We start from the raw sequence: 144,179 nt of genomic DNA, 5'->3' as shown, positions 1-144,179 counted from the left end.
TAATTTTGAAGAAAGGACACAGTTGATGGCCAAACTTGGCAATAGAGCTGATGATCATTTGCTGTCAAATACATTCATAGTCTGCTGTTCCAAACAGTTCTGAAGTGAGTGCTTTCTTTCTTCCTCAGATCTTAAACTTCTAAATTTCATCTTTAAAAGTTGTATGTATTGTCCTTTCATCTATTCATCTATTTCACTGAACTTTTTTTCCTGAACACTGTTATGGCTAAGAGATACCATTCTTGCTGTCTTAGAACTTACATGATGATGAGGAAGAAACAGACACTAAGCAAAGAAAGAAAAAGACAAGCAAAATAACATTAGTGATATTAAGGAATATGAACCTAGGAATTAGAATAAAAAATAAAGAAGACAATGCTATACTTCTTCATATGAAGTAGTTTGGAAAGCCTTCAAGAGTCATTATATACGATCATAAATTTTCAGTTAATAGTATGTTCACCTTCAGAGGCCTTATGGAAAATTTATGTAAACATCAATAGTTTCTATCTTTGCTTGGATGCATTTACTATCAAATGTTAGTAACACAGCTAGGATTCATTTCCTGACATTTAATTATTGCTCATCAACTCATTTACCTGAAGAAAGGAAAACAGGGCACAGGGACTGTAGAAATATTTCCATGATATAATTACTGTATTGGCCATAACGCAGTCTTCAGTACGTCCACACACTGAGGGCTCAGACCCACAGGAAGTTTCCACTTTGGATACCAGCTCAAGTTGACAACCAAGGCCACCCACATTTCTGCCAGGCTGGTCACCAGTGGAGTACCCTTTCCCTCACCTCATGTTCCACGATTCACTAGAACAGGCTACAGAATTCTGGAAAGGGCCTTCCTTCTATTTCCTGGTTTATTACAAAGGGCAGACGTTGTGAGATGCCCAGGCCAAGGTGTGCAGAAAGCATACCTGCAGGTGAAGGACCTGACGCTCTTTGAGCTCAGTTGTGTGGGGGTTTTTATGAAGGCCTCATTATGGAGGCAAAAATTGATTAAATCACTGGCCGCCAGTGACAGAACTCGATCTCAGCCCCCTTCCTCTCTCCAGTACTCTGTGGGTAAAGTTGAAAGTAGCAAGCGTTCTAATCAAGGCTTCAACTTTCTAGCAACCGGCCTTAGGGAGAAGCTCTCCAGCAGTCCACCAAAAGTCACCTCCTTTGCATAAACTCAGGCATGATCCAAAGGGCCCACTTATGAATGACAAAGAGGTTCTTGTTGCTCAAAATCCCAGGGTTTTGTGAGCTCTGTGCCAGGAACGGAGGATAAAGGCCAATTAAGTATTTCCCATTGGTGGAGGTATGACCTAAAACCAAATATTTCTTCCACACACTCTGTCTACTTAGTAAATGCATTCTAGAAGGCCTGAATAAGCATTTTTCACACAAAAGTATTGTTTTGTGCCTATTTAAATAAAAAAGAGATTTGCAAACTTGTTGGAAGAAGCTCATTAATCACCTAAAGCAAGTCCACACAAGTAGCAGATTATTCTGAGTCGTAGTAGTTGCTTAGAACAACAACATTTATCTCATGATTGCTGTGGGTCAAGAATGCAGCACAGCTTAGCTGGGTCCTCTATTCAGGAACCCCCGCAGGTTGTGGTCAGTATGACATGGAGCTGTAGTCATCCCAGATCCACTAGAGGAGGATCCTTTGTCAGGGCCACTTATGTGCGTGTTGTATTTGGACTACATGTCCTCACTTTACACTGGTTACTGACTGGAAGTCACGTCCAGCTCACTGATGTGTGAGCTCCCTATCAGGCAGCTCACAATAGGGCAGCTTTCTTCCTCAGACTAGGTAACTTAGACAAGCCGGAAGAGTGGATAAGCATGTGCAAAACATTGTCTTTTATTTTCTTTTAATTAATTTAAATTATATTTGAAAGGCAGAGAGACACAGAGATTCAAAGATCTCCCCTCTGCTGGTTCACTGCCTAAATACCCATAAAAATTGGGGCTGGATCAGGCTAAAGCCAAGAGCCTGGGACTTAGTCTGGGTCTCCTCTGTGAGAGTAGGTACCCATGTACTTGACCCACTACCTGTGGTTTCCCAGCAGTTTCAAGAGTGGAGCAGGGACGCTAACCAAAACACTCAAATATGGGATGAGAATGTCTCAAGTCATGTATTAACTGCTATTATAAATACCTGCCGGGAGTCCCAGTCCTCTATTTAACTTAATCTTAGAAGTGCTATCCCATCACCTTTGTTATACTTTCTTTTCTTTTTAAAGATTTATTTTATTTATTTGAAAGACAGAGTTACAGAGAGAGGTAGAGACAGAGAGAGAGGTCTTCCATCTGCTGGTTCACTCTCCACATGGCTGCAATGGCCGAAGCTGAGCCAATCTGAAGCCAAGAGCCAGGAGCTTCTTCCAGGTCTCTAACGCGGGTGCAGGGGCCCAAGGAGTTAGGCCATCTTCCACTGCTTCCCAGGCCACAGCAGAATGCTGGATGGGAAGAGGAGCAGCCAGGACTAGAACCGCATCCATATGGGATGCAGGTGCTTCAGGCCAGGGCTTTAACTTGCTGCGCCACAGCACTGGCCCCTGTTCTATTTTCTTTGTGAGAAGTATCAGTGGTTCGAGCCCTTACTCACTACCAGGAAGCAAAGATCATTGGATGTCATCTTAGAAGCCTGCCGATCACACTACCCTGCTTATTTCTGGTAACTTCCTAAAGCTGGATATGCCATTCTCACTTCCATTTCATTTCATTTCATTTATCATTCTCATTTCAGAGACAGAGAGGCACAGAGAGAGTGGTGGGAGGAAGATAGAAGTAACCCAGACCTCGGGATACAACCGAACTTTTCGGCTTCCACACATGCTGCCTAATTTGAGTTTATAGGCAAAAGATGCCCAGCTGTGCAGACCTGGCTTCCTGCATTTGGAATCTATTCTTGTTTCCAAGCTCTACCAGGGGAATGCTGTTACTCCTACATCCCTGTCTAAAGAAAATCCGCTTTTCTCTGGGAAGGTCATTCTATGCTACTGCAAAGCTTTGAGAGACACACAAGGAGCAACATGAAAGGTGATATCAGTCAAATGAATCTTGGTGATCATTGGGATGACAGATGTCACAGCCAGACCACCCTCAGGTTAGAAAATGCCTGTAAATATTCACATTCTCAGCCAATCTATGTGTGTACATATGTCTTTTAAGATTTATTTATTTGAGAGGCAGAGTTATAGACAGACTGTGAAAGACACAGAGAGAGGTCTTCAATCCTTTGTTTCATCCCCAAATGGCTCCAATGACCAGAGCTGGGCCAATCAGGAGCCAGGAGCTTCTTACAGGTTTTCCATGTGGGTACAGGTGCCCAAACACTTGGACCATCCTCTACTGCTTTCCCAGGCCAATAGCAGAGAGCTGGATTAAAAGCAGAGCAGCCGGTACTCGAATCAGCGCCCATATGGGATGCTGGCACTGCAGGCAGAGGCTTAGTCTACTAACCAGAGCACAGGCCCAGCACATATTTCAAAACAAGTGAATACAATGTTATATAAAAAGAAATCTTTTTCCAATTGAATTCAAGTAAGCAAAACCCTCAAATAAACCATCCACGTGCTTCAAAATCAGCTTGTAAGTCATTCTTTCAGACTGGACATATTTGTATTGTGTCTCACATGTGCCCAAACTAGACTAGAGTTGGAGCTGCTGCCATTCCATAACTCATTTCAGAGGAATGGAATTCTCTCTGCTTCAGCCTAAAGATTAGGGACACTTACCAGTATTTGATGGACCTGATATCACCTCTTGAAGGTTAGAAAAGAAAAATGTCAGAGCTGTCCATTTCATCCACATAACCAAATGTCTTCCAGTTGATTTAATTATACCTTTGTCTGCTGAGTTTGACCTTTGCCTCTCCATCATTCCCAACCTAAGCCCTGGGTGTGAGAGTGGTAGTGGGAGTAGGGGAACCTGGCATAGATTCACTCTAGTATGTTGGGAAACAGTTCTACACAGTCCCAAGTCTCTTTTATTTCTCCATTAGGGATACAGCATGGTAATTACATCTAGAAATCTATCATGAGATAAAGGGAAGTGATAGAAGAAGGAAATCCTGGAGGGTTATAAATTAATTGTAATGTTTCTCAAAGATCTCTTAAGATTTTCAAAAAACTGCTTTGCCTAATCAAATCCACAGGACAATCCAAAGAGATAGAAATTCCCTATAGATCATTCACTCATTGATTTATTCTTCACTGTTAATCAGGTTGCTGCACCAGGCTAGCCCTCTCATGGGCACTGGCAACAGACAGTTGAATAGGACCAACCTCTGACGTCTTGAGCTTCATACTAGTGGGGGAGTATTTAGCAACAACAACAATGATGAAGATTGGGACCTGAACTGTGATACTGCAGGTTAACGCCCTGGCCTGAAGCGCCAGCATCCCATATGGGTGCCAGTTCAAGACCTGGTTGCTCTTCTTCTGATCCAGCTCTCTGGTCTGGCCTGGGAAAGCAGCAGAGGATGGCCCAAGTCCTTGGGCCCCTGCACCCTCATGCGAGACCCAGAAGAACTCCTGGGTCCTGGCTTCAGATAGGCAGAGCTCCAGCCATTGCGGCCATCTGGGGAGTGAACCAGTGGATGGAAGACCTCTCTCTCTGTCTCCACCTCTCTCTGTAACTCTGTCTTTCAAATAAATAAAATAGATCTTAAAAAAATGATGATTATGGCCATGATGACAGATAGATAAATATCTTGTTCTAGGTATTAGTTATCTGGCCAAGTGATTTTTTTTCACACACATATATATGCATATGTCTGTAATGTAGTGGGATATATTATATTATCATATTTTATCTTCACTCAGTTAATGAATACTATTTTTACAGTTTTCAGATAAGAAACATAAGCCTAATAAGTTGAGACACATAGTCATTCAATGAGTTAAAGAAGCATCTTTTTTTTTTTTAAGATTTATTTATCTTACTTGAAAGTCAGAGTTACACAGAGAGAGACAGAGAGAGAGGCAGAGGCAGAGAGAGGTCTTCTATCCACTGGTTCACTCCCCAATTGGCCGCAATGGCCGGAGCTACACCAATCTGAAGCCAGGAGCCAGGAGCCTCTTCCATGTCTCCCACATGGATGCAGGGTGCCAAGGGCCTGGGCCATCCTCCACTGCTCTCCTAGGCCACAGCAGAGAGCTGGATAGGAAGTGGAGCAGCCAGGACTCGAACCAGTGCCCATGTGGGTTGCCCCCACTGCAGACAGCAGCTCTATCCACTATGCCACAGCGCCGGCCCCAAGAAACATCTTGAGATACATTTATTTCACCTTTCTGAATTCAAATATTTCTCTTTGTAGTGTGATACCAATTCTGAGAGAAAGAAAATTCAACAAAAATCGAAACCGGCATGGGTACTTGGCCTAGTTACGACACTACTGGGATGTCTGCATTCTTTATTGGTAGATGCCTAAATTCAAGTCCCAGCTCTACTCCTGATTTCAGTTCCCTCATAATGCAAACCATGGGAGGCAGTGAGTGATGGTTCCAGTAGCTGAATCCCAGCTACTCACTTGGGTGCTTGGGCCCCTGCACCCATGTGGGAGACCTGGAAGAGTCTGGGTGGAGTTCCTGTCTCCTGACTTTGGCTTGGTCCAGCCTCAGCTATAATAGGCATTTTGGGAATGAACCAGTGAATGGGAGATCTCTGTCTGGCTTCTGAAAAAATAAATAATTTGAAAATTGTAGTTCTAGAATATAAAAGGAAGAAAGAGACCAAATAAAATAAGGCAAAAAAATAGACAATGGCCAAAAAATAAATCCTTTTTTTTATGTAAAAAAGTAATCTCAGCATTTTTTGATCATGTCACTCATTTTCTTTCTTTTTTAAAAATATTTATTTATTTATTTGAAAGACAGAGTTACAGAGAGGGAGAAACAGAGAGAAAGTTCTTCCATCTACTGGTTCACTTTCCAAATGGCCACAATGGCCAGAGCTGGACTGATCCAAAGCCAGGAGCCAGGAGGTTCTTCCAGGTCTCCCACATGGGTGCAGGGGCCCAAGCACTTGGGCCATCTTCTACTGCTTACCTAGGCTATTAGCAGAGAAGTGGCTTGGAAGAGGAGCAGCCAAGACATGAACCAGTGCCACATTCAGAGGCCTAACCTACTATGCCCCCATCACTCATTTTCTTATCCAGAAAGGAACACAAAACATGTATATCTAGCATCTTAAAAGAAAAAGAAGAATACATACAAAAAGATCAGTTGTTGCAATAAGCACAGAACCCATCTGCCAGGGAGGAGGGATGGGGAAACCCATATCTAATTATACCTTGCTTCCTTAGCATCTTTGGTGAGCTTCTTGTATTTGCTGTGACCAGTCAGGGGTGTTTTTCAGATGTTAATTTCATGATATAAGAAGGTAAAATGTAAATATTCTGTGCAAAGAGACAAGAAAACATCTCTCTGAAGAAAGTCTCCTTTTGGGTCAGCCCAGGGGGAGAGATTCTCTTCTTCCAAGTCCCTGACAAGCTAATTGCTTTTGAAGTCGTTAAGAGCTTGTTGAAGCCACAGCTGCACTCGTTCTCGTAGGCCCCAGGCTGAGGCCATCTTCTAGATGAAGAACTCATTCCGCTAAATCATCTCCTCCCCAGTCACTGTTTGGCCAGCTGATCTGAATGTGGCAGCAATGCAAAATTCTAGATATCTCCTAGCATTGCAACTGCGCAGCAGCAGCAAGCCAGAGGAAGCCAGGAGTTTCAAAATTACTCCACATTGGTAAGTAAGGGTATGGAGAGTCGAGATACCAACTACTGGTGGGATATAGGAAGATCTCAGCAACATGCCACTCTAGCCAAGTTAAACATGAAAAAACAAACAAACAAACAACAACAACAACAAAAAACCAAACTTGCTGTGTTCTTGATGTTTCCAGAAACAACTAGGCTTCAGGGCTAAGACAATAGGCATGGGAGTCTACAGAAGCAGTTTTATGTATTACTCATAAAATAGCAGCATAGAAGAGGTAAGAGAGATCTTGGTGCTTATATTTTCAGTAGTCTCATGTATTTTAAGTAATAAAACTCTTTCTTGATTTTTCCAGCGTTCAACAGATACTAATTGAGCACCTAGTTTGTTGGAGGCATTATTTTACTTTAAAATTTGGTTTTCTACTTGAGAATTAGGCAGAGAGAACTCCCATCTGCTGGGTTCACTCCCTGTATACTCAGAAAACCCAGGACTGAGCCATACTGAAGTCAGGAGGTGAGATTTCAATCCAGGTCTCCCCAATGGGTGGCAGGGACCCAGCTACTTGAGTCATCACTGCTGCCTCCCAAGGTCTGCATTGGCAAGTAGCTAGACTTTGGAGCTCAAAATCAAGGACCAAACCAGGTGCTTTAATATAAGATGTAGGAGATCCACATCTTAACCACTAGGCCAAACACCTGCACTTCCTCTCCCAAAGAATTATTTGATATGCTTAAGGCATATTGATGAGAAAAAGTGGCAGAAAATCCTTAAACTATGAAGTCTAGCAAATGTCTGTGGGAAGTATGTTAAGAGACAATATGTAAAACAAGAATGGTTGATGGATGAGAAAAAAATAGTATAAGAGGGATAGGATGAGGCTGGAGTCAGTGATGTGTTCAATTTTAAGTAAAGCAGTCAAGGAAGGCCTCATTGATAAAAGAAAATGTTACCAAAGATGCTAAAGAGGTGTGGAAATTAGTCCTTGGATATATGGGCACTAGAGCATTGCAGGGAGTGAGAAGGCCCCAGGAGAGGGGCAAGAGCAGCTTGTCCAAAGACCAGCCTGGAGGGTAAGAAAAATGGGAGCAGAAGCCACTGGGACAAGACTCCGGCCCTGCCTGAAGCATGGGATATCATTCATTGCTTTTATCTTTTATTCTGGGCTATGGAGCCTATGGTGAAGTGTTTGGACTAAGAAAGGACATACTTTGGCCTATGTTTTGCAAGTCCACATCTAGCTGCTATGTGGAGAAGACAGTAAAGCTCAAAGGTAAAACAGGGGAAAAGAGGCAGGAACCATGTGAGTGACAGGCTGCAAGGAGACGATGAGATGTGGTACGATTCTGGATGCGTTTTGTGAGAGGGTTGATATGATATCCCCCCCCCCCCCAAAATTGTGTGATGTGAGGGGAAAATAGGAATTAGGATAAATTCTCATTTTTATTTGTGAGCATTTAGCCATGGAGAGCTGCCATCAGCCTCAAAGCAGAACACTGTGATTGGAACAGATTTGGGGTGAAAATGAGTCTGGTTTAGATGTGACTATTAGACATCCAGGTGGAGACGTCAAGGAGACAGATATTTTGCAATGATATCTATGGAAGTTCATGTGCTAAAAGATGGAACAGAAGATACGGAGGTTGTAATGAGAGGGGCTGAAGGAGAAGCCCTTCCTTATGTTCTCACCTCCTTTCTTCTAGGGCTCTGGAGTTGACTGTGTTCCATCCCAGAAACCTTCCCAACAGATTCGAAACCCAACAATTGACTTCCAAATTCTCAGTGATACATGTGGCACCTCGGGTCCCTGACAGTGATTCCAGCTTCTGTCAGCAGTGTCCCAGTATCACTTCATGTTCTTGAGAACTCTGCTGTTCCAAGACTGCTCTTACTGTTAGTCAAATTTCAAAACCCTCTGAGTTTTATGAGAGTCTTGCTAAATTTCAGTGTGTCTAAATGAGAATCTTAAAAAAAGAAAATTTCAGCAAAAAAAGAAAGAACAATGATGTAGTAATCAAAGGATAAATACAACTACCCTCATGACCATTTATTGGAAACTAAAAAATATTAATAGCAGAAAAATCACAAAGAATTTCATTTCACAATGAGGGGCAGTCATTTTCAAGAAGTTATAGCTGGCAATTTGATGCTGCGTCTTACATGTCCCTACCTGCACTTATGTGTTTATAAGTCTTATTTTTTCTTAATTTCCTATATTTCTGCAAGGTCATAAAATTTTATCATATAAAATTTCATCTGCAGAGTTTCTAAAACATAGGGGTCTACCGAGGGGCATAATGGGAAAATTAACATTGTCGGAAAAGATCTTCTTGTACCCTTGGATGAGTTTCTAGTCATCTTATCCATCCTCCATCTTCTGGATCTAAATGATCTTTGGTTTGAAGCAGCAGCAGCTGTGCCTCTCTTGGCAGACAAGTTGGCTGCTCAGGAGGCAACATTTCTTCTACAGGAAAGATGAGGGGATGCTTGATTCCCGTGAGAACTCAAAAGGGCACATCACTCTCATCCTCCAGACTTTAAAAAGGCCTCCCAAATTTTTTATTCAAATCATCTCCACTATCTCTTATTGTTGAGTTCAACCCAATTCCCCTGGGTTGAGAAGAATTCAGCCAGCACTGGTTGCATGCCAGCTTGGTGTCAGACAACACAGGAGATGCCAGGGTTTCACATAATGTGCCTAGAACCACTTCTACTAGAGTAGAGCACGTCATCTGTCAAAAGCAGGCAAAAGCTTGCATCTGGAATGTTTTGAGAACTCAGTTCATGGTGATAAGAGGTGATAGGAGAGATTACAGAAAGAAGGCAGAGTGGAGCTGGAGTCTGACAGTGAGTCAGAGGCTCCTGGACAGAAGCACCTGTCAGGAGAAAGAAAAAGCAAGGGTCAAGGTGAAGAGATATGCAATGGCACCTGTAGAGAAAGGAAGCACCTGGAAAGGAGATTAGATGATTGTGACAGTATCTCCATGTCATGCATCGGAACTTCGACCTCACCCTTGAGGATTTTTAAGTAGGAGAGTGACACAACCAGCTCATTTAAGATTTTTTTCTATGTTGGCAAAGGTCAGGCTGAATTTTCTAGGAGACTGACTGAAGGCAAGAAGCAGTTAGAATACTGTTCAAATAATCATGGTAAGAGATATGATGGTTCTGAGGTAGGCAGAAAGGAGGGCAGATACAAAGGCAGGTAAAGATTCAAGATGTGTGACCTCACCACACAAAGTGGCTATAAAGGACCAATAATCCTGTCCCTCTGGCACAACCGCCATTCATTTGAAAATAGCTGTATTAATTTTGCTAAAGCACAGCACCCTAGTAAAATGTAAAATATGGGTACCCACCCCAGGCTGCATTCTGGAATCACTGTGATGGGTAGTAAAAGCCATCCTCAGCCAGCCGCTAAGTCAGACTCCACAGACATTCTTAACAGCAATAATAAAAATAATACAGCCCTCCGGAAAGTTAGAAAATGTATTTGAACACACAGATTTTTATTAGTGCCACAAACTTCTCATCAGCCTCCCCACGTTGGATGTGTCAGAGTAGTGATGTGATGTGTCCATAAGGAGAGAGTGTTGTGAGGGTGAGCAAGTAAGTTTGGGCTTAGTGTTTTACCCTGAGGTTTACTGGCTGGGATCTTCATACTTATCCAAAATACACTGGGTTTTGCCATGAAATCTGTCTTGACTTACTTATTTTTTCCCTCTAGAATGTTATACCTGGAAATATCAGATGAAATCTACATTTTAGCCTCATTAGTGTTTTCTCATTTTATCCACAAGCATGAGATGCCACAATCAGCAGAAGTCCCGTGTCAGCTTAAGGACTGATCTAAGAACAGTGAGAGCAGCCCTGGCTCCTGATTTAGGATTTGTTGCATCACCTTTCTGTATTCTTAAGGAATTCTTCCAAGAGTTTCCTTCCTGTGAAGGCTCCATCCACTGTGGCATGTACCTTTCAGAGGAGTAATTTTCTGATGTGCTGGTTCCCAGTACTGTCTGCGGCAAATTCTGGCTTTAACTTGGTGATGCTCTCTTAAGTTGGCATAGTTTATCCATGTGTTTTTCCACCCTCATCTTCAATTTTGTATTTTGTTTGATTCTTACGGGAGGTTAAGGAGATCTGCTTTCTTCCCTAGCCCAGAAGCACTTTGATTAGAAAGTGTTTACTCCTTTGCAAGTACATGATCAGATAAAATCCTCTGTATTCTGCCAACTTAATGAATCAATCCCTTATGGAGCAGTCCTTCTGTAGCTCTTTTATTACCCAAAGGCTTTTTTCCATGCTGGCCGTTCCTTGTTCTCTGCAATTTTTTTCACAGAAGTTTTTTTCCCTATTAAAAAAAAAAAAAGCCTAGACAATCCAGTATTTCAATTTCTCTGTAATCTGAGCATTCATTTTTTCAATAGATAATTTGAGTTCCTATGTGTTAAACAGGGATATAAATTAAATACCAACATAGAAAGCTATCTAGAATAGATATGAAGCTTGTTTGCTAGTGAAAGAGATAAGAATGACACAAATAATGACATAGACAAACACACACATACACACACACATATATACTTATAAATGGAGAGTAATATGAAACAAAATCAACATGTGTAGTAGGATAATTAATTATAAATGCAGGATAAAGAGATAAGGTCAAGAGAAAGGTTTGTGAGAAAGGAACACTCAAGTTCAAAGGAGTGATTCAGGTGAAGAAAAGGGAGATGGGTGGGTTCACTATGGTCCATGATAATATATGCCAGAACATAATCTGACTGTCTCTGAAGAACATTATAGCCAGGGTGCCTGGAACTCAGAAAATGGAAAAAGAGGACACTGAGGAAAGTCAAGGTTTGGATCATACAGGGCCTCGTGTAGCATACTGAGATCTTGGGATTTTATTTCAAGTACAATGGGAAGTCTATCAAGAGGTTTCATTTTAAGCAGGGGCACAACTAAATTAATCTTTGATTTTAGGAAAATTACATCTAAGTTCTTCTTGGAGAACAGATGAAAGAGTGAGAAAGTTAGGTGGGCTAGTGAATGGGCCAGCTAAGAAGTTCTGTGAGCTCCATTAAGAAATGATGGTGGCTCTGCTGAGAGCAGTCACCATCCAGGGCCTCCTGACTGTCAAATGCTGGAGACACAGTTCGTGTTGTTTGTACAAATAATACTCACTGGAGACTTGCAAAAGTTTTCCTTTCTTGGTCTTTCTTTCAGTTACTTAAAATGTGTTCCTTTTTAGACTTTGAGCCCGTTCTTATTAAATGACCTGAAACCACACATATTTAACTGTTGCCTTGTGTGCAACATGGCTTCCAACAGTTGTATGATTCTGGAAACAGCCTTTGACATGGGTGGTTTTTCAGTGTCTAGTTTTACTCTAAGTCTTCTTATTATAGGCATGACTTGAATTTCATTTTCAATCTTATTTTAAAATTTAACATGGGGAATGTATGGCTCCCACCCCCAACACAAATAAAACACGATTAAATAAGCAATAGATATAGAAACAACACAGACAAATCCGAGACATCCTGTGGAGCTTCTGGAGAGGGAGCCTGAGATGTTAGTGCTCAGGTGAAGTTATTTCAGAGCTGTTTAAAAGAATAAATGATTTCAGAGCTGGAAGAAAGTTTAGAGATAGTTAGTATCCAGTATTCAAAGATGAGAAAAGTGAAATTCAGAACAAGGAAGTCAGGTGGAGCAAATCACAGAACCAGTAATAACAAAATATGTTTCTGACTCATGGACTAGTGTTTTTGTAATTATAATTCATTGAATTTTTGTTGTTTCCTCCTTTTTTCTTTCAAATCTCTGTTTTCTTGACAGACTGTCACTGTGTTTAAGTATTGTGATTTTCGCTGCAAAAATTCAATAAGATAAGCAATGCAATCTCCAACTAGTTGGTTAATGTTCCAGGCTAATAGCTTTTCCCATTATCAATTGAATTGGAACAATAATTTTCCCACTCTAAGCTCAGAGTTTTATTTGTACAGCCAGATTTGACCATAAAGAAGGTTCTTTCAGCTGATTAGATTGGCTTATAAATTCACCTGTCATCTACTATTATTTATACCAAAGGAAAACCATCTTTAGTTTCTTGTTCACTCCTCTTATTGCATGAGTTGATAAAAATATTATTCTTATAGTCAATGAGAATCCTATCACACAAATTTAAAGCCTTGTATTAAGAACTTAATGGACTGTTTTTTCTCTCTTATTCTGGAAACTCAGCTCATTTCCCACAGAATAATTTAATGTGCTTTGTTGATATTTGATAAGTGGCCTTTGTTCTAACCTTCAAACTTTATGCTTTCCCCATGCATAGCCAACCTACACTTTGCTATTTAATCATAGAAATGCTACAAGGCAAACATTTCCTTTAATTTTAGGACATATTACAAGTATTTTTATTAGCACTGTTTGAACGTTGTAAACTGAACAGATTCATATATTATTGATCTAGGGTCTTTGTTGCTTAGAAACAGGGGTTCTGCATTTGCAGCAGCATCAGTTAGGACTATGTGCATCTAGCCATAGTCTTTGTCAACTGACAGCTACAAATAGAGCTTACATGGCTCAGTGTTGCTCCAGAACATAAACTGGAAAGGGGATCCTGAAAACCTTGCTGGCTACTCAGGTTTAGAAGCATCATGAGTCCATTGTGATAGCCTTGGAGTGAAAAGCATTCACACAGGTAATTTTTTGTTGGCTATTTCAGGCAGCGTAAACTGCATTTGAGCTACGAGGCTCTAAGTTGCCTGAAACCAGTCCTAGTTATGTACTCATTCCACTGCTGGCTCAGGCTTTGATGAAAAAAAGAGTTCATACATTCATCACCAGAGTTTAGAGTTTAGTCTTGCTTTTTTCTTCCTGAAGAAATACATACAATCTCTAAGATTAAAATAGTCATCAAATTTTTGAGTTGTTTTAATTGGGATTCAGTATGATAGGTGTTAGGAAATGAAAATAGTAGAATTGATTACCAGTAGCTCATACCCCTCACATTCCTCTGAGGTCCTGGGTTGGTGTCTGCTACCATTATTCAAAGGGATTCCAACCAAAATCACAGTGATAGACATTGACAGAGATCCACTGTCTCCTGTTCTCACCCTATGTGACTTGATCACAAAAGCCAGTTTTCTGTAGACATTTGTAATGGAGAAAGACAAGCTTTTGTGGAGTCAAAAAATAATCTTTGCATGTAATGTGGGGTAAATATGTGGGAATGTTATGGTAAAAGAGGATAATTGCCTTCATATGTCTATAGATGTATTTTGAATATTTTTTAAATGTAAGTAAACTAATTTTCTCAGTGATCATTATTCAAGTTCACAAAATATCTACCCCTGTAGAATTATAGGACTGTGACTGAATTGCATTCTGGTGACATAGTTCTAGTAATGTGTGATCTTAACTTTTCTTCTGTCTTTTGTCTTCACAAGCTTTTACATTTTCTTGAATTATGTTTCTTTTTAAGGATGGTATCCAGATATAGGAAATTAGTATGATGATAAACACTCTTTGCTGCTCTTTTAAAATCCAAAGTAGTTGAATTTAGAAAATGAGATACCAAAACTTAAGAATACAGCCAGGTGGGGTAAAATTGCAGCTTTGTTTTTTCCGAGTCTGTGTTTAAAATGGCATTCTATGTAGACAAAATCCTAAACTGCATGTGATTTCTCAGAAACAAATGTGAAGTCAAATGCATTCTTTTATCTAAATGAAAATAGATGATTTACAATTTGGTCAAGGCTTAAAGGATTCTTCATGTCACCTGAAATCAATGAGTATTCTTTACCTAAGGGACACATCTCTACATAACATGATCTCCTTTGCTGTCACCATTGATCGCTGTGTCTCTGAGATCGGCGGCAGTCTGGAGCATCCAAAAATAGTAAGATAGAATATTATATCCACCTTGTTTTATCATAAAGCACTGCCCACCCAGTGGATAAATAGATGAACCAGAGTTAGAAACTACATATTTGGGCAAGCCATGGGGCTTTAGGGTGTGCTAATATCTTTCCTTTACCCTCTCTGTGAGAAATATGCTTATTGCTGGTAGTTCTTCTGGTACACTGCACTGAGGGCCAGGGGATTAGCAAACAATTCTCTCTCTACAGCAGAGAGAATTACTATCTATTACTGCTCTTGCCTTTCCCTGACAAATGGGTTCCTGAGACAAAGTCCATACAACAACTCATTATCACTGTGAAAGTTCAAGAAATAACACAGCAATATTGACCTAAAAGATACTGCACCTCTCGATTCAGTCTTGGTGTTTGTTTTCACTGAAATCTAGAAGCTTTTCACACAACCACTTTGTTCTGTTTCCCATTCTCTGAGATTCCCCAAGCTGTAAAACAAGTGTAACACGGCCTTCAATCATTCAGTCACTTCCCTGTTGCCCATGCTGTGGCCAATCATAGGGCAGTTTATTCAGATGGCCCTTCCTAGGCCGGAGGGTAATGTCAATGTAAAGGACCATTTAATTAGTTCCTACTATGTGCTCACTTTTCTGCCAAGTGAGGTTTGCTGTCTTATTTGGCCTTCAGAGCAGTCTTGAGATATAACTATATTATTTATATTTTAAAGATGGAAAAACTGAGTGAGAAAATGTGTGATTTGCCTAAATTATCCAATATTTAAGTGGATAATTATTCAAAATTTAAGTTGATTTGTGGTAGAATGTTGGAAATGTAGATTTAAGGAGCTTTTGTTGTTATTGTTTTCTGATTATTTATGATTTAAACTTCTCTAAAATAAACATACTAAGTTAAAGGGTAATGCATATAATCCTTTATTTTTTAACATCACTTGTTCTACTCATTTTCTGCAGTGATTATGTAAAAAATTAGATATACATTATTTTTTTAAAAAAGTTTTAAAAATTTATTTGAGAGGCAGAGAGCTCCCACCCATTGGTTCACTCCCCAAATGCCCACAAGCAAGGAGCCAGGAACTCATCCATATGTCCCACATGGGAACAGTGAGTGACCCAATCCCTTGTGCCATCATTGTTGCCTTCCAGGGTCTACATCAGCAGGAAGCTGGAAATGGGAGCAGAGCCAGGGATTATGAATGAAACCAGGCACTGTGATTTAGGATGCAGATATCCAAACTAACACCTTAACTGCTAGGCCAAATGATACTCCCAATATTCATTGTATTTAAATGTGCAGTGAAATTCAGGGAGTTTTCCATTTGAAATGCATCTGTGAGAGTAGCTATTAGAGTGAAGGAGCCCTTTCTCTCTTCTTCCCCTCTGTACTCCCTTCCTCCCTCTCTTCTTCCCTCCTTTCTTGCATTCTTTCTCTCCTTTCCTCTTCCTTTTTTCATGGCACTAATCATAAAGCTATTGCCAAGATTCAAACTTTGAGTTGGACTGGATAATTCCAATTTGAGAATAACAGATGGTAATGTCTGGCCTTTTTAAATAAGAATTTCCAAGAAGCTTTCAACACAGAATATTACCACAATAAAATATGTAAATAAGAAGACAAATCACATTAATGGTCCCATACACACACAGGAGTTTCAAGTAGAAGGGCAGTAGTCCTTGCCCACAACACTACTGAAATGGAATGCTTAAGTACTCTGAGGTCAGGATTAGAGAGAATATTATTAAAATAAATAGCAATGTGATATCATTATTTAAATTTTTATTAACTATTTAACAAAGGTTGGAGAGTAGGGATCGACAATTTTGCTGTATAATTACCAAATAGTACTGAGGTTTAATAATGAGGAAAAGCTTACAAAGCTCTTAGAGGGCAGCCTCACATTTGCAGGGTGGATATAACTCTATTATTTATACTGTGATTTTCTTTCCTTTTAAAAAGTGGAGTGACTTCCTTTATTTTTCCTACAGAGGTACTGCCAGAAAGTATTATAAAAAATAATTTAGAAGCATGAACTTTTCAACTGAGATTGTTATCACAGTTCAACCAAAATTAATATGATTCCATGTATCTGAAATTTTCTATATTGCCTTCCTCTTTTACTTTCAAAGCTATTTATAGTTTTAATCAATTATACATCCAACTATCTTTGATTAATACAACTAATTGCATTAAGCCTTTCTGTTTATTTACTTTTGGTAATCTGCGTCTTCCAGCTATTGGATGGGTCTCTCTAGGATCACCTTTATTCAAATTGTAACTCTCAATCTATGAGCTGTGGTAAAATAGTTAACATGCTTATATCTGTGGTCACCAAGAATGAAATGTCTGCTGAGGACAAGACTCATGGCAGGGGATGGAGACCATAAATGCACTTGCCCTTGTCAGTGTTGGCTGGCTGTGAATTCCTAAAGTGCCACAGGCACTAACCAACTAAGAGCCTTCGTATGGAACCACCACTTTTAAAGAACACGCCAGTCGCTAGTAGTGGGGTGTTTAAAAACACCCTTTTCATCCCAGATAATGACACTATTTATTCTCATAAAATGGACATTAATCCTAGATCTGGATTTGCTTTTTCTGGCTAGCATTCATCTTCCAGCACAACCATATAAGAGAAGTTTCTGGATGCCAGGAGAATCTCAAATTACAGAGGCTAAACAGGCAACTTAATTCACAGTGGAAGAAGCCAGATAATGAAGAGTTGCCTGTGGGATTTGCAAGTCTTACCTACGAAGCCATCATCCAGAAGCAGCTGGTCTTAGAGATGGGTAGAATCCCTTATTAAAGGCACCAGCTGGAAGACAATCCCCAAGTGTCTGTGGTGTTCCCTTTAGCATGTGGCACAATATCTGAACATGCCACCAACATCCACTACTATCCTTCCTACAGTCCATATGTAGGCTCAAGGATAAAGACACAGAAATGGGATGGAATTCCTTATAATCACAATGACCTTGGGTTCATGATGAGAGTTTAGAGCCCAATCAAAGAATGATACTATCACAGAACACTTCCATGATTCCAGTGACATAGAAGACCCCCCTACAATGGAGACTCCTTGTGCTACTGGGTGAAAGGGCAAGGGAAGAGTTAAAGTGTGGGCTGTGTAGATTTAATCTGACTATTAAGAGCAAATATTGTTGTTCTGCACAGTGAAGACAGGAAATAGCATGGACTTAAACCAGATGGTCACTACCTAAGTGCTTGGGATCATAATGCAACCTCATACAGGCCACAGGCCAGGGTTCTGATTCCTTCAGGGATCAAACTGTGGGCCACTCCACTGGATAAAGAACTTAGGCTATCCAAGACCCCAAGTGACAACAAACGTATACGTAAAAAAGAAGGGATATCACGGGTGACACACACTGTCGGGGGTGCAGCTGAAGAAGTGAGGACAGCACCATCTCCATGGACTGTCAACATGACCAGGAAGCAACCTCACTCAGCAGCACGCTGGGCTCTGGAGGCTGACTGCTGAATCACATGCTGGCTTACCAACTCCGTGGCCTCGAACTTTGTGCCTCAAACTTGTCCCAATTAAAATGTGGGTTACATCTGCCTCTTACAATTCCCGATGGTATTATATGAGACAATGTAGAAATGAGCGCTAGATAATAATGACCAGTGCTATTAGTTTATCGCTATTGTTTCTCTTTCTTGCCGAATCATATGATAATGTGGTTTTAGCAAAGCTGTATTCCCTCCCTCCCGCCTTTCCTGTACTTCCAACCCCCAAAGAGTGTTTCCTGGCAGTGTTTACTGTTCCTATTTCATCAAGATTGCTGAATATAGATGAGGCAATCACAAAATTAGTAGAGTAATGGGCATCCAGAGGTCATGGACTTGAAGCTACACACACAGTAAGTGGTGAGATGTTGGATCATTTCCTTTTAAAGAAGGGACGTTATCTGTACTAGGATAATAGCTGTATTTGAGAACTGTTTATTTGTATCTACTTAAACATTTTAGAAGGATATGTGTAGAAAAGTGGTATATACTGATTTTTTGGTAGCAATATATTGGATTTTGATGGATGTTTGCCTTTGACTTGATCCACACAATTCCATTCTAGTTCTTCTTGGGAGAGTTTCCTCTCTGAGTGGGTCTTAGTAGGCACATGGAAGTCTTAAGTGGACTGGGAGTTCTCTTTATCCTGAGGAAGGCCCACATTTGCAACCTACTCTTGGATAATTGGTTATTCTGAGTGTAGCATTTTATCTCTTTTTCTTTCATATTTGGTTCACTCCCCAAATGCCCTGCAACATCCAATGCTGGGCCAGATCAAAATTAGGAGCCAAAGACCCCGTCTGAGTTCCCCATGTGGATGGCAGGGACTTCAGTCACCACCTGGTGCCACATGTGTGCATTAGTGGGAAGCTGGATTGGAAGGAGAACCAGGATGGCTCTCAGAGATGGCATGTGGGTATCCCAAGTAGCATTTCAACCACTGCACCAAATACCCACCGCTGACTCAGAACTTGTACTTTTGAAAACGTCTCCATCTTTGGCTTCCGGCTTCCCTGCAGGTCTTCCTTTCACAACATGGGGATAAATGTGTGAAGACTGAGACCAGTGACAGTTACTAGCTTCCAGGGACTGAATGGTCAATGTGGAAGTGTGCCATGACTCCAGGAGTCAGTGGATGAATTACTACACTCACAGAAGGAGTGCATGATTGGGAACAGGTTAAGGTAGGGTATGCAGAGAAGAGGAAAGAGAAGAAATATTTTCCCTCATAAAAAAGAAATCATGTCAACCCTTCACAATGGCTCCAAAAAATGTCTAACATCTAGAGAAATAAGAAATCAGAAATATATACATTTTTAAATGGATGTAAAGGCCACTAGGGGACAAGGAAGTCAGTTTTTGACACAGAGAAGAAGAGATGAAAGTCTAAGCTTGGAACACACTTCACCTCTCCCTGGAGGGACTTCAGAAAGCACACAGGTCCACTCAGGTGATGGGAAACATTTGACTCTTAGAATACAGTGCCCCTAGAGCAAGTATTTCTAGAGGTAGAACTGTGAACAAAATCAGAAGATGTCAGGGTATTTTGCCAAGCTTAATCTAATGAGTAAATGTTTTCATATTTAATGGCTAAGTCAGAGTTTAAAAGGCAGTAGGCGAATAAGCAGAGTACAGGCATGGGTGCTAGAAGGCAACTGGGCAGTCAGATTTTTGTGTGTTTTCTTTAGTTCTCCATTCACCAATATGCAATAGAATTAGGACTCTATGTTCTAACTACATTGTGAGGTTGAGTCTCATACTGAATGAGATAATGTAAGTGAAGAAAATGCATTTATTTTACAGTGCTATAAAACGGAATGGTAATTGTATATAAAGTTGAAATATGATATTTATTAAACTCGACCTAAGAAGAATTTAGTTTATATCTGTGATATATCTGTGGGATACAGGCACGATATGTAGGTGCTGTATGATTGCAACCAATCTTAGAAACAAAAGAATAAATGTGTGAAAAATGTGAATGGGTGATACCACTCATTCACATTGTCAATCACTTGATGCAAAAAGCTCTCCAATACTGAGTGACTTTTACCATTTACTTTGCCCAAGTGCCAGACCTAGGCTCTTCTGTAGTTTGGAAATGAAGGAAGAAAGGCAAAGCATGACTAGGCATTACCAACCTAGATGCAGAATTTCACACCTCACTACTGTGTCCCAACTCCACAAAACATTGTAAAATCTACCAATTCAGCAAGGAACCTTAATGAGGGGACAAAAACAAATAAAAAAGATGGTAAATAATTATGCACTTTTATTATTTTCCAAAGTCCTTTTCTACCAGATTTCCCCCCCATCCCCCCTCCAGCATGATTGCATAATTTGTCTCTCTTTCTCCCTCTTTCCTTAGTACTAGTGGTCCCACACACTGGAGCCCCTGTTCCAGAATTATCCAGGTATTAATCTCATATAATCAGGTATCATCCTAAGGAAAATTATGCCATCAAATAAACAAGCTTCTCTTCATTCACTTACTTCAATGTCTTTGTTGTTTCATAGCAGATCCATGTGGTCAGTTGCGCCCGGCACTGACAGATTATCCTTGACCTATTCTGCTCTTTGGACCTATGAAAGACTCCTGAAAGTGTTCTATTTCTACTATTTCTGGCTCCTTGGAGACTAAGTAAAGCCATCTGTCTATTTTGACCAATGAACTTTGATCAGAAATGATGAATCTGTGTTGAGCCTCTACGGTGTTGTAGAAACTCTGTCTTCTTCTTTTGCTTCAGCAATGGTCCAGGTAGACATCGAGATGGGAGTGTTCCATTGGTCTAGGCCTTAGGGTGAGGAGATGTGGAACACAGCCCCAGCTGACGGTTGGGAATGTTGCATGAGGGATGAAACAAACCAAAATGAAAATCGTTTCAAAACTTTGGATCTTAGAAACCAGTAATAACTTGAGGTCCATTTGTTATAAAGCACAGACTTTTCTATCCTGATTGATGTAGTCCTTCAATCCCAGAAAAGCTAAACCACCCAGTAAGAGCCTTTATAATTGTCCTTGATCTGATACTGAGTCTTATGGCATTCCCTCGCACCCCCGCTCCAGATCCCATGTTCCTCCTTTAAAACCTATGATTCTTGCAATCCATGAACATGTACGATGTTTTCCATTTTTAATATGTTCTTCTATTTCTTTCTTTTGTGTTTTATAATTTTCATTGTAGAGATCTTTGACATACTTGGTTAAATTTATTGCAAGGTATTGTGAATTTTGAGATAGTTATTTTCTCATAAAATATGTTGAAGGAAAGAGCGTAAGATACACACCTCATTTTGTAGTTTCTTAATTTTCATCTCTAAATCTTCCCCTATGTTGTCTTTCTTGTTCAAAAGGACAAAAGGTAATTCCTGTGGACAGCCAGTGTTCCCTAACATGTCTGTCATGTGAAGCTGTTACTTATTGGCAGCCTGTGCTGTTGGACTCTTGAGAGTTTCAGTTTTGTAAGTTATAACAAATGGATCAACTCCCTGGGTGATATATTGTAAGGGAATGTGTTTGAGCAAGTTATGTAACATTTCTGACCTTTTATTCTTTTTCTATAATATGGGCACAATTTTAAAGCCCTCTCAAGAGTACTTTGAAGATTAAATTAGGTAATATACTTTAGATTCTAATTACACTGTTGGTATAATATCAAATGCTCAATAAATATTAGCTATTATCATCTGACAGTTTGGTAGACAGCTTTATATAGTCACATGTTTACTGCCAGAAAACATTTATGATGGGAAAATGTGTATGTACTTGGAAACAGCATCTCTCTCTCTCTCTCTCGATCTCTATGTCTCTATCTCGATCTCTATCTCTGTGTCTCTAATATGAAAGAACTTTAAAAAGTTTGTAGAAAGAAAGTTTGAAAGATAAATTTCTTTTGGTGCAAAAATATTGAAATCTATGCATAGTTTTTATAGTTTTTTATTACACATTTACATGAACTGTTTGAAAACACACACACAGCCTGAAGGAACAGCATTGTTCTTATCATAATACTCTGAATTACTGATACATTTACAGGTTTGTACCCTCAAAATCAGTCTTTCCAAATGTAGTAGTGATGTTCTTAAGAGTTCCTATGAATAAAAAAGAAAACAAAATTATCCCCCAAACCACACCATTACAAACTGTAAAAATAATCTTATCTTCCTGTATGTTTCTTACATAAATGGATGACATACACAGGTTTTAGAAAACCCCTATTTATTGCTTGAAGAACCTAGTTTTGTTTGATGGAGGTGTATACGTTGTCTTTTGTGGAATGGTGATTAAAGATGCATTTGGGCCCACATTTTTCTCTAAATAGCTCTTTCTACAACATATGTTCCCCTCATTTTCTCTCCGCTGACCCACACCATCAGTAAATTGTATAAAGATACCTGGAGGGAAGGAAATAATAAAGAGGAGTAGGAAAGCTTCTATTAGTAGAAGCAGAATTTTGTGATTGCTCTAGGTAGTCTACACTGGATGACTTACTTCAGTTTCATAGCTATCCTCTGGAGCAAATGTACCCTCCTGTTCCTGTTAGCAAGGAAGCTGATGAGGAAGAGAGATGGATGAAAATTTTAGAGATCATGGATCTTTCCTGAGATAGAGTTTCCATGAAGGCCCAGGCTGACCTCAGAAGCCTTTTCACATGGTTTAGTGTTCACTCTCTAAGAATCAAAATGTCTGAGTTTTTCGGGTGAAGAATGTGGAGGCACACTGAAAAACGTTCATCTCCACCATGCCTGCCATCTTGGCCTTAGAACGAGGATCCTGGAGATCAGTTCTCTTCCCAGAAGAGCGGGGTTTGGCAGACTTTTTTGTATCATGATGTGGCAGTTCTCACTACAGTCTGCACACCTGTGAAGGCTGCTTTGGCTTTTGCGTGGAGAGGTGCAGTCCTGTGTTTCGTGCCTAAATGGGAACTTGACAAAAGTAGGCCCATGTTATGCCTTTTCATTAAATTAAATAATTGTAGACTGGACATCTAAAATGCACATCCAACAGCTCACCCTTTCTATCCTTCCTCTAAAATGAATTCATTTTGCCATACATTCAAATACATTTTCAAAGGTCTACTCTCCTTTTAATCACCAAAGCTACAGATCTTGATTTTTTATTTCTTTTATGTTGTACCAATTTAATTATAAAAGTGATGCATTAATATTAACATTGCTTCACTGTAGATCAATAGCTTTTATTACCTTTGAAACAAACATTTCCATTTTATGACAAAACTTCTTAGTACAGTTCAGAAAATCCAAGCTGATTAATTTAGGTAAAGATTTAAATGGAACTGTTTTATCTTTGAATCATTGAATCAAGATCCAGTTCGGTAGCATAATCTGCTTAAACTGCACAAGTCCTCACATCCACAGGAATAAAATGAAAGCAAGGTTTATGACATTTTTCTGTCATGTTACCAGTAATTCCCCTTGATGGCTTTCCAGGATTCACAAGGCTGGGGGGAGTTACTGCCTACCAGCCATCTAGCCAGATCCAGAGTGCTTTAGTGCCCTGCCAGCATGGCCCCCTTCCTGCATGGTGACCTAACAGAGAGTACAGGCGTTTCAATGAATCCATCATCCTGTTGTCCCAGAAGTAGAAGAAACAGGGAAAACTGCCACATTAGATAATGTAATCTGACATACAACCTCACCTAGTTATGAAAGACCGATATTTGATTTAATAGGCCATGATGGATTTATGTGTATAGCATTAAAGGAGTGAGAGTGAAAGCTTGGCTATACTTGTACTGCTTGGTCTTTAGCAACCAAACCTTCAGAACAACAAGAAAGGTCCTGGATGGTAGATGTCTAAGGTCTCTCACTGCCACCAAAGTATCTCAGGAGAGAACAAGCAGCAGGGAGGGTCTGGAGGTTGCTCCAAGAAGTGCAACTTCTGTCAACTGCTTCTTATCGCCAGGTAAGTATGGAGAGGACAAAAGACCACTCAGGTGTGACCTCATGGTCCCAACTGCTTCAGCAACAAAGCAGGTTGCCAAAGACTTGCGTCTCGAGAATCAGTTTGGCAAAACTTGGGTGCTTCCCTCTGGCCTCAGAATCAGCCCTAAAGGCACTCGGATCTGGCTGAAAAGCCCATGAGAGTATTTCAGGCATGGAAAGCCAAGACACTCTGGCAAAAAGATCTCTGTGAGTGAGATCCCAGTGGAAAGAACAGGTCTTCAAAGAGGGAGGTGCCTTTCTCTGAAGGGAGGAGAGAACCTCCACTTTGACTATGACCGTGTCTAAACAAGATAAGAGTCGGAGAACTCAAGGGGCTTCCATAGCCTTGGAAACTCGTAACGGGTGCATAGGGAGATTACTGATGCCATAAACAGGAGTGTCAATTGGTAAAGTCAACAACAGGAGTCACTGTGCACTTACTCCTCATGTAGGATCTCTGTCCTTAACGTGCTGTACACTGAGGCTTAATGCTATAACGAGTACTCAAACAGTATATTTCACTTTGTGTTTCTATGGGGGTGCAAACGACTGAAATCTTTACTTAATGTACACTAAACTGATCTTCTGTAAAAAAAAAAAAAAAGAAAGAAAGAAATTATCAATTCCCAACTTGACTCTCACTGGGATTAAACATGACAATAGGTCTGATCTGATTTCATCATCATTTAAAAAAAAATCATCTATTATTTTTCACTTTATGTTTCTGTGTGGGAGCAAACTGTTGAAATACTTACTTAAGGTATGCTAAGCTGATCTTCTGTATATTAAGATAATCGAAAATGAATCTTGATGTGAATGGAAGGGGAGAGGGAGTGGGAAAGGGGAGGGTTGTGGGTGGGAGGGACGGTATGGGGGGGAAGCCATTGTAACACATGAGTCGTACTTTGGAAATTTATATTCATTAAATAAAAGATTAAAAAAAAAAAAAAAAAACTTGGGTGCTTCCAAATGAAATTAAATTATATTTTTTTGTGCAAAAAAGTGTATCCAAAAATAATTGTTTTGGTGCAAAAAGAATAATGCCTAATTTTTTCATAATACACATTTCCACGAATCTTTTTAAAACCTCTAGTATTTGGGGCCAGTGCTGTGGCGCTATGGGTTAATCCTCTGCCTGCGGCGCCAGCATATCATATGGGTGCTGGTTCTAGTCCCAGCTGCTCCTCTTCCCATCTAGCTCTCTGCTGTGGCCTGGGAAAGCAGTGGAAGATGGCCCAGGTCCTTGGGCCCCCTGCACCCACATGGGAGACCCGGAGGAGAATCCTGGCTCCTGGCTTAGATCGGCGCAGCTCCGGCCATTGCGGCCATCTGGGGAGTGAACCGGCATACAGGAGGCCTTTCTCTCTCTCCCTCTCACTGTCTGTAGCTCTACCTCTCAAATAAATAAATAAAAAATCTTTAAAAAACCCTTTAGTATTCATGATTTCAAAATATCTTGCATATTTTTCTCAAGCACACGGGTTGTGACTTTAGGTGGGCCTAAAGCTAAGATTGATTCCAGCTGTGAGTCAGTGGTCAGCAAGTGTGGAGAGTCCAGGGTTAATGAAAAGACAAAGCAGGTTAACTCATTTATCTTCTCTCTTTTGTGCTCTCTGTCTTATTTATTCATTTACTTATTTATCTAAATGTACTTTTTAGATTTATTTATTTCAAAGGCAGACTGACAGGGACAGGGAGAGGGGTACACATCTCTGGTCCACTCCTCAAGTGAACAGGGCTGGGCTAGGCTGAAACAAGTAGCTTGGCACTCAGTCAGGGTCTTCCACATGTGTAGCAGGGCCCAGGTACCTGATTCACCTGCCTCTGCTTCCCCAGGCACAACAGCAGGGAGCTGGGTTGGAAGTGTAGCAGCTGGGACTTGAACTAGCACTCCAATATGGGATCGCAATATGGGAAGCTGACATAGCAGGCAGTGCTTTAACCCGCTGTCCTACAATGCCAGCCCCTTTATTTATATTTTTATTTATTTACTTTATGCTATTTTCTCCTTGCATTTATTCTTTGTTCTTCTGTTTAATACCTCATTTAGTTTTCTTTTATTTTCATTTTGTCTATCCTTTTTAGCTGTCACCGGAGAGTCTTATGAAAAGTTATTACTATTATTTTTTTACAATATACCTCTGCAGATAGATTTTTTGATTCTTGATGGTGATAGAGAACAGGTGATCCAAAGAGACTTTATCTCACTGAAGATCATATGACTAAAAACTGAAATTTTTTAAAGAAATAAATTTGAGAACCTCAACTTCAGTTTTACTGTTTTAAACCCACTCTTCACATTTATCTCTTCAAGTTCAAGACTGTGAAAACTGGGTAAATTTGTTTCAGCAGTTAAATTCTGAATGCTACTTTATTTATTTGCAAGATAGATAAACAGATACTTTATAGAGATGTCCCATCTACTTGTTCACTCGTTAAATGATCACAGTAGCTGGGGGTGGCCCACTGTCAAGGCCAGGAGCAAGGAACTCAATCAAAGTCTCCAATGTGGGTGGCAGGGACCCAGCTACTGAGTCATCACCTTTGCCTCACAGAGTCTGCATTAGTCGGAAGCAGGAGTCAGGTGTGAGAACTGGCTTAAACCCAGGCATTCTGTTATGCACGATGGACATCTTAGCCACTAGGCCAAACACTCACCCTGTGTCACTTTAAATATCAACAATAAAATTGGATACATAGGTGACAGGATATAAAAAATGGCATTGGTTGCAAAGGTATTCTGACCTTTCTTGAGCCTCTTTAATTAGAAGTTAGAGATCACGTGGAAATAGTGTTATCCAACCAGGGTTCCTTGACTCCCTTGCAATAGAAATTGACAGGAGGCCATTGTTCCACCCAGACAAGGTTTATTTTGGGCACAAGGGAAAGAGCATGGCAGAAATAGTTTCCACCAACTGGCACTCCAGAGGGAGCTGACGAGAGATTTGCATTTGGATCAAGGAGATGTGGCTGCACCCTCTCCGTCTCAGGCTCCTCTTTGTCATCTCCAGGCATTTTGGTTTGCACCTGGCTCAGTGCTCGCCACAGGCACTATGGCTCCTTTTATACACAACATGCGCAAAACTGTACTGCGGCTCACTAGTGCCTCCCCAGGAAGGGCATATATTGGACTGATCTATTCTGGAAATATACGGGTGTTGGGACTGTCTCTGATGGCACTTGAAGGAGATTTTTTTCCTGTTAGAGTTCAAGAGCCTCTGCTCCTGGTCGGCAGGGAGTTGGGTAGAGCAGCTTGTGGTTGCAGACAGGCAAAAGAATACGGGATCAGGTCAGGAGAGGCTTCATTTGGTGAGTCAAGTCCTTTCTCAATAGTCCTTTACATGTTTCCTACTGACAAGATACTCCCTTTCCTGAGTTTCCATTCCTTCCATAAAGTTGATGTTTGTGGGCTATTCTATTAAAATAAAGGAGATTATGCTGTGAAATAGATATTTCACTATTCTGGGAAAAGAATAGTGGGTAGAAGTATATTCTAAATATGATAGAATATCCAGCTACCTTTTATAAAGCCATTTTGTTGGTTTAAGTGACAGATTTGCCATCATCTAATTTAGAGAAAGGCAACTCCTCTTTCTTGGCCCCCATTCTCTCATTTATGAAAGCCAGTGATCATTTAAATTCCTTCCAGCTCTAACATTCTGACTCCAAAGGAAAATTGGTGTGTATCCAAAATATGGTTTAACTTTACTGCTCTCCTAAGTTAACATGTGGTATGGTCCTTGAATAATCCCATCTTTATGATTAACATTTTTGCTATTCATCAGCACCGTTGCTAATGATGGTTTTATTTTATTTATTTATTTATTTATTTATTTATTTAGTTTGGCAGGCAGAGTGGACAGTGAGAGAGAGAGACAGAGAGAAAGGTCTTCCTTTTGCCATTGGTTCACCCTCCAATGGCGGCCACGGCTGGCGTGCTGCTGCCTGCGCACCGCGCTGATCTGATGGCAGGAGCCAGGTACTTATCCTGGTCTCCCATGGGGTGCAGGGCCCAAGCACTTGGGCCATCCTCCACGGCACTCCCTGGCCACAGCAGAGAGCTGGCCTGGAAGAGGGGCAACCGGGACAGAATCCGGCGCCCCGACCGGGACTAGAAGCCAATGTGCCGGCGCCGCGAGGCGGAAGACTAGCCTAGTGAGCTGCGGTGCCAGCTAATGATGGTTTTAACTAACAGTTTAGCTGGGCCATGGTCCTAGACTGGGCTTATAGGTACAAAAGACTTATCAAAGGAAGAATGAAAATAAGAATTTCTGAATGTCTACCCAGAACTTCTCTCTGGCCAACAATGTAAAAATCTAACTTATGAGGAAGTCACTAACAAATTGAATATGTCCATTTCAAAAACTGAAAGTGGAAGTTCAGCAAACTCATTCAAATTTGTACATGAGTAGTGAAGCAAAGATTTGAAACAAGGCTGTTTGATTCTAAAACACAGGCTGTACTACCCACAGCTACTGGGTCTACAGATGGCTCTGGGAACCTGCTGGGCTCCAGGTGGAGGTTACTCTGCATGATTTTGAAGTCACAGAAAGAAGGGCTAAGTAGGGCATGCACTTTCTTCTCTTGGAGGACAGAATTGCAAACATGGAATCAGAAAAGTGGCGCAGCTTTTCTGCTCCAGGCTGACACATTGTCATTTGCAACCATATCCCAGTGATCAAATTAAGTCGCATGGACAAGCCAAGTCAACAGCATAGGTTGTTGAGGGCAGTTTTGAAACCTCATTTCTTAGAGATTATCAAGAATAGAAAGAATATACAGAAGTATTTCCATTTTCTGAAATCCTAATTGAAAATCAAGTTATAAAACCATAATAGGTATCATGTTGATATGATTTTGAAGAATTAAACAGACATCAGTATTTTTCCTTGAATGTATGCACATGTCTCACTAAATTGCTATGCATTTATCAAATATATTGACATGATCTGTGAAATAGATGCATCATTTTCATGATTACATCCTGGATTTGGTGTTATGTAGTCTACCCCCACAAAAGTCCAAAGTCCAGAGACTGATCTGTTCACTTTTTAGAACAAACCTTCTCTAGGATTAGATTTCACTCCAGTTAAAATGGTCCTTGTCAATGAATGGTGAACAAATTCTAACTGCTCCAAGCTTTCATTAAGATAATAAAAAACAATCAAGACATCCTAAATTCAAATCAGCTATATCTTACTCTCTCCTAAGCTCTTCCAAAAAAAAAAAAAACAAAAACCCTCCCCCTCAAGTGTGCTCTCTCACTCTCTTGCTCTCAATTTCTCTGGCTCCCACTCTCAACCCCCTGTTATAAGCGTAAAGGAAGTCTGGTGGAATCTTGACTGTTGATTCCTGGCAAGAACAGACTCCTAATGAGGTACCTGCATGGTAAGACACCAACCAACAAAGTCAAACTTTAGACTTCCGCACTCTTGATTTCACTGCAGGATCTACTCCCTTTCAACTAGCTGCAGAGACACCTCCTGTCTTCCAAGGAGACCGTTGATACTGTTTGCAGAGCTGAGCTTGTTTACTGCTGCACGTAGGTACTTCTCTCAGCAACAAAGGAAAATCTCCAGATTGCGGTCACTCTAATTACTCATCTTTATGCAAGAAATAGTCTTCTGAACAAACCCTTTCCACCCTTCTTTTAATTATGATTTGTTCTCTATCACTTAAGAGATTAAATTGAATGTGCCAAATCAAGGTAGAGAAATGAGGGCTTTAAATTGCTTTGAACCAGTGCTGAGGCAAAACGTGATGATAGATTTTTTTCTCTTAAAAAAACCTTTGCAGTGTTTTAAAATAAACTAAGAATTTACATAGTTACCGTTTTCACTTTTAAAGGGTTGTTTTAAAATTAGAGCTCTTCTTATGCCCCTAAGTGTACCAAACTGACTTGTGTCATGGATACATACATTTTCTCTCCCAATGAAATGAATTGTGTAACAAGACTGCTAATAGAATTATTAAATTACCCAATAGAAAACTATTTTAAAGCATTTATAAATATTTGAAAGCATTCATTGCCTACAATAAAATTGACAAGTGAAAAACAATTCTAGGGGTGTGTGTTGCTTAGTGGTTAGAGATGCTGCTTGGGACATTTGCATTCCACATCCAAAGTGCCTGGGTTCTCGTCCAGGCTCTGCTCTGGATTCCAGCTTCCTGTGAAGCCTGGAAGGCAGTAAGAGATGGTCATGTAGTGCTGCCACTTGTGGGAGACCCAGGGTGAGTTCTAGCCTCCTAGCTGGCTGAGCTCTAAATGTGGTGGACATTTGGGGGTGAACCAATGGATGTAATATCTCTGTCAGACTCTCTCTGTCTCTCTCTCTTCATCTTTCAAATAAATATAAGTAAATAAACATTTTTAAGAGATACTTATTGATGGGGTTGGTGTTGTGGTGTAGTGGATTAAGCACTGCCTGCTATGCCGGCGCTCCATATGGGCACTGGTTCACATCCCCATAGCTGCACTTCTGATCCAGCTCCCTGTTAATGCAGGAACAGAGAGGGGAAAAGGAGGGAGAGAGGAAAGAAAGAGAGAGAGAGGAGAGAGGGAGATATCTTTCATCTGTTTCACACCCCAGATGGCTGCAATAGCAAGGACTGGGCCAGACGGAAACCAGGAACTCCATCATGGTCTCCCACAGGGCGGGAGGGACCCAGGCACTTGGGCCATCTTGTGCTGCTTTCTGAAGTGCATTAACAGAGCTGGATCAGAAGAGGGGCAGCAGGATCTGGAACCAGAGCTCTAGTATAGGACGCCAGCCTCACGAGCAGTGGCTCAACCCACTGCACCACAGCTCTGACCCTGCTATATTTTTATGTAAATATGTTAGTTGCAAAATGAAAACAGATAATTGAAAAAGAACATTTTTATATTTTATTTATTTGAGAGGACTGCTATATTCTGGTTTACTCTTCAAATGCCTGTAATGACCAGGGTTAGCCCAGGTTGCCACCAGGAACTAAGAACTACATATGTGTCTGAGAAGGCCATGGATGATAGTCCAAGTACTTGGGTCCCTGCCACCCACTTGGGAGACCTACATGATGCTTCTGGTTCCTGACTTCAGCCTAGCCCAGAACTGGCTATTGCAGGCATTTGAGGGGAGTGAAGCAATGTATGGAAGATATTTGCCTCTATCTGTCCCTCCCTCTGTCCCTCTGCCTCTTAAATAAATAAATAAATCTTTTTAAAAAAATTGGGTTGGTAAGATCAAGTCAACCTAACTTCTGGGTACTTGCTGCTAATTATAATTCTTTATGTGTTTACATTTCTTCCAAGAACTTCATATAGAATAAAATGCCAAAAGGTGCCAAGTGCCCCATTTGATGATTTTTGACAAATGCATATAGCTAAGTAATTTAGCCATTTAGTCAAAATAGAGCACATCTTAATCACTGCAAAAAATTCCCTCAGGCCCATTGTAAGGCAATCCCTACCCCCATCCACTAACAGACTGACACTTTCCCCTAGGTATTAGTTGTATCTCTCTTAGAACTGTGTGGCTAACTTGTTTTAAGTATTTTTTATTTATTTATTTTTTTGACAGGCAGAGTGGATAGTGAGAGAGAGAGACAGAGAGAAAGGTCTTCCTTTTGCCATTGGTTTACCCTCCAATGGCCACCACGGCCGGCGCACCGCCCTGATCCGATGGCAGGAGCCAGGTACTTATCCTGGTCTCTCATGGGGTGCAGGGCCCAAGGACTTGGGCCATCTTCCACTGTACTCCCAGGCCACAGCAGAGAGCTGGCCTGGAAGAGGGGCAACCAAGACAGAATCCGGTGCCCCAACCAGGACTAGAACCTGGTGTGCCGGTGCCACAAGGCGGAGGATTAGCCTAGTGAGCCGTGGCACCGGCTTGTTTAAGTATTTTAAAACCAGAGTGTTACTTTTTCTGAGGATGACTTAACATATATTAAAACAAGCTAGAACTCAATGCTTTCTCACATTTTTCACACAGTCTTTGCTTGACAATCTATACTAGAAAAGATTCAGGACTTCCTACAGAGGTTTCAGACAGGTTATTTTCCAACTAATATGGAATTTGAAGATTGTTATATCCCCTGTCTCCTAGTTATACTGTATATATTTGAGCTTGTATGGTTTTCTTTGTTCACCTTGTTGAACTGTGAAAAATGTGGAGGACATTTGAAGAGATGAGGTGAGATAGCAACTGAGATGCAATGGAAATTATCTAGTATGTCACCTATGCTATTTTCTGAAAATAAACAACATCGGGTAATTGATAGTTTTGTGAAGATAGAGGTCTCCAAAGTGGAGTGTTGCTATCTCCAAAGGTATAAGAGATAAATATTAGAAATTATGTCAACACATTGGGCACAGAAAGAATGTAACTCACACAATAACAACCACATATGATAGCCCAGGGTTAACATGATATACAATTGAAAGTTTCCTCAGTTAGATCCTAGAGCTTTTCCTAAGATTAGGAAAAAGAAGATACTGTAGGGTTGGTGTTGTGGCATAGTGGGGTATGACATCATTTATGATTCCAACATCCCACATTGGAGTGCTAGGTTAAGTCCTATCTGCTCCACTTATTCAGCTCCTTGCTGATGTGCCTGGGAAGTAGCTAAGAACGATCCAAACGTATGGGCCCCTGCGTCCCATGTGGGAGACCCAGATGGAGATCTTAACTCATGGACTCAGCCTGGCCTCATCCCAGCTATTGCGGCTATCTGGGGAGTAAACCAACGAGCAGATGGGAAAAAGTTTTGTTTTTCTCTCAGTCTCCCCCCACCCTTCACTCTGCATTTAAAATTAGTAAATACAAATATTTAAAAAAGACAAGATGTTTGCCCTGGCCATTTCTATTAAACATAGTACTGGAAGTCTTAGCCAGATCAATTAGACAAAAGAAACAGAAGGAATCCAAATTGCAAAGTAAGATGTAAAACTGCATCTGTTTGAAGATGGTATCATCTTGATATATAGAAAACTCTAAAAAGCCCACCAAATGACCATTAAGGTCATATAACCTGCAATTAACTTGCAGGTTATAAAAATCAATATCCAAATATTGGTAGCCTTGCCATGAAGAATCTGAAACAATCTGAAAAAGATTTAAGACAACAAACCCATTTAGAATAACTCAACAATAATATACTTAGAAATAAATTTAATCTTGGAGGTGAACAAAATCTGTATACAGAGAACTAAATATATTGATGAAAGTAACTGAAGAGGACACATATACGTGGGAAATATCCAATGTTCATGGATTGAAAGAATCACAATTATTAGATTGTTCATGCTTCAAAATGTTACATAGAGTTAATGTAATATCAAATTTCCAAAACATAGAAAATCATCCTAAAATTCATGTGGAAACAAAAAGCCCTCAAAAGCTAAAGCAATCTTGAGGAAAATAGAACCCAGAGACATTCAAATATCTGACTGGAAAATTTGCTACAAAGTTACAGTACTTAAAACAGCCATGGTGCTGTCATTACTACAATCACACCGATTTGTGAAACAGGATAGGGAACTCTGAAAAACTTACGCATTTATGGTCAATTCATTTTTGACAAAGGTACCAAGAACACACAATGGGGAAAGGAGAGGCTCTTCAATATATGGTGTTGGGGAAACCAGATATCAGTACATAAAGCAGTGAAGCTGAACCTTGATCTACCATGTAAACAAAGAATGCTAATGGACAAAAGACTTACATGTAAGTCCTGAAATTTTAAATTTATAAAAGAAAACATAGAGGAAAACTTTCATGACATTAATCTGGGCAATAGTGTTTTGTGTTTTGGATATGATTCCAAAGCACAGAAAATAAAAGCAAAATAGTTTAATGGATCATAGAAAACTACAAAGTTTCTGTGCATCAAAGGAAATGATCAACAGAATGGAATACATTCTATAGAGTGGGAGACAACATTTACAAACCATATACCTGATAATGGATTAACATTCCAAAATATGTAAGTAACTTGAACAACTCAGTAGAAAGATAACAAATAACTTGATTTTAAAAATGTGTCTTGAAAGTACTTTTCTAAAAAGAAGACAAACAGATATCCAGGCAGCATATGGTAAACTCTCAAATACAGCTATTGTAAAAAGATGAAAGATAAATGTTGAACAACATGTAGAGAAAAGAGACCCTTTTGTACTGTTGGTTGGTAAGTGAGCTGGTGGAGTCATTATGGAAAGCAATATGAAGGTTCTTAAAAAAATTTCAAAATAGAACTATCATATGGTGTAGCCACTCCATTGCTGGGTGTTTATGCAAAAATAATGAAAGCAGTATGTGGAAGGGATGTCTGAACTGCCAAGTTGATTGAAGCATTATCCAACAGCCAAGATGTAGAGTCAATCTATGTGTCTCAGATATGCAAACAGGTAAAGCAAATATGAAACATATACACAGTGAAATACTGTTTAGTCTTAGAAGAGATGAAAATCCTGTCATTGGTGACACTATAAATGATACAAATCTGGAACAGAAAGAGGGGTACCACATAATCTCATTTTTTAACCTAGCAACCTTTTATTTAAGTATACAAACTTAACTCATTACATAAATACAAATTTAGGAATATAGTTATTCTTCCGATCCTACCCTCCCTCCTGCACATACTCCCACCCTTCCTCCTTCTCTTCTTCTAATCTCATTTTTTTCTATTGAATTTAAAGCAAGTACTTGAACTCCACCCACACACACAATTTGATAAAGAAAGGCAAAAAAAAATCAAACTGGATGCCAATATACATAGCTTTCATATTTGTACATTAACAGAATAAAAGGGTAATACTGTCATCAAGGTGTAAATGAAATTCTGTGAGTGTGTATGTGTGTGTGTGGTACATATAAATTTATAAATTTGAGTCTTGAAATTTATTTCCAAGTGATGAGTTACATGCAGTTGTTAAGAAGTAGAAATATTTTTCCATACGCAATTTATATTGTTGGAAACAAAATTTTTATTTTACATGGGATCACTGCCAAGGATCTTTATATATATTTGAAAAAAAATTACTAGAACTTTCCTTGTGGAAACAGGTGGATGATCTCAGATGCTTGTGCTCTTTCTTCATTTACACTCAACATAGTGTTCTCACTTGTTCAACAGCCAGCCTACAACTGTTGACGATTTTCAGTTTTCAATGAACCCAAATATGTCTTTAAAAAAATTCTTCCCAACCACTGCCTTTCAAATACTTGATAAATTCTTGTGGCTAAGCAAAATTTAAATGGAATTAGAGTGAAGAACATATAAAAAAAGAATTAATCACAAAATTGTCATGAGTTAAAATTGGGACTCGACGTATTATGCTCATTACAGTTGAGACATCTTATATCCCACACATTTCATGACATGAAATTCAATAATTGTAGACATTTGTGTTTACACAGTTGGTTTGAGGTAAAGGTGTTATAAAATTTAGGTGTTAGAATTTAATTCAGGGACAGTTTTGGAATAAGTTTTAAAATTTTTGCTTCTAATTACTTATTAATTTGCATACCACCACAATTCTTTTTCCATCAATTCTCTTGAGTTATACATAAAATGACAATAAGAAAGAAAGAAATATCAGTGGGATAAGAAATCAGAAGTATAACTTCCAGTGCCAACTGTGCTGCCAGCAGTTTATGGGATGATCACTAGGGAAACTTGAACTTCAGATTCCTCACCTGTACAAAGCAGAAGCAGGAGCTGACATGAGGAGATGTGGGGTGGGGTTGGGAAGGGCAGGAAAGAATAACATAAAATTATACTTCTACCTTTCTGACTGCTAGTCACAGCCAGGATTTTTATAGACAGAGATACCACTTGTGAAACTGGCCGGGGAGAAAATGACTAGTTTCATTAAAAATTAGCTGTAATGAAAGAACACTCATCTATTACCCAATTATCCTTTGATATAACTATGAACTGTGAGTAAGGTGCGTGTGCTATAGCCATGCATAACTAGGAAGCGTTTCATGGTTTGTTCATACTGACTTTGTACCACATAGCACCAAGTGTCAAATCCTCATCACCGTCATCATCATCGTCATCCATGTGGTCTCTCTTATCATTCCAACCCAGACCTTAATTTTAGAAATGTGAAGATTATGAAATGGAATTGGAGAGGCATGTGAGAGAAGGCTTCAACCAAATTGAACCTTGGGCACTGGGATACTGCCCTCCACTCAGCTCAGGGAGTACTCTGGAGCCCTACCTGAGCCACCCAACTGTGGATCGTGTGTAATGTTACCGTTCCAGTCAGCTCATCACTAGGAGCTCCTGAATTATAGAAAATGAGGCCATTGATATGGAAAATCAGAATGCTCTCTAAAAATATAGGATCTTTAAATATTTTTGGGTGGATTATGTCAAAATGAAAAAAACAAGAGCCCTATCGCCAGTCCTATCTGCACCGTTTTAAATTGGATTATTGCTAGCTTCCTTATTCTTGTTTCGTGAATTTCTGTGTTTAATTGATCTTTGATCACATTCTGCCAAGTCCTTGCTGCACTTGAACCAAGTTTGTATAGATATTACTTCTAGAAAAGAGAGTTCATGATGAATGGTGAATTTGATTAATTTTAGTATCCATTTCCACTCTGTGCTAGGCAGAATTCTATCCATTCAAAGATGTTCACGTACTTATAATTAGAATCTATGAATATGTTACTTTTCGTTGTGAGTGGAGATTAAGTTTGAAGATGGAATTAAGCCAAGCCAATCAGTTGGCTTTCAAATAGGGAAATTATCCTGGGCCATCTGGGTGGGCCCATTTCAATCACATGGACCTTTGGATGTTAGAGAAGATGGCAAAAGGGTCTGTCAGATGGTGGAAGAAGGGATAGAAGAGAGTCACAGAATGAGAGGAACTCAATCAACCATTACTGACTTCCAGGATAAAAGAAGGGAGCCTTCAGTTAAACCATGAAGACAGCTTCTAGAACCTGGGAACTGACAATAGCTCTCAGCCAGAAAGCTAATGGAGACTTCAGTTCCACTGCATGAATCTAAATTTCTCCAATAACCTGAATTAACAGGACACTGGATTATCCCATGGGACCTCCATTAAGAAATGAGAATCCTTGAATTTAGGCCAGTAAGACCCATATTCAATTTCTGACCTCTAAAATCATACAATAATATATCTGTATCTTAAGCTGCCTGGATTTGTGATGATTTATAATGGCTGAATTATAAAATGAATGCACTCTGTCATCAGTATGCTTATTCTCTCTCTTGATGTCACCTAACCAGTGTTAAGGTTTCTGTGGTGCTAGGAAAAAAAAATCCCTGAAAATCTTTTTCATAGTAAATTATTAAAGATGTTATGCTATGCCTGCCATGACAGTATGTACATTTTAAAATAAAGCTACTTGATATTGAAGAGTCTTAGCTAAAGGAAAACAAGTCACTTATAGTTAAACCTCATTTATGATCAATTTTTTTTAGAAAACATGGAGAAGTAGTTCTCAGAGATCCTCCAACTATATTTCTATAAGGTCTGTATTTTCCCTGAGCACAGGATCCATGGAATTATGGGTTCTAAACATATTCTCATTACACTTGTATTAGGATAGAGGGAAGAAACCAGGAAAACAATAAGGAATGTGGAAATGATCACATATGAAGAATAACTGAAAGCATATGTAGTCTAGGGAAAAGATCACTTGGTGATCAAGCTGCCTTCAATTGTCAAAAAGAAAGGTGACAATAAGAGAAATGGAATAATTTTGTATTTTTTGGAAGTAATATTTAGCAGTTATTTATAAAGCTACATAAGTGTGCATGAGGAAATATGAATATTCTGTGTGTTGGTCAGGGTAGTTCTTTTGCCACTAGTCTTTTGCACTGATGTAACCCTTCTTTCTACTCAGACAGAAGGTAGGATATTTAATACTATGTGCAAGGAAAAGGGTGATAGAGGATGGATAGAAAAGTAGGGTAGCAAGGGTTCAACTTTGGGGCTTCAAGTAAGGTTTTGAAAAACTGGAAAAAATTAATCTTCAGCAAGTGTTTCAAAACTTCAAAAGCATAGACTTTGGATTATCAACATCTAAAGCTCCATGCAAGTCAAATGTAGAGATTCAGTGATCAGGATGAAACACACCACCTCCAGGAGTGCAAATAATATTGAGGATTGGAGGAAAATAAACCAAACTGTAAGAAGATGAAAAGGAGAGACTGCTGGGATGGGGACAAGGGAACAAAGCAGACAGAACCCGCATACAGAGACATCCCAACTTCCTGGCAAGTGAGGGCTCTTCATTGCTACCCTCAGAGCACTGGGGGAGGATAACTTCAGGACCCACAAATTGCTTTAGTCATAATGTGATGAAGCATCATAAGCCAGATACTCTGAGGGGTTGTGATCATTTACTTCCCTTTCAGCACTCACTCTCTACCCTCATAAACCTCAAGGATGTTTCCCACTGACCATGTAATAGGGTTTATGCTTGTGTGAAGACCCTCATAATTTGCAAGCAGTATTGGACTTGCATGCTTTATATTGTGTGAAGATACTTCCAACCATTAGGATAAATCAGTAATGGAAAGCAAAAGCCCATAGGATGCCTTGATGTTAGACTTCTGGAGCTGGATATGATTCAAAAGTTGCCATACAGATAGGATGTAGGTATTATTTGTGTTTCCCAGTGTTTGGTTGGACACTAGTCTTTTTTTTTTTCAAGATTGATTGATTGATTGATTGATTTCAAAGGCAGAGTGACAAAAACAGAGAAAGAGATATCTTTCATCCCCTGGTTTAGTTTCCCAAATGCCCACAAAAACCTGAGTTAGGCCAGGCTGAAGTCAGGAGCCAGGGGTTCCATCTGGATCTCCCATGTGGATGACAGGAACCCAAACATGAGCTATCATTCATTCCTTACAAGAACATTAGCAGGGCACCAGTTCTAGTCCAGGCTGCTTCTCTTCTGATCCAGCTCTCTGCTGTGGCCTGGGAAAGCAGTGGAAGATGGCCCAAATGTTTGGGCTCCTGCACCCACGTGGAAGACCTGGAAGAAGTTCCTGGCTTCTGGCTTTGGATCAGCCCAATTCAAGCCATTAGGACTATTTGGGGAGTGAACTAACAGATGGATGACCTCTCTCTCTGTCTCTCCCACTCTCTGTATGTAACTATCTCGCAAATAAATAAATAAATAATCTTAAAAAAAAGAACATTACTAGGAAGCAGGATGGAAGCCCAAAGTGGGACTAGATCCTCTGCACTCTAATATGGAATGTGGAATCCCGAATGGCAACTTACCTCACTGTCACACAACAACTACCCTGACACCAGCTTTCTCAAGTCATTGAGGTATAATATTTAAAATGTACATAACCATTATATATTATTTAGAAGTTTCTCAGTTCCTGCAGAAATTCACAAAGCCTTTGAAATCTTAACATATTATGTAAATCTTTGTGAGAAAACAAACAGTACACAGGATTTCCCAAACTTAATTAAGCATGGAAAATCTTTGATGTACTCTCTGTTTTTAGAAATATCAATCTATTAGAAAATTAGTTTTCAACAGCTGGAAAATGATGGACGAAATGGTCTCTAAAGTCCATTAAACACTGAGACTCTTTGACTTTTTGATCACATGCATTTCCTATGTTTAAGAAGTTAAAAATTAAATGTGACATATCAGTAGCATAGATAACTCAGAAAAAGACATTAGGCTATGTAAGATTTTAATATATTAAATTGGAACACAGAGTAAGGGAATTCATATAGTAGAGCAATTTACTTGACTATGTTGGAGAAAAAAATCAGTTAACTTTCTGTAACATAATATATGGAGTAAAAAATAAATTATTGTAACATGTAACATCTCCCAATCAAAAGAAGTTTTAAAAAACAAAACCACAGAACTGCAATTACATAATCAGGGACTGGGGCTGGTGTTGTTAAGCTACCACTTAAGATGACCAGGATCCTATTATAGGATCATAGGGTTTGGGAGTCCTGGTTATTCCATTTCCAATCCATCACCCTGCTAATGTACCTGGGAAAACAGCTGAAGATGGCTCAAGTACGTGGACCCCTGAAACCCATGTGACCCAGATGGAGTTCAAAGCTCCTGGAACTAGCTCTGGCCATTTGACGAGTGAACCAGTGGATAAAAGATCTCTTCCCCTCTCTATCACTCTGCCTGTCACAAAATAAAATAAATCTTAAAAAAAAGAATAAAAAGAAGAAACAGGGATCTAGAATCCTCTCATTGTCCATCCACGGGACATTGTTCTTCTTTGGCTAAAGCTTGCAATGCAATACATTTTGTCCACTTGTGAAGAGAGAGCTGAACATACATGAAGAGTGCGTCTCCTCAGCTACAGGAAGCTAGGATACAATACAGACTCTATCCTTCTACTCACCTTCATTGCTGATAACTTGGTCGCAAAAGCAGGTTTGCAAATGAATTCTCAAGTTGAACTTTTATCTATCTGCTAAATTCCATTATAACATGAAAGGCTGGATCTGGGTACAAAGAAAGCACTCTATCTCACATTCATCAAAACACATTGCAAGTAATTGAATCATTAAAACGCACACATATAAAGACAGTTAAAGAAACGAGATGAAATGTATGATGACCAATTGTATCTTTAATTAGTAAAACAGAATAAAAGCAATGAAATTTATTGGCAAATAAAAGTAGTGTTGGTTTTTTATTTTTCCTAAATTTTAAAAAGTATTTATTTATTGACTTTATTTGAAAGATGCAGACACTAGTCTTGTTTATGTGCTCCCTTTGGCTCTTAGTCCTATCCCAAAGGGAGCACATAAACAAGACTAGTGTCTGCAAATACTAGCTGATAGAATAAAAAGGGAGAGAATGATCCAACATGGGAAGTGAGATACACAGCAGATCCATAGAATGGCAGATGTCCTAAACAGCACTCTGGCGTCAGAATCAGCCCTTAAGGCATCCGGCTGAAAAGCCCATGAGAATATTTCAGGCATGGAAAGCCAAGACACTCTGGAAAAAAAAAAAAAAAGACCTAAATGAAAGATCTCCGCAAATGAGATCCCAGTGGAAAGAATGGGTCATCAAAGAAGGAGGTACCTTTCTCTGAAGGGAGGAAAGAACTTCCACTTTGACCATGGCCTTGTCTAAAAATTATCAGAGTCAGTGAACTAAGGGGGCTTCCATAGCCTTAGCAGCTCATGACAAGAGCCTAGGGTGATTACTGATGCCATAAACAAGAGTGTCAATTTGTTAAGTCAACAACAGGAGTCACTGTGCACTTACTCCTCATGTAGGATCTTTGTCCTTAGTGTGCTGTACATTGAGATTTAATGCTATAACTAGTACTCAAACAGTATTTTTCACTTTATGTTTCTGTGTGGGAGCAAACTGTTGAAATCTTTACTTAATGTATGCTAAACTGATCTTCTGTATATAAAGAGAAATGAAAATGAATCTTGATGTGAATGGAAGGGGAGAGGGAGTGGATAAGGGGAGGGTTGTGGGTGGGAGGGACGTTATGGGGGGGAAGCCATTGTAATCCATAAGCTGTACTTTGGAAATTTATATTCATTAAATAAAAGCTTAAAAAAAAAAGAAAGTAAAAAAAAAAAAAGAAAGATGCAAAGACACAGAAAGAGAGATAGTCGGATACCCCATCTGCTAGTTCACTCTCCAAATCCCCGAAATAGCTGGAGCTGGGTCAGGCTGCAGCTGGGAGATGGAAATGAAATCTGAGTCTCCCACGGGGGTGACAAGGTCCCAGACAGTTGAGTCATCATCTGCAGCCTTCCGGGGTTCATATTAACAGAAGCTGGCGTGGATAGCAGACCTGGCACGTGAATCCACGCACTCTCATCATGGGATGTGAGCATCCCCAATGGTGTCTTAACTGCTATGCCAAATGCCTGCTCCTAAAGTAATGTGGGGTCTTTGTAAACAGTGTTTTAGCATTTTAATATATGAGAGTCCATCAAAAAGTTCATGAAAAATGAAATTAAAGATTATTTTATTTTGCTGCAAAAACAAGGCATGGTTATCTTACAAAATGACTTTTTCAATAAACTTTTTTTATAATAATCTTTTAATTTTGCTTTCCAGGAAGTCTTTTTTTAAATTAATTTATTTATTTGAAAGTCAGAGTTACACAGAGAGAGGAGAGGCAGAGAGAGAGGTCTTCCATTTACTGGTTCACTCCCCAGTTGGCCGCAACAGCCCGAGCTGTGCCAATCTGAAACCAGGAGCCAGGAGCTTCTTCTGGGTCTCCCATGTGGGTTCAGGGGCCCAAGCACTTGGGCCATCTTCTGCTGCTTTCCCAGGCCACAGCAGAGAGCTGGATTGGATGTGGAGCAGCTGGGTCTTGAATCGGCCCTCAGATGCCAGTGCCTCAGCCCAGGGTGTTAACCTACTATTCCACAGCGCTGGCCCCTTCCATGAACTTTTTAAGTCCCCTTTTATATTCATTTATTCTCTATTCTTGTACCTAAATTTCCAATTACTTTATCTATCTCAGTCTCACAAATACTTTTTCTATTTTATTTAAATTTTCTTTTTGGAAGATAAATTTATTAGATTTATTTATTGTACCCCCTTTTTCCTTCTTATAAATTAACTTTTCATTTTAGTTTATATCAGTGATAGTGTTGTGATTTGTTTCTAATTTATTTTGTTTCTAAAATTCCTAAGTCAAGGGTTGATTTAATAACATTAAAATAAACATTAAAATATTTTACAAGATTATATTTTATCAGTTACTTTTAACATTATAGTATGATCAAATAGCTTATAAAATCTGTACATATATGTTAATATATCTTCTGCCAATAAAAAATTGATTTTTAATGTTTCCGGAAATATGTATTCAAAATACATATATTCTCTGTATGTTCACTAATTTTAATTTGCTAGAACTTTATTTCAATTTATCTATCTCCTTTTTTATTTGTCTTTACTTTTTGGTTAGAAATGGCAATTTTGAAAGAGATTTTAAAATCCACCAATATAACTTTATTTTTATGAAAACCTTTGTGGCCGGCGCCGCGGCTCAACAGGCTAATCCTCCTCCTTGCGGCGCCGGCACACCAGGTTCTAGTCCCGGTCGGGGCACCGGATTCTGTCCCGGTTGCTCCTCTTCCAGGCCAGCTCTCTGCTGTGGCCCAGGAGTGCAGTGGAGGATGGCCCAATTGCTTGGGCCCTGCACCCCATGGGAGACCAGGAGAAGCACCTGGCTCCTGCCATCGGATCAGCGCGGTGCGCTGGCCGCAGCGGCCATTGGAGGGTGAACCAACGGCAAAGGAAGACCTTTCTCTCTGTCTCTCTCTCTCACTGTCCACTCTGCCTGTCAAAAAAATTAAAAATAAAAAAAAAGAAAACCTTTGTATCTAGTAGGCTCAATCAGAAAAGTAGAAACCACGTCAGGAATTTCAAGCAGGGAAAAATTGAGTAAAACTAAATTCTAACCGTGTAGTGACTAAAAATCCAAAGACTGGGGAGCCTCCCGATCCCCTTCCTAGATCCTACCCAGGGAGAGGTGCAAGATCTTTCCACGGCCTCCGTGGCTGACCTGACTGGAATCCTAGCAGGTGTTTTCCAAAAACATGCACAAAACCACTGGAAAATTTCTTGCCTATAATGCCGCCTGAGGAAAACCAATATGACCTAATCTCTCTTCCTACCTTCTGACCACATCTGTTTCTTGGAAATAAATATGCACAGAGAGAACATTAAAGCAGAAAGGGAGGTTCCAAGTTAGCAGCTGTTACATATCATCTGCATTTCTAGCACCATTGAAACGCATTCATACGGTTTTAGCTCCCGTGCACTTATGCATACAGGTTTAAGCATGTTTTACCTTGTTCAGAAATATTGCTGCATCTTGGTGCCCAATTTCTTCTTTTTCTTTTGGAGTATTTAACAGTATATTTAATTTCAACTGATTTTAACATTGTCCTTTTCTCTTTAACTAGAGTCTCTTTGCATACACACTTCAAAAACATTTTATCCATTTCCAGTTTAGATTTTTTTTTTTTAAATTGAAAGACAGTGAGACACAGAACAACATTCCAGCCACTGGTTCACTACACAGTTGTCTGTGTAGCACTGAGTCTATCTGACACCAGGATCCACGAACTCAATCCAGGTTTTGCACATAAATAGCTAGGACCCAGTTACTTAAGCCATGACTACATGCTGCCTCCTAATGTATACAACAAAAATCTGAAATTATGAGTAGAACCAGGACTTGAACGTAGGTACTCTGGTACAGGGCCAGGTGTCCCAACCATTGACCTAGCCAGTAGGCCAAATATCTACACCTGAAATGTTTTAATTTTAGATGATTTAATATTTTTAAATTATGTGTTTCTTATGTCAGTTGAAATCCTTATTCTGATTAGGTTATCTTCTCACCATTTTGGGTTAAATCGCTTTTGAGAGTCAGAGCAGAATTGCTATTGAAATATGGACAATCACGATATCACGCATTCACATATGCAGTAGATTTTGTTTAATTAATTGATTTATTTAAATAACAGGTTTTATATTTATGCTGTAGTCAAAGGCTTAATTCTCCACTAAATAACGATTTAACAAATAAAAAATTAAAATACCATAATTCAATAGCAATATATATAGCCTATAAATAATAACCAAATGAAAAGATATTCAACTTCTCTTACATAGGGTAAATTTTAAAATAGTCACAGATCATTATAACTGCAGTAATATATAATTCTTAACAATTTTTTGACAAAGATTTAAAGCAAAAGTTGGCAAAACACTACATTTTCTGATAGTGGCATTTTTTTCTCTTTTTCTCATTTTTATTTTTATTTATTTACTTTTTATTTTTTAAAAAGATTTATTTATTTATTCGAAAGGCAGAGTTACAGAGAGAGAGAGGTCATCCATTGCTGCTGGCTCACTCCCCAAATGGCCACAATGGTCAGAGCTACACTGATCTGAAGCTAAGAGCCAGGAGCTTCTTCCGGGTCTCTCATGCAGGTGCAGCTGCCCAACCACCTGGGCCATCTTCCACTGCTTTCCCAGGCCATAGCTGAGAGCTGGGTTGGAAGTGGAGCATCCGGGACTTGAGCCAGTGCCCATATGGAATGCAGGCACTGCAGGCGGCAGTTTTACCCACTAGGTCACAATGCAGACCCCTATTTACTTTTTAAATTAGCTCCCACATATAAGGGTGAAAATGGGGTATTTGTCTTTCTATGTCTGGTTTGTTTCACTCAACTTGATATCCTCCAGTTGCAACCATTAGGACACAAATAATATAATTTCATTATTTTTATAGCTGAATAACATTTGCTTTATCCGTTCATCTGATGATGGAGACCTTTGTTGATTCCATATTTTGGCGATGGTGAATGGTGATGCTATAGATATGGTGGTGCAGGTATCTCTTTGATATGATGTGTTCATGTCTTTTGAGTATATACCCAATAATGGGATTGCGGGATCTTAAAGCAAATCTATTTCTAGATTTTTTTAAGAAATTTCAAAACTGTTAGCTACAGTGGCTGCACTAATTTGCATTCCCACCAACATTGGGAATCTATACCATCGCCTACACCAATATCTTGAAGTATTTTACCTATATTTTCTGCCAGCAATTTCATAGTCTAAATTCTTAAATTTAACTTTTGATCTATCATGAGTTGATTTTTTGTATAAGGAGAGAGGTAAGGATCTAATTTAATTCTACATTTATGCAGTTTTGCCAGAACCATCTTCCATTGTTGGAAAACTTTTGTCAAAAGTCAGTTGGCTGTATGTATATAGATTAATTTCTGGGCTCTCTATTCTGCTCCATTGATCTATGCCATTTTTTTATTCCACTACCATCCTAATTGCCATAGCTTTGTAGTATGCTTTGAAGTCAGGTATTTTATGTCATCAGCTTGATTTTTTTCTTTTTAGGATTGCTTTGATATTTTGAGATTCCGTATGTATTTTAGGATTTTTTTCTAATTCTGTAAAGAATGTCATTGATATTTTCATAAAGATTGTATAAAATCTGTTGATAGCTTTAAGTAATATAGACATTTTAATGCTATAAATTCTTCTAATCCATGAACAAGGTATCTATTTCCATTTGTCTGTGTGTGTCCTTGCTGATTTCTTTCATCAATGTTTTATAATTTTCATTGTATGGATCTTTCACTTATTTGGTTAAATTTATTCCTAAATATTTTGCTTTTAGTGGCTATTGTGAATGGGATTTCTTTTTTCTTTTGGTGTTCATCATTGTTGCATTTTTTTAAAAAAAGCTTCTTTATGCTTTGTAAACCGGCAACTTTATTGAACTGGTTTATCAGTTCCAACTGCTTTTGGCGGAGTCTGGGTTTCGTCATCTACATACTTGGATATTTTGACGTTTTCCTTTTGAACACTGATGCTCTTTATTTCTTTCTTTCCCTTAAATTGCTCTTGGTATTGCTGCCAATGTCTGAGGTAATATATTGGTAAAAAGAGATATCCCACTGCAAACATAGTCTCAGATTGCTGCCTCAAAATATATTGAACAATGATAGCTCTACAATACAAAATACACCAGTCAGCATTTTAGCTAAAAACTCTAATACGTCTTTCTTGGAAGCTGATAGAATCAGGGGAATGGCAGAAAAAAACATACAGGAGACTTCTTGCTTCACTTCCATCAGGTGAAGAGTGTGGAAGTTGTCACTCCCATTCTTACACAGGAAAAATTGAACCAACTGAAAAATCAATGTATTTTCTTAGACAACAGGAATGTATCCTGGAGGGCAAACTCCACTGTAAAATGTGGAGGAGAAAGGAAAACCCAGAGAGTCACAGCTGAGATCACTTTACATGTAGCAGAAGCCACTGGAGACATATGCTAACGGTATACTTACATGGTCAATTCTGATGAATTTCTAGACGCTTGGTGCAGACTTTCATGAGCGTGAGCTGCAGTCTTGGAGATATTCCAGCCTTCTCTTGGATTTCACTTCTAGAAACTTCCAGAGTCTCACACTGAAGTGTCAAAAACGGTCCCCTCTGGCTCTGGCAATAGGAGAACATTCTGTTAACAAGCATGGTCTCCAGGAAAAAAGACTTTACGAAGACTCATCCCATCTGGAGAAGAGAATTCCTCATGTCCAGATTCCCCACAGTCTTCTTGCTGTACCACTGTAGAAACACGCTGTGGAGGTCACAACTCCTAGACACAGGTTCCCTAAAAGACTGAGATTTTGTCATAAGATTATAGACCACTTCCCCTCCTGCACTCATTACCAACTCACTACAAAGAAAGCAATGGTTGAAAACAATGTGTTGAAGTTGAAAGAGTTGCAGGATAAGGATTGTCTGAGAACTGAAGAAAGCCCAAAGTATTGAGAGGAGGCAAAAACTAGGACACTAGAGGAATTTGATCCTCTGGTTCACTGTAGGTGTTGCAAATGTTTTTGACTATAGCCAGATTAACATCAATTCACATATTAGTCTGTTTACCTCAGTTTCTATAACCTGATGAAACATGACTGCCTTTCAGAATAAAATTAAAGTTCTTAGCAAAGGGAAAAAAATAGAAGAAAGCTTCTGAAAAGTCAAGGCAAGCATCAAAACCAGAGAAACTAAATCAACAGAATGTCTATCTGTTGGGGTGGGGAAAGACAGATTAATTAGGGTTATTATAAGATATTGGTTCATGTGATTACATAGGCTGAGAAATCCCATAATTTGCCACCTACAATTGGCACACCCAGAAGTGTTTGTGGTGTCATCAACACTGTGGTGACCAGTAAGACTGGAGAGCCAATCATCTAGATTTCAATCTAGATTTGAAGGTCTGAGAATGAAGTATACTGAGAGCAAAAGATCAACATGAGGTGAGGGGCAAATTCAATCTCCTTCTGCCTTTTTATTCTGCCCACAAACCTTTGAGAGGGACATTTACTTCACTCAACTTACCAGTTCAAATGTGAATTTAATCATCATCACAGACATGCCAAAAGATAATATGTAATCCAGTTTCTAGGTATCTCTTGGCCCAGTCATGTCAACACATATAATTAACCATCACAGCTATCATGTAGGATATATTCTTAATCCAAAATGGGACTTAATTAGAAATTTCTATAACAGAAAAATAGATGATGTATTCCCAAATAATTTGGAAAATCAGCAACATAATTCTGAGTAAAGTGTGAATTAAGGCTTCTCAAGAGAAGTTTTAAAAACTTAATATGGAAATGCAATTTTCAAAAATTAGTAGGAAGCTATAAATGCAGAGCTTATAGGGGAATTTATAAGATTCAATGCATATATTGGGCAAAAGCAAGTATATAAAGTCAATAGCCCAAGCTTCCATGTGAGGAATGTAGAGAAAGACGAGCTATTTAAGTTTAAAGAGAGTTAGAATAAAATGAGTAGTAATAATTGGAGCATAAATCCATGAAATTGAAAATGGGAAAATAGAGAAAATCATTTTTTAAGAAACACTGGATTTTTGTACTTATCTGAAAAAAATCAGTGTCACTGAAAAAGTCAGAATAACAAGAAAACCATCCTGAAGATGCAAATTGGCTGTATCATAAACAAAAGAAGGGCATTCATCACTGACCACATGTATGCAAAAAAGGAGATTATTTTAAATAGCTGTATGTTCCTGTTATTGATCTTTTAAATGAAATTGATAATTTTTAAAAATTTTTTATTGTTTTAATGGTTTATTTGTTTATTTGACAGTCTAAGTTTCAGTGAGAATGAGAGACAGAAAGAGAGAGAGAGATAGGGAGAGATCTTCCCTCTACTGGTTCACTCCCCAAATGGCCACAGTGGTGAGGGCTGGGACAGGTCAAACCAGGAGCTTGGAAGGCCATTACAGTCTTTCAGATTGGGGAGCAGGGGCCCAAGTTCTTAGACCATCTTCTGATGCTTCCCAGATGCAATAGCAGGGAGCTGGATCAGAAGTGGAGCTTCCAGGACTTGAACCGGCATCCATATGGAACACTGGCCCCACAGGAAGCATCTTATCCCACTATAGCACAATGCTGTCCCTGAAACTGATAAATTTATTGGATGATACAAAACGGTGAATCTCAGGGGAAATAAAATACAGCCAAGTCAATATCAATCAAATAAATTGATTCAATAGAATCAGTAATTATGACACTTCCAAAAAAGAAATGACTAGACCAACATGATTTCACTGGTGAATTCTACCAAACATTGAAGAAAGAAAAGCTTTCAATTATCCACCACCCACTCAAAAATTTTCAGAGTTAACAGTTTCTAACATCCCATCGAGTCAGAGTTGCCCCAATAAATAGCAAATCTAGAAAGAAAAACTAGACTTATCTTTCCAAAGATGTGAAAATATTTACAAGACATTAGTAAATACAATGCAACAATATGTAAAAATAATTATGCAAAACTAGCTCAACATTAGAAAATCAGCATATTTCACTCTATCAACAGGTCCAAGAAAATAAATTCACAGTTATATCAATAAATACAAAAAATTGACAAAATCTAATTTCTATTGATGATTAAAAACTTTCACAGTATTAGAAATAGCGGTGAAATTCCTCAATTTTATGTAGAACATGTACAAAATACCTGTAACTAACATTAAACTTTATGACAAGAAACTGATTGTTTTTTCCCTAGAGTTGAAAACAAAGATGTTATTACATTACTATTTAACACTGCTGTATAGTTAGCACTAGTGCACCAAGACAGAAATAAAATAAAATTTATATATCAGAAAAAGGAGAAATAAATATTCTTTAATTTACAGTTGGCATGATTATATATATATGTAGAAAATGCCAAGTAATCAACCAAAAAACTCCTCAAACCATTGAGTACATAGAAAGTCACAAACACCAGATTAATATACAAATTTAATTGCTTCTCTGTTTATTTGCACATAAATTTGTAAATCTGAAATTTAAAAAACCATTAAAATAGTATTTTAAAATTGAAATTTAAAAAGATACCAATCAAAATGACAACTTAGTTATCAATCTAACAAAGCCATACAGAGAGTCTATATGTGGAAAATCAGAAAATTCTAATAAAAAAAAATCAATGATCAAAATAGATTGGTATTACATTTTCATGGAATGAAAACCCACATCAGTTTACTTCCAACCTGCTCTATATAGATTAACCACAGTCGCAATAAAATTCATAATTGTTGTAGATTTTGACAAATGGATTATAAAGACATAAAAAGTTAAAAGATGAGAATATTCAATTTATTACTGAGAAAAGAAATAGGATAAATGACACTACCCAAGTTTAAGTCTCATTGTAAAATTACAATAATCAACATAGTTCTGTATTGGTGAAAAAATAGACATATGTATAAATGGAACAGAGATCACATAAATAGTTCCACAAAGATAAACTATTCTTGGCCGGCGCCATGGCTCACAAGGCTAATCCTCCGCCTGCGGCACTGGCACCCGGGGTTCTAGTCCCAGTTGGGGCACCGGATTCTGTCCTGGTGGCTCCTCTTCCAGTCCAGCTCTCTGCTGTGGCCCGTGAGGGCAGTGGAGGATGACCCAAGTTCTTGGATTCCTATACCCGCGTGGGAGACTGGGAGGAAGTACCCATCTCCTGGCTTTGAATCTGTGCAGCGTCGGCAGTAGCGGCCATTAGGGGAACGAACCAACGGAAGGAAGACCTTTCTCTCTGTCTCTTTCTCACTGCCTATAACTCTCTCTCTGTCTCTCTCTCTCTCACTGTCTGACTCTTCCTGGCAAAAAATGAAGAAGAAAAAAAAAAGATAGACTATTCTTCAGCATAAGAATAAGGAAATTAGGAAAAATAAAACATGGATAGCATTTGAACAAATGGTGCTAAAACAGCTAGGCAAACACATGAAAAAGTATGAATGTGGACACTAAGCTTGTATCTTTATAAAATGATCTGAAAATGAATTGTGGACCTAAATATAAAATGTCATACTATAACATTTCTGGAAGATGACATAAGGGAAAAATCTATGTGACCATGAGTTTGGTTGATGTGTTTTTAGATATAATACCAAAAGCATCATCTGTGAAGGGCAGGTATTTGGCTTACCCATTAAAATGACTGCATTCCACATCAGAGAACCTGGGCTCACATCCAAGCTCTGTTCCTGATTTCAGCTTCCTACAAATGAACATGTTGGAAGCATCAGAAGATGGTACAAGTAATTGGATCCTTGCCACCCATGTGGGAGACCTAGAACAGGTTCCTGACTCCTGGCTTCAGTCTGGTCCAGTCTGGGCCATTGCAGATATTTGGGGAATGAACCAGTGGTTCACCGGGGACTTTCTATCTATCTCTGCCTGCCTATCTTTCTTTGTCTGTCTTGCAAATAAAATAAATTTAAAAAATAATGTAGTAGCATGGGAGATACCAGGATGAGATGCAGAATATGAATAAGCATTCTGCCTACATTACAAATGCATGAAACTACACCTTTGAAGTGGTGTTGGGGAGAGGAGAGGTCATTGATATAAGTAACTTGAGATTGAGTGAAGTCTGTCACACCAAAGGCAAAACAAATTGCTCCAGAATGCTATATTTTAGCTGATAAAGAACTTTCCTACAAGGATATGAATAAGGAATTCTGGGTCTGCTGTATGCTGTAATTGAACGAATAAGTAAGTTGATTGTAGATGGTAAAAGTCAATGTATTTCACTTTTGGAATGAGGATCACAAATAAGAAAGGTAAGATTAGAGTGACAGAAATCAGTGCTAGCTGTTTAATATAGATGCAGAAAGCTAAACATAGAAATTTGTATAAATATGTCAACATATGTGAGTCAGCCTACATACATATTTTTTCCTTACAAGTCAGGTGAAAGAACCTTAGAGCACCAATATTCCAATTGTAATGAGCACACCAAATTAGTAGATCTTGATTTCTGATACTATTTTAGGATAAAAGACATTATAAGGGTGCCGGTGCAGTGGCACAGCGGGTTAAAGCCCTGGCCTGAAGCGCTGGCATCCCATATGGGCACGGGTTCTAGTCCCGGCTGCTCCTCTTCTGATCCAGCTCTCTGCTATGGCCTGGGAAAGAAGTAGAAGATGGCCCACATGCTTGGGCCTCTGCACCCATATGGGAGACTGGTAGGAAGCACCTGGCTGCTGGGTTCGGATTGGCACAGCTCCGGCCATTGCAGCCATCTGGGGAGTGAACCAGTGGATGGAAGACCTCTCTCTCTGGCTCTACCTCTCTCTCTGTAATTCTTTCAAATAAATAAAATAAATCTTAAAAAAAAGACATGTGTTTCATGAGAAATGGCTGATTCTAGGACTCAAGCAGGAAATATTTAATATTATGAACCTCTTCTATGAAATCTAGTGCCAGACTAGACTGCTGTGTGTCCTGCTTCCCATGTTGGATTGTCTCTGCTTTTTAATTCTATCAATTATTATTAGCAGACACTTGGACTTGTTTATGTGATCCCTTTGACACTTAATCCTATCTTTATGATAATTTATGAACTTAAACCGATCACTTTAACTAGTAAGATGGCATTGGTACCTGCCAACATAATAGGGTTTGGAGTCCTATGGCAAGTTTTTAGCTTTACCCTTAGGGCTAAGTCCGAGGGAATATGTGCCGAACTGTACATACATCTCCTCCCTCTCTTAGTCCCAACTTATTTTTAATAGAGATCAATTTTCAATTGGATTTAAATACCTAAGATTAATTCCATGTTAAGTAAAGAGTTCAACCAATGGTACTAAGTAGAAAAAGAAAATAACAAAAAGAATAAAATAGTAAGCTGTTTTTTGACAGGATGAGAGCTGATCAAGTCATTGCTTCTAATAGTTTCAATTTCACTTCTACAGATTTCCTTTCAGGTGCTCAGTATTTGGCACAGATCATGGAGAACATATGATATTTGTCCCTTTGTGACTGGCTTGTTTCACTCAGCAAGATGTTTTGCAGATTCCTCCATTTTGTCACAAATGACTGGACTTCATTTTTATTTATACCGCTGTGTAGTATTCCACAGAATGCATATCCCATAATTTCTTTATCCAGTCTTCTGTTGATGGGCATTTAGGTTGATTCCAGGCCTTAGCTATTGTGAATTGGGCTGCAATAAACACTGAGGTGCAGATATCTCTTTTGTTTGCCAATTTAATTTCCCTTGGTAAATTCCAAGGAATGGGATGGCTGGTTATGTGGTAGGGCTATATTCAGGTTTCTGAGCAATCTCCAAACTGACTTCCATAGTGGCTTTAACAGTTTGCATTCCCACCAACAGTGGATTAGTGTGCCTTTTCCCCCACATCCTCACCAGCATTTGTTGTTTGTTGATTTCTGTGTGTAAGCCATTCTAACTGGGGTGAGGTGAAACCTCATTGAGGTTTTGATTTCATTTCCCTGATGGCTTGTGATCCTGAAAATTTTTTCATGTGTCTGTTGGCTGTTTGGATTTCTTCTTTTGAAAAATATCTGTTTAAGTCCTTGGCCCATCCCTTAAGTAGATTGTTTGTATTGTTGTTGTGGAGTTTCTTGATCTCTTTGTAGATTCTGATTATTAATCCTTTGTCAGTTGCATAGTTTGCAAATAATTTCTCCCAATCTGTCAGTTGCCCCTTTACTTTGCTGAGTGCTTCTTTTCCATACAGAAGTTTTTCAATCTGATGTAATCTCAATTGTTAATTTTGGCCCAATTTAGGCTTAACGCACTGTTGCCAGAGGGTAGAAAGGAAAATTTGCTATATATCTGTTTATATCTATCTGGTCTGTCTATCTATCTTTCTGTCTATAATAAGTTATAGTTAAAAATCTCCCAGTACTTGCAACTTCTTTGAAATATTGATCCTTGGTGTTTTAGAATAACAAATAAAATTCCAGTATTGCTTAAGAATTATTTAAACTCATAATTTATACTATTCTTATGATTTTGTTTATTTATAAATCATAATGACTGGTCATGATAATACAGAATTAATCCTTTTTATGTCATGAAATGTTTCTGGATGCTTTCCTGTCAAACAATATTCCTAAATGTATGACTTGACTTTAAATTTCAATATTTATACTAATGATCTGAAGTTGATGTCAGTATTTTATAAATAGAACATATCAAGAAGAATTATGATTATGAATTGAGAACTATAAATCATTTTAAAAATTGAAAGATAATGACACAAAGATTATCATACTTAAATCGAAATGTTATTTGACCCAATACATTCATTATACTGCCATAGTTTTGTATTTGAAAAAAAAAATTTAGTTGTAGAAATGGCTTTCTACTTTGTAATGAAATTGAATTATTGAGTGTGCCCTGAGCACCCTTATGTTAGGGGTCTAGATGCTTCAAGTAAGATCCTTCCCTTTTTAATGGTTAAAATAATTTACTGTTTTCCTTGATTTTTGTTTTTCCTTTGATGCTGATACTATTTTTGTTAATATAGATTTTAGATGATGTCCACATCTTCCTTTTGCATTTTTCCTATTAATGTATTTAAAAGTGTCATAGCCTGTAGCAAAGATTCAAAACTACAAAATTCCATTTTCTGGGCAGTGTTCAGATCATACAATGTTAATATTTATTACAAGGAAAGCAAGACTACACAAGTTCTGTGTCAAATTTGTCAATTTATAGAACTTATTGGCTTATAAACTTGATACTTGTTAGCACACCATTTATAGAATTAGCATAAATAATACACTATGAAGTAAGTACAATGAATTTTATATGCAACAATGAGTAAAGCAGTTAGCAGCAGATAGGGATATAACACACACTTACACTGTGCATTGACTGCAAGCCAGATTGAGTGATTACTTCTCTCCTACCTGCTTCTGTCTTGTTCTCAAGAAACGGATATAACCTGATTTGCCTGCCAGTATTTTCTGCTCTGCTTTCAAGTTGACATCAATGGATTTTTTCAAAGCCTTAACATCTCTATGTTGATAGTTTAGCTTTAACTCTCAAAGGAGAATTATAATATATATTTCCCATTTCCTGATTTCTCAATTGATTTTTGTCAGAATTTGAATTAGAAAAAATATATAAATTTCCCAAGAAGTGCTGAGAAGGGATCCTCAGATGGATTATCTAAATTCTCCTGAATCCTTTAAATACTTTGTCTCAAATAAAATCTTGATTCTGAAACATGGAATGACTTTTGACATTACAGAAAGAGACTGGTTTCACAAAATAACCTCATAGCAGATTGTTCTTCCTCCCTCTCACCCTAATAACTGATTCCTAGCATCCCAATTGCTGTCATAGAGGAGCAGAGGTACCATTCTGTGTATCACAAGCTCAACAGGAAAATTTATGCAACATGTGACTATCTCCATCCTAATGATAAACTTAGGTACATGTTTGCTCTTATTCTACATGCAAAATTTCCTCTACTTGAACAGTGTAAATATAATTGGTTTCTAAAAGACATGGAAACAAAAGAGAAATGGAACTATGGGTAAGTTTGAAAGGAATGCAATAAAATACAAGGGGACTTCAAAATGCTCACAGAAAATTCACATAATCTTTCAATTCACCTTTTCCATGAACTTTTTAAAGCTCCCTCACATTTGTTTCCCTTTCTTTTTTTTTTCCTCCTTTTCTTTCTTTTTTTAATATTAGAGTATGCCAGGCCCTAGAAGCCTTGGCTAAAACAATTTTTTTTAAGGATTTATTTTGTTTATTTGAAATGCAGAATTACATAGAAAAAGAACTAGAGAGACAGATCAGTCTCCATCTACTGGCTCACTCCACAAGCGACTGCAAAGGCTAGGGCTGGGCCAAGGCAAAGCCAGGATCTAGGAGTTTCATTCTTGTCTCCCATGGCTGTGCCAGGGCCCAGGCACTCGGGCCATCTTCCAGTGCTTTCCCAGGTACATTAGCAGGGAGCTGGATTTGAAGTGGAGCAGCCAGGACTCAAACTAGCACCCATGGGGGTGCTGGCATTGTAGGTGGCAGCTTTACCTGCTATGTCACAACACTGACCCCCTCTTTTTTTAATGCTTAACTTTATGAGAATAAGATTTATTTTTATGAATAAATATTTCAAAAATATGTAAAAGAATAAATTTGGAAATTAGAGTTAGCTTCAAGATCCCTACTTGCAGATAACATATTATGTATGTATTGTTTTTAATGAGTATTTCTTTTGTTTTAAGATGTATTTATTTTATTTGAAGGGCAGAGTTACACAGAGAGAGGGAGAGACAGAGACTGAGAGGTCTTAACATCCACTGGTTCACTCCTTAAGTGGCTGCAACAGCCAGAGCTGGGCCGATCTGAAGCCAGGAGCCAAGAGCTTCTTCCAGATCTCCCACAGAGGTGCAGGGGCACAAGCATCAGGGCCATCTTTCACTGCTTTCCCAGGCTATTAGCAGAGAGCTGGATCAGAAGTGGAGCAGCCAGGTCCTGAAATGGCACCCATATGTAACGTCAGTGCCACAGGTGGAGGCTTAAACTACTACGACACAGCACTGGCCCCTGAAAAGTATTTCTTGATTGATTGATTTAAAAGACAGAGAGACTGTCCATGTCTGCTCCCAAACTTTCCAAATGCCCACTGCAGTTTGAGGAGGGAGTGCTGGACTGGAGTTGGAAACCAGGAAGACGATCTTGGTCTCCTACATGAATGTCAAGAGCCCAATTAATTGTACTATCAACCGTTTCCTCCCATTCTGGAATATCAGGATACTCAAGGCAGGGATCAGGAATCAAACCCAGGTCCTAATGTAGGACCTGGACATCCAAATTAGTATCTCAACCACTTCAAGAAACGTGCATCCCCATTAATGTTATAATTTTCCTCTGAATATACGTGTGTTGCATAAAATACAAAATTACAGAATTGTTCACTTAATGTCATATGTGCATTGCCATGTTCACTTAATATCATATGTGCCTTTCCATGTTATTAACTTACTCTTTTAGATAATTATGTGGTAGTATACTGCATTATTTAATTTTATTTTTTGCACATTTACTCTTCTAATTTCTGCTTTTTAATTTAGAGGATTAAAACTAGCATTGTCATAAGTTACATTTAGCAAAAGCAATATTAAAATTATTTCTATAAGTTGATGGCCTGTGCTTGTTTAGCTCTTGTTGTTTAGATTGGAATTCTTCCAGTTTTTCCCACTGGACTTTCACTCTTTCGAGATTGATCCATTTTAACCTTAGGCCTTTTAGTCAATGAATAGACTTTGTAGACCTGGGTACGGCATTTAAAATCTGGAGAGGTGGTCCTAAGAAAGATACTAGGATTGCTGTCTTCTTTTCATGCTAAAGGTTTTCTGTCCTCTGTTATCATTCCTGGGAAGTTTTCCGTAAGAAAGCCAGATGGTTTCCCCACATTTTGGAGAGATATCATTCCCACCTTTTGAGAGCTCATTCTGTGTGCTTCCAGAAAGTCTGTGGGCCATGACAAATTGAAGCAATGAACTCAAAGATGTGAGGATTCACCTGGGCAGTGTATGGTTCTTTAACTTGTTTCCGAGGGAGAAATGTGAAGCTTCTCCTAGGAGCCCATTGCAACTAGCAAAGCAGATAATGTAGACAGAGCAGTCATGTACTCTAACTCATAAGTAGTCATTTACTTCAACTCATAAGATCGGCACCTTTAAGACTTCATTTAGATTTCTAATTTCTAATTCATTTAGAAAATAAACTTCAAGGGGCCGGTGCGGTGACGCAGTAGGTTAACGCCCAGGCCTAAAGTGCCGACATCCCATATGGGTGCCGGTTTGAGACCCGGCTGCTGCACTTCTGATCCACCTCTCTGCTATGGCCTGGGAAAGCAGTAGAAGATGGCCCAGCCAGCGCCGTGGCTCACTAGGCTAATCCTCTGCCTGCAGTGCCAGCACCCCAGGTTCTAGTCCAGGTCGGGGTGCCGGATTCTGTCCCGGTTGCTCCTCTCTCCTCTTCCAGTCCAGCTCTCTGCTGTGGCCCAGGAAGGCAGTGGAGGATGGCCCAGGTCCTTGGGCCCTGCACCCGCATGGCAGACCAGGAGGAAGCACCTGGCTCCTGGCTTCGGATCAGTGCATTGAGCCGGCTATAGCAGCCACTTGGGGGGTGAACCAACGGAAAAAGGAAGACCTTTCTCTCTGTCTCTCTCTCTCTCTCTCCCTCTCTCTCACTGTCTAACTCTGCCTGTCAAAAAAAAAAAAAAGAAGAAGAAGATGGCCCAAGTCCTTGGGCCCCTGCACCAGCATGGGAGACCCAGAAAAAGCTCCTGGCTCTTGGCTTTGGATCAGCACAGCTATGGCTGTTGCGGCAAACTGGGGAGTGAACCAGCCGATGGAAGACTTTCTGCTTCTCTCTCTGTGTAACTCTGACTTTCAAATAAATAAATAAATCCTTAATAAAAATAAAGAAAATAAACTTCAAATCACAAAACATGTTCCTTAATAGAGGATCCCAGTCAATACCAACAAAGATAAGTCTTAATGTTTGGCTTGGCTGAATTATTTGCACTTTTCAATGACTTTTAAATTTTCATTTAGAGATCACCCACCTCCTGCTGATTCACTCCTCAAATGTCCACAACACCCAGGGCTGGACCAGGCCGAATTATTTGTACTTTTCAGTTACTCTTAAGCTTTCATTATTCATTTCATTTGAAAATGAGAGAGATCATCCACCTCCTGTTGGTTCACTCCTAAAATGCCCACAATGCCCAGGCCTGGACCAGGTGAAAGCCAAGAGTCTGGAATGCAATCCAGGTCTCCCAGGTGGTGGCAGGGACCCCCATAATTGAACCGTCATCTGCTGCCCTCCAGGGTACATGTTGGCAGGAGTCTGGATCAGAAACAGAGTAGCTGAGACTTGAACCACGTACTCTGTGATATGGAGATGTGGACATCCTTAAGAAACAAAACAATTCTGCTAACTTCTCATCATCATATTATTTAACAAAAATTCTTCTTGTAGTTATTTCAATCAGTCTTGTCCAAGTAATAATTATCAGTATAGTTACCCTTTTGTATTATTTATTTAACATTATGCATTTTATTACATGGTTTATGCTTTATTGTTTTTCTGGCCTTCCAAATGACACATGCTCTGTGATAATCTCCTTAAAGGTAAAAAATCAAACTTTTTTTTTTTTTTTTTTTATAAAAGAGGAAGGCTTTTTCCTTTCCAAACTCATATCTGGAGATCTACAAGCCAAATTCAGGATATGGTTACCAGGGTAACTAGGATTCCACAGGGAAAGTAATACCTATTCTCTTGCTTCTTGGTTCTTGATATTTTTTCCTTGATCAATAGTTAATTACTTTTTTATCTTTTCTGGAACATAGGAATTCCCAATAGCCCAAAGGTTTAACAGTTCTTACTCCACAGGTCAGTCCTTGTGTATTTTTTTCCAGTTGAGTTAAATTGGTGCACAGGACACACAGGCTGATGGCATACAATGCCACAGCCAGCTGAAAGGTTATATAATCAATCAACAGGCTGTGGAGAAAGGTCAGTAATATCACAATTATTAAAAAGTACATTTTCTTTGGGAATTGGAAATAAAGATCCTCAATGAAGAACTAATGAAGCCAAAGTTTGACTTCTCTGTTTACGTGCTCCAAGTGATGCCTGACCTTCAGAAACTGTTCATTGCCTCAGCTCCTTCATGCAAATGTTAATTTCCTTCCATTGTAATGGATCTGTGCTGCTGGTATGTTCATCTATAGCTGGATTTGAGGCCAGTATTTCCACCATGACTTTCTCTTCTCTTAATTCTGAAAATTTCAGGTGTTTTAATAAATTTTAAAAATAAATAAGGAAAGCATTGGTTTTAATTCTCCATAGCCTTTTTCTAGAGTTGTTATCTGAAGCCAATAACAAGTAGTTAAAAAAGCCACTGAAATGTAGAACAGTCAACCAATAACTCACTCATCTCTATCTCCCTGACATACATAAATGATGGAGTCGAATAAAGGGGCTAAAGAGGTAGGTGACGTGTTTTAGTGTTATCTTCCTGTGGGGCTTGTTTTGAACAAATTTTAACATTAATAAAGAATAAATAAAATACAGTTGAGGCGAAGTTTGGAAGATCTGTATGTGAGTGGTCGACATGTTCTTGCAGATTAACATTGCACACTTAAAACTGGGATTGTATCTTGGCTGTATGCCAGACAGAGGAGAAATTTCTTGATAAATGGATCCTGGACATGCTTCAGAACAGTTAAGGACAAAATTCCAGCTCATATTTTCTATGAAACATAAGGTAAAATAGTGGAATATGTTTTTGTAGTTACACTAAGAGAGAAGTCAATTATTCTGCGCTTAGTTCTTACCTACATTAAACACCATTAATATGCATGTTTGGGATTTTATTAAGATCATTGGAGGACAGTGAGCCTGGCAAGAGAAAATGAAGTGGATACTATGATCATCCTAACTGACTGACTTCACAGAACTGCCAAGCTGTAGCACCAGGAGAGGGAATTTAGGTAGAGTCTAATGGATTCATTAAGTAGAAATAAAGTAAAAAATCCAGTAAGACAAAAATGCTTATAGTTCACAGGACAGAGGCTATAGAATACAGAATTACTAGAAAACGCTGGGATCTGTAGTGTCACTCATGGATGCACAACAAAGTATGGAATACCACATTTGTTGTATGGATAAGGAAAGTACTATGACCAGAGAAAAAGCCATCCTGAAGGATTAGAAAAATCAATATTTGGTGCTACCCCTAGGCAAGGAAAAAGATCTGATCTCCCAGTTAAACTGGTATACATCAAAATTTTTGAGGTATTGGGGAGAACACTAACAAAAATTTGGGTTTAGTAGTGAAGCAAAATTAGAACAATAGGAATGCCTAGTAAGTTAGACATGAATGGTTCAACCAGGTAATTAAAGAACAAAGCTGAAGAACAGATCCAGTACCAAAGAAGGTAAAATCTGTAAAGAATTGCATCAATCAAAACCTGCAAAGCAAACAAAGAAGCAGCAGATTACAACTTACACTGAAGAGTAAAATCAGCCCATCCATACTGACCCAGGGCCAGTGTTGTAGTCTAGCTGGTAAAGCCACCACCTACTCCACTTACTATCCAGCTTCCTGCTAATGCCCTGAGAAGAGTGGAACATGGCCCAAGTGCTTGGTTTCCTTTCACCCATGTGGGAGACCAAGATGAAGCTCCTGGCTCCTGAGTTTGGCCTGGCCCAGTCCTGGCTGTAGTGGCCATCTGGGGAATGAACCACCAGATGGAAGATCTCTCTGTGTCTCTCTCTGTTTCTGTCTCTGTCTCTCCCTCATTCTGTGACTCTGCCTTTAAAATAAATACATAAATCTTCAAAAAATGTTTATTCAGAATTCATGTTAAGATCAGAAATAGCAGAGGGGCCAGCACTGTGTTGTTGCAGGTAAAGCTGCCACCTGCAGTGCCGGTATCCCATATGGGCCCAGTTCAAGTCCCAGCTGCTCCATTTCCAATCCAGCTCTCTGCTATGGCCTGGGAAAGCAGTAGAAGATGGCCTAAGACTTGGACCCCTGCACCTGTGTCGGAAAAAGACCTAGAGGAAGCTCTTGGCTCCTGGCTCCTGGCTTCGGATCGGCGCAGCTCCACCCATTGCAGTCATCTGGGGAGTGAACCAGGATATAGAAGACCTCTCTCTCTCTCTGCCTCTCCTTCTCTTTGTAGATCTGACTTTAAAATAAATAAATAAAATCTTAAAAAAAAAAAAAAACAAGAAATAGCAAAAATGGGCATTTAAACAATTACTATAGCTGGGTTCCAGATATTCAAAAAATTAAATGAAAGCACAGAGGTTATTTTAAATATTCAAATTGAACTTGAAAGCAAAAACTAAAATATGTAAGGTAACAAGTACACCAAATGAGACTAATGACTTATTAGACAGTGTTGTATAAAAATTAATGTTCTTGAAGACATAGCATTGTAAGCTGTCTAAAATGAAACAGTAAAGAAAACTTAAAAATGAAAATATTATGAGTGATATCTGAGAAAGGCCATTTCTATAATCTAATACGTATAACTATGAGGATTACAAAAAAATACAAAACTATTTGAGAAATAATTGTGCATTTTTCCAACCACAGTTTATGAGAACCATAAATCAGCAAACTCAAGAAGATGAGTGATCAGCAGAACAAGAAAAATTTGTAGCAATGCACATCAAATAATATGACTAAATACCGTGGCAATCAGGAAAATCTTAGAATTAGCCAGAGGAAAAAACACATCAGTGTCATGATCAAAGACAGGACTGATTGAAGCGTTTTGATCAGAACAAAAGCCAGAAGAGAGCAGAACAATATTTTTAAAGAGTTAAAAAGAAATAAATCAAAGATCCTTACTATCCTATAATTCTACACCCAGACAAACTGTCTAGGTAAAATTAAGTTAAAAAAACCACTACTTTTACATACAGAAAAGGTAAGAGAATAATTAGGTGACAGACATTCATTATGACAAATCTTACTAAAGGAAATCCTTTAGTCAACGAGAAAATGATATAATATGTCAATATGGAACTATAAACGCATATGCATTAGATGTGTCAACTACATGCTTAAGTACAAAATATTTTGTTATTATTACAATGTAGAAGCCCAGAGAAAACTTTCAAGGGAAAATAGACTTAATGATGAAAGACTCAATACCTACTCTTGAAATCAGGAATAAGACACAGATGTCCAATCCTACGGCTTCTATTCAAGACTTGACTGAAGGTTCTAGTCAATGCAGGCACATAAAAGAAACTAAAGTATGTACATTGTTTTTTTTTTAACTTTTAATTAATAAATATAAATTTCCAAAGTACTGTTTTTGGATTACAGTGGCTTTTCCTCCCCATAACTTCCCTCCCACTCGCAACCCTCCCCTCTCCCACTCCCTCTCCTATTCCATTCACATCAAGATTCATTTTCAATTATCTTTCTATACAGAAGATCAATTTAATATATATTAAGTAAAGATTTCAACAATTTGCACCCACACAGAAACACAAAGTGTAAAGTACTGTTTGAGTACTTGTTATAGCATTAATTCACATTGTACAACACAATAAACACAGAGATCATGCATGGGGAGTAAGTGCACAGGAACTTCTGTTGTTGACTTAACAATTGACACTCTTGTTTATGGCGTCAGTAATCACCCTAGGCTCTTGTCATGAGTTGCCAAGGCTATGGAAGCCTTTTGAGTTTGCCAAATTCAATCTTATTTAGACAAGGTCGTAGTCAAAGTGGAAGTTCTCTCCTCCCTTCAGAGAAAGGTACCTCCTTCTTTGATGGCCCATTCTTTCCACTGGGATCTCACTCACAGAGATCTTTCATTTAGTTTTTTTTTGTTTTGTTTTGTTTTTTTTTGCAAGAATGTCTTGGCTTTCCATGCCTAAAATAACTCTCATGGGTTCTTCAGCCAGATCTGAATGCCTTAAGGGCTGATTCTGAGGCCAGAGTGCTGTTTAGGACATCTGCCATTCTATGAGTCTGCTGTGTATCCCATTTCCCATGTTCGATTGTTCTCTCCTTTTTAATTCTATCAGTTAGTATTAGCAGACACTAGTCTTGTTTATGTGATTCCTTTGACTGTTAATCAGACTTGCCCCAAACGGTAGAGTTAGAAACGTGCCAGGGAATTTCAATTCAATCCCATCAAGGTGGCATGAACCAATGCCATCTCACTAGTCAAAGTGATCAGTTTCAATTCACAATTGATCATAATGATAGGATTAAAGAATGTACATTGGAAAAGAAGTTATACTGATGGAAGACATGAAAAAATAGAATGGGTAACATAAATACAATAACCTAATAAGTGAGTATAACAAGTTTTCAAGATACAAATAGATATATCAAAATCAATTACATCAATATATACTTAAATTAAGCAGAAATTAAAATTTAAAATACCACTTACAATAGCATCAAATATATGAAATACTTTCAGATAAATATAAGAAGATATTTTTAATATAAATAGTGAAACTATAAAAACATTGGTAAGTTATTTTTTAAAAAATAATACAAATTCAGGCGGACGCCATGGCTCACTAGGCTGATCCTCCGCTTGTGGCACTGGCACACCGGGTTCTAGTCCCAGTTGGAGAGCTGGTTCTGTCACGGTTGCTCCTCTTCCAGTCCAGCTCTCTGCTGTGTCCCGGGAAGGCAGTGCTTTGGCCCTGCACCCACATGGGAGACCAGGAGGAAGCACCTGGCTCCTCGTTTCAGATGGGTGCAGTGCGCTGGCCGTGGTGGCCATTTGGGGGGTGAACCAATGGAATGAAGACTTCTTTCTCTGTCTCTTTCTCACTGTCTAACTCTGCCTATTAAAAAAAATAATACAAATTCAAACTTACACTTTTTTGTCAATTAATATTATTATTATTTTAAAGATTTATTTTAATGTTGAAAAACAGAGTTAAAGAGAGAGGTAGAGATAGAGAGCGGTCTTCCATCTGCTGGTTACTCCTCAAATGGCCACAAAAGACAGAACTGTGCCAATCCAAAGCCAGGAGCTGGGAGCTTCTGCGTGCAGGGGCCCAAGCACTTGGGCCATCCCCCACTGCTTTCCCAGGTGCATCAGCAGGAGCTGGATGGGAAGTGGAGTAGCTGGGAATGAACTGGCACCCATATGGATGCCAGAGATGCAGTTCAGGGCTTTAACCCACTGTGCCACAGCACCAGCTCCAACAATCAATATCATTCTATAATTTTCCTCAAATTGGTTTGGTGATTTTGGTGCAATTACAAAGAAGATTTCAGAATTTTTGGTCTAAACTGATGTAATCATCCTAAAATATATATGGGAAAAAATACTGAAAACAATCAAAATAAATCGTAAAAAAAAAAAGAGCAAAGTTAGAAGGCCAAAATTACTTGATTTCAGTACTTATTAAAAGGCTACAGTAGTACAAACCGTGTCATAATGGTGCAGTAATAGAGAGGCAGATAAATGGAAGAGAATTCAGATTGCAGAATTAGACTCAACAGCTATGCAGACAACTGGCTTTTGAGGAAGTTACAAAGACGATTTGAGATTAGAAAGGACAGTCTTTTCAACAACTGATACTATAATTGGATAGACATATGTAAACCATGGACTTTGAAACTTATACATCTGCAAGGATTAGCTCAATTTTTCCATGAATCTAATAACAGGTCTGGAATTTGTAAGTTAAAACAATTCCAGTCAAGAAATAATACTTGAGAACTCTTCAGAACTGAAGATGTGACTCTTCACTCTTAAAAAAAAATACAGGTGGCCAGCGCTGTGACATATTGGGCTAAGCCTCCACGTGCAGTGCCAGGGTCCCATATGGACACATGTTCATGTCCCAGTTGCTCCTCTTTGATCCAGCTCTCTGCTATGGCCTGGGAAGGCTGTAGAATGTGGCTGAGTGCTTAGACCCCTGCACAATAAATTCATCCCCAAATCCATTACTGTGAAATGGAGATCAATAGAGAGATGATACAGTAGAGAAAAAGAATCAAATAGATAAGCTGCAGATGCACAAAAGGTATTTCCTCAGCAACAGTGGATCCAGAAGAAACATTTTCCAAGTTCTAAGAGAAATCATGTGAACCTCAAATTCTGATATGAGCTGTCTTTCAAAAGATTATAGAGGCCGGCGCCACGGCTCAATAGGCTAATCCACCGCCTGCGACGCTGGCACACCGGGTTCTAGTCCCGGTCGGGGCACCGGATTCTGTCCTGGTTGCCCCTCTTCCAGGCCAGCACTCTGCTGTGGCCCTGGAGTGCAGTGGAGGATGGCCCAAGTGCTTGGGCCCTGCACCCCATGGGAGACCAGGAGAAGCACCTGGCTCCTGGCTTTGGATCAGCGAAGTGCACCAGTCGCAGCAGCCATTGGAGGGTGAACCAACGGTAAAGGAAGACCTCTCTCTCTCTCTCTCTCTCTCTCACTATCCACTCTGCCTGTCAAAAATAAAAATAAAAAAATAAAAGATTATAGCATAAAAATGTTCAGATATCCAATTTATCAAAGTACTATGAAATCATGTACATAGGTTAAAGGAAAACTGAAGCAAAGAAGGAAGGCAAGGTACTGAATAAACATTAGTGTTCAGAGAAATCAGACCGGCCTTTGCCGTGGCTCACTAGGCTAATCCTCCACCTTGCGGCACCGGCACACCGGGTTCTAGTCCCGGTCGGGGCGCCGGATTCTGTCGCGGTTGCCCCTCTTCCAGGCCAGCTCTCTGCTGTGGCCTGGGAAGACAGTGGAGGATGGCCCAAGTGCTTGGGCCCTGCACCCCATGGGAGACCAGGAGAAGTACCTGGCTCCTGCCTTCGGATCAGCGCGGTGCGCCAGCTGCAGCGCGCCGGCCGCGGCGGCCATTGGAGGGTGAACCAACGCAAAGGAAGACCTTTCTCTCTGTCTCTCTCTCTCTCTCACTGTCCACTCTGCCTGTCAAAAAGAAAAAAAAAGAAAAGAAAACAGAGAAATCAGACCTAGGTTGAAGAATTTAATTAATCATCAGGTGTTAAATTGAAAGGAAATTGTGTCTTTGCTATAGAAATTACAGAACCAAATCTCTAACATTACAAAGATGAAGGGGAAATTTCATGGATAAAATACACTGATATCATTATCATCTTTGAAAGCAAAATGGAAATTCTTAATAATTTTCATTAGAAAATCAGGATTTAATTCTGTATTGAAATTGTTAATAATAACATTAAAAGAATAAAACACCAACTCATTTTTTCTCTGCTATAGATAAAAATAAAGATAGGATGTGTTTGTTCATTTTTTCAACTAGTACTAGATTGAGTTACACATAAATGAGAAAGTTAAAATACCACTGATTCACACAAAATATACGTTAATTTCATTGTGATGTAAGTGGATTCTGGAGTAATAATTATAGGGTTAATATGGTGCTCTGGTCATTTGTTTCACCCTTCTAGTACTACATTTCTTTTTTATGTTCATGTTCAAAGATGGTTGGTGGAGCCCTGAGTTTTAGGCTGCAAGAAGAAAAGGTAAAATGGCAAAAAAGAAATCACCCACTCTTCCAGACAATTCCTTTTCTAATTACTGAAAGCCTGGAACAGCATTTCTACTTGTATCTTAGTGCCTAGAATGTATAAGGGAGGCAAAAAAGAGATTGTTTTATTCTATGTGAGTACGTAAATATGTAGATAACTATGGGGGAAAAGCATGGATTTTACAGACCTCAGGATAAACTAACTTCACAGTTGCTTAGGTAGGATAGATCTCTCAACTGAAACAGTGTTTTGAGGTGGTGGGGTATGCATAATTAGTATGAATGAAAATTGAAAGTCTATAAACAACGATAAAGGGGTAAAAAGATGTTTCCTTTTTGGAAAAGAGAAAAATGCCTTAAATTACCTGATTCAGTGTTTCACGAATAGTAGGCATTGAGTTAATATTTGATGAATGAATAATTTTTATATCACATGTATTTTTGCTAAGCATTGAGAATTTCATCAGTGTTAATCACAGATTCAAACTATTGTGCGAACATTACCCCTAGGGATTCTCTAACATGTTGGCACAAGATTTGGAAGATACATAATTCTTTTTTGTGATATAAATTTTCTGCATTTGAAGCAATATAAGGGAAACAAGTAAGGATATTTGATTTAATGAGAAAAACCCTATTTATGTGTCTCACTCTTTATATTTTTTTAAAGTCAAATAATATACAAATTCAGCTTGAATGCTATTAATTCAGCCCCAACATGACACTTCCTCGATAAACTTGAACTAGGGTAGAAACATAAAAAAAAAAGAAACATGATACATTTTTTTTAAAAAAAAAGTAGGATCTTTGTTGCTCTGTTTGCAAATCTCCCTGACTTAGTCACGACACCAAATACAATTCCCCAGACCCCACATGCAAGTTGTAGGAATTCAGTTCAGAAGAAATACAGTCTAGTGCATATATTTTCCTTTCAATCAGAGGATTTCTGAGCAAGCCTCAGAAGGATTTGTTCTAATACTCTAGACTCTTCTTGGGTGGATCAGTTATATAAGAAAATATTCTACAGGAGAACTGCAGTGAACAGTTGTAAACATACCGGCAGCAACGTTAATAGAACACTACCAAATAAGTAATACTTTTTTGAAAAAAAAAAAAAACTTCAGAAAAATAACATAAAACTCATTAAATTTTTCCATTGGTAAGTCAATGATAATTCAATGAAATGCTTCTAAAATTAATTTCTTTATTGTTTTTTTTTTCATTTTGGGGAGTTCAAAGACCATCTATGTCTCCCTCATCTGTCCTTCGTAACACAAATATCTTGGTATTTCAAAATAATGGGGATATTTTTGAAGCATAACTAAATCTGTTTCAAGATATACACCTATTTTAAGTGATACCTTTTTGCTCTTTTTACATTGCTTAGTTTACTATCCAGCAGTCAGCATTCGGAATGTTTGAGTGTGCCAATAATTAAGCTACTATTTCCATTTCATTCTTCTGCGTTCTGCTTTGTAATGCCAGAGCTAGGATTTTGCCAACCACATTTCAATTTTGCCAACTGCTGTGCCAATAATGAGCATTAGAAAGAAACTCAGGCAGGAAGAGGGAAGGCACACTTCTCCCCATTCACTACTTTTTTTTTTTAATTTCCTTTGTTGTGGCTTCCAGCTTTTTGTAGTGCCATCTCGGCACATCTGCCCTCCTGCAGGAACAATTTAACAGGAGCAGAATAAATTCTAGTTTACTTTAAAAAATACACTTACAGAATCAGATTCATCATGGCCCCTCAAGCAAGTCCTCTGCCAGTCTTCTAAGTTTTAATAATTCCAGTCTCCTCACTTTTCCTCCAGCACTAAGGATTGTACTCACTACCTGTAATTTTTAATTGTGAGATACATTCGTGGTCTCTTTGGAATTTTCTAGTCCACAAATCTTTATTTTAATTCTCTCTCTAAAATATCGACTCTGTTTTCTTCCTTCTTTCTGTTATCTCAAACAGAATAACTACACTATTTAGAGGAATAACAGCGTTTTATTTAGAGATTAAACTAACATCTAAGACAAATTATTTTGAAAAAAAAATCTAGTATCTAATAACTGTAGATGTATTGTGTTAGACACTGCAAGGAATTCAGAGAATTATTAGCCATAGCCTCAGCTGCCAGTATTTAGATAATTTGTAATTATGGAAAAATTATATGAGAGCCATAATGTATTAAATTCTTTGTGACTATCATAGAGTGAGGGATATCAGGGAGAATGAGTTTCACAGAAGGTAAAAGAAGGAAATTACTGTTTCTGAAAGTCAGAAAACATATGAAGATTTTTAATAGAGAATAAATGATAGTAGCTAGATCTTAAAGGATATATTTAAAAGGGAAATTGAGAATATGGTAGAGATTTTGAAACCTGGCATTGTAAAAGATAAAGGTAAAGGAACAAGGTGAAGTATTAGAAGAGTTAAAGGCAATAACATGTAAATATTGGATAAGAATAGATGGTTTATAGAATACAGTAGGAAGAGGTGAAACTCACTGGGAATATTGGAGTGAGAGAGTAGAAGAGCTTAAAACACTAAGGATTGGAGGCTTTCTCCTCAAAGTTTCAGAGAGCTGCACAATTTCTGAAGACACTTGGTGGCTTGAGAAGACTTAACCTAACAAATGTTCAGAATTGACTTGAAAAGACTGGACAAGCCTTTAGCAATATTGATATGATAGCCTAATACTCTCTTCTCCAACTAGGAAATTCATACCACTATGCCCTCAGAAATAAAGAATTCCAGAGCTTGTGACTTCAACATTTGAGGAATAAAGTAGTATTTATCGTGGGAGAAGCACAGAAGAGAGAAGAATGGGTGCATGCCATCAGAACCATGGCATTTTGGGACCTGAATATTTTGAGTTGGTTATCTGACACCCAGCTGATTTTGTTGAACATGTGGTTTTACAAAAGATCAAGGAGCCCAGAGAAGTGAGAGAATCCAAATACACACTGTAGAATCATCCTCAGACATCTTATGACCACTGGGGATCACTGAGAAAAATGTGTATAGAGAAATTAAAAGATCTGAGGACTGAAACCTGGGACACTCAGATATTCAGAGGTTAAGATGAAGAGCAGGTTGTTCAAATAAGAATGAGTTGCCACTGACTTGGTGGAAACAGAATGTGTAGTGTTGTAGAAGATTATGTGTTTTCCAGAAAGTGTAAGCTGAACAACTACCTCAGATGACACTGAGGATAACCGACATGTGGACTATAAAGTTATCATAATTTTTTTCAATGTATACATAGCTTACAACCTCATTGAAGGGAATTCCGATGGAAGAAATGAGGTTCGAAAACCCAATTACAGTTCTTTACATCATAATTAGTGAAATGGGTTTACATGCATCAAATAGAAACAATTCTTGGGGTCGGCACTGTGGGACATCAGGTTAAGCCCAGGCCTGCAGCACCAGCATCATAAATGGGTGCCGGTTCGAGTCCCAGCTGTTACACTTCCAATCCTGCTCCCTACTAATGCACCTGCGGAAGCAGCCGAGGATGGCCCAGGTCCTTGGGCCCCTGCATCTACGTGGGAGGCCTGGAAGAAGCTCCTGGCTCCTGGCTTCAGCCTGGCCCAGCTCCAGCTGTTGTGGCCATTTGGGGAGTGAATCAGCAGACGGAAATCATCTGCTGCCTCCCAGGGTGCACAGTAGCAGGAAGCTGAATCAGAAGTGGAGGCAAGATTTGATTCCAGCCACTCAGATATGGGATGTGGCATCCCAAGCAGTGGTTTAACTAGCTGTGCCTCGGAACTCATACCATATAATATATATAATACGAAATATATTCATATAATAGTATATATTATACATTTTATATGTCATATAATATGAGGGTATTTCAAAAAGTTAATGGAAAAAGATAATTAAATACAAGTAATTCTGTATGAAAAGTTTTAAATTCATGTATATTAAGGTCTTCAAAAATTCATGGAAATGTAATATCATGCAAAAATGTATGCATGAATTTTGAATTTTACAACAAAATAAATCTATATATATTATATATATGCAGAGTTATATATAGAGAGAGGCAGAGGCAAAGAGATAAATCTTCCATTGGTTGATTCAATTCACAAATGGCTGCAATGGTGAGGGCAGGCTGGGTCAGACCAAAGCCAGGAACCAGGAGCTTAATCTGCTCCTCTCATGTGGGTTCAGGGCCCATATCCTTGAGCCATATTCTGCTGCTTTAGCAGGTGCATTAGCAGGGAGCAGGATTGGAAGTGGTGTGGCTGAGACTTGAACTGATGCCCATTTGGGATGCTAGAGCTGCAAGCTGCAGCTTTATCTGCTATGCCACAGTGCCAGCCCTAAACTTGTTTTATAATTTTACTTTCTATTAACTTTTTGAAGTACCCTCTTACAGTAACATATATTTTACATTATAAAATCTATTGAAGGTACATATTTTTATTTATCATTCTGTCTATATAATTATTTTATATAATAGGCATATATTATAGACATATAAATTTAACATATATGATATACATTGTGAACATATATTAAAGATATCATATAATGCTTTAAAAAGTTTGTAGTCTGATGAATGTAATTGTCAGATTTTATTAGGTGACTGTTAAAATGCTTTTAATCAATGTTTCTATGTAAATTTATAGTGAAGGTAGTCAGATTTTCTGTTTACATCTCCTACATCTATATATATATATATATATATATTTTTTTTTTTTTGACAGGCAGAGTGGATAGTGAGAGAGAAAGAGAGACAGAGAGAAAGGTCTTCCTTTTGCTGTTGGTTCACCCTCCAATGGCCGCCACGGCTGGCGCGCTGTGGCCGGCACACCGCGCTGATCCAAATCCAGGAGCCAGGTGCCTCTACTGGTCTCCCTTGGGGTGCAGGGCCCAAGCACTTGGGCCATCCTCCACTGCCTTCCCAGGCCACAGCAGAGAGCTGGCCTGTAAGAGGGGCAACCAGGACAGAATCCGGCGCCCCGACCGGGACTAGAACCCGGTGTGCCAGCACTGCAAGGCGGAGGATTAGCCTAGTGAGCCGTGGCGCCAGCCCCCTACATCTATATTAAACAGTGAAAATTTTTAAGAAAAATGGAACTGAATATTTGGATATAATCATCAAGTTTTATCATTTGTTTGGTTCTACATTAGTACTGGGGGGATCGGGGCAGTATTTGGCTACCTGGCATTCATAGTACCCAACTGCAATGAGAAACCTCTTGTCCCTTAGCTGATGTAGCCGAAGTAATTCTTATTTCTATTCATTTCAATTGACTTTCCTCCCTGATGGGGCATCATGACAGTCTGTCCCCATCTGTTCTTGCAAAACCTCGCTTTTCATTACTTTGCCCTGACTGCCGGTCTCCTCCTCTTGGCAAAGATTTCCCCGTCTCCCAACCCTCAAGTGTTTTCTGTCCTTGGCATTGTTTCTCATTTGCTGGTCTACCCAAATCCTATTTTTTTTTTTTTTTTTGACAGGCAGAGTGGACAGAGAGAGAGAGAGACAGAGACAGAGAGAAAAGTCTTCCTTTGCCATTGGTTCACCCTCCAATGGCTGCTGCGGCCGGCGCACCACGCTGATCCTAAGCCAGGAGCGAGGTGCTTCTCCTGGTCTCCCATGCGGGTGCAGGTCCCAAGGACTTGGGCCATCCTCCACTGCACTCCTGGGCCACAGCGGAGAGCTGGCCTGGAAGAGCGGTAACCGGGACAGAATCCGGCGCCCCGACCAAGACTAGAACTCCGTGTGCCGGCACCGCAGGCGGTGGATTAGCCTAGTAAGCTGAGGCACTGGCCCAAATTGTACTTGAGGCCGGCGCCACGGCTCACTAGGCTAATCCTCTGCCTTGCTGTGCCGGCACACGGGGTTCTAGTCCCGGTCGGGGTGCTGGATTCTGTCCCGGTTGCCCCTCTTCCAGGCCAGCTCTCTGCTGTGGCCCAGGAGTGCAGTGGAGGATGGCCCAAGTGCTTGGGCCCTGCACCCCATGGGAGACCAGGAGAAGCACCTGGCTCCTGCCATCAGATCAGTGCGGTGCACCGGCTACAGCGCCCCAGCCGTGGCGGCCATTGGAGGGTGAACCAACGGCAAAGGAAGACCTTTCTCTCTGTCTCTCTCACTGTCCACTCTGCCTAACCAAAAAAAAAAAAAAAAAAAAAATTGTACTTGAAGAAAGGGGTATTTACACTGTAGCATCCAGTTGTACGTAATTGCTTTAAATATTTTAAAATTATTTGAGTAAGAGACTGAGAGACAGACTGAGAGACAAAATAAATCCCATCCATTAGTTCACTCCCTAATGCCCATGATGACTGGAGCTGGACCAGCTAAAGTGAGGAGCTGGGAACTCAATCCAGATCTCCCATAGAGATGACAGGAACCCAATCACTTGAATCATCATCACCCCTGTGAACCAGGGTCTGACTAGCAGGAAATTGGAGTCAGCTGTTGAACTCAGGCACTCAGCTATGGGATACCAGTGTCAGGCACCAGGACAAAGGTCAGTCCTGATATATTTTAAAGAAGCTGTTAAATGCTCATTTTTAGGCTCACAAAATGACAAAACAAGCCTCATGTCTCTTGGACTATCAAACTTAACAGCAGCTTACCCAGCCCTGAGAAAGGCCCTACCTTTGCAGGCAGGTTGCCAGCTGCAGCTGGTAACAAGGCCTGCATTCCTCACCTAAGCCTCTTGCTGGCCTCAGCACCAATGAGCACTTTTTTTCCCATTTGCAGGTTATCCACTTGTCAATTGTAAGAGTTCACAACCTGACTCCACTCTCCAGAGCATAGGAGGATAGGGAATTTACAAAACAAAGCTGATGGTTATTAAAAAAAAGAGAGAAAAATTTCATGTTTGTACCCTGCTCTTCAAATCTAACAGCATTCACAACCTGACTCCACTCTCCTGTGATTACTATTGGTAGACCACTCATCTCTAGTGGTTGCTCTGTCAATGGGTCAAAAAACGACGGATTAACCGCTTCCAAGAATATCTCTCAGACATAATTAATCCCTGCCTCCTGTATCAGTGCTGTTCATTCTGATAGTCTTGGAAAGGACCCTACATTCACCTTTTTCTTTTATCACATTTTTCTACAGAGGACTATTTTCTTGTTCCCTATTTTTTTTTAATGTATCTGTTGAATGGAACAAAAAAAATTAAACCCCAAGCACTATGTGGACCTCAATGTATTATCATTCAGAGCTCATTATCTCATAGTTTATCACAGGACAGGCATTTCAGTAAATCAAGAAGTAACAATTTGAATCAGGAAAAACTAGACTTCTCTCCTGTGGGAGCAATTCATAGATAAAATTACTTTTGGTTCAATATCGGTAATAGCCATGAGTTATCTAACTTCAGTAATAAACAACCCTACAATCTCAGTGGCCTAATAAAAGAATATATATTCTGACTCAAAGACTGGTGGAGATGCTCGTGGTCGAAGACGTCTCCTGTGAGGCTCCAGAATCCAGGCTGCCTCTATCGTGTGCAGTAGCAATTCCCAAAGACTTCGGAAACCTCTGAGGTTTCCTTACATTCTCTGTATCTGGTTGGCTGGTGAGCAAATAAAGAAAGGTGGAGAATCTCAAGGTGATATTTAGTGTAGACCTCAAGTGGCAACATCACTTTCCCACACCCAGTTGGTGACAGCTAGTTTGTGGCCCGAACTCATACTAAGCCTCTAGGGAACCTGTAGGCTTGCATTTCTGTGGCATTCGTGGACCTTGGCTCAGACTCTTCTATTTCCTCATGTGCTAAAGAGTCCCTAATGAGAGGTTGTGAGCATCAAATATGTAATGATGAGTAGAGAGGAGCTTCAGATAAAGGAGCTATTAACATAATGGTTTGCTATTAATGCATAATACCAGCTCATCAATTTTTCTGGGGGAAGGAAAGTAGAAATCAACGAGGGTATCAAGATGTATAAAGAATCAAATCACCCTCTGATAAAAATATCAGATAGAGAATCCCCTAAATCTTGCCCTGCAGTGACTCTAAGTGCATGTGTTATGCAAATCTAATGACTAGTATATGCAAGAATAAGAAGGCAGCAGGAAGTTACTTGGTTAGTTTGGGAAAAAGAACTGATTTTCCATACCTTTCCTTTCATGCTGTTAGAGATTTGAAGAGCAGGGTACAATATTTCTCTTTTTTTTTAATAACCATCAGCTTTGTTTTATAAACTCCCTATCCTCCTATGCTCTGGAGTGGAGGCTATGGGATAGAAGAAGGAAACAATAGAAAGTATTTTAAAGATGTTTATTATTAATACAATATTTAGTCCAGCCTACTCATTTGTGGTATAATCCATTTTAATGCCACAGGATTTGAGGGTCAATGTTCAATCCTATTGACATCACACTAGCTTTCATCACGTCCTTTGTGGGGTCTCAGAACGAGTATTCTCCGATTGGCATGGGGTATGTGGCTTCCTTTCCATCCCTGCCTCTCCTTCCCCTCCTCACATCTGCTATAAGCCAACCTGATGGAAGGTGGGGGCACCCATGAACCAGACTGAGCACACTGGGTAGAAGTGAGTTTTCAGCTCCTATGTCTTTTTTTTTTTTTTTTTTTTTTTGACAGGCAGAGTGGACAGTGAGAGAGAGAGACAGAGAGAAAGGTCTTCCTTTGCCGTTGGTTCACCCTCCAATGGCCGCCACGGCCAGCACACTGCGGCCGGCGCACTGCGCTGATCTGAAGCCAGAAGCCAGGTGCTTCTCCTGGTCTCCCATGGGGTGCAGGGCCCAAGCACTTGGGCCATCCTCCACTGCACTCCCGGGCCACAGCAGAGAGCTGGCCTGGAAGAGGGGCAACCGGGACAGAATCCAGCACCCCGACCGGGACTAGAACCCGGTGTGCCGGCGCCGCAGGTGGAGGATTAGCCTAGTGAGCCACGGCGCTGGCTTAGCTCCTATGTCTTGATTATTACTCCTGATCCGACTCTTCAGAGTGCATGAGCAGCTGGAGGCCTGAGAGAACCCTGGAGGAAGCACAGCTTGTGTGGTCAGCAGAGTCTGTGCCCCTTCACAGATTCCCTCTATCATCTACTCTCAGGCACAGTCATTCAGAGCCTACATCTTCAGTCCAATAATTGAGTGCCATGTGGGTGCTGAGGCAGTGAGAAGGTGGGGGTTGCAGCATGGCCAACCATTTTTCTCTAAGAAGCGTCCCCTGCACCCCAGTGTTGCTGATGCTGATGGAACCATGAAGCTCAGGTATCTATATGAGGCTGGGGCAAAATGCCTAACCCCCTGTCACTTCATGAATAGAATTGAGAATATATTGAAGCAGACAGAAGCTGTGAGTAGAAACATTGGGAACAAAGGCATTCAAACAGTCTCTGCAAAAAATAAAAATAAAAGGGATTGGTTTGGATCAGGGTTCTGTCAGAGGAATCCAATGTGGGCTTCAGTCATTCAACTGAGAATTAGTGAGCACTTAGAATTCATCAGGACTGTGCCAGGTCCTGGAAACATGGCCGTGAAAAGACGCGCGCTGACGCAGACCATATGGCCTAATGGCAGAAACAGACTTTAAATAAGCATTCACTGTAACATGTCATGCACATGACAATACTGGGTGTATGGCACCAACAGAAGCGCACTAGGAAAGGCAGGATGGGATTCTCTGTCAGTAGAGATCTCCAGAGAACAGAACCAATCTGACAGGTAATAGAGACAGCAGAGGGGGCTTTGGCTGTCATGCAGACAGAGGCTGGGGAGTCCCATGACAGGCCCTCTGTAAGACGGAGATGCTGGGGTGTTGGTAGGCAGCATGGCTCAGTCCACCTTGGAAGGTCTCCAAGCCAGGGAAGCTGACAGGGTAATTCTCAGAGGGTCTGCCAACCCAGAGGGCCACTGGTGAACGTTTCAGAGTGACATCCTAGAGAAAGCAAAGAAGTGTCCTGGCTCCAGGGGAGGGAGGAGAAAAAGGGGGGGAAGGGGGAGGGGGAAGGAAGGGGAGGGATGGGGGAAGGAGAGAGAGAGAGACAGAGAGAGAGAGAGAGGCAGAGAGAGAGAGAGAGAGGCTCAATTCTGTCTGTGTGTTCCATGTGGGGATTGGATGGTCCCCGTTAAGGACAGGTCTTCCTCACTCAGACCATGGACTCACTTGACAGTCTCCTCCAGAGATACCCCCCCAACACAAACACACCAGGTATACCCAGAAAGTGTACTTCAGCAGTTCTCTAGGTATTCCTTAATCCAGTCACATACACACCTAAAATTAGCCATCACAATGGAAAACAATAAAGATGATAATGTGATAATGGCAATAACTTACATTAAATTCCATATGGGTTTTCTCTAAATTCTGAACACTGAATACTTTAATACTTTAACATGTACAGAAACCACCTCTGAAAATCTTACTCAAAAACAAGGTCTGATATTGTGAGCCTGGGGTATAATATCCTGAGCCTCTGCAGCCCCCCAGCAGGTGCCTGTGGTACTGCTCTGGATGCACTACTGAGTAAGTCATTCATGCACACTCACTAATGCACACATTATTATTATCTGCATTTTAAAGTTAGGAGAATTCTGGGAAAGGGAGGGCAAGGCTACGTTACAACAAGGCTTACAGATATTAAATGAGGGTATGGCCTGTGGGGCCAGTTCTTGTAGCTCTGAAGTCAGCTTCTACAACGTACCTGAATGTAAGAGTGCATGAGAGGCTTGTGTGAAACCTGTGTAGGGTGGATGGGATGCAGGGATGAGGAGAGCTGTCCAAGCAGCGTATGGAGGAGTAGCTGGAGGGAGAAGGAGATCAGAACCAGGAAGCTGAAGCACACAAGCAGCAGATTCAATAGGATCTGGGATATGGGGGTGGGGTGGGAGAGGAGGGAGACATGGTGCATGAGAACCAAGGCAGGTGCAAACGAAGATTCTGATGTTTTCTAGCTTGGGTCACAGAGTGGGGCAATGAGACTATCCATGACGATTAAACACTGGAGACAGCCTCTGATGGGAGTTACGTGGAGGAGAATGAATGACTGTAGGACAGAAGCGCAGTGCTGAGTGACAGGAGGATGTGCTACCCAGGTTATCCATCCTTGGCTCAGGTGTGGCTGATGAACAGGTCTCAGAACAGTCACTAAACACTCTCTAGGACTGCTGTACCCTTGGGGACACAATCACAGATTATTCTTCAAACCAGTAATGAGGTTGGTGTACACAGTTGGGGAAAATCATCCCCTCTGGATGTCCATTTATTTATTTATTTATTTTTTATGTGTATGTAGCTCATAAATACAACATTAGGAACATAGTAATTCTTCCCACCACACCTGCTCTCCCACCCAACCCCCACTCCCCACAGAAGGGAATTCTATCCTTCACGGAGTGACCGTTCTGTCCCATGCTTGTTTAACTGGTATCATTAAGGCAGGGAAAAGAATGCTGAGGTGAGAGGTTGAAGAGCAGGAGGAGGAAGGACTGTATTGTTCCTAGTAAGGAACTGAGCCCGAGTCTCCCTTCTAGAGCATCTTCATTCTGCGTATACTCTATAGTGCTGTTGGTCACAGGAGTGGGGAATGCATGGACCACGGGCTGTAATAAAGTCCGAGAAATACTTTGGTTTGGCCCTGCCAAGGCAACCACAGGGGAGACTCAAAATTGACAAAAAGGGGCCAGTGTTGTGGTGAAGCAGATTAAGCTGCTACCTGAGACACTGGAATCCCATACGGGTGGTGGTTCACGTCCCAGCTGCTCCTCTTCCGTTTTCAGCTCCCTACCGATAGCCTGGGGCATAGCAGAGGATGACTCAAGTGCATGGTCCCCTACCAGCCATGCAGGAGACCCGAAGAAGCTCCTGGCTTTTTCCAGTGGGAAAAGAAGATCTCTCTCTCTCATTCTCTCTCTCATTCTTTCTCTCCCTCGGTCCCACTCTCTCTGTAACTCTGCCTTTCAAATAAATACATAAATGTTTTATTTTTAAAGAAATTCAATAAATCTATAGCAGCCTATTTTTAAATTGATAATATTGTATGGCCTGCAAATGATGTTATAAATATCCAATGGCCTTTGCCAGAGAGAAGCTTCTCCAGCTGAAGTCAAGTCACTGTTCAGTGGAGGTGTTTTGTTTGTTTGTTTGTTTGTTTGTTTTTTGACAGGCAGAGTGGACAGTGAGAGAGAGAGACAGAGAGAAAGGTCTTCCTTTGCCGTTGGTTCACCCTCCAATGGCCGCCGTGGCCAGCGCGCTGTGGCCGGCGCACCGCGCTGATCCGACGGCAGGAGCCAGGTACTTCTCTTGGTCTCCCATGGGGTGCAGGGCCCAAGCACTTGGGCCATCCTCCACTGCACTCCCTGGCCACAGCAGAGAGCTGGCCTGGAAGAGGGGCAACCAGGACAGAATCTGGCGCCCCGACCAGGACTAGAACCCAGTGTGCTGGCGCCGCAGGCGGAGGATTAGCCTAGTGAGCCACGGTGCGGCCTCAGTGGAGATCTTACAACCAGCCGCAGCAATGCCAGTTAGGAGGACACTGATGAATGCAGGCACTGACCCCACTCCCGCCCAGTTACAGGCACAAGATGGCTTCCGGCATTTGTTCACTTTACTGCTTTGCTTTCTCCTTTGTAGCCCCACAGTAATAATCTCCCCAAGCAATTGTTCTTTCCCACAATTGCAAACCAGGAAATATCTACCCTTGCTTTGTTCCCTTGGAAACATAGTCCTTCTGGGGTCAGTGTTGTGGTCCATCAGGCTGAGCCACTGCTCACATCACTAGCATTCCATCTCAGAGCACTGGTTTGAGTCCTGGCTGCTCTACTTCTGATCCAGCTCCTTGCTAAAGCTCTGAGAAAGCAGTGGAAGATGGTTCAAGTGCTTTGGCCCCTCCCACCCGTGTGGGAGACCTGGATGGAGTTCGGCTACTGACTTTGGCCTATCCCAGCCCCCGGAATTGCAGCCATTTGGAGAGTGAACCAGCAGATGGAAGATCTCTCTGTCTCTCCCTCTCTCTCTGTTACTGTACCTTTCAAGTAAATAAAATACATCTTTTAAAAAAAGAATTAGATTTATTTTTAATTTCACATCAAATTCTCAAATTTGCTTAGAATTCCAAGATAGAGCAGTGATCATTTTCCATGATTTATTCAAGTTACAGAATGCATCAATTACTCAGCTATCCCAGTACTGAGTGAGAAGAAAAGGAATAAAATGACTCCTAGACAGAAAGATCATTTTTGGTCAAACTCATTCAATCGTACACCAAGAAATAGGCTTTAGAATCTACTTCCCATTCAGTAAATAACTATTTCTTTCTATAAATAGCCATCCTAGTTTGTCCTGAGACACCTTTTCCTTTTGCTGTTCTCCCTTCATGACTACCCTCCCCCACTAAAAAAAAATCTTTACAGTGTCAAGAAGAAGTTTAGGAGTTATTCAGAGATATACACTTAAAACCAATGATTTCCTGGGATATGTTTGTAAAAACAGTGAACTAAGTACTTGCTGCAAATCGAGGCTTGGTAATGACATACTCTTCACTCAAACAACCTGTGCCTTGTCCTACTGCAGAGAGTTTGGTTAAAGTATATGCCCATGCAGTGATGATTAAAACGCAAGCAATTGCATGTATAAATGTGTTTAAAATAAACAGGAAAAACCTGGCCATTGCTGACAATAAAGGCAATACATCTGTAAATTTATTGCATAATTTTGTCCTAGTTACAACAATGTACAACCACCACAAGCAAGGCTGCTTTTCACAAACAAATTTATTGCCTCTGGTTGCTCTTCTATTGCTTTCAATAAGAAATGCCAAAATAACTGTGATTTAAAAATGCTATCAACTGATTTGAATGCTCAATAGATTCAGTGCATTATAATAAAACTTGCCTCTAAGTGTTGTACTTAGAAGAAAACACTGTACGGACTTAAATTCCCTGCTTTGCCTGCACATTTCTATGGATGTATTTACTACAGACCACTGGAAGTCAGTCTTTGGTATCTTATCTGCATATTCATAAGGCTGTCAAACAGCTTGGAGAGAGTTTTCACTAAGTTATCCCACTTTAAATATTAGGACTTGCTAATGTTCAGCTTATGCAGATTTTGAGTTGAGCTCACATCGTTCCTCTGATGTTGTGGGTCATAATTTCTCTACGAGGCAGCTCAGAGACCACAGGACAACTGGATCATGGAGCTCTGGACCCATCACTCTTCTAGAAATTTTGATGTTAGGGGCCAGTTCCTACTCCAAGAGAGAGGACTCAGGCCTCAACTATATCCTTGTTTCACTGAGTAATGAAGAAATTTCAGAAACAGTTCCAGACATGTAGAGCAGGTGTAGCTTCTATCATGTGAACACACCTTTCAGATTGAACTTTTGTATTGTCAAAGCTGTATTTGATAGAAAGTTTTTAAGCTGTGGGGAAATTGTAATTGTGTGTGGTATAATTGTGCATGTGCGCCTCTGTGTGCATATAGGAGCATCTCAATTGTGAAATTGCCACACTCTGTTTTTGAGTGTGATACTCTGTCTTTCTAGCTTGAATCCATAACTACTGTTTCATACATTTTTATGAGGCAAAATAATAATTATTTCTGATTATTTCTAGTGTGCAAAAAATTATACAAAGGGTATTAATTTAGGGGTTAGAATTGATAAGGAGTTTTGATCACAATTAGGGTTAACTGCTAAAATATTGATTACTCATATAAACTCTTATTTGCAACTATATAGGTGAAAGGCAGTTTGGTTATGGTGTGTGTGTGCATTTGTGTGTGTATTCTTTAATAAAAAATACTATCCTGCCTATGCTTCATATTTCATGTCCAGATTTCTGAACTCTCCACGACCTCCTGATGCCTGCATTGTCCAAAGAGAATAATGTATATTAGTTAAAGTGGGAATTATGTGTGATCAAAACCATCACTTTCCCTGGATTCTTTTAAATTAATATCTTTATTAAGATGATTATATTTTTTCTGAGTGTAGAATTGGTTCTTCAGAGATAGAAATTATGTGAGAAATCTCCAGAAAAGAAAAATAGACCTCTATTTGTTGAGGATTTTAAGTGGAACTTTATGCATAAGCAAAGAATTTGACAAGTTGAGATTTCAATGGAATGACAATCAACTTAAGAAGTATGGATAAATGAACTTGAGAAACTAAATGTAATACGTATGATTTTTGTTTCATTCTGTGAAACCCAAATAATAACTCATTTTTTTAACATGAATAGGCTAAATTTTCAATTGTGTACAGAATTTATTTAGTAAAGTGCTTTCATTTACGTAATCAGAATTTACCTTTTATTGAAATTTCTTTCTGCATTTATTTGGTGTTGCTAGGGAGAGTTTACTGAGTGATCTATCAGTGTTTTGCACAAAGTTTAAGGTATGTGGGAGAGTTAAGCTTAGTCCATACACCCAAGGAATGGCAGGAGTACAGTATCAACAAAGATAGCATTTGAAGATCAACTGAATTGGGAGACAAAAATATAAAGTTGGAGATAAGATGTTTGTATTAATCACACTTAGCAATGATAGGTGATTTATAAAGATGAATCCCAAAATAATCCAGAAGAAAGGAAGGAGAGAAAAACAACAGAAAATGTGTCAGAAAATGAATTAGTCTGTGTTGCTCAATATTAAGATCATAAAGTATGGATTGGGGCTTAACATTAAGTGACATCTAATGTATAGTGGATGAGAAGAGAGTACAGAAAACCAGCACTCAACACTGAGATAAAACAACATTTTTCCAATGTTCTGAAATGCTACCCTCTTATTTAATTTCTAAACAGTTCAATTTATCAAATGTCTTCATGAAAACAGTTCCAGGGAGTTAGATGCTGTTCGTAAGCGTGCTTGTGGTCTCTTAGCCTCCAGTTGTAAGCTAAGACACTGGTACAGTTTCCCTTTTTGCCAAAAGCACGTTGGTATATGACTAGATTAGATTGGCAGTGAAGTAAAAGAAGTCTAACAACCCATTTACAGGCTACCTGAGTGCTTTCAAGACAGATTCCAGGCAGTTATGAATTGAAGTTACTTTCCTTGCTGCTTTAATGGAGATACAACCTAAGTGAGCCCGGGGGAGAGAATTCTATGAGTATGGCAAAGATATTAACTGACCCTTTGCATAATTACAAAGTCTAAGGCCAGGGGTCAGACTTTGATGTCATTCAAGAACTTAAGTGTGAAGAAAATAGTATTTTCCTTAGATATCTGGATGATATTACTGGTAGATAAAGGTTGAGAGCCAAGTCAAAGTCACCTTGAGGAGACCTTGACATGATCCTCAATTACCTTACTGGAGGTGATAATACATAGAGATGTAATGAGATAGAGAATTGTATTTGCCAGAGCTCATTCTGAAGAGCTGTGCATTAGAATTTCCTGAGAACCTCAGGCTGAGTGTAAGAAGAAAAAATGCATTGTCAAGGCACTCTGTGAACTTTGCCTGTTGCGGCTTGGGGGAGAGGCAAGAGAGGCTTCCTCCAGTCCTCTAAAAGCAGCTTGGTACAGCTGTTGGCTTGGACTACAAATGTTAACAGCTCCTCTGAGGGTGTGGGGTACAGCAGGAGGCCAGGAAAGAGGAAAGCAAAGATGCCACAGAGGCAGGCTGTCAGGGAGTGTTTCTAAGAAAGAGCTGAGAGTAATTACATAATGGGAGACTCAAAGCACCTGTGGTTTCTGGGAGAATTAAAGAGAAGTAGAAGAGGAATTCTTTCTGTGGATTCCCGCTGTGGGTTAAGAATTGGATCCTCATTAATGTTTATTGAAAGAGGCAAGTAAAGGCTAGAATTGTTTTTTAATTACTCTTGCTAGACTGTGGTGTCTTTAAAGTGTTGCCATGTAAGAAATGGGCCATATGGGAACCCTGTTTGTTCCTGCCCCATGTTAAAAAAAATAAGGAAAGAAATTTAACCATAGAACCAAGGAGAGTGGTTGAGCACTTAGAAAAACACCTGCTATGCTCAGGTGAGCACTGGCTGGTACACTGGTAGGTATAAGGACTCAGTTAACTTGCATTGCTGATATCAATAATTTTAGCTTGGTATCAACAGAATTTTGTTATTTAAATATTTTGTTCTGGTTGTGTGTCATCTTCTCATCCTACTCCAGGTTTTCATGTTCATGCACACATGGAAAGAATGCATTAGATGAACTCCAGTTTCCAGTCCCTAAGTGTCCATAATTCTTACTGTGCAATAACACATGGATTTCATAATTCTGTGTACTTCAGAATCTGTGATGTCAGTTAACGAGTCTGCCTCTGATTGAACAATGCGTATCCTTAGGTTTCTAATAATAAGCAATTCATACTTGAACTCAGAAAATGGTAAAATTGACTCTGTGAGAGTCCTTAAGATGCTGCCAGTCTCCCTAGCTTCATTGTCACCTATTAACTTCTCCTACTCAAATGACCATAATAGCCATGTTAGTCATACCGATTTAGGGAAGAAAACACACACACACACACATCCCTACGAAACCAAACAAAAACAAACAACAGCTTGATAAGAAAGAAAAGTCAAAGTGGAGGAAAACTCAATGACGTTGTGACTCAGATCATCACAGCCACATTGTCATTGTCAGCTCTGTCCTAACACATCTCTTTTCTCTCCCTGGCATTATTATTCAGACCTGGATGGTGCCCTGGTGGTGCTGCCACTTTAATTATGTGAGACTTATTTTTATCATGTCTTTCTGAGATAGAAAAGAAAAAAAAAGGGTATAAAGTGGTTTGCACAATGATTAGCATGTAAGGAATCACTAAGCACTTAAGTCATTACTGTTATTATTCTAAATTGTGTACGAGAATAAAAGTATAAGATTTATGACCATATGGGCAATGCGAATGTCTTTTCCACCTTTAATATTCTGGGATTCTAGCAGAATAAGTGAGATTTTGATAACGTTCAAATAATTTATAGAGTTTAGTAAATACAATCAGTAAGTCAACAATGTGTGCCATAAACTTAAAACAATCCTATCCATGTTCTTAGATTACAAATTCTTACATAATTCATGCCTCTGCTACCTGTCCAGCCTCTTCTGTCCCTCTACTACTAACTCTCTCCCTTCAAGCCAACTCGCCTCTTTGTTGCATACTTCTGTGTAGGGGCCTGCCCAGTTACTCTTCCTTCTCCCTTGCAACCCGTGCTCATCCTCAGCTGCTGTGGCCCAGCTCCTACTCACCTAGTTTTGTTGGAAGTGTTACATTTGCAGGCAGACCTTCCTGACTTTCTTAAACTAAATATTCATCCCTTCATTGTTGTATTTCTCTCAACCTTTATTTATCTTCTTCCATAGCAGTTTTCTAAGTTTCACAGAGCATATTTATTTTGTAATATGACATAGATTTGTCCATATCTCTTCCCTCTACTGGAGTGTAAGCTCCCTGGGATCAGGAAGCTTTGCTTGTATCTATGAAAAAAATGCATTTATTAACTAGAAACTTAAAAAAAAGGACACTTTGGTTTGTTATGTTCAGATCATATATAACGATTCCCAACACATAGTAGGCACAGGATAAGTACTTGTTAACTTTCACACTACTCCTTGTAGAACCCACTTTTACTTGGAATTCCTTCCTCATCCTTTACCTTTACTGGCTTCCCACCCTTTAGCTGCCTATCTCCTTACACCCATCTTTCAAAACAAAGCTCAAATACTCTCTCTTCTTTCCTGATGTTTCACATTACTTCTTTTAATGTCCATGCACACTTTGAACATCAGCTTTAGCACACAGAAGTATGATATTCTGTGTGTTTATGGTCCAATTAAACCTTGAGCTGAAATCATATATTCATCTACTAAATAATTTCTCCTTGCAAGGCATTATGTACTTTGAAGTCTCTCATTTAGTCCTCACAACAATCCAATTAGCTAGCAGCTCTATTACTGTTGTGATTTCATCAACGAAGACGTTCAGTTGAATCATGTGACTATGATGACAAAGACCCAGTTTTTAATTATTGGAAATTACACCTTTTTGAGTTATTATTTTTGTATCTCTAGCACAAAGTATATTCCTGGCAAATATTCATGATGGTTTATGAACAAAGAAATGACCAAATGAGTGGGCCAAACTTCAAAAATAATTGTTTCTTGACATGTGAAATTGCTGGGCAGAAATGTGTCTTTCACATGGGGAAATGTCAGGAACTGGCAAATAGAATGTTCCTGGGAGGTAGAAATTTGGTTTTAGGAATAAAAAAATCCAATTGTCAGAGTCATGCCACAAGGTTAAAGCTTGCCTGGAAATAAATAAGTTCATGGAAGCCCCTGATGTGTTAGCTTAGAATTTCTTAAATTCCTGTTGAGGTCAGAATTGACTCCAGAGCCTTAAATGAGACAAAAACTCGAGTCCAGCTGCATGGGCCCAAGTCCCAGCGTAAGCATCCAGCATGATCTTGTGAAATTTCTTACAATTACTGAATCAGGCTCTGCTACTGTTTTTCACTTGTGCAGTGAAATCATAGGACATACCTTATCTGATCTTTGTGATGAAATAAATTATTCTGTAGAAGAACTTAACATACTGCCTGCTCACATAAATGTTGTAAAATTGTTAGATGCAATTAGATGTAGCACACAGTTGAGGGTCAAGTGGCTCTAGCAATTGAATGAGGCAAAATTCTAATTTCTGCAATTTGCTCCTGCCCCTGAGCCACAACATAAAAATTAGTCCTCTGGTTCAGCCTGGAAAAAAGTGATTCTTCACACCTATTAAATAATCAAGACATTGATGATGATAAAATGCATCAAAATCTGAAGATTTCTACTCCAAAATACAATGGTTTGGAGTAATTAGAACAATGGAATTATTTTAAATTTTATATTTTATGAGTCATCTCTGTCTTTGACTTTGCTATGACTTTGGACAACAGGTCATGGTGTTCAAAGGTGAGTTCTCAAAACCACTATGGCCCCATATCAGAGAGGTGCTTACAGAACGTAGTTAGAGCTCGGGTCCTGAGGTTGCCAGGCAACAAGTCATGTACCTGGCATGGCAGACAGTTTCCTAGACACATTAACAGAAACAACTCAGACGTGCTTGACTGTGTGGTTGTGCGCAGATCGTACAGATTGGACTTTTATTTCCTAACATTTGAGAAAATTATAATATGACTCCTCTGAACACATACTCCATCAGTTATAGTATGAATTTTATCATGTCCCATTCAACAATATCAAGAGATGGATGAAATAAACACAATAGTTAAAAATCAGAAAAAAAAAACTGCTAAGAAATATATTGGTTTTTTTTTTCTATGCTGTTCCAACCACTATGTATTGGCTCTTTTTCTTTTTTTTTTCCACTTCCCAAAATCAATTAATCAATTGATCTTTCAGCAAGACTTATAATTCTATGACAAGAACATCTGTATTATCTATCTAGAGTTTAAATGCTTATATGCAATGCAATTCTTACACTCTAAAGATTTTAACATTCTTAGAAAAAGTCAAATAATGATTCTGGAAGCTTTTTTTTAACTTCCATGATAATAAAAAGACTGTGGTTTCCCAGCATTAAGAGATGGTGAGGGGTAACTAGATAGAGTATAGACAATTTCCAGAACTGTAAAACTTCTGTGTGGTACCATAAAGGTGGCTACATGTCATTATAGGTTTTTCCAAACCAATAGGACAATACTAAGAGTGACCCTAATGTAAACTCTGAAGACTTCCATAATAATGACATATATTTTGCCTGCGTTCTATGACATATAGTCATAGACATGCTATGACATATAGAATGACAAATGTACCACTCTGGTAGTAGATGTTTATAATGAAAGCGTTTGTGTGTGTGTGTGTAGGGGGGAGTATTTATGAGCACAGTGTACCTGTGCACAATTTTGTTGTGAACCCAAAGAGCTCTAAAGTGCTCTAAAAATAGTCAGAAAAAAATAGTCTCAAATCTTGGAATATTTTTAAGAGAACTTCTCATTTAATCAATGCTTTATTCATTTTTTTAAAAAATCTATTTATTTATTTGAAAGAGTTTCAGGGAGAGAGAGAGAGAGAGAGAGAGAGAGATCTTTAGTCTGCTGGTTCACTTCCCAGATAGCTGCAAATGCCAAAGTTGAGCCAGACCAAAGCCAGGAGCCAGGAGCTTCATTTGGGTCTCCCATATGGATAGCGGATAGCGGGGGCCCAAGCACTTGGGCCATCTTCCACTGCCTTCCCAAGCACATTAGCAGGGAGCTGATCAGAAGAAGAGCAGGCGGGACATGAACCAGCACCCATTCAAGATGCTGCATCACAGGCAATATATAACAATGGCCCCTATTCATTTATTTCTACAGTGAACGATGTTTTATTCCATTGAAGTTACCATAGTAACATACCATAAACAGCCAGTGCTGTGACTCTTCAGGCTAAGCTGCAGCCTGATGCTGGTTCAAGCCCACTGCTCCACTTCCAGTTCAGTTCCCATGCTAATGTGCATGGGAGATCAGGAGGGCAGGGACAGAGGATGGCTCAAGTACTTGGGCCCCTGACACCCACATAGGAGAACAGGATGAAGCTCCTGGCTCCTGGCTTCAGCCTGGTGCAGCCCCAGCTGTTGCGGCCATTTGGGGAATGAAACAGCAAATGGAAGATCGATCTCTCTTTCTCTCTCTCTCTCTGTATAACTCTGCCTTTAATAAAAAAAAAAATACCGTGAACAGTATGTCTTATAAACAATGAATATTGTTGTCTCAGAATTCTGGAGTTTAAGATTTCCAAGATCAAAGCACTGACAGATTTTGTATCTGGTGATACAATTTTGCCGTGTCCTCACGTGGTGGAAGAAGCAAGGCAGTTCTATGAGACTTCTATTATAAAGGCACAAGTCTCTCCTGACATAGTTGTCTCCCAAAAAAGCCTTACCTGCTAATATCACCACCTTGTTGATTAAGTTTCAACATATGAATTTTAAGACAACACAAACATTCAGACCATAGCCAGTAGATTTTGTAATCAGTTGTTTACTTTACGATTTTATGTAAATATATTTATTCAGTTAATATTTATGCACCAACTTCCACGTATCAGTCACTGCCTTTTCCTGTTCAAATATCATGGACTTAAATTATCATGGACTGAAGCATTTATCATAGTATAAGCAATAAATATTAAACCAGCATTTATTCCCTGGCCTAGCATTTATTGCCTAGATTCTACAGTAGCTTCCTTCACGGGCTCATGAACTGTACTCTCATCTGTCCTGACAATCTCTCCAGATCTAAAATAACTTTTCCCATGAGAAAGACCTAGTCCATAACACCAACCTTCACACTAAAAATAACTTTAATCCAACAAAATGAGCTGAATTTCTAAGTACATGATGGATTTTATGATATTAAAAATGTATTCAAATGTTCCAAAAATTGAAAATAAAGCAAACCATTGACTGCGTAAAAGTCTGCTACTTTGCTGCTGGAGCAATGCCCATCATTTCACCCAAGAGCCTACCGACTCTCTCAGGGATGCTATGTTTGACATATTTACTATTGATTGTGGCTGAGATATTTTAAAGCCAGAGGTTCACAGTTAGAACATATATAGAACAAGATGATATTATGTCTAGTAACTAGGAAAGATAACTTGAAGTATATGATGTCATCGCAATTTAAGATATAAGCTGTTTTATTTTAGATCTAAAGTAGGAATCTTACATTCACAACCCTTTGTATTTCATTATTATATAACATCCCATCTATTTATTTTTGGAATGTTTTCTCAAATCACTGGTCCTTCATTACTGAATTAAATAAAATTTGACAAATGATCACAATTATTTACATAAGAATGATGTTTTTTAGCATTTTGGGAATTACATTTTGACACATGACTGCTTTTACAAAATCAGATCCAACTGCTGAGGCCAGATTGAAAAGTCTCTTTCTTCCATAAAATTCTGAGTGTTATCTGTGTGTGAGAAAGCTCCGCAGACGCATTCAAACAACTCTACAACCGCACCATGGTTGCAAAATATCCTTTTGGGAGTTACAAATGCTTGGAAAATCAATTTTACTTAATTTGAACTAGGATTTCCTTGCAAATGTAAATTCTAATAGGATTTTCGAAGATTTGAGAGAAGGTTGATTTAGATTTATGTGCAAGTAACATTTGCCTTTAATGCCTTGACTGTTTTGTATGAGAGCTCAGTCAAGAGACTATCTGCAATGAGTACCTTCAAACACAATGAACGTAGAGGATAAGGAGTTTTTAATTACCGAGACTTAACATATAATATGAAGCATTTGGAAGTTGGAAGCAAATTTGTGCTCTTGAAATGAGCAAAGTCATAGTTGAAGCCACATTTTAGAAATGGTTTCAGAGAGACCCGAGGTAGAAAAGGTGATGGAATGCCTCAGAATCAGAGCTGCTTATCATTACATGTTATAGCATGATTCGACTCACACTCTCAGGTGCTCGTTAAATTCTGGTGCTATTGTAGTGAATTGGCACCAGCACAGATTAGGAATTTGGTAGTAGGAATTAAAGGATAAGAATAAGTCAGGAGGACATCATAAGTTACGTCAATAGCAAAACTGCACCAATAAAGTGGATTCAGAAGAACATAATGGCACAGATAAACATTGGAAACAGGCTTCTCAGATTCAAACTCTAGCTTAGTCTGCTGTTAGCTGTGAACCTTGAATGCATTACTTAAGCTCTGTGTGCCTAATTTTTCTCATTTATAAAAGGGCGCTAGTAATTATACTGGTTGTCTAGAATTGCCATAAATGTTAAATTAGTCAATAAATAGAATATTTCCTAGCACAAATACTGTTGGCCTTCTGTATCTGAGGGTTCTGCATCTGTGGATTCAACAAATTGAAGATCAAAAATATTCCAAAGGAGAAATCGCGTCTGTATTGATAACATTCAACTTGTTTTGTTGTCATTATTCCCTAAACAATGCAATAATTAGTATCATTCACATTCTATTAGGTAGTGTAAGCGATCTGGAGATAATTTGGAGTATACCAGAGGATTTGCATAGGTTACCTGCAAATACTGTGCCATTTATTGTAAGGGATTTGAGGATTCCCCATTTTAGTATATGTAAGTGTGTCCTGGAATGAATTAGTAAGTGTGTCCTGGAATGAATTCCTCCATGTATGCTAAGGGACAATGGTATGTGCTTTGTTATTTTTATCTATATTATCATTGCAAATACTAATCGTACATAGGAGACAGAAAAGAGGGAGTTACAGTAGCTTCAGAGACCTAAGAGTTCAGATGATGTTCTTGGTTATAGTGTTTGGAAAGCTAAGTAAAAAGTGTTTGTGAAACACATAAATTTTCCTGCTTTAATGATGATGGGATTCCTAAGCAGTTGTCCACTACATTTTTGATGGATGAAGAATTTTGAACTAATTTAACCCAAGGAAAATCAGAATAGAAAGGATTCTTACGATATGTTTGGACTAATCAATCCAATCTTTGATTTGTCTTAGAAGTACTAAGGGAGATTGTTTAAGAATACAGACACCTGGATCATCTTCAAATCCTACTGTATCAGAAATTAATGAGCTATCATTTTTTTCAAAGATCTTATTTATTATTCATTTGAGAGGCAGAGCTATAGAGAGACAGTGAGAGGAAGAGACAGAAATGTTCCCCATCCACTGGTTCACTCCTCAAATGACCACAACGGCCAGAGCTGGGCTGATCTGAAACCGGGAGCCAGATGCCCCGACAGGTGCAGTAGCACTGTCCTCCCGGACCACAGTAGAGAGCTGGATCGGAAGAGGAGCAGCTGGGACTAGAACCAGTTGCCCATATGGGATGCTGGAGCTGCAGGCAGAGGATTAACCTACTGAACCACAGCGCCTACCCATGAGCTATCTTCTTGAGATTATTCTGATGCAAATAAAATGTGGAAGATACTAATCTGGTCCAATTGCCTCTTTTTGCATGTTGGAAAACTGAGGTTTAAACACATAAAATGCCTTAGACAAATGCATATTCTTCATCACATCTCTGGGGTCAGACTTTGGAATCATGTGTACTGACAGGTGTCCATCCATATCTCCATGTAGGAGGACAAGGCTGATGCATTCATGAGGGCTCTGATTGAGCACACAGCTAACTTCCTATTCACTGTATTTTGAAAGGAAATGCTGAGCTGTTGCTTAGCAATGGCATTGTTCAGGAGCTTTAGGATTTTCACAAAGAAGAAAGAGGGGTTCAGTTACTAAATAAGCCCCCCATCTCTTTTTTTTTTTTTTTGCTTCTTCCAATAAAATGTTACATCTCCAATCTCCCTACCAATGAGGAGGACACATGAACTTGGCCAAAGATGACAATGACACAATACCATATTTCATTTGCTGAAGATTGCCTTTTTTGTGATACTGGTGGTAGAGAGATGACTGAGGTGTCAGAATATACACTGTTGACATTTTTCTTTTTTGTTTGGATCAGAGGAATAAGACATAACCTAGAAAATTACCTCATTTAAGAGATATTTCTTGCTACTGCTTTAAATGTCCCCTCTTCCCCTGTATTTTCAGTGCATTTTAAATTTCCTCTGCAGGGAATTCCTCTCCAGGCTCAAGCAGACATCTGGCAGCAGTGTGGAGGAAGATTTGCCTTGTGGACAGTTGCTGGAAAGATGTGATAATTCCATTTTCTGTCAAACAGTTGAGTGCATGTTGTTAAATGTCAAGCATTTCCACAAACAGCTGGAAAAACGAAACCACAGAAAGTCTTCTTTATTACCCCACAGTGTCTTATCCTGTACAGGAAACATAACTTTGTTTGACCATGTGGTTCAGAATATTAACAGTCTCTCGATCCAGAATAGATTTATTCTCTCTTTCAACAGTAAAAATGTCTGTGTTTTCTTCCTCTCATTTTTTCCTCTCTCCAGATCTACTCAGAAGTCACCTGAGAAGGATTTTCTAAATCAGCTTTCAAATTGAGAGAAAGCAGTCCTCCTATAGTTCATTTACGTGTATAATAAATCATATGTTGTATGAAAATTGATTAAATAGCAAGGCCATGAAATATAAATGGAGTCATCACGAAAATGAAAATTTAATCATTATTATGATTGTTTTCTAAAAATCAGGAATGAAAATTTTGTGGTTGTTTCTTGCTATGTTGATAGTTACACTCTAGACCTTTTCAGTTCTATGTTAACGTTCCATTCCTTTAAAAATGTTTACTTAGAAGGGAGGAGAGGAGAGGAGAGTAAAAGAGAGGACAGGGGAGGGGAAGGGAGGGGAAGGGAGGGGAGGGGAGGAGTCTTCTATCCTTTAATTTATTCCTCAAATGCCCACAAACAGTTGCAGTTGAGCCAAATGGAAACCAGGATCCTGAAATTCCATCAGATCTCCCATGTGCATTGCATGGGCCCAGGAACTTGGGTCATAATTTGCTTCCTCCCAGAATGCATCAGCAGGAAGCTGAGTTGGAAGTGGAGCAGCCAGAACTTGAATCAGAACTCTGACATGGGTTGTGGATGTCTGAGCATCAGTTTAAGCTACTGCACGCTAGGGTCTGCTCAAAGTTCTATTCTGGTTATCATTTTGTGTTTTCTGGATATTGTTATTGAGGATATGCCTAAATTCTCTTCTTAGACTTTAAAAATATTTTATTTATTTGAAAAGCAGAGAGAGAGAAAAAAAATGAATCAGCGATTCTTCAGTCTGTTAGTTCTGTTAGTTCACTCCCCAAATGGAAACAATGACTGGGGCATGGCCAGGCTGAAATCAGAAGTCTGGAATAGGACTCATTTCAGGTGTCCCACATGGGGTCAAGGGCCCAGGTATTTGGGGCATCTCCCACTGCTATCCTAGAGCCATTAGCAGGAAGCTGCCTCAGAAGTGGAGTAGCCAGGACTCCAACTGGCACTCATATGGAATGCCAGCATCAAAAGTGGCAGTTTAACTTTCTGGGACACAAGTGTAGCCCCTACTGAAATTCTCTTCTATGTACACTACTTTATTTGGGGGAAATATTTCTATAAGCCAAGGCATCATACTGGAAGGATCATAATGAGATTTCTTATTCCTTGATTATGGTACTGAGGACTGAAACAGTCAATTCAATTGGTGTTGATATTAACACTAAAATGTTTTGTTTCTCTATCAATTCAACAAATACATGCTGAGTTAGTTCACTGAACCAGTCACTATGCTAAGTACTAGGCCAAAGTGAACCCCAAGCAAAGGAAAGGGCAATGAAGTTCAGAGAATTGTGATAGAAGAAGGAAAGGGAAGGTTGAGGGTAGGACAAGGATCAGAGAAGACTTCCTCAAGTAAGTGCAAACCACGATGAGACTTGAGCTGAGTTAGTGCTTGTGTCTGCTCTGCTCTTGTTTGATGTCATAAAAGAGTAACAGCATGAGAGAGAGAGAGAGAGAGAGCGAGAGAGAGAGAGAGAGAGACTGAGACTGAAGTGGGGGGAGCAGTTCAAGGAGATTAATTTCACTGTGTTCACTGTGACTGGAATGGTGACACTGAAGTGAATGGGAGGATGGGGAAGGCAAGCAGGTCCTCTGTTATTAGGGAGTTAGACACTACACTAACAATCACTGCACAATGCTGAGAAGCTTATGGTGGGGCAGCCACAGTGCTCATCCATCATACCATGTAAACATTCTTGACCCCAAGTACCAAAGTGAGGGAATGAATAACACCTGGGGCACACCTGGCATCAACTGAATGATGTGAGAGCTATGCAAATCAGGTCCTCTGTCCCTAAATATATCTCAACATTACTGTTCTGTATTCATCATGGTGTCTGATACCTGGATCTTATAGAAAAGTCATGGGAAAATTAAAAAGTGGGAAAAAGTGTGCAGTTCTTTAAACACTCTCAAGATACACGCTCTGATTCTGATGTCAGCCAACACTGAATTATTCCACTGATGTCTGGGATGCTATTTACACCCCGCCCCCACCCCACAAACATACATGACCTCTCTCTTCCCTGCTGTCCTGATCACCAGGATCACCACTTAGTTCAGTTTATGCTAATATCCTCACTTGTAGATTGCTTCCCCCACAGTTCTACTCATTTGAAAAGAAAAAGGAAATCCACATGGTTAGTTGCCAAATAAAATAATCAACTTCAACTCACATTTTAGCTTAATCAGATCATTGAAATGGATTTTATTAAGTTTCATTTTTTTCTGCTTCCATTAGAGAAAATGTGCATGCTGGCTCTTTGAATATTTTTGTTAGCATAAAAATGTACAATATTTTGAAGGTCTTGTTATCTAATTGCACTTTTTTTCTCTGGGTTTAAATCCATTCTGTTCTGAGTCTGGCCATACTCAGGGCAGCTTTTTGTTCTGCTCCCAGTCTTCAACTTTTGGCCCTAAAAAGCATCTAGCATGGGATTTGGCACAGAACAAGGACCTAGTATATGTTTAGCTGCAACTGAATACTTTTCTGTTCTATTTCCAGAAAAAAATAGAGTTGTTCAAGACCTCTGAGCAGGTATCCAGGGTGACGGGTGCTAATGGCAAGTTGGGACAAGGCAGGCTGTCCCTGCCAAGAGCTCTCACTGTTCACGCAAGGACAGGGCCCTCAAGAAGGACAGCCCAGTGGTGAGGAGACATGGGCTTCATAATGATCAAATTTGTTTTACTTTTTCTTGAGATATTGCACTAAAAGACAGCTTCCTGCTGTCCATTTCAGGCTTGCATTTCCAATGAGCCAACCCTGAGTTCCGGCCAATGGGCTCTTGATTGGTTTGGAAGGAAAAGTCTTTATTGTAAGTACAAAAAGAGAGCGTAAACTTAAAATCTCTCCTCTGGGTGATTCGTGTTTTCTTCCTCCAGAGTTAATCATGGGGAAAGCCTCGCCAGGATTTCAAACCCGTGTTTTACTTGGAGATGCTAATCAATGGAAGGCATTTGAGAGTTTCTCTGATGATCAGTTATTCATGAGAGAGAAATCATCATGCTTTTTGTTAAAGACAAGAAATTTAAAAGAAATAAATGAATGTTAACATCTCATGGAGATGCTACCCTTTTAAGAAAGCAGAGCTTAATTGGAGTGAAAATTCAAGGGCAAAGCAGTAGTATTTTTTTATTCTCTTCAAGACTAAGGATTTATGAACTTTGGAATTTTTGAATGTAGGAACTTAAGTCTCAAGATTTTACTGTAAGTCACCCAACTATTTGGTGTTCAGATCAAGGGTAGAGAGAACTCAATAATTTGTGAAAAATTTTAGAAGGTGAAACACTTGTTTGGACTCAGATCTTTTCACCAGTTACTTGAATAAAGAGCTGTGATTTTTTTTCTAGAGACATTCTGGACTCAGTAGTCAGCATCAACCCAAAGAAAAGACAAAGTTTGGTCAGAAACCAGGGAAAAAGGATCTAATCTGAACTCAGCAGTCTTCTCTTAGTCTGTGGTCTTGCTACCATGGAAAGGTAGGTTCTCCACTATAGTTATAAATAGCTAGCAAAATGAGGCTTCCTCTTCGAAGTAATAAAATCACCACGTATTAAGATTGATTTCCTGATCCAGAGCTGGGAAAGTGTGAAACAAAGCAAAGGGTGCTAGACCAAGACAAGGAAGAACTCAGGAATGTGTCCACAGCTACCATTCCTGCCTGGCAAAGACAGACCTCTCCCTGGGCGTCTATCAGATCTCCTCTGTTAAAGCTCACCCCTGGCACACTTTAAGCGCACTGGGCTCTGTTCCTCTAACAAGCAGTCAGGCCTCTGCTTTGGCCATTTCTTCTGCCAGGAGTGTTTCTCTACTGAATTTAAATTTGCAATCCATGCACTCTCACACCTCACAATTCTTACCTATTTTATTTTATTTTTAAAATATTTATTTATTTGAAAGGCAGAGAGACAGAGAGAGAGAAAGATATATTCTCTCTGATAGTTTACTTCAAAAATGGCTGCAAGGACTAGGACTGGGTCAGACCAAAGCCAGGACCCCAGAACTCCATCCAGGTCTCCCACGTGTGTAGCAGGTGTGCAAGTACTTGGACCATCATGCACTGCTTTCCCAGGAACACTAACAGGAAGATGGATTGGAAGCAGAGCATCCTGGACTCAAATTTGTGATTTAATATGGAATTCTGACATTGCAAGCAGTGGTTTAACCCACTGTACCACAACACTGCTCCCCACCTCCAATTTTATCTTTTTTTTTTGTTTTCAAAAACTCCATGGCACTTAGCATTATCTAACATGATTAGTTAGCTCATGTATTGTAGTGGTTATTTTCTATCACTCCTTTACCTAAGTGGAAGCTCCATGAGGGAAGAGATTTTCCTTTTCTTGCTCATCAATGCATCCTAGGAATGCCTGGAACAGCGATTTACTCATAGTAAGTGCTCAGTACAATTTTTTGAGTAAATCATTAAATAAATGATAATAACATAGACTGGAATCTTGGTTGAATAAAATGTGAGAGTTATATGAAAATACTTTTATAAGTTCATTTTTAAAACATTTATCACCAGTAGAATTAGTTTGAAAATTGTTATTAAAGGGCTGGCATTATGGTGTAGCTGGTAAAACTGCTGGCTGCAATGCCAGCATCCCATGGGCGCCAGTTCATGTCCTGGATGCTCTAGTTCTAATACAACTCCCTACTTAATGGCCTGGGAAAAGCAGCAGAAAATGGGCCACGTGTTTGGGTCCCTGCCACCCATGTAGGACACCCACATGAAGCTCCTGGCTCCTGACTTCAGCCTGGCCCAGGGCAGGCCATTGATTGCAGCCATCTGGGGAGTGAACCAGTAATGGAAGATTCTCTCTCTCTCTCTCTTTCCCTATCTCTCTCTGTCTCCCCTCCCTTATTTGTAACTCTGACTTTAAAATACGTAAGTCATTCATTAAAAAAAAATAATATTACTCTCCTCTCATCACATACAAGGGCCAAGAGTCAACTAGTAACAATGATCTAAAACTGTTAAGAGCTTGATCTTTGAGCTGGACTGACCCTGCTTTGAAATTTAGCTCTGTCATTTGCTAGAAGTGATTACTAACCAAGTTACTTAATTTTGCTGAGATTAAATTTCTCATTAATACGGGGATAAGAGCACCCATTTCCTAAAGTCATTGTGAGTATCAATCAGAAAGTTTGTAAAGTGCCTAACACAGTGCCAAGTGGAAGCTTGATAAATGTAGTTATTTTTATTAGATTATCTCTGAACAAATCCCTGCCCTGGCATTCTTTAAAGCCACAAATGCATAACTCTGCATAACTGAATCAAATCAGAGGCATTTCAGAGTGATTTGGAAAATTTCCAGAGTGTACAGCTGGAATATGTATCATCAGGAGTAAATTATTACATCTCATTGGGCCTCAGTTTCTCTTCAGTAGAAGGAAAATTTCGTTGGCATCTGTGTTCTCAAGATCAAGTATCAAATGTTACCTTTAAGAACTGGAAAATGAGGTTCTCTGGATTCAGATGGGAAAAATCATTTAAAATTTGTAAGTTCTTTTTGGGGAAAATGAGCAAGTAGTTGTTGGTATTCATGCCTTTGCAAACACGTTATCTCTGTACACAGAAACATTTATACAGAACACTTTTTATTATTTATTTATTTATTTGTATTTAACAGTGATAGATATTGAGAGAGAGAGGGAGAGAGAGATGGGGGGGGGGAGAGAGAGAGAGAGAGAGAGAAAGGTCTTCCACCCAGTAGCAAATAGCCATAAGGGCTGGATCTGGTTCAAACCAAAGCCAGGAACCTGGAACTCCAACCAGGCCTTGCTCATGGTTTGAAGGGGCCCAAGTACTTGGGCTATCTTCTGCTGCTTTTGCAGGCACTTCAGCAGGGAGATAGATAAGAGCAGCTAGGTTTTGAAACAACACTCTGATACGGGGATGCCGGTATTGTAAGCAGGGCCTAACTTATGTTTTACAACACCCGGCTCCTGTAAAAAACTCTTTAATTTTTTTCAAACGTATTTAGCATTCAAGAGTCTAGTATTTAGCTATAAGGCAAGGTCATAAAATCTGAAAACAAACACCCAGAAGGATAGAAAATACTGTGATAAAATACATAGGGTCACTAACTTAAAGAAGTATAAATCCAGAACTTCCTATAGAGAAAATAAAATTGTGAAAATCAATACGTGATATGTGAACATTTTAAGGAAATAAAGTAATTATTTTTAAGCAATAGGTTCAGAAAAGGCTTTTTAAAGGGCTTTACAATTCTAATTTGAATTAGAGTTTAGATGAAAAGAGAAATTTTGGCATATATGGAGAAGTATCTCAGGAATTCTAGAATCAGAGTAAACTCTAGAATATGTGCAAAGGTAGAGAGAACCAGAGGTGTCCACCCAGTCTAGGAATAGATTGATCCTCTGTGATTAGAGCAAAAATATGAAAGTAGATTCCAAGGGTAATGAAGTTAGAAGATTTGTTGCTAAATCACATAACAGACTTTAAGAAAACTTGAACTTAGTGATCCAAGACTTAAGGTTTTAGATATTTGGGTAAGAAAACAATAACATGAACTGATTTGTTTAGATGATAATTCTGATCACTACAATGGGTAAATAGGAGACACAAGAAACAACAATGGAATATTCTTATCTGTAAGGTCAGAAGCAATACCAATGGAAAAGAGAAAAATGGCACCATTGAGGAGGTGCAGACTTGAACCAGCACTGCTTGCTATTGTCTCCTATTCCCTTCTATTTTGGGTTAACACACCCTTTCCCATTTTCCTTGTTTATCTTAGTTTCCTTTCTCTCAGCCTTTCCCATGAGTTCTTTCTTCTATTTACTCCTTAACTATGATATTGCTAAGGGTTCTAACCTTGGTCATCTTCTTAGGTGTCCTCATATCAATGTATGGCCTTGATGGTTTCAATATATATGATAAATAATAGGGGTCTTCAAAAAGTTCATGGAAAATGATATTATGAAAAAAATTAAACATAGGTTTCAAAATTCCTTTGCACTGAAATACATCTTTTAATTCCATCTTCCATGACTTTTTAAGAGTATACTTATACATATCCATGTACCTTTAGAAGTACCCTTGTATGTAATATAATGTGTATGTACAAGTGAAATGTACTTCAAAAAGTCCATGGAAGGTGGAATTGAAAGATAGTATATTTTGTTCAGTTTTTCTGTTATGAAATATATTTTTGCTGTGGGTGTCTGATCTAAAAATTTTTATTTTATATAGGTCACAAATATACTCTGTTTGCTCCTAGAAAGTTTATAGTTTAGGGTTGACCTTTAGGGTTATAATTCACAGAGCTGTGCCTGTATTATTTTGTCATTTTTCCTTTCTTGATTTCAAGTTTGATCATTTCTATTCTTATTTCTAGCATTTTTTTCTGAAGTGTCTAATCTGCCCCTAATTGTTTCCAGCATATTTTTTCCTCATAGATATTCTAGTTTGATCCACTCAAATTTTGCCTTCAATCTCTGTTATGGAGGATCAGAGAAGCATATTGTCTCAAGCTAATGGAGTATGCTCTGACTATTTTCAGTTAACTTCATACTCATAAGATTAACCCTACACTAAGTAAAGAGTTCAACAAATAGTATGAAGAAAAAAACACTGTTCCTCAACAGTAGAGACAGGGCTGTAAACAATCATTGAATTTCAAAATGTCATTTTCACTCCAATACATTACATTTTAGGTACTCTATTAATTACCATAAATCAGGGAAAACATACCATATCTGTCTTTTGGGGACTGCCTTATTTCACTAAATGTAATGGTTTCCAGTTGCATCCATTTTGTTACAAATCACGGGATTTTATTTTATTTTTTTTACTGCTGAGTAGTATTCCATAATGTGTGTGTGTGTGTGTGTGTGTGTATACCATAATTTCTTTATCCAGTTATCAGTTGATAGAAATCTGGGTTGATTTCATATGTTAGCCATTGTGAATTGAGCTTCAATAAATATGGAGGTACAAATAACTCTTTCATATGCTGATATCTTTTTCTTTGGATAAATTACTAAGAATGGGATTGCTTGGTCATATGTTAGATCGATTTTCAGCTTTCTGAGGGATCTCTATACCGCCTTGCAGGATGGCTGCGTTGTTTTATCTTCCCATCTAGTGGATTAGGGTACCCTTTTTCCCATATCCTTGCCAGTATTTGTTATTGATTTCTATATGAGAGCCATTCTGAGTAGGATGAGACAAAACATCACTGTGGTTTTGATTTGCATTTCCCTGATGGCTAGTGATCCTGAGCATTTTTTTTTTCATGTGTCTGTTGGCCATTTGAATTTCCTCTTTTGAAAAATGTCTCTTCAAGTACTTTGCCCATATATTAACTGGATTTTTTGTTTTGTCGTTGTTGAATTTCTTGAGATCTTTATAGATTCTGGATATTTATCCCTTATCATTGTAATAGTTTGTAAATGTCCCCCCCCCCCCATCCTGTCAATTGCCTCTTCACTTTGCTGAGTATTTCTTTTGCAGTGCATAAGAATCTTAGATTAACGTAATCCCATTTGTCAGTTTTGGCTTTAATTGCTTTTGCTTCTGGGGTTATTTCCAAAGAAGTCTTTGCCTATGCCAATGTCTTGCAGAGTTTCCCCTGATGATCTCTAGTAATTTGATGGTATTGGGTTGTTGTAGATTTAGATCCTTGATCCATTTTGAGTTGATTTGTTTGTATAAGGTGTGAGGTAGGGGTCTTGCTTCATACTTCTGCATGTAGAGGTCCAGTTTTCCCAGCACCATTTGTTGAAGAGATTGTCCTTGCTCTGGATATTGGCTTTAGCTCCTTCATCAAAGATAAATTGGTTGTAGATGCATGGATTGCTTTCTAGACTTTCCATTCTGTTGTACTGATCTACATGTCTATTTTTTTTTTTTTTTGCCATTAATAGGCTGTTTTGGTAATTGCCCTGCAGTATGTCATGCAGTCTGGTATTGTGATGCCTCTGACTTTGCTGTAGTGTATAAGATTCTACTTTTTAACGGTTTGAAACATACTGTTATAAACACTAAGGTACAGTTTTTTATGAACATATGTTTCTTTTCTCTTGAAGATATATATATATATATATATATATAGCAGAAAATTTCTGGACCATATGGTTATTCCATATTTAACATTTTGAGGAACTTCAACGGTGTTGTACAAAATGGCTATACTATTTTACATAATCATCAGCAAATGATGGCGGTTTCAATTCTTCTGATCACCTGGACAATATCTAATATCTATCTTTTTGGTAGTAGGCTTCTATGGGTATAAAGGACACCTCATATTGCTTGTGACTCCCATTTCTCTAATGTCTAATAATATTGAACATCTTTTGCATACTTATTGCCATTTGCACATCTTCTTGGAAGAAAAAATCATTCAAAACCTTTGTCCATTTTTATTTGGGTTATTTTTCTTTAGATTATTGAATTGTAAGCGTTTTTTGTATATTTTGGACATATGTTGTTTGTTAGATGAATTTTTTGCAAATATTTTCCATCAGTCTTGGGTTTGTCCTTGTACTTTTTTGATGGTATTATTGCAGTACAAAGATTTTTAATTTAAATTGAACTTTAATTTTTAAAAGTTTTCCTTATGTCACATGTGCATTTGCTGCTGCAGTTAAGCCACAAGTGCCTACCCTAAAGTCATAAATGATTACATATATGTTTCCTTCTCAGATTTTTATAGCTTTTGCTCTTATGCTTAGGTTTATGATACTTTCTAAGTGAATTTTTCTTGTACTATGTGTCAGGGATTCAATTTTATTCTTTATGTGTCCCAGAACTATTTGTTCAAAAGATTTTCTTCCCTGACTCCACCACTGTTATTTGTTGAAAGTCAGTTAACATAAATGTTAGGGCAATTCCACTCATCTTTATATCTTTATACTGTCTTGATTACGGTATCTTTGTGATAAGTTTAGGAATAAGGAAGTGCAGATCTTCCAGTTTTCTTCTTTTAAAAAAATATTTATTTCATTTATTAGAAAACCAGGGCAGAGGTGGGGGAGAGCAAGAGCTTATATCCACTGGTTCACTTGTCAAATGGCAGTGAAGCAGGAGTTGGGGCAGGCCAAATTCAGGAGACAGGAACCCCATCCAGGTCTCCCATGTGGATGGCAGTTGGGCCATCTTCTGCTGCTTTCCCATGTGTATTAACAGGGAGCTGGATCAGAAGTGGAGCATCTGGGACTATAACATGTGGTATACTTGTGTTGCAGGTGGTAGCTGAACCCACTGTGCCACAACATTGGCCCTCAATTTAGTTCTTTTTCAGATTTTTTTGGGCAAGACTATTCTGGGTCCTGTGAATCTGAGGACTAGATTGCTAACTTCCTATGAATGAATCAGCTGGCATATTGATACGGATTGTCTTAAGTGATTCTTGGTTTTAATGGTGTCATTGATGAAGAAGTTAATTGTCAAAGACACAGGAAACCAAATTTAAAAGCTGAATTGCCAGTTTTACTTAGTGAATCACGACAGTTATTTACCAGTCCCATTTACACACATTTAATTGAGAAGATTTATGAATGTGTTAGAGAATTTTATTTTGAAGTTAACTTTAAAACTTCTGACCAAAATGTTTTAAGGATGACATATTTACATCTTTTTCAATAACTAAATCCTTTAAATATGAAAACATGTTCATTTTAAAATAAGCTTTCCATAGGATGAATTTTCTCAAAAATCTCATTGTGTTTTTACTCATTCTGAAAAATGTTAAATTTTTCTTTGACAGAATATGAGTGTGTGAGTGTGTTTGTGTGTGTGAGAGAGAGCGAGATTGAAAGAGAGAGAGAGGGAGAGAGAGATTATTCAGGTGGTACAACATTACTTTACAGCATTTTTTTAATACTGAGATTTTTGTAAAAGAGAAGTTTTGAAGTTCTTTGCCATGAAATAAGCAAGCCATCTCTATGTGCTACAAAATATTCCATACCTCACTGTATAGCATTGCCAAGATTCTGACACCTAAAATTTGTATGCTTAAAATTTACATACTGCTTAAGTTCACTTAAGGGAACACAGTTAAATGAAACTACTTCTCAGTGTGCTGAAAAGGACTGAATAATTTGGGCCACCACTGCTACCATGAGGCAGTGGAATAAGAGAAAATGGGCTATTGACTTGCTTTAGTGTGTGAGCAGGTTGGGTGAGGGTAGACCTGGTGGAAGTAAGGAGTAGGTACAATGTGAGCACATTTGAGATACAGGGAGAACATTCTGGAAGGGAGACAGTTTGAGGTGATAAAGGATCTTGAGGCTGTGTGAACATTCTGGAAGGGAGACAGTTTGAGGTGATAAAGGATCTTGAGGCTGTGTGTTTCTGTTCAATAAAGAGAATAAAAGTAGAAGGTAATGAGAATCTTGATTGACAGGCTACCTTATTTCTGGATCCATTACAGAAAGGAACAAATTATCTTACCATTTTCAGGAGCCAGAGAAAACTAAGAAGTAGCTAAACAAGAAAATGCAAGAAATAATTAGGAAGTGTTTAAAAATCTTAGACTGGAAAATAAAAGTAAGAGACAAGAGCCTATTGAATGGCACTGGTAGAAAGATTGGCAAACAGGAAGTGGTGGGAAAGTAACTGCCTACAGAAACAGGCACGAGGGGGAGGACGGGAGTGAGGGACTATAGAAGATCACAGGGACATACTTCTCAAGTAGTGATTGTGAACCTCAGGACATGGGGGTGCGAAATTTGTTATAAAGAACCCCTTTCACTGATGTCCTCATATGGGAACTGTGAAGGACCATTATTCATCAGAGCCACATTCTTGCTGTCTTTAGCTCATGGAGTATGCAGAGGACATACATGCATGTAACGAGTAGATCTGATCTTAAACAGTGTGCTAAGAGGCTTGCATACTGACAATAAGATTTATGTACAGGCTGACAGTGTACAGGTAGTCTTTTATTTTCCAAAGCAAATTTGAAAATCAGCAAATTAAATCACAGTGTTTATATGGTGCAAAAATACCTTGTTTGGGGTGTTGTTCTCTTTCTCTTTACGCTTAAGAATATTTTAATAGGGTGAAGAGGACAAAAACCTGTCATTTCACAGTTTTTGGCAGCTTGCCAGCTCTTCCATCTAAAGTGATCAAAGGCTATAAACACCATGTGATAGAGAGAGAGATCTTTTTAAATAGCAAAGCTTTATGGTGGTTTTATGAAGCAAGTAAGTCTGCAGGCACCACAGAAGAGATGTGAGAGTACTGGGGTCATTTTTATCTTTTAGGCTCTAAATGACAGGATCAAAAGGGAGTGAGTTCATAAAAATTCCAATATCCCGTCCCCAAGTACCTCAGTATCACGGGGGCATTTAACCATCCTAATGGTAAAACTCTCAGTACAAACACTTGGTACTTGTCACCCAGCTGAGAAAGGTCATCATTATTACAAAATCTGGCCATCCACGGAGGTGGAAGGGACGGTAGCCAACCCGGGAAGAACCAGCAGCAAACCCGGGGAGGGCCGAGCAGACAAAAGAACAGCGCAGGGTCCTGTGTCGTTCCTCCGTGAAGAGGGGGAGCGACAACAATCACTAAGTCAGGTCAGAGGTGTTCAGGAGGGCCTTGTCGCAAGTGGAGAGCGTCATCATTGGCACAGAGTCTCACCTTTGTGAAGTAACCAGAGTGTGTTTGGGGCTGGAGAGCCAATCCCAGCAAATGTCCCATTTCAGTGAAGAAAAATCAGCACCACCATGGTCTGGTTCTGCCGTCTAGCTTGAAGGCTCTTAGCTGGACACGTTTAGCAAGACCACATATAGGGAAGTGAAGAAATTATGAGCATACCAAATAAAGCATGTTTTGGAACAAGGTGGGATGTGAAAAATGTTTCAAGTGCATTTTAAATTACTTCAACTCTCCCATTAGATTTGAAAGTTCTTGGGTAAGATGGTACTGACTGGTATGGCTCCCTGTAGATTGTTCCATATATTCTCTTGTGCAAAACATGATTTTTGAACCATTTCCATGGCCACAGACATTTGCATTTACAGCATATGCTGCATTTGCCAACAAGATTTTATTGACATCTTATTCAGCCCAATGATGCACTCATCATCACAATTACCCACCATTTTCTCACAGGAACCCCAGATAGAACCATCATTCTACCAGTCCACTTCAAAGTTCCTAAAGAAAAAGGCTACTAATAGAAATTTTTTTTTACAGGCAGAGTAGATAGTGAGAGAGAGAGACAGAGAGAAAGGTCTTCCTTTGCCGTTGGTTCACCCTCCAATGGCCACCGTGGCCGGTGCGCTGCGACAATAGAAATTTTTCTGTAGGAAATGTTATTTGACTTATTTACTTGAAGCATAGGCAACCCCTCCCTCCACTCCACCATAAATATCTACTTATAGCTATTATTATACACAAAAATAGGAAACAAAATTCCATCACAGAATATATAAGGAACTACACTACATACTTGTTAGAATGGCCAAAATCCTGAATACTGATAACATCAAATTCTAGTAGGCATGTGGACCAAGAAGAACTTTCACTCTTTGCAGGTAGGGATGCAAAATGGCACAGAGCCACTTAGGAAGACAGTTTGGCAATTTCTTTCAAAACTAAATATGCTCTTCTTTCCTACAGTCGATCAATTTTTCTACTTGCTATTTACCCAAAGGCACTTAAAACTTAGAACAAAAATCTATACATGGATGTTTATAACACCTTTATTCATTATTGCCAAAACTTGGAAACAACCAAGATATTTCTCTGTAAGTGAATAAATCAATGAAATGTGGTATCTTCAGACAATGTAATAGTGATACTCAGCACTTGAAAATAATGTTTCGACAAGTCATAAAGTGACATAAAGGAAACTTAAACCCATATATCTGAGTGAAAGGAATCAAACAGGAAAAGCTACATGCCTTATGATTCCAACTATATGACACTCCTCTGTAAAAGGCAAAACTACAGAGGTGATAAAAAGTCCAGTGCTTACCAGAGTTTGAGGGTAGGAAGGGATGGGTAGGTACAGCATAGAGGATTTTTTTTTTCAGCATAGAGGATTTTTACAGCCAGGTATCTGTCATCTGTGAGACTCTATGGGTGGATACATGCCAGTATACATATTCCAGATCCAAAGGATGAACAAGTCCAAGAGTGAACTCTAATATAAACGACATACTTTGGGTGATAATATTGTATCAATGTCCCCTCATTTATTGTAACAAATGTACCACTCTGGTGGGCATTGTTAGTGATGGAGAAGTATACATGTGTAGGAGCTGGGAGTACATGGGAAAAGTCTGTATATTCTACTGAACCCTCCTGTGAACCTGTTTATCCTAAAATAATCTATTCATAAATAAACACATAACTAAATTTCTACAAGGTACTTCTTGAAAATAAACATGCAAAACTTTGGAAAAAGATGAGCATCATACCTTGCAATGAATGAACAGATAAGTAAAGGAAAGCATCCAACAGATACTGAAAAAATGGAAATACATTAGGTGACTGTACTAGAAGCTAATATTCTGGGACGTTTGCTCTGGTGAGATAGAGCTTAATCTTAATGGACTCCATGGGGAAAGTATAGGAGACAAAACCTGGGCATGAGAAAGCAGAGAGGTTGGCTTGGACTAGAGGTTCCCCCTTCCCATCCTGTCAAGAAAAGTTGAACGAATGAACAATTGAACCATGTGGTAAGTAAAAGCAACCACAAAAATCCTGCCTGCAGAGAGAGGTGGGAAGAGGATTAGTTACCAGACCTCATTCTAGGGAAAAAAAGAAGCAAAGGAAAATAACTCTAAAGTGTCATATTTGACTTTCTATCACAAACCTTTATTTTGGGTGTTGTTCTCACTGACATCAAAATAAAATAACCTTAAATTGAATGCTTATTTCAAAGTAACTTTAGGTTGCTGGGATCCTCCTGCATCAGACAGAAGCAAATGCAAATCCAGCTTCAAAGAAGACCTTTAGATACAGAAACTCAGGCAATAAAGATTAAGCTACAGAGGAAATGAGCTTCTAAAATGGTAATAAACACAGCAAATACAAGTGACAAAGCCATTGTTAAGGGAGTCAACAGAAAAAAAAAAAGATGGTGGAATTAGGTACTCAAATAATTCTCAGAATTTTCCAGATATATATATGTGTGTGTGTGTGTGTGTGTGTGTGTGTAATAGAAAAGAGAGAGTATATGAAAAGAGATCAAGAGAAACGTAGATGAAAGTCTTGAAGTCTAGCTTGTCTTCTAGACTTCTGAAGTTGTAGAAGAAGGAAGAAATGGAAATGACCTAGTTGGGGCACACCTATTCTTACAGGTATACCTCATATTACAGTAGACTGATGGAAAGATGGGATGTGTTAAGCAAATGTTTCAGATCTGTAGGTCACCTACTCCATGACCTGAGGCAAAGGCACCTTCTACCATGGTCTGTCTATGGCTGTGCTTGTTGTTGAGCTTGTCAACATCGTATTAAAGAGAAAAGACCAAGGAGGACCAGCCCTCGAAGAGTTTTGTGTCACGGGCTTGGAAGTGATGTTTGGCACCCTTTGCTCAACTTCATCTTCCATTGTGGATATTATTTTCATACAAGAGACTTCAGGCATATGAAAGCAGGCTGTTTCAGCACCCAGGTAACAACACACATCTGCAAAATGGAGAGGACATTCTTCTAGGCACTGTCCCAAGCCCGGTTTCTCTAGACATCCTGAAAACTGAAGGCTGAGAATAGTGCGAACACTGAACCTACAATGGTCTTTCTGGATCAACAAGGTCAGCCACCCTGACCATGTGGCACCCTCCCTGACAGAGCCCTTACAAAGAGGGAAGAAAACTCAGTGGCAGGCAGGACCCAGGAGGCAGAACTGGCAAATGTCACAGGTGGCTGATACGGGTCACTGGGACATGGAGAGTGCGTGAAGCGTTCCCTGGGGAAGTGCAGTGAGGCACTTGGGCGAGCTTAAAGTCCTGCCCTGACACATCATAACGAGCCTATTTTTATCCACAATCATTCAAAACAGTGGATGATTTGTGCAAACATATAAGGCATGCTACACACACAGTAACAGATCTAAAATTTGTATGTATGTGTGTGCTAAATGTTTTGTGGTTTTACGTTTGTTTGGTTGGGTGGTTGGTTTTTTTTTAGAACACAGAGTTCTTTCTTCACAAGTTCATGGGAACACTATTATGAATAAAAGCTATAGGCCCAATCTTGGGCTAGCAGATTGAGATGCCTGCATCCCATATTGGAGAACTTGAGTTTGATACCCAGCTCCGATTCCTGACTCCAGCTTCCTATTAATGCAAACCTTAGGACACAATGGTGATGACTCGAATAGTTGGCACCTTGCCACTCATCTAAGAGATCTGAATTTAATTCCTAGTTCCCAGCTTCAGCATGGCCCAGCTCTGGCCACTCGAGGCACATGGGAAATGTACCAATATTCTCTTTCCTCCTCTCCCCTCCTCTCCCCTCCCCTCCCCTCCCCTCCCCTCCCCATTCCTCCCCTCCCCTCCTCTTCCCTCCCCTCCCCTCCTCTCCCCTCCCCTCCCCTCCTCTCCCCTCCTCTCACCTCCCTTCCCCTCTTCTCCTCTCCTCTCCCCTCCTCTCCCCTCTTCCCACTCCTCCTCTCCTCTCCTCTCCTCTCCTCTCCTCTCCTCTCCTCTCCTCTCCTCTCTTCCCACTCCTCTCCTCCTCTCCTCTCCTCTCCTCTCCTCTCCTCTCCTCTCCTCTCCTCTCCTCTCTGTCTCAACCACTATCCCATGTCTCTCAAGCAAGTCAATAAATTAATTTTTATAATTTAATTATGCATGGCTTAAAAACAGGCACCAAGATAAACACAAACATATCCTTAAATTCTATTCTCCATGAACTTCTTGAAGTGCCTCATAGTCATTGAAAAGCAGTTGAAATAGGACAAAAAGTCACAGAAGATTCGAACATTTGACACAGATCTCTGGTGCTTACCCTGACCCATGGTCATGGTTGCATGATTCCATTCTCAAAAGAAAGCAATGACCTGTAGGGAACATATGATGCTCTCATCCCATGGCCTTTGTGATCTAGCACCCTTAAATTAGTCATGACAATTTCAAGAAGCCACCTTGGGGCCAATGTTCAGGCATAACAGGTTAAGCTGGCACCTGGGATGCCTTCATACCATATGAGCACCTGTTCATGTCCCAGCTACTCCACTTTTGATCCAGCTCCCTGCTAATGTGCCTAGAAAACCAGAACAAGATGGCTAAGGTACCAGATGAGGCTCCTGACTTCAGCTTGGCCCAGCTCCTGGCTACTGTATAGAAGACTTCTTGTTTTCTGTCTCTCTCTCCCTTTCTCTCTGTAACTCTGCCTTTCTAATACATACATACATATATACATACATACATAAATCTTTTTTTTGAAAAAACTGTTTGATTTCCTTAGATTTCAACACCTCTGATAGTTTATTAGTTGACACAGCACTCAGTAGTTTGACAAGATCTTACAGGTCCTGTAACTGAGATATTGCATTTGGGTTTAATTGCATAAAGTAGTTACAACCCCAAATTCACTTACTACAACACTTATGCACTAGACGACTAATGGTGGGAAAACGTTTCTGCAATGATGATTTCAACAAAATGCCCTGGCATTTGTTCGTGTCCTCTCTATTAAGTCATTCTCAGTTGGTTCTCTCATTTTCGCTTTTCTAAAAATGAGGCATTTCTATACAGTTGAACCTGCTTACCGGGCACATTCCCCAGACTTATTATTATATTTTAAAATTAGCTTCTCTTTTACTTTCAAATGGATCGAAAAGCAAAAAGCAGCATCCATCAGATGAGGTCGTCTCAGCAGGAAGCCCAATTAACTCAAAGTAAAGACTCCAATGGTAGATGAACCAGAACTCATCAGAAGCCTCCCCCAGGGTCCTCTGAACAACTCGTGCATTAAAATGTTTTAATGGGATCTTTCCCTATTCTTTGCAGTCCTGTCACCTCTTTCACAAATATATTATTTTCTTTAATGTGTAAACCATTAGATAAATGCCTATGTACACATGTACTGACTGTGTTTCTCTAGTTCCTTTTGATTGGTTTGTATACAGTTACCTGGACAGAAACATCTGCTCTTGCCTTTTTCTGAAAAGTAATGATTACTAGACTGTTGCTGCTGCTGCTTTTTTTTGTCATTTCAGTTATTTACTTACGTATGTTGGCAGAGTGGGTCAGGGAGAGAGAGAGAGAGAGAGAGAGAGAGAATCTAATTATGCAACAGATGCCAGGAGTGGTATTTATTCACCAAAACTGCATGGGTCATTCATTAAAATCTCAGTTTTAATTAGCAAACACCTGTTTTCTGTTTGATTTTACACTGATATCTACTGTCTGCAATTTGCTTTCTTCAGTAAAAGCAATTAGATAGCCCTGACAGTAACTGTTAATCTAATTAGTCCACAGGTGCCCTGGGAAGCAACTATTGACTTGAAGAAATTACAGATACAAGTGATCACAGCTTCATTCACCTGATTGAATAAGATCTGTGAATAGTTATTGTTGGGTGTCACCTTTTCTTTGGGTATTTCCTTTTGGACTTTGGGTTAAGAGGAAAAGTGAGTCAATGCCTATTTTCGAGTTCAGAAAGTAGAAAAATGCAACCATCACAGTTCCTAGTCTAGAGATCTCAGTCTGAAGAAGGAGGCATATTGTGAACAGATGATCACATACATAGGAACCTGGATGCACGGAGGAGTCAAGGTGACTCAGCATTTATAAGCAAGAATTAAGATACCTCTCCAGAGAACTCTGGCTGCTTCCGAAGGAAGAACATGGCATTGCCCTGTTATGAGAAAGTTGTGTGTGCTTTCAAATAGGTAAACCTTTTTTTATATTTAATTTAATATTTTACTTATTTTTGAGTAACCAATTTTATCTACAATATATTCAAAGACTTAATGGCTCTACTCAATAAGGTTCAACAAATGGAAGATAAAAAGACCATAGTCCAGCAAGAAAACTGGCAAACACTGTAAACCATAATCAAATGAAAAGATGTTGAACTTCACTCATATAAATTTTAAAAGTCACAAAATAATTAACACTGTAAATTTCTTTGACAAATGTTTTACACAAAGTTGGATAAAACATTTTGTAGCAAAAATTACAGACAGGGATTCCTTTCTTTTTTTTAAATTTTAGCTCCACATATAAGAGAGAACGTGTGTTATTTGTCTTTCTGTGTCTAGCTTAGTTGACTAGAGTATTTTTTCTTCTTTATAGTATGGAAATGTACCTAAAGTGCATTGGATTTGGAACTTCTGTAAAAAACTGTTGCTGATGGATTGATCATCACTGTGAAAGCTTCTTGTTCTCAGACAGTGTGGTGCTGATGTTGACGACAAGGATGATCATTGTCATTTATATTGCTGAGGTCAGCAGCATTAGACAGCTTTGCATTTACAACTGTTCTGTTGTGTAGGGACTGAGTATTTGTCAAGCATCTTCGATAAGCCAGCAGCTACGAACAAGGAGCTTCATACATACTATGCCACTGTAATTTTCTTGTGTAAGCTATCAGCTAGGTTTTCTTTGTCTCATTTATAAAATGTGAAAATAGGCTCAAGTAGTTAACTGACTTTCCTACAGGTTACAGTTAGGAAGTGGCAAATCATTGTTTTGATTACAGTCCCTCTGATTATTTATCCTTTCTAGCTGTCTCCAAATAACAAGTAATAAATACCCATCATGCCATCCATTTCAGAGCACATTGAGAGTTACATGTGAGGTTCCTCCTTAGAAGACTGGCTGGCATTTATATCCTGTAGCTTGATTCCTAAAATAATCCCAAGACATTGTTGAGCCAAGGAATATTTCTATCCTGTTTGAAGTGAATAAATCAGAAAGAAGCATATCAAGGAACCTTCAGGATTCTGTTCAACACTAGCTGATACCAGATAAATGAAGATAAATCGTACATAGCTTTACTCACAAGGAATACAATAGACATCAGCAAATACATATAATAAATGATAGAAGATTCAATAGGTACAAATGTAAGGTTTTGTGGGAAGGGCAGAATATAAGAGATGTTTCCCTTCAAAACAATAGCACATACTCCATTTCTAAGTAACCTGTGGTTGAGTCAATATTTAACTTTCTTGGGTATCATTTCCTCAGAATAAATCAATCCAGATTAGGATTTTGGTAGTAATTTATCAGCTTATTGTTTATGATTAGCATAGTCAGGTGTGTACTGGTAAATATTTGAAGACTGGCATTGTTTGTTTATCTTTTAAAGATTCATTCATTTATTTTGAAAGTTGGGGTTAGACACATGCACACACACACAGAGAAAGAGTGAGAGAGTTCTTCCTTCAGCTGGTTCACTCTACAGATGGCTGCAATGACCAGCACTAGGCCAGGCTGAAGCCAGGAGTCAAGAGCTTCACCAGGTCTCCCACGTGGGTAGCAGGATCCTAAATGTTTGGGCCATCTTTTTCTGTTTTTCCCAAACCATTAGCAGGGAGCTGGGTCACAGGGGGAGCAGCTGGGATACCAACTGGCACCCATCCAGGATGCCAGCATCACAAATGGAGGCTTTACCTGTGACACCACAACTGCAGCACAAGACTCACTGCCATTCGTTGGGAAATGAAAAGGACAAAACCTGATTTGTTGTATTTGTCCATACGCATGGTGTAAATACTTAGCAACTTCAGTTGTCACTGGGAGTTAGTAACCTGGAGCGGGGCGGAGATCTTCACAGGTGGTTGACAAGCGCTGATGGGAACTGGCTCTTGACTTCACCGGCAGGGTTAACACTGAGATAGGTTTCCTTAGTAGCCCCACTCCTCTGTGGCACTCACTACTCCTCCTAACCACAGCTCCTCCTAACCCACCTGTGTCCCCACACTGATGCCCTCACATCTTCTCATTCCGAACAGACAACATCGCCTTTAGGGAAAAAGAAAAATTAAACCAATTAATCATCTGTCCTAAAGACTCCTGTTCTTAGCTAGTTAGAGAGCAGTGACGGTGAAAATAATCAGGAAATATATTTTAAAAGCAGAGCCCCATGCCAAGGATCAGGTAATCATAAAAATGAAGTGGTTTTTAAAGCACTGGCTAGACTTAAAGGGAACTTGAGCAAAACCGGCCTTTGTCACCCACAGGTAAGGCACATTTTTGCAAGAATATTTGACAGGATCAGTATAGTGGCATAATAAAAAAAATCACCTACAATGCAGGAAATTGTGAATGTGATTATGGAGATGGATCAATCCTGTGTGACCATACTCATCAAGGACACCAATGCTGCCAGGAAAGAGAATCAAGAACGTTCTTCTCATGATGGTGCCCACTCCATTCTTTCATTACAGAATCTTTGCCCCACCAAGATTTCTGCCTCCATTTTTCCCATCAGCCCCGACTGCTTTGTTTATTTCGAGACACTAGCACGCTGCAGAATCTAAACACCACATTCCAGGGAGGGGATTTGGGGGATGAGGGTGCAGTGGGCTCCAGTGATGTCCCAGTACACAGAGCTGTGACAGGGGATGCTGCCCTCCCTCCTCCCCACTCTCCCTCCCCCCCCACCACCACAGCCTTGCTTCTTTGTCAAAAAGAAAATCAACCCTGGTTCCTTTCCCATTAATATTCAATGACTTGATTTGAGTATTTTTTTAAAGACTTCATCAGAAAATGAGCATTCTCTTTTTCTTTACTCATGTAATTTTAAAAGGTTTGCTGAATTTTAAAATATATCTTTGTTGTATCTCCAGGCTTATATTTTTTTCACAAAAAATACACCTCCAAATTGATAATAGAGGCCTCTGAGGGATTTGTGTTTAGAAGTGCTCTCTTCAGTAGCTTATTTAGTAATAATAATAGCAAACACATATAGCACTTCTAGGCACAAGACATTGCACATAGATTATGAATGACAGCCTACTGACCAGTACTACTGTTTGTCCAGTTTTACAAATAAGGGGATTGTGACACAGAAAGTCTTACAAGGAAGAACTGGTGCTGTGGTGCAGTGGGTAAGCTTCACTTGTGCTGCCAGCATCTCATATGAGCACTGGTTCAATCCTGGCGGCTCCACTTCCAATCCAGCTCTCTGCTAATACGCCTGGGAAATCAGTGGAGGATTTGTACCCGCATGGGAGACCAGGATGAAACTCTTGGCATTGGCATGCAGCCATTTGGGGAGTGAACCAGCAGACAGAACATATTCATTCATTCCTCTCCTCTCCCTCCCTCCCCCTATCTCCCCTCTGTCTTTCTCTCTCTCTCTCTTTTTCTGTGTGTGTGTGTGTGTATGTGTACCTCTGCCTTTCAAATAAAATAAATCTTTAAAACAAAAATAAAATCCATACAAGGAGCCAGTTGTGTAGCTGAACATTATCTGAGCTATCTGAGCCCAGGATATACGATTTCAATTTCTACCCTATAAATTCTGATGAAAAAATTGTCATCTATGATGTGGTCTATCATCTGAGGTGCACCAAAGACATCAAAGTATTTCTAATATTTAAGATCAGCTACTGTGGCTCTCCTGTGAAGGAAGCACAAAATCTCTAGCTACAGTATAAAACCTGTTCTATTACAGGAAAAAAATCCTACTCAGAACAAAATTTCAAAAGTACAATAATATCTGTGGAGGATAAATCATTCAAATTTAGGGAAAAACACAGAATCTTTGTGAACTGTTTGCCTTGTTTCTTGGCTTCTTTTACAGCAGGGTGTCATAGTCCCATAACTCCAGGAGAGGGGATATCATTGTATCAGGCACTGCTGCATCTCAATAGAGCAGACTCCTGGGGTTTCATAGATACTTGTTGGATTATCACTGCCTGTGGAGGTTTGATGTCCTAAGCTAGAACCAGAATGTTATTTCTCTAAGATGCTGAATATATGAACACTGATTAAAATATGAAATTCTTTAGTAGGATTAATGCATTGGAATGCTTTCTTCAGCACATGTTTATGGCAGTTGGACCTGTATCCATTTACACACACACACATACATACATACATGAGGGCACTTCAAAAGTTCTTGGAACATCTTGGGTGTTTAGCTTAGTTGTTATGACAGCCATCTTCCACTATAGAGTGCCTGAGTTTGATACCTGGCTCTGACTTCTCACCTCAACTTCCTAACAATACAGAACCTAGGAGGAAGTGGGTAATGACTCAATGATTAGATTCTTGTCACCTGTGTGGGAAACCTGGATTGAATTTCTGATTCCCAATTACACCACACCCCCACGACCTAGACATGGCATTAGGGGAGTGAACCAGAGGATGAGAGCATTCTCCATCCATCCATCCATGCATCCATCCATCCACTTTTCACTCTCTCTCAATCTAGCAAATGAAAACTGGAATTTAAAAGTATTTTGGTGCAAAAATTGAAATCCATGCCTATAGGGAGAGGTTCTGCTAATGTGTATTACGAAAAAATTGTACATGAATTTTTAAAAAAATTACACCAAAGTAACATTTTTCCATTCTGTTTTTCTGTGAACTTTTTGAAGTCCTTTCATATTGGAACATAAGTTGCTCTCCTTAGAGGCAAAACAGATAGTGAAAATATGCAGACAAGTGGTAAGTGTGAGAGTAGGACTGGGATGGAAATTAAAGGTGCATCTTGGGGGAACTGATTCTAAGAACTATATGAATGTACATTGGGATAAAGGAGTATCCCACACAGATTTAGGTTGGGAAGAAGTGAGTGAAACAAAATTCTAATGTAAAAGTGAGAATATGGGGCAGAAGTTACTTGGAAAACTGCAGGATCCTAGAACGTAAATGTAAATGAACAGGGAATGCACTCAATAATCTAACCCATGGGTTATTGGTGTTCTAGCATAGGAGGTTAAGCCACCACTTGTGATACCCAAATCCCATATCAGAGTGCTGGTTCAAGTCTAGGCAGTTCTAGCTTCCTACAGATGTGCCTGAGGAAGTATTGGAAGATAGCAAAGTACTTGTATCTCTAGATGGAGTGCTGATTCTTGACTTCAGCCTCGCCCAACCCTGGCTGTTGCAGCCATTTGGAGAGTGAATTAGTGGATAGAAGGTAAACCTTTCTCTCCTCTCCCTACCCCTTCCCTCCCCTCCCTCCCCTCTCCTCCCATCCTTTCCCTTCCTCTCCTCTCCTCTCCTCTCCTCTCCTCTCCTCTCCTCTCCTCTCTCCTCTCTCCTCTCTCCTCTCTCCTCTCTCCTCTCTGTCTGTCTCTACCTTTCTTTCTGTCACTCTGCCTTTCAAATATATAGAAAGAAAAAATAACCCATGGGTAAGAGTTGAAAGTGAAGGATGTACAAAGAATGGGGTTAGGGGAGAGGGCAAATTTTCAAAATAGAGAACTCATGAACAGAGGCAGGTTTGGAGGTAACGTGGCAAATACTGCAGGACAGTGGGGAGTCTGGCTACCCAGCCTGGGACCAGTTGTATCTGAAGAGCATCTAAGTGCACAGGGATTGTTTTATGTCTGGTTAGCTTTTAAAAAGAGCATTTATACACAAATGACTATATGGGTAAAGATGAACATCAGTTTTTAGAAGTTGACAAAATTTGCAAAAATATATCTCAATAACAACTACCCTTCACCAAAAAGACTTGATGAGAAGTAGAATATGCAAATAATTATTGAAAGCTATAGCTAAGAAAAAGTCAATAGAATATCATTAGAAAAATTGTGGTTTTGGAGTATAAAGATGTGTGTGTGTGTGTGTGTGTGATATAATGAATGTGTCTTTCATGGAAAGAAATGTTCCAGTTTTGTACCAAGGAACATAAAAGTTTACATTCCATAATACAATTATTTAGGAGCTTCCATAACCTTCAGGGACTCTTCAGAAAGAAATATGGAGAAAGTTATCTGACATCAAAGTCTGCAGTGTTAGTTACCACAATATACTGGTAGGTGAAATAAATGATCTTCAAGGACTTCAGTGTGGCCACTCAGCTTTCCTCCTTTGCTTCTCTGTTCCCTTGCCTAGAAAGCTTACACTTGAGTAGGAGCCCTCCCTTCATGTGCTGGGGAAAAGCCCCAGAATTTTGGTTGTATTACTTTTTTTTTTCTGACAATTTCTTCTCTGTGTTTCTACCATTTTAGGGGAGGGACTAATTCTTTATCTCAAGGCTTTTAACTTTCAGCCTCTTTTATTCATGATTATATCTTGTTTCTATAACATAGAACTTTCCAAAAACCTCTGTTAAAAATATTAGAAGTGGGCTGGCGCCACGGCTCACTAGGCTAATCCTCCGCCTTGCGGTGCCGGCACACCGGGTTCTAGTCCCGGTCGGGGCGCGGGATTCTGTCCCGATTGCCCCTCTTCCAGGCCAGCTCTCTGCTGTGGCCAGGGAGTGCAGTGGAGGATGACCCAAGTGCTTGGGTCCTGCACCCCATGGGAGACCAGGAGAAGCACCTGGCTCCTGCCATCGGATCAGCGCAGTGCACCGGCTGCAGCGCACCGGCCGCGGCAGCCTTTGGAGGGTGAACCAACGGCAAAGGAAGACCTTTCTCTCTGTCTCTCTCTCACTGTCCACTCTGCCTGTCAAAAAAAAAATTTAAAAAAAAGTATTAGAAGTGGTAATTATTAAAAATCAATGTCTTTATTTACAGATAAGAAACATAGAAGATAGAATGAGTTTACTCTTATTAGACATTTAGAAATAATATTTAGAAATAATAGCTTTGCTTCTGATGAATTTACTGCAAGATAGCTTCTGAGCTCCTCTTTCTTTCTTCCTGTTTCTTGTAACATTCATGTTCTGTCTTCACATGCTCCAGTTCCAAACGAAGGGAGCTCATTACAACCACACTTCCGTCCTCGACAATTTCTATGTGTTATGCAGGTAATAGTGGAGGGAGATGAGGAAACCAGTGAAAGACTTTAGCTACCTCAGTGAGTTTCGAAGCCCAAAGGCATAATTTCTCCCCAGCAGAAAGAAAATCATATATGGAAATAAAGGCACCTCCGGATGAAGTTGCATTGCACAGTACAAGAAAGTTGAGCACTGTAGTTTATCTAGCTATCTTACAGGCTCAGAAGGGAGTCCTATACTGATGGTCTCAAGGGACTTTGATGTTAGAGAATGAAATGACTCCAGATTCTATGATTCCAAGCAAGTGAAACAGAACCCAATTGAGCAAAGCAACTAGGCAATGGAAGGATCTAGAACCCAATAGCCATTGGTTCTGCCTGGAAAAAGCCCTGGATTAGTATTCATTGAAGTCCTGCTACAGGGAACTGGAACACAGACAAATCAGATCCAAAGTTTTAAGACTGTTTGCAAAATGTTCTTCAAGAGCTTTGCTGTCTTCTGTTAGATGAACTGAACAAGCTTTGAAATTAGGTTAATAAAGAAAACACTTAGATGTGTATTCATGTATTTAACAATTATTTGGAAATGTCTACTATGTCTAGGCAATGGGGCTAGAATAGAGAGTTGAGTAGATTACATTTTTGTTCCTCATGCCAACAGTGTACAAGATAACAGAATATATACCTGTAAGAAAGAGGTTAAAATACAGGAATTTATGTAAAATCCCCCGAATGGACTGGTTCTTGTTGTGCTGCTGGCATAGAACATGAAGTGGGATGGAAAGGAAGGTGACTTTTGAGTAAAAAATCTGACATTAGAGCAGATGTTTTTGTACAGTGAGTTCAACCATCATTTGGTATCCGATATCAAACTTCCCAGTTCAAATTCTGGCTACTTCAAACTTCCAATCCAGTTGCTTGCTAATTTTTTTTTCTGGGAGGCAGAAATGATGGCCCAAGTATGTGGATCCCTGTCATGCATGTGGGAGACCCTATTGGAGTGCTTGGTTCCTGGCTTCTGTTTCTGTTCCGCTCTTGATGATATGGGTATTTGAGGAGTGAACCAGAGGGTGAAAGTTTCTCTCTCTCTCTCTCCCCCTCCCTTCCTCCCTCTCTCTCTCTCTTTGTCTCTCCCTCTCCCCCCCCCCTTTCAAATAAGTAAATCTTTTTTTTTTTTTTTTTTTTTTTTTTTTTTACAGGCAGAGTGGACAGTGAGAGAGAGAGACAGAGAGAGAAAGGTCTTCCTTTGCCGTTGGATCACCCTCCAATGGCCGCCGCTGCAGCCGGCGCACCGTGCTGATCTGATGGCAGGAGCCAGGATCCAGGTGCTTTTCCTGGTCTCCCATGGGGTGCAGGGCCCAAGCACCTGGACCATCCTCCACTGCACTCCCTGGCCATAGCAGAGAGCTGGCCTGGAAGAGGGGCAACCGGGACAGAATCCGGCGCCCTAACCGGGACTAGAACCCGGTGTGCCGGCGCCGCAAGGTGGAGGATTAGCCTATTGAGCCACGGCGCCGGCCCAAATAAGTAAATCTTTAAAACAAAAACTGTGAAGAACAGCAGGAACTAGCACCAGGCTCTCCATCATCCCAGGAAGGGGGGACAACAACATCAAGGATTCTGTGACGGGATCTTCCCTGGGAAGTTTGAGAGACAGTCAGGAAGAGGTTGGAACACAGGAAGAACATCATAAAGTGAAGCACGTGTGTGTCTGTGGCTAGCTGCGTAATTAGGACTTTGAGTTTTTCTCTCAGAGGGGAGCCATCTGTGCGTTTTGAGCAGAGGAGAAACATGACCTGACATGGAAGAACCAGTCATCTGTCTGCTCCATTGTAAAGAGAGTTTAGGAGCCAATGCAGAAACACTGGGAACAGATAGGAGAGTTAGTGGTGGCTTGGATGAGACAGTGGTGGTGGTGGTGTGAAAAAGGTAAATTCAAGATACATTTTGAAGATAAAATCTATGACTTTTATAATAAACTCAAAATAGAATATGAAGAAAATGTCAAGTAGAGTTGTCAGGTGGAAGATGGAAGATAAAGCTTAGGAGTCAAAAAGTGAGGAATTCATTTTTGAATATGTTTATTTAGACACCCATTGGCTGTGTCAAGTAGGCAGTTAGATACCAGAATATTCTTGATCGTGTATTTTTATTCATGTTCCCTTTTAATGGGAAAGAGAAATAGGAAGTAGCATAAGAAGCTTTGGTTCTCCCAGATTTTTATTGTCCTGAATACCTTTTGGATAATGGCCAGGCAATGGTATACAGTGTGCTGGGAGGTGATAAAGTTCTTAGACACAACAAATGCCCACACATTCAAGATCCTGACCATCCTTAAGCTTCACTTACAAACATTGACTCATCAAAACCCATATGGTGACTTGCTGATCAGGAAGCTGAGGCCAACTAGATTTCTGGATTTATCTCTTCATTCAAGGGCCCTGAATCAATGACCAGTTAAAAAAAGGCCACAGGACATTCTGATTAGAATGCCATGAATACAAGCTTGAAACTGATGACTCAGGGGTGTCTGATTCTTGCACACTTGTCTGCTTTCCCCAGAAAATAGAAGCTAAAATGTCTATGGCTCTGGTTTCTTCTGCCCTGATTCATTCCATAAAATAATAATAATAATAATAATAATAAAACATAGTGATTAACCACATGGTGCACCCGAAGTCTGCCATCAGGACTCACAGAAAGGGGACCATAGCTCCAACCCTGAATGTGCCCACTTTTAGCAATTTGTAGGCTCTGATGAATAGTCAGCTTTTCATCATGTTTAACAAATGGCAATTATTTCTTATCCAGCACATAATTTTTTCCCATTTATTGCCTACCTAAGTGGCCTTCAGATTGCATTAGCCATTTATAATTTTAAATTGCATTTTATTTAATTTAAAAACTGGAACAAGATGAATAAATGTTTGGTCATTTTTTCCTCCATTATACCTCAGCAACATTTTTCAATCTTTTATGCATGATGGGGAGGAAGGGGCCTTTTAGACTTTTTTATCCTAACTATGTCCCTCCCAAATAATTGTAATACCAAATATTTAATGTAGAATTCATTATCTGTAATCAATTATTATCTATCAAATTCATTACATAAAATCTGTTTATGTACTGTGGCTCCTTGGAGTTATATTTAAAATTCTTTCTGGGGGAATATTCCTCCCCCTCTTGAGGTGGTTATTGTTCAATTTTTTGAAAAGATTTTCTTATTTTATTTGAAAGAGTGACAAAAAGAGTGGAAGAGACAGAGAGAGAAAGGGCAAAAACAGAGAGCTGCCATCTGTTGATTCACTTGTCAAATGCCTGCAACACCATTGGGTAGACCAGACAAAAGCCAAGAGCCAGGAATCTATCTGGATCTCCACTTGGGTGGCAGAGGCCCAGGCACTTGAGCCACCATCTACTGCTTCCCAGGGGCATTAGCAGGAAGGGAAGCTAGATTGGAAGCACAAGGAAACTGGGACTCAAATCAGATCTCTGATGTATAATTTGGGGCATGCTCGGGCTGACTTGCCCCAATTGGTAGAGTTGGAAACATACCAGGGGATTCCAATTCAATCCCATCAAGGTGGCATGTGCCAATGCCATCTCACTATTCCAAGTGATCAACTTCAGTTCACAATTGATCATAATGAAAGGACTAAGAGTCAAAGGGAGCACATAAACAAGTCTAGTATCTGCTAACACTAACCGATAGAATAAATAAAGGGGAGAGTGATCCAACATGGGAAGTGAGATACTCAGCAGACTCATAGAATGGCGGATGTCCTAAATAGCACTCTGGCCTCAGAATCAGCCCTAAAGGCACTCGGATCTGGCTGAAAAGCCCATGAGAGTATTTCAGGCATGGAAAGCCAAGGCACTCTGGCAAAAAGATCTCTGTGAGTGAGATCCCAGTGGAAAGAACAGGTCTTCAAAGAGGGAGGTGCCTTTCTCTGAAGGGAGGAGAGAACCTCCACTTTGACTATGACCTTGTCTAAACAAGATAAGAGTCGGAGAACTCAAGGGGCTTCCATAGCCTTGGAAACTCATGACTGGTGCATAGGGAGATTATTGATGCCATAAACAGGAGTGTCAATTTGTAAAGTCAACAACAGGAGTCACTGTGCACTTACTCCTCATGTAGGATCTCTGTCCTTAATGTGCTGTACACTGAGGCTTAATGCTATAACGAGTACTCAAACAGTATATTTCACTTTGTGTTTCTATGGGGGTGCAAACGATTGAAATCTTTACTTAATGTACACTAAACTGATCTTCTGTAAAAAAAAAAAAAAAAAAAGAAATTATCAATTCCCAACTTGACTCTCACTGGGATTAAACATGACAATAGGTCTGATCTGATTTCATCATCATTAAAAAAAATCATCTATTATTTTTCACTTTATGTTTCTGTGTGGGAACAAACTGTTGAAATCCTTACTTAAGGTATACTAAGCTGATCTTCTGTATATTAAGATAATCGAAAATGAATCTTGATGTGAATGGAAGGGGAGAGGGAGTGGGAAAGGGGAGGGTTGTGGGTGGGAGGGACGGTATCGGGGGGAAAGCCATTGTAACCCATGAGTCGTACTTTGGAAATTTATATTCATTAAATAAAAGATAAAAAAAAAAAACAAACAAACAAACAAAAAAAAAATCAGATCTCTGAAATGGAATGTGGGCATCCTGAGTGGTGGCTTAACCCAACGCGCCAGGACAATTGCCCCTGTGATGTTTCAATTTAGGACTGAGGAGTTAAGGCAGAAGGGAAGAAAAGGAAGTCTGAAACTTCTGCAGTTGACATGGTTATTACTTCCCCTTTCTCTGGGAATGGAGTGAGATGCTATCTTAAAAGCTAACGTTGCCGCAGCTCAATAGGCTAATCTTCCGCCTGTGGTGTTGGTACCCTGGGTTCTAGTCCCATTTGGGGTGCCAGATTCTGTCCCGGTTGCCCCTCTTCCAGGCCAGCTCTCTGCTGTGGCCCGGGAGTGCAGTGGAGGATGGCCCAAGTGCTTGGACCCTGCACCCCATGGGAGACCAGGAGAAGCACCTGGCTCCTGCCTTCGGATCAGCATGGTGAGCCGGCCATAGCAGCCATTGGGGGATGAACCAACGGCAAAGGAAGACCTTTCTCTCTGTCTCTCTATGTCTCTCACTGTCCAGTCTGCCTGTCAAAAAAAAAAAAAAAAAAAAAAAAAAAAAAAAAAAAAAAAAAAAAGCTAACATTGATGGAAGCACATGTTTTTGTGTGCCAAGTGGTTCATTTACGTCAGACAGTGTAAGAGACAGCTTTCATTTACATTGGACAGCTGAGACTGGCACACCTGCTACTCAGCATCAAAGGGCCACAGTGCGTAGCTTCTCTATTCAAAGATGATTTTCTTGTTTTACCATCTAGTAAACTTTCTCATAAAAAATTGTTTTCCTTAAAGTATTAAAAACCATAGGAAACTTTGCAGAAGTAGCATTAATCCAGATCTTTCTTTGTAGTCTTCCCAGGAGCACATTATAACTCAGGCTGGGATACATAAAAGGTCAGTGGTTAGGATGAGAAGGAAAGGAACTAGAAATGACTGACTGATTTTGCTAAATAAACACCTTGTGGCCTTAGTACGTACTCCCGACTTAAAAGCTGTATGCATGAACCTGAAGGGAGAAAATAAATGGGTTGGAGTCACGTTTGCTACATGCCAGTATATTTGTCTTAGGACATTCCTTTTACTTTCTTAAAATTCTTGTATAGGATCCATGTTTACTATTTGAATGACTATCTGTAGTTAAAAAGTTTAAGATTTCTGGCCAGCGCTGCGGCTCACTAGGCTAATCCTCTGCCTTGCGGCGCCGGCACAACGGGTTCTAGTCCCGGTCGGGGCACTGGATTCTGTCCCGGTTGCCCCTCTTCCAGGCCAGCTCTCTGCTGTGGCCAGGGAGTGCAGTGGAGGATGACCCAAGTGCTTGGGCCCTGCACCCCATGGGAGACCAGGAGAAGCACCTGGCTCCTGCCATTGGATCAGCGCGGTGCGCCAGCCATGGCGGCCATTGAAGGGTGAACCAACGGCAAAAGAAGACCTTTCGCTCTGTCTCTCTCTCTCACTGTCCACTCTGCCTGTCAAAAAAAAAAAAAAAAAGCTTTTAGTGACCAACAAATTTCTACCTCATAACAAGATTCTAAGCTTTTGAAAACCTTATTTTTGACTCCCTTGTTGATCTCCCTGCTCATATTGCTCCCCGACTTTTCCACTCTCAGTGTATAAGGAAAGGACCTCATAAATTCCAATCTAAAAGAAGGAATTTTCTTTCTTTTCCATATGCGTGTGGAGGACTAATGGTGTCTTAGTGTAGACATTTCATAATTAGAAGAGTTATTTGCATGGCTCTCCCTCCATTACTAATCTAACTCATAATAACTGAATGACTTGATATTTACTTTCATCTTTATTGGATACTAATTAGTATTCTTGGGATTGAATGAACAAACGTCCATTAATTTTACAGTTCTGTTTGGAACATACATTTAGAATACATCTGTCTGGAACACAGAAAGTATGCAATTTTAATACCAAAATAGAGTTATTCATGTAAGTGTCATACCGTTATTATTTTTTTTTAAATTGCATCTCCATATTTTTTAATAAACAGAAACAGTACTAAAGGTAGAGGATATTCCTCTTATTTAACAGATTGAAATCACATAGCTCAGAAATTTTGTCACCTGTAAGAGCCTTCCCTCAAAGCATTCATGGGATATGTATATTATGGAAAAAAACATGCATTCCAAAAAATTCACACCAAAATAACCTTATATATATATATCAATTTTTATATATATATATATTTTATATATATATTTATATATATATCAATTTCTACAAAAAATTTTAAACATTTATTTTATTTATTTGAAGGGCAGAGAGATTGGAGAGAGAGAGAGAGAGAGAGAGAGATCTTCCATCTGCTGGTTCACTCTCCAGGTTCCCACAATGGCTAGAGATGATCCAGGCTGAAGTCAGGAGCCTGAACTCCATCCAGGTCTCCTACATGGATGCCAGGGGTCCAAGCACTTGGGCCATCCTCTGCTGCCTTCACAGGTGCATTAGCAGGAAGCTGTATCAGTAGTGGAACAACCTGGACTAAAGCCAGTGTTCCAACATGCAAGGCAGGCTCATTGTGCCACCACACCAGCCCCTCCACAAATTTTTTGAAGTATCCTCTAATAAAATTTACTGAGTTTATGACAGAGGTAAGAATAAAAGGCCGACTTTATATGAAAAAGCAGTGTGATGTCTGTGTGTGAGTTTAGTTAAGTGCTTATAGACAAGTCCTGAGTCCTCAAACACTGAGCAGGGGAACACAATAAAGACAGCAATTCTAGTTCCCAGGAGTCCACCAGGACTTCTTAAATAGAATTTTAAGGTCATGATGCTTAACCCTTCAACCAGCAGGAAATGGTTTTTCTTCCCTTCTAGATTGTAAAATAAAGGGTATCTAGCTATCTTTACCTTCCTATCCAATGCAAATACCTGTGTAAGTAGAAGAGTGGCAATTTGTGAGGTGGCATTGTACATCTACTTCATCTGTGAGCCTAATGGGCCAAGAGGAGCACTATTTCATGCTTGATTGATTTCTTTCTTCAGGCTCTGTGTAGAGGATCAGGGACTTCTTAGGATTTGAACCAGAAACAATTTAAAGGATATTTGTATTTGAAATAGGTGCAAGATGACAGCACCAAAGCAGAGCAGAAACATAAGAAACCACACACTGGGGTGGTGTTGGAGCTGTGGCAGCAGCTGCTGGGTGCCATGCTGTCCCCTGGGCAGAGCAGGTGTTGTGGTACCGGGTGGAGGTGGAAAAACTCATGGAGGAAGTGTTGGAAGACAAGAGGCAGCTTGTGGAACTGGGCACCAAAAGGAATCAAAATCAAGATGACCTGAGGGCTGCAGAAGGATCGCAGCCTCTCTGAAGATATGACAGTTTGCTTCGAGAGCATGTTTATCAAGATGCTGCACTCTCAGACCAAAGGGATGATTGGTAAAGATCAGGATCATCTGGATAAAGAAATAGACAAACTGGGAAAACAATTTAAAGTGGAGATCAGCCGCCTCTTTGGAGCCAAAAGCAAACCAGAGCTGAAGGGCTGTAACCTGAACCTCCTCAATCAGGATGAGCTTAAGGCTCTCAAAGTCATCCTGAAAGGATGAGGCTTAAGTACCATGGAGGGGGAATCTAAGACTGGCATCCCCCTGAGTTGTGTATTCCTGAAACCTGCAAGACAAGAACAGCTGTGCCCGGGAGGCAGCAGGCATCAGGAAGCTCACCATGGTTCCGTCCGTGCAAAGGATCTGTAGTGCTGGGCTGCTTGCTGATGGCAGGAGAGGCCCTCAACCTGGCTGTGTTTGCTGGGTCTGACCACTATGGCTTGTGGACACAGGACATATTGTGTGTGCCTCCCACAGACCAAACATTCAAGGCAAGCCTCAACCCCAGGTTCCAGTGTTCAGATCCTGTCACATTCCAGTAGACTCAGGGTCTACGTCTTCTCATATAGATCCAGACACTTGACCCACTCAGCAGTTGACTCAAGAATCAGGTCAGCTTGCCCAAGGACTCCAGAAAAATCATCTGTGAACATTGCCAGATGGTCACCCAGGATCTCTGGATACAGGACTTTCCCTGCTAACATCAGTCTGTAAAGACCAGAAGTATCTAGATCTTTGAATCTACAGAAAATAATGCAAAGCCATAAGGATCATGAGAACACAAAAAGAACAAAATAAGCCATCAGTAATTGACCAGGAAGATGTGGAGATCCACATGCTACGTGGCAGATAACTATTTCCCTTAGAGAAACCAGCAGCTGGAATTGTGTAGTGGGTAAAGCCACCGCCTGGGGCACCAATATCCCAAATGGGGGCCAGTTCGTGTTCCAGCTGCCCCACTTCTACTCCAGCTCCCTGCTAATGTAACTGAGAAAACAGTAGAAAATAGCTCAAGTACCTGGACTCCTGTCACCCACGTGGAAGATCCAGAGGGGGTTTCTGGCTCCTAATTACAGTCTGTCCAGCCCTGGCTGTTGCAGCCATTTGGGGAGTGAACCAGTGGATGGGACATCTCTGTGTGTGTGTGTGTGCCACTCCCTCTCTCTCTGTAATTCTGCCTGCCAAATAAACAAATAAATCTTAATAAAAGGAGAAAGAAACCAAGTAAGCTATTAGAGAACAGAGCCAATGAAATGACTCTAGGAAACCAATACATATTTGAAAAAACAAATGAAACAGAGTTTTGAACAAGCAAGTAACACACACTTAAACCTGATGTTAAACCTGGAGATTTACCATTAGGACACTGATGATCCTATACTAAAACGGAATTGGTTAGAATCAAAGACTAATAATGGGAAGAATTTGTATAGGAACTTCCATAGCTATTTCCACCAACTGTTAAGAAGCACTTTTTGCTTATACTCTACTTGATTCTCCTGCTATGGAAACCACTTCAAACATCACTTTATGGCAACTCCTGTCCTGATGCATGTCAATCAAGAATATCTGATCTCCCAAGGGTTTGGTATTTCAAAATAGCTTTCACACAATACCCTTGCCCAATAAGACCCCTCAAGTTGACTACAAAAATCCACTTTTTTTTTTTTTTTTTTTTTTGACAGGCAGAGTGGACAGTGATAGAGAGAGACAGAGAGAAAGGTCTTCCTTTGCCGTTGGTTCACCCCACAATGGCTGCCATGGCTAGCGCACTGCGGCCGGCGCACCGCGCTGATCCGAAGCCAGGAGCCAGGTACTTATCCTGGTCTCCCATGGGGTGCATGGCCCAAGCACTTGGGCCATCCTCCACTGCACTCCCTGGCCACAGCAGAGAGCTGGCCTGGAAGAGGGGCAACCGGGACAGAATCCGGTGCCCCGACCGGGACTGGAACCCAGTGTGCCGGTGCCGCAAGGCAGAGGATTAGTCTAGTGAGCCGCGGCGCCGGCCCCAAAATCCACTTTTTAAAGCACAGTTCCACATGAATGTTGGAAGAGAGTAAAATACATGCCACACCTTCAAGTAAGTTGTATCATTTGTACCAGTAAATCGTCATTTTTATTATTATTTGTTTCTAGGATAATCTAAATGTTCAAAAACAAAAGCCAGGCATAGGCATTTGGCACAGCAATTAAGACATCACATAGGATCCTCATATCGTGTTTTGGAGTGCTCAGGATTGAGTCCTACTTCTGCTTCTAATCTGCCTGCCTTCTTATGCACACCCTGGGAGGCAGCATGTGAAGGCTCAAATATTCAGGTCTCTGCCACTCATGCAGGAGACCTGAAATGGATTCCAAGCTCCTGCGGTTTGGCCTGGCGCAGCCCTGGCTATTGCAGTCATTAGGGGAGTAAATCTGTGTGTGTGTGTGTGTGTGTGTGTGTCTGCCTTTCAAAGAAATAAATACGTCATTTTAAAAATAGATAAAACTAAAACTGTTGTGCTGTTGTGTTGATATACTTTCATTAACATTTCTGCACCCAAATGCTGTGGCACCATTGTCATAGGAAATGATGCTATACCTTAAAATCTTTGTGTCAGTAGAAAGATCTCTATCCCTGCCTCCCCAATATAAAAACCATTCATGTATGACTTTCAGATGGATTTGTGGTAAATCTAGTGTCAGACTTGGATAAATGTCCCTTGGAGATAATCTTCTATATCACTTTTCTCTAGTATATAGTTTAAGGATCCTAGAATGCATATTCTTCAAAGCATTAGTTATGATATGCACAGCACATCTCTTTTTTTAAATATTTATCTATTAGAGAAAGAGAGAGAGAAGAAGGTACCATCTACTGGTTCATTTCCCAAATGACTGCAATAGTCCCTGGCCGGTGGCAAAAGCTGAGAACTGGGAACCCAATCCAGGTATGCCATGTGGCGAAAACCCAATTACTTGAGCCATGATTGCTGCCACCCATGGTCTGTAATGGCAGGAAGCTGAGTCAGGAATGGAGCCAGGTATGGGACTCAAGCATCAATATTGAACACGGGCATATGAAACAGTTTATTAACTGGTAGGTTAAATGTCTGCCTCACAATAACTTTCCTGGTTTTCAGGTTTATTTATTTTTATTTGAGATGCAGAACTTGGTTTGCAGCAAGGCGGTCATCTGCTCCCACCCATACTGTGCATTAACAGGCAATTAGATCAGAAGCAGAGTTGGGACTGGATGCCAGGCACTCAAACATGGGATATGAGTGTCCTAAGTAGCAGGTAAACCAGCTGTGCCACACATCTGCCCCTCATAATACCTTGAATGAGGTCAACTGAAATTTTGGGGATGACCACAAAGTAACACAATACATAGTTATAAATTATTTTTAAAAATTGATTATGAAAAGCCAAAACATTCTGTGGAGGAGAGAACCCTTGTTCCCTGTTGATGGGAATGTGAATTAATATAGCCATCAGTAGAAACTGTGTTGGAGGCCTTCAAAACACTAGAATCAGAATTGCCATCTGATCCAGCAATCTGACTGTGGGGATTTGCCCAAAAGATTTGGAAACAATTTGTTGAAGACAGTGCCAAAACAATAGCCAAACTATGGAATCAACTAAAGTCTTCAAAAAGAGTTGAATGAATGAGGACAATGTGGCACACAGTCACAATGGAATCCTAGTTAACCTTAAAAAGCAAAGATATTTTGCCATATGCAACAAGATGGATGGAACTGGAGAACATTATGCTAAATGAAGTAAACTTGGCCCAGAAAGACAAATATGAAGAAAATATGAATTTCCCAATGATGTGAAGAGTCTAAAACAATCTCAAGCATAGAAGCAGAGCGTATAAAAGGTGGAGAAAAGGAGAAATAGAGGCCTCAGGGTCAAAGGGCACAAAACCTCAATCATGAGAAATAAGGCTTTATTTTTCTTTGATGTACATTGCACAGTATGGTGAATGTAGCAAACTATGCATTGTACATTTTGAACTCACTAAGAAAATTTGAAATGTTCTAACTACAAAAAAGTTTGAGGTTGTATTTGTGTTCATTAGCTTGATTCAATTTTCTATATTTCATTCATAGATAATAGCATTACTTTGTACCCATAAATATATATATATAACTACAATTTGTCAATTTATAACTAAAATTAAAGTTTAAAAATGTCCAAGCACTAAATATCCTGAGAACTATTTTATTAAAATTGGTTATGATCCATCTCAGGGCTATAGTGCACTCTTGAGCCTCATGAGTTTTTCTCATACAAAATTAAGCATTTCATTCTCAGCACGTGCAAGAGCTGCACCTTTCTACAATGTCTTCAGGCTTCAGGTGAAATCAGACTGGAATTTCAGGCATTAGCGTCTAATGTTCTTCTGTTTCCGTAGCCCATTTCTAAAGTTTCCTAAATCAGAAGGCGCATGTGCGTTGTCAATCATCCAAACTCTTAGGAACCAAAGCAACTATCTGATAGGACTAAAGACAGTTCCTAAAATGTAGTGCTTCCTGGATGACTCTTAGAATTATATATGAACTACATCAAATAGTCACATTCACAGAAACAGAAAGCAGAACTGTGGCCAGCACCGAATGGAGAGTTATTGTTTAATAGGTACCAAATTTCAGTTTAGGATCTTGCAAAGCTCTGGAGATGGATCTGTGGTCATTACTGCACAATAATGCAAATGCAGTTCATGCTGAGGAACTGTGCACTTAAAAATGTTTCAACAGTTAAACATTCGCTCATGCATTTTGCCATAACAATACAAATTTTAAAAACACAATATTTTTTGAGGAATAAATAACTATATAACTAATCATCCTGACTACAATGCCATTTAGTACCTAACTATGAATGGATGATAAACTCATTGGTCTCATTTCAACAAAAAATAAATAATAAATAAAAGGCTGTGCTTCATAACAGGAAGATGTGACTCAGCTAGAATCCCATGCAATATTCCACTACACTAACCAGTGCATGCTATTACATCAAGTTAATTTATTTATGGTTTTCAGTTGAAATATCATTTCTATTCCTAGTATTTCCCATCATCCATAGTTGTCCTCCAAGTACTTAAATCCGCATTGGAGATGGAGAGATGATCTCCCAGCTATTCTTGGCAGACTACATTTGCTGCTCTAAATGGACATGTCTCTGAGACTTAGTGTAAGCTATGTAATACCAGGACCTGAAGCAAAGGCTCTGTGCTACTGTTGGTTCAATAGTGCAGTCCTAAGGAATGGTAATGAAGAGAAGGGGAAATAAGGCAGGGAAGGGAGGAGAGTCAACATATGGTTAGGTTATCAAGTTGATACAACCACTTGGAATCAAGTGAAATTTACTGTGGCTCTTTTGGGACTACATTAATAACTGTTTCTAAAACCAGAGGCTATATTAATAACTATTTCTGAAATCCAAGAATAAAGCAAACATCTCAAAAGACTTCAGATGATTCCTAAAGTGCACCACTTCATAACAGATGAGAGTAGTCTTGCAGTGCTCATTCTTCCATCTCCAATTTAACTTCTGTTGAGTAAATACAGATTTTTGTCACTAGTACTTCCCACCATCCAATACTATCCCCCAAGAACTTAAATCATGGAGTAATCCAATAAGGAAGAATGGAAGACAGATGTCTACGTTGGATCCTGTTGCCCAGTGGTCTAAAATGTGAGTTGTGCAGCAGTAACTTCCTGCCCCTCTTCTGCTCTCACACGCCTGGGTGCAGAGCAGCCATGTGACGGCTCGTGCCTCAGCACCGCAGGGATGCTCCTGATGCGTAGGTGAAGGGCACGTTGCAAGTATGTTTGGGTTGTACCTTTACAATATTGTTTGGAATCCACGTATGTTCGTCCATTGTAACAGTGTCTGATTCTCAGAAATGTGCACCAAAGGTGGATGAAGCCAAGAGGATTTGAAGTGAAGAATAAGAAATGTCTGCTACAAACAGTGACTTTCACCTCAGGAGATACCCATGCCCACTGCAGAGCACTGCATTCACTTGGCTAGCATGAGATTGATCTAGACACTTGGTCATCACAACTGGGACTTGACTGTTTCAGCCACTCTGGTCCCACGTGACTGGGTGGCTGTCAATTGGCTTACTGCATTATTCCAGTGAGAAAGGAGAAGCCCTCTATAAGAAAGAAGTATGTCATGGAAAGTCACATCTATTTGAAGTACTCTCAAGTGGGTGCCAAACACAAGCTGGGGATCAAATGAAAGTGCAAGAGCAATCATAGCACCATTCTTCAGCGGAGGTTAACCTGGGTGCGACCAGGGCTCATTGTGTGCAATGCCCAGTTCCCCTCTACTGTTCTGTTTTGGTTTTGCACTCTCTTCATCTTGATGGTTGCCTTCTGTGGGGCTTTCTCCACTGCTTGTCTTGCTAACACCATTACCATTAGACCAAATGCTTTGGATGATTTTCTGTATTGGCTGAACACTCCCTGGACCTCTTTTTAATGTTCCCTCCCACCGTACTATCCACAGTTGATTTCATATTGTCAGTGGTTGCTGGCTGAAGTTAGACGTAGAAAGTCATGCTAAAAGTGAGCCAGCGTATTATTTTCCTGACTGCATGCAATTGTTGTTTCGTCTGCCACTACAAATAAAGGTGCACATGCTAGAGCAGTCACATATGGCTGCTAGCGATCCAATGAAAGTGCTGTAATGGCTTGTGTATGTGCTGTGGTGTCTTTCCAAGATCTTCCTTCAGGACTCTGTATAGTTAGAATCATTTCAGCATATTTTCTTTGAATGGAATATTTAAATAGGGTAAATATGGCTATTATTTTCCTCCACTTAGTGCTGGCAGAACAAATAAGATCCACCAAATTTATATGCCCAATTACTTTCAGGTTAACAAGCTCTAAAGTGCTGTGGAAATGCCCCCCTAGAGTTTCATTGTGGGCTAATGGAGAACCATCCAGACATTCTTCTGGACTATTAGAATAATAAGCACTTGGCACTTGAATCAATTAGACATTTTGCCAGGACCATCACTCAAGTGGACAAGTAATTCACATAATTCCCCAAGGAAAATTGGCCCCAGTGGTCTCTGCTTTTTGTGGAAACTCAGGTGAGAAACAGTTAAGAATTATTCTTTCAAGGACACAGGGCCAAACCTGCAAGAGAAGTACTTGCAGTGCCTGTTGATGGAGAAACTGCATGAAGATAGGATGCGGGTTCTGAGGCAGGCAACAAGATCCCAACTCTGATTCGAAGAGGACAAATCTGTAAAGTCAATGAACACAGAGTTGTCTTCTTGGAATTACAAAAGAATACCATAAAATCTCACTACTCCAGAGTGAACTTGTATGGATGTGTTTGTGTGTGTGCTGCAGGAAGGGGGTAGGGACCATCTACTTGAGTGTGCATACAAGAAATAGTACTTGAGTTTTAGAATGCTTTCAAGGTAGTTTTGTATTGTTCAGATGGATACAGTGGATGGAAATAGAGTGGCAAACTGTGAATAATGGTCTTCAGGCACTCATTTTTCACACAAGCATGAGATTGATTTATAAGTAGTGTGTCAATTAATTGCTTATAAATGGTACTTCTCAAGTGCGAGAGGACCCTTACAAACAATTTTTCCTTTTAAGTGTTTTAAATGTCTTTCCAGCACATTTATTGATGCCATGAATTATTTAGAAAACCTTTTTTCTATTGCTAGCATAAAGCTAAAATTCGGTCCACTTCTAATCAAAATTATCAAACATTTCTGTGTGGTGCTCTCTGATGTAATGTGTTGTCAGATAACTGCAGACATAGTTGCCATTATAAAGAATTTGTTCCTTAACGATGGATTTTATTTACAAGAGACAGTTAGAAATGGGAAATAACATCCAAATATGATGGAATGGTTTGACATTCCCATTCTAAAACTGAATTTTCTTATCCCAATGGTTATTGTAAGGTCACATTTTTTTTTTGATTTTTCAATTTTTTTTTAACTTTTATTTAATGAATATAAATTTCCAAAGTACGACTTATGGATTACAATGGCTTCCCCCCCATACCGTCCCTCCCACCCACAACCCTCCCCTTTCCCACTCCCTCTCCCCTTCCATTCACATCAAGATTCATTTTCGATTATCTTAATATACAGAAGATCAGCTTAGTATACCTTAAGTAAGGATTTCAACAGTTTGTTCCCACACAGAAACATAAAGTGAAAAATAATAGATGATTTTTTTTAATGATGATGAAATCAGATCAGACCTATTGTCATGTTTAATCCCAGTGAGAGTCAAGTTGGGAATTGATAATTTCTTTTTTTTTTTTTTTTACAGAAGATCAGTTTAGTATGCATTAAGATTTCAACAGTTTGCACCCCCATAGAAACACAAAGTGAAATATATTATTTGAGTACTCGTTATAGCATTAAATCTCAATGCACAGCACATTAAGGACAGAGATCCTACATGAGGAGTAAGTGCACAGTGACTCCTGTTGTTGACTTTACAAATTGACACTCCTGTCTATGGCATCAGTAATCTCCCTATGCTCCAGTCATGAGTTTCCAAGGCTATGGAAGCCCTCTGAGTTCTCCGACACTTATCTTGTTTAGACAAGGTCATAGTCAAAGTGGAGGTTCTCTCCTCCCTTCAGAGAAAGGTATGTAAGGTCACATTTTAAAACAAAGACCAGGATGTGTGTGTGTGTGTGTGTGTGTGTGAGAGAGAGAGAGAGAGAGAGAGAGAGGGAGAGAGAGAGCATGTGTGTATAGGTCAACTGTTTCCCCAATTTTTCCCACACACAAATTGGCCATTGGCTACTGTGCATTTTATTAATGAGCTGAGCTTCATAAACAAACTACTATTGGTACAGAAGGTTCAAATTTTGACTTTTTATTAACATTTCTATTGACCTAGCTTGATGTGTATGTGAACACACACACACATACACACACAATTTTTTTTTCCAACATGTAACTATTGAATGAGATTTAAGATTATCCCTTAGGGATAGAAAATAAGATAGTGCTATTATTTTATGAAAGCAAAAGGGAGGCTTACAATGATTGTACATAACTGTCACATGTATGATTTTTTTAAACAAGAATTCCAGAAGTAGCTGGAGACATTTCTAGGCCTTCCTTAAAATATTGAGATAATCATTTATATTTTCATTTAACAGCTATTATTGAGTACCGACCATCCCCTTAACTGCTTTCCAAGCCTTGAGGATATACCAATGAATAAAATAATGCCCTTGCCACAATGAAGCGTACATTTAAGTTTATTCTGTTCTTTTGCTATCTTTTAACTTTCTAGTTATGATACTATATTACACTCACATACTTCTTTTCACTGTGCAATACATTCTCACACGTGTTGTTCCACATTGGTTTTGCTTATTACATGGATCATAGAAATTAGAGAGTGCCCTTTATTCCAATAAATAGGTAATGAAGCTGAGGGTGAGTGAGTTACCTGACTTGTATAGATCTGCCCAATGAGTTAAGAGAGCTAGCACTCTATCCAGAACTTCTGATTCTTCATTTGGGATCTTACAAACACAGGTGTCCACAAGCCCATAGTGGATTTTGCACCTTGGGATAATGGTTTTTGACCCTATACCTGCAAAGCACTTCCTCAAACTACACTAGTCCTTGCTAGGCTTACCCCACAGTTTCAAAATTACTACAATTACCCAAATCTTTTTCCTTTCTGGGCCAGTGTTTTCCAACATAATCTACTCTTCTTGGAATGTGTCCTTGTCTGTATGGAAATGCCTTCCTTTCCAAACAATTCAAGAGAAAGTCCTCTGGCACACAAAGGTCAGCAGAAATCTGTCCTATCAAAACTCAAGGGCCCTCAACTGGTAGCATTATGCATCCATATTCAAAGGAGTTAAAATCATGTCTTCAGAGAGTCTTTGAGAAGACAACTTTGGATGCTTGTATTTAAAGCTAGCTCTTCCCCAGTTAGACTGACATTATGAATACAGAATGGAAGCTGCATTTTACTGCTTAAGGCTGTTATTTGAAACTACTCCAGATTTAATATATCTAGAATCTACTTCATCTCTCTGGCTTTATTATTTCTACACACTAAACCTTAGCATTTATTTAGGTAGCAGGTAGCATTATTCTTGCTAAGAACTAGATCCATTCTCAAGGGTTGTGGCAACTGAGATGGTTTAAATACATGAGTGAATCTGGGGAGCTTGTGACTTTGCTAAGATTATGAATAAAAAAGAAGGAAGCTGATAGTAATTTGTTGTTGATGTTATCAGTACAATTTTCTGAAAGTGGAGATATATTGAAAAAAAATAACAATTTTTTTAGAAAATAATTTTTAGAGGAGAATTATCTTTCCCCCATTCAGAACATTTTCTGTTTTCTTTTCTTCTGCTTTTAAATTTCAATAGCAGGTTTCCTAGGCTCCCTGAAATGGGACCCAAGAGTGACACAGTCAAATAGTCCCCACTTGATTACAGCATGTTCTTTTTAAGTTAAATGGTTGATAAGGCCACTAAGCATTGTGCCTTGTGTTATGAACACAGCTGGATCTGAAGCTAAAATGCTGGTTCCCTGGGTAGCCAGCAATTTTATCCTAAACCCAGGCATGGAAACAATAAGGAATAATATGTCTTTGGTTTGATACTCCTTAAATGAAAGACCTGGGCTGTTTACTCTACAATAGAACACACAGCAAGATTCTAACATTCTTTTCTTAAGCAAATTCTCCCCTCCAGCTTTATGGACTCTGGGAGGAACACAGCCAAGGGTTGTTGTTGTTGTTGTTGTTGTTGTTTTTTAATTTCTTCCCAGGTGAGGAGTCTGGAAATAATTTTTTAAGTGTATGATTAGGAAAGAAAGGAATCTAATGGAGAGTACTGTAGTTGTAGTTGTAACTAATCTATTTATCTGACTTTGCATATTTCAATTGCTTGTGCCATGTGTGAATATATGGATTTCTGTAATCCCTGGAGTTTTTCTTTCCTTTTAATGCATGGACAAGCTTTCCTGGCAGTGAGGGCATTCTCATGGGTTCATACCTTTACCAGAGGAAACAAAAGCTCAGCTTCCAAGACCTGATAGCCACACAACATTGCAGCAAATCATTTATGCAGGAGTATAAAATAATGAGAAAATAGAAATATTTATTTAGTAGATATCATTGTCCTCTTTCTGCCTATGCTCTTTCTTCCACTGTCTCATTGGAAAGGCCCTCACTATATGATTCTTTTTGTTACTGAATCTCAACTCGTGGCAAGCTAGGGTTAGAACAAGCTGCAATTTAGAAGATCAGGCTCATCCTTTTACAGGATGTGGTGGTATCTGGGATGGTGTTTATTTATTTATTTTTTTAAATTTTTTGACAGACAGAGTGGACAGTGAGAGAGAGAGACAGAGAGAAAGGTCTTCCTTTTGCCGTTGGTTCATCCTCCAATGGCTGCAGCGGCCGGTGCACCGCGCTGATCCAAAGCCAGGAGCCAGGTGCTTATCCTGGTCTCCCGTGCGAGTGCAGGGCCCAAGCACTTGGGCCATCCTCCACTGCACTCCCGGGCCACAGCAGAGAGCTGGCCTGGAAGAGGGGCAACCGGGACAGATTCCGGCACCCCGACCCAGACTAGAACCCAGTGTGCTGGCGCCGCAAGGCAGAGGATTAGCCTATTGCTGGCGGGATGGTGTTTAAATGAATATTCAAAGGAGGCAGAGTTTGGGCAGTGCTTGGGTGACACCCATCTTTGTGACCCATTTTTGGAAATCTCTGAAGTGTCATGGCATCTGGTGTATGAACGTAATAGGGTTGAGGTGCATGATGGGAGTTGGTGAGCCAAATGTGCAGCCATGTTGCATATTTCTAGCTGGCACCACGCCAGCACCTAGAGTTTGCCCAGAAGGGAATGAAGTGTCCTGTTGTACACACGTCTGAGTGCTGAGAGTCCTCAGCTCCTCTTTGCTCACTAGGTACCTGCCTACATCTCTTCAGAATATTTACCTTTGGACCTAGGGTCAGACTTGTGCGCTGCCTCTGAGAGATATGTAACCCTTAGCAAGTTACATCAACCACATTCTGTCTCAGTTTCCTCGTTCGTCAAACAAAGCTGACATGAGCAACTAAATCACAGGGGTGTGGGGAATTTTGAGTTTATAAATTTTTTAGTAGCACTTAACTGTGATTTTTGGCACATGAAAAATATTCTATCAGAATTTCCTCTTGTGATGCTGCCAGCGATCAAGGCTATTTTTGTGATTATTTGATGATCATTCAATTTTCTTTTCTGAAGCCTGCACTCATATGGGATGCTGGTGTCATGGTTGCGGGGGGTGGAGCTTAACCTGCTGTACCACAATACTGGCCCCAAATTTTGTATTAGAAAAAATCTTATAATAGTGGCATCCTTACAGCATTATTTTTCTTTGTTCCTCTCCTCCTTAATGGCTCTAAAACTTTCAAGTAGACAGGGAGTAGTAAGGATAAAGTGTTGGTTGAGAAAGTAGCTAAAAATTAAACCTTTAAAAAGTCCCAAAGTAGGCAGATGCCTGCATCCCATATTAGAATGTGAGGATTCAATTCTCTCCTTGGCTTGGTTTCCTAATGCACACCTTGGGAGACAGCAGGTAATACAGCTCAAGAACATGGGCTTCTGTAACCCGTATGTGAGACACAAATGGAATTCCTGGCTCCTGACATTGGCCTGGCCCAACTCCTATTGTTGTAAACATTTGGGGAGGGAGTCACCAGATGGAAGATCTCTCTGCATGTCTGTCATATTACACCTTTGAAAAAAAAAAAAAAAAAACCCTTGCTGCTTATTTCTGGGTTCTGCATTCCAGAAAAATGCTGTCTGAGCATAGGTCCAGGAATAAATTGGTCCTTTCATGACAATGAGACAGCTCCCTGCCTTGGGAGAGCTTCTGAGGTGGATTCAGGCAGACAGGATTTTTACCGTTTCATGGACCTTTGCTTAGCTTCTCAAATGCCTCCAGGTTAACGTCATCTTTCTCTTGCTCAGGAAGTTTTTCTAGAGCCTGGACAGATAGAGAGTGGAAGAGAACAAAATGATTTGCTATATCATCCAACTATTTTCTTTCTTTTACATACCATAGTGTTTAGTTCCTAAACTTAGAAATCTAGCATGTAGCATTTTTATTTTCAATACTTTTTCTGGGGTCATGTCAGCCCACATGGGTATAGGTAAATAATTAAAATATTGGGCATTTGGGGTTGGTGTGTGGTGTAACCAGTTAGGCTGCCATGGGCATCAGAGAACTGGTTCAAGTCTTAGCTGCTTTGCTTCAGATCCAACTCCCTGCTATTGTATCTGAGAAAGCCATGGAAAATGGCTCAAGTGCTTGGCCCCTGCCACCCACATGGGAGACTCAGATTGAGTTCCAGGCTCCTGGTTAAATGGCCTGGCCCATTTCCTGCTGTTACAACCATTTGAAAAGTTAATCAGTTGGGAGGAGATCTCTCTGTCTATCCTTCTCTCTCTCTCTCTCTCTCTCTCTCTTTCTCTCTCTCTCTCTTGCTGACTCTTTGATAAGTAAATAAATTTAAATAAATAAATACTTGCTATTCAATTTTATTTTGCCTCAAAATAATTGAAACAATCAACACAGAATAGAGCAAAAATGAGAGATGTGTATTCTTTCTCATCCATTAAGCTAGCATTTGTAACAAATGTCCAACATTTCCAGAACTGGTTATCTTTAGCATGACTTAAAATCCACCTAACCCTCGCCCAACTTTAATATCTTGGTACGGTATAGAGCTACACATCATTAGCAAGAACATCATTTAGAGGTGGCTTGTAGCATAGTGAATTAAGCCACTGCCTGTGATGCTGGATCTCTTATCACAGCTGTCTGAATCCCAGGTATTCTGCTTCTGCTAATGTGCCTTGGAAGGCAGCAGAACATGGCCCAAGTACTTGGGCTCCTGTCACCCACATGGTGAGATCTGGATGGGGTTCCAGACTCCTGGCTTCAGCTTGGCCCCGGGGCTGACTACTGTGACCAATAAGAGAGTGAACCAGCAGATGGAAGATCTTTATCCCTCTATCACTTTGCCTTTCATATATAAGTTTAAAGAAAATATCATTTGAAAATAATACCAGTACTAGAAGCATAAGGGTGTCAAAGTTTTATCTACTATTGAGTAAAAACTGTGCTGGATACTTTACTTCTGAATTTTATTAATCTAAAAAATATTTTCTCAAACACTAAAAAAATATGAAAGAAACAAAGGGAGAGACAAGACACAAAGGAAGGAAAGCAGGGAGAAAGAGAGGGAGGAAGGCAATATCATTATATTCTTAGAATTCTGTCTGTGAACTATAATGAACCTGTTAAAAAACTTAAAAGAAAAAAATTAGAATTCATATGAAACTATAAAGGGTGTCAGTAACTGTCCTAAAAGCTGAAGACAGAGGAGGCTTCACCTACATTTTTTTAGACAATGAGAGTACTTCAGAAAATGCATAGGAAATGGAGTTAATAAATAAGTTTATTTTGGTGAAAAAATTTTTGAAATCCAAGCAGGAGTGGTTGGGTCTTAAAGTGGTTTTTGAAAAGTGTGTTATTTTGTTTTATTATAAAATTATGTACGGATTTCTAAAGATTTTTCAGCAAGATAAATTTGTCTTTTAAATCTGCCTTTTTTTTTTTTTTTTTTTTGGACAGGCAGAGTTATAGACAGTGAGACAGAGACAGAGAGAAAGGTCTTCCTTCCATTGGTTCACCCCCGAAATGGCCACTGCGGCAGGCACTGCACCAATCCAAAGCCAGGAGCCAGGTGCTTACTCCTGGTCTCCCATGTGGGTGCAGGGCCCAAGCACCTGGGCCATCCTCCACTGCACTCCCGGGCCACAGCAGAGAGCTGGACTGCAAGAGGAGCAACCAGCACAGAACCAGTGCACCAACCGGGACTAGAACCTGGAGTACCGACCCTACAGGTGGAGGATTAGCCTAGTGAGCCGCGGCGCCAGCCAAATCTGCCTTTTCACAAACATTTTATGTTCCTTTGATACATTCTAAGAGAGAGATGTGTGGTCAGTGCATTTACAAACAGCATAGTCTCTGGCATGATGAGACAGTGTGAGAGAACTGTCTGAAGAGGTGGCTTCGAGATGCCCCTGAAGAGTGAGAAGGAGATGACATCAAGGCCACGAGGCCAAGGTGGAGCAAAGAACACTTGTAATAGAAGCGATGCTGCCTCCCTCCTGCTCCCTGCAGCCCTGAATGAGGGCACTGCTATCTCCAGTTTACTGATGAAGAAAGCTCAGTGGTGGCAGGAACTATGCCAGAGTTTACACAGCTAATGCGTGGAAGAGCCAGAATTTGAACAAACTTCCACTTGACTCCAAAACTCTTTCCAGTAACACAAACTGTTTCTCATTAAGAAGTCTAATTCCTCATCCCTCGTCAGCTGGCAGAGGAAAATTGCTTGCCCTGATTCTGCTCTACCTACATCAGAGCCATTTCGTGTGGCTTATTCCACAGTTGGGATAAATAATTTATTTATCTGCTTCCTTCACTCACAAATCCTATTGAGATGAGGCTGTGGAAAGGTGCTAGGAAAAAGGAAGACATCTAAGGGATCAACAATTATTTCGACCAACCTTCTGCAAGCACATCTCAGGTTTTTAGCATCTTGAGCAGGTGTGGTGAAGAGAGTTTTAAATTAATTTCCTCCTGATGGCATATGTCCCTGATAAACTGAAGAATTTCTGAAAGCCATCCACCACCTCCATGTGCTTAATAGCTCAGTTACTCCAAGGCCCCACTGGGGTCACTTAGGGATCTTGTTTTCCTTCCTGTCCATCCAGAATAACTGGAATCTTCACGAGACATGCGAGCAATTTTGATATAAAAAACTAAAACATAGGTCTAATTTTAATAAGTTTCTATATCAAGGTATCATTAACACGCTTGGTGCCGTGTCCGGAAATGACAGTTTTATCATTGTTTCCTTTGAAACTAATCAATTGGGTCAGGCTAAGGGCAGTCCTTTTAGTGGCCACACATACACACAAAAGAAAAACAAAAAAATGATCACTGGTGTTATTTAAAGCTCCATAGGAAATTCTGTTTGGTTGTGTCCATTGAATGCTGACTCCTAGATGTTTGCCAAACACAACAGGACATTTTAGATGTGTTTGTGTTGTGTGGGGTGTGTGTGTGTGTGTTTGAAAGAGACAGAGACACTAAGACTAAAAGATTACTTAGGTTTGCTCTCACTTCAATTAAACAAAAAATAGAAGAAATCGGGTGTTATCAATGCATTGTAGGCTGAAGCACTTTTTTTTTCTAATTTTGTCTTTATTTTAAGTTATTTCATAAAATACAGAAAAGTAAAAGAAGAATTCAATAAGCATGCATAGAATTAATAATTTTAACATTTTACCACATTACTTCTACATAAATACACAATACTACATTTTAAAGCAAGGGTTGGATATACTAATATCATGTCATAGAAATTCATGACAAACATCATGAGATGAGATTTGATGAAACCTTATCAAAATCCCAATGGTGTTTTTCACAGAAATAGAAAAAAAAACATAAACATCTATATAGAACCACAGAAGACCATCAATAGCTAAAACAATCTGAAGGAAGAAGGACAATTCTGAAGGTATCACACTACCTGGTCTCAAAATATTACATGAGGATATAGTTATCAAAACAGTATGGTGCTGGCATATAAACAGATGTAAGGACCAGAACAGAGTAGGGAGACAGAAATACATCCCCACATTTATGGTTAATTGATATTTGACAGAGATGCAAAGAGCACATAAGGGGGAGAAGATAGTCTTTTTTTTTTTTTAAGTAAATATGCTTTGGGAAGGAATGAAACTGCGGTGCAGTGGATTAAGCTAGAGCCTTCAATGCCGGCATCTGAAATAAGCACAGGACAAATGGTCCACTTCTGATCCAGCTCCCTGCTAATGCTCCTGGGAAAGCAGCAGAAGATGATCCGAATGCTTGGGCTCCTAGGACCAACGTGGGAGGAGACTCAGATGGAGTTCCAGGCTCCTGGTTTCAGCCTGGCCCAACCTTGGCCATTGTTATCCTTTGGGGAGTGAACCAGAAAATGAAAGATCTATCTCTCTCTGTGTCTCTCTTTTTCTCTCCCTGTAACTCTTTCAAATAAAAAAAAAAGTTGTAAAAAGTACTGGGAAAAATAGATATTCACATGAGTATCTACATAGCTGAAAAGAATTGAAACCTTGTCCTATACCATATACAAAAACTACTCAAAATAAATTAAGGAATTAAATGTAAGACCAGAAACCATAAAATTACTAGTAGAAAAACACAGAGAAACCTCCCTGACATTGGTTTGGGCAATTACTTTGTATATAACCCCAAGAACACAGACAACAAAGAAACAAAAATAGACACATGGGAGAGCATAACCTTTTTTAGAGCAAAGGAAAAAAATCAATAGAGTGCAGAGATACAAAGCCATCTTATGGAATGGGAAAGTATGTCTGTAACTCTACATCTGGCAAGGATAAATACCCAAAATATACAAGGAAATCAGACAACTCA

General features: G+C 39.6%; 1 pseudogene; it reads left to right on the top strand.

Annotated features, from left to right (window-relative positions):
* The first annotated feature begins 27,171 nt into the window (after nucleotides 1–27,171).
* LOC138848725 (p53 and DNA damage-regulated protein 1 pseudogene) lies at nucleotides 27,172–126,865 on the top strand (annotated as a pseudogene).
* Nucleotides 126,866–144,179: the final 17,314 nt, after the last annotated feature.

The sequence above is a fragment of the Oryctolagus cuniculus genome, chromosome 2 (genome assembly GCF_964237555.1).
Source record: "Oryctolagus cuniculus chromosome 2, mOryCun1.1, whole genome shotgun sequence".
Classification (NCBI taxonomy): Eukaryota; Metazoa; Chordata; class Mammalia; order Lagomorpha; family Leporidae; genus Oryctolagus; species Oryctolagus cuniculus.
This window is presented reverse-complemented; position numbering and strand designations above follow the sequence as displayed.